At 38.2% G+C, this 144,179-nt stretch overlaps 1 protein-coding gene and 2 long non-coding RNA genes across 9 annotated transcripts; 2 read left to right on the forward strand and 1 right to left on the reverse strand.

Annotated features, from left to right (window-relative positions):
* Window positions 1-31,671: 31,671 nt before the first annotated feature.
* Window positions 31,672-102,256, reverse strand: septin9a (septin 9a). Of its 6 annotated transcripts, XM_027171773.2 has the most exons (12): window positions 102,012-102,256; window positions 96,571-96,645; window positions 73,442-74,095; window positions 41,427-41,624; window positions 40,755-40,883; window positions 40,404-40,485; window positions 40,168-40,305; window positions 37,565-37,682; window positions 36,525-36,620; window positions 36,276-36,372; window positions 33,729-33,780; window positions 31,672-33,399 (listed from the first exon to the last, which is right to left on the reverse strand). In XM_027171773.2, the coding sequence occupies exons 1-12, from the start codon at window positions 102,028-102,030 to the stop codon at window positions 33,267-33,269; spliced, it is 1,791 nt and encodes a 596-aa protein (XP_027027574.2). In that variant the 5' UTR covers window positions 102,031-102,256; the 3' UTR covers window positions 31,672-33,266. The 6 variants fall into 6 exon arrangements, with proteins under 6 accessions (XP_027027574.2, XP_027027573.2, XP_027027575.2 ...); XM_027171772.2 differs by lacking the exons at window positions 96,571-96,645; window positions 102,012-102,256 and adding an exon at window positions 94,647-94,839; XM_027171774.2 differs by lacking the exons at window positions 96,571-96,645; window positions 102,012-102,256 and adding an exon at window positions 82,749-83,018.
* A 21,015-nt stretch (window positions 102,257-123,271) lies between these two features.
* Window positions 123,272-127,555, forward strand: LOC113659097. 2 transcript variants are annotated; one of them, XR_003444568.2, is made up of 6 exons: window positions 123,272-123,585; window positions 124,774-124,867; window positions 124,956-126,701; window positions 126,790-127,004; window positions 127,153-127,312; window positions 127,395-127,555. It is a non-coding gene; the product is annotated as an uncharacterized LOC113659097 (long non-coding RNA). The 2 variants fall into 2 exon arrangements; XR_007137870.1 differs by having other exon boundaries at window positions 123,284-123,585; window positions 126,649-126,701.
* A 1,676-nt stretch (window positions 127,556-129,231) lies between these two features.
* On the forward strand, window positions 129,232-134,122 carry LOC125138831. The gene is made up of 3 exons (XR_007137962.1): window positions 129,232-129,697; window positions 131,515-131,720; window positions 133,281-134,122. It is a non-coding gene; the product is annotated as an uncharacterized LOC125138831 (long non-coding RNA).
* Window positions 134,123-144,179: the final 10,057 nt, after the last annotated feature.

Below are 144,179 nucleotides of genomic sequence, written 5' to 3' on the forward strand. Positions count from 1 at the left end.
TAGAGGAAGTCCAGATAAATATGGGACCATTGTCACCTAGGGAAAGGCTGAAGGAGTCTTTAGAGTTTTCTGCTGTGTACAGTTGGGACAAGCCACCACGAATTCTTGGATGTCTTTACCAATTGAGGTCGACTAGAAGCATTGCTGAAGGACCAACATAGTGTGGGGTGCAGCGGGTGACAGAATAAGTGGAAGCTGTGGCATCATTGGAGGACTTGAGATCAGAAGTTGCTTGCTGAACCTTCCTCTCAATATCCAGACAAAGAAGTGGATTCCTCTTTGCCTAGAGCGTTTTTCTGGAAGAGGGCATCCGGTTTTCCATTCTTGGACCAAGGGCAATAGGAAAAGTTCAAGTTGAAGTGCCTGAAGAAGAGTCCCCAGCAGGTTTGTCTGGGTGTGAGCTGCTTGGCCTTCTGGATGTACCCAAAGATTCTATGAGCTTAGTGGCCAGCAGTTCCCGTTCTCTGATAATGTACTTCTGCTCAGCTGGGCTGAGGTGTTGTAAAAAAAAATGCACAGGGGTGGAGTCAGTTGTCCTTTGGAACAGAAAAGCCCCTACACCAAGGTTGGAGGCATCCAACTCACTCCACCACAAAAAGGCATGAATGTTCTGGCAGAATCAACAAAACTGAAAAGAATCTGGAGTTTATGAAGGCCTGTTTGACTTCCTGGGTTCAGGAGTAGGCTCAGAGGGTAGAGGTAACTGATGTAGAAGATCAGCAATGAAGCTCTAGCCTAGGATAAAAGGAACTACTGGAGCAGCTTCCTGGTTCCAGGTTGAGGCCAATCCTTCTCCACCTTTATCTAGTCAGGGTCCATCTGTATGCTACTGGATGAGACTAGGAACCCCAAGAAGGTGGTGTGGTTGATGTGGAATTCACACTTCTCTGCTTTTACATAGAGGTGATTCTGGATTATGCACCAAAACACAAGCCATACTGTACGTGGTGTGTATGTTAAGATTACTGGCTCACGATGGCGAGGTCTTAAAGCCTGTGCTACATAGGGATGGAGTCCTCAAGTCAAGTCGAGAAGCTTATATTTTCATTTCATCCATATATAGCTGATGAAGTACAAAATGAAATGAGACAATGTATTTCCAAGACCATAGGGCCAGGGGGCATAAATGGCAGTTGTGCCAAAAGTGCTCCATCCAAGATGGCTGCCACCCTGAAGGTGTGCCACAATGCCATGAACCTGGAAGTGCACACTTCTAATAATATTGAATGTGGGTGGTCCATTTTTCAAATACATCCATCAATTCAGCCATTGCTTGTCTGTGTTTCAGATGTGTGTGTACTGTTTGTGTGTGTTTCTGGGCTGGGCTTTGGTTCCCTACCATGATTCTTATTAGGATATAGCACTTACTAGAAGTGAGTGTGTTAGAGTGAGTGACTAAAAGTGAGAAAGAGACAGGATAGGTGCTGTACCCACTGTGACCATATTCAGGACAAAGCGATGACTGAACAGGAATAAATGAATGAATGAATGAATGAATGAATGAATGAATGAATGAATGAATAAATTATTCGATAAAGACTCAATCAACAAACTAAAGACAACACATAAGATGCACAGTTCATCATCTGACTGCCATCATGTGTCATTACAGCTCTTGAATGGCTCCCTTTATTGTGAGGACACCTTGCTCCACAGTAGCATAACCATTCTCTGTGGAGCAAGGTGTCCTCCCTTTATTGTGAGGACACCTTGCTCCACAGTAGCATTACCTTTCTCTGTGTGACTCAGCTTACAACTGATGTCGAGGACTGGGTGCTCCTCCCCTTTAAACTGTTGTGAAAGGACAGCTCCCAGTCCTTTCTCTGAGGAATCTGTGTGCACCACAAAGGGGAGGCCAAAGTTGCGGTTCTGCAGTACTGGCAAGCTGGTGAGGGTATCTTTTAGCTGTTGGAATGCTAGCTCTATCATGCTGATCCACAGCACCTGGCCCCCTGGTAAGGTCTGAGAAAGGAGAGGTTATGAAGGAGAAGTTAGGGACAAAGCAATGTTAATACCTGCCCAGCCCTAAGAAATCACGTACCTGTTTCTTGGTGGTGGGACATAGGTACACAAAAGAGGCCTCCCCTTTCTCTCCACTTTCATCAATAGGCCTCATCCTTTGCGTTACCCCAGGTGCTATTGCCTTGGTTACCCTAGATGACACTTGCCAATACCCATTTTTTTAGATAGTGGAAATGAATTTGGCTTTTCCTAGTTTTTTTTCAAGATTGAGACCTAGTTGAGCTTCATCATTACACAGCCATTACACAGGTTTAGGCTACCATCTGGCTTTTTCACAATCACTATTGTGCTAGACCAGAGTCTGGCAAACTATTAAATGGTGCCTTTTTGAAGCATTAAGCTTATTTCCTTCTCTATTGCCTGACTGTGGGCTTTTTGGAACCCTACAAGGCCACTGTCTTATCTCCACTCTGGTAGCGGTCTTCAACTAATGGTGGACCAACTCATGGTGAAAAGAGTGACATAATTAATGATTACGAGGATTTATTTGTGACTTTATATAAGTTATATATGCCACTCCCGAGCTCCCTGTGTTCCGAGTTCCTAGTCTGATCGTCTCTTCTTACGGAGCTACTTCGTCAATCCTGACGTTCTACCCCTGGTTGGAGTCTCATTGCCTGGTGGTCAGCCAGTGACTCATGGGATTGTTGTGGAGGGAGCCACCCGGAGACTGGTGGGGGTGGTAGTGTGATGCTGTGTGCATGCGTTGCTGATTTAGAGCCTGTGCAACTTGTTATAGCTGACTGAATCATGAATCTCAAGACAATCTGAAGCTAAAAACTAATGTCACCTCTAAAAAAAAAAAAAAAAAAAATTAAAGCTTTCAGTGGAAATCAAACGTAGATTTGAAACCCATTGAGAAGCCCAAATGCAGACCATGCATGACCTTAAACATGTAGTTCATGCATGAAAGTTCTCCAAAGTGGCTATATTAAAGCAATTCTTCAAATGTGTTTGGTTTCAGTGGTGCAGCCAGATATTAGGTTTAGGAAGCAGTTACTTATTCACATGGGTCATATTGGGGTTGAATTAATAAATAAAATGTTATGTTTTGTGTTTTTTCATGTTCGCCTTGTCTTAAATCACTCCTGACATATATTATTATCTACTATTCTTGTGTATAAGGATCTGAAACCATTTAGTATGTGAAGTATGCAAAAACAGATGAAATCATTGGTGGTGGTGGTGGTGGGGGGGCAGCACTGTATATGCACAAAAGATGATAGATTTAACACTTATATGTGTTACTATTATAGCTTTATTCATTACATTATTTGTATTGAGAGGAAAATAGAGAGAGACTGTGAGAGCAAGATAAAAAATAATCCCAACATTTATTGTGGATAAATACAAATAAAGTATAAATAACGTCCATCCTTATGTTTTTAGTTAAATCTTCATCTTTAATTCACAGTGTTTTTGTGCCTAAATAACATTTCACTATGCTATTAACAAACCTGCAGTCCATAAATCATAATTATACAAGGATACACGCTTATGGTTTAGCACAAACATAAAAGAAAGATCATTAAACTCAGGCCAAATAAGCAAAGTTAACATTCAGCATCATTTAAACTCAAACTACAGGCTACATTTGCTGCACACACAGACTGCATTGCTGCTGGCCTGTGCATATTTATTCTAATTGAAGGAGCTGAGCTCATAAAGAAGCTTTGAAGAAAAAAAAACCTTTACATAGAAGAATGCAGAGGCCTTTTCAAGAGTACAGAGAGAGCAGGACCGAGGGCACTTCTTAAAATTGTCTCCGAAAAGTTAATTAGGCCAAATTAAAAAAAAAAATTAAAATAAAATTAACACCCCATATACAGAAAAGTTCAATACAGTTCAAATTAAATTGATTAAATATCCTTTTTTCTTTTAGTTGACATTTAAGTAAAACATAATAAATATATATTTTTAAAAAAGTACAATTGAACTGATCAAGTCCATTAGTGATGAATAGTTTCAAAGTCATGTCACAATCCAAATAAAATAAATCTGTGACAACATTCAGAGTTGTTTTATGCTTACAAAACTACAAAACACAGTAACCCACTAGCCACATACTGTAACAGGCAAAAGTTAATGCACCGATGAACGTGTGCGCAAGTGAGTCAGAAATAACAGAAGTCAGAAGAAAGGCAAGATGTGAACGTGGGAAGAAATAGACATGCTGTCATGTCAAGTCATGAAAAAGTGTGTGCATGTGAAACAAACTGGAATTTCACCTGGAGTAACTTGTTAACAAGCAAAGAAATTTTTATTGATACATTTAATTTTATATTTGTAGGGATTTAAACAAAACCTTAGCTGCTTTAAAGCTTTCCTGTTATATGTGTACATAATTTTACAATTCCAAGCATCCTTATGCTGCATGGATACATAAAATAGCTATTTTATAGCGTGTACTGTACTGTACTGTGCAGCACAGATGACTGATGTCCTTACGGACATCTTCAACACCTCACTGAGCCAGGCAGTTGTCCCCACATGTCTCAAGTCCACAACCATCATACCGGCACCAAAGAAAGCACCTATGTCCTGTTTGAATGACTACCGTCACATAGCACTGACTCCAATCATAATGAAGTGCTTTGAGAGGATAGTCATGCAAAATATAACAACCAGTTTCCCCAACACCCTCAATCCGCTCCAGTTTGCATATCGCCAGAATCGGTCCACAGACGATGCAATTGCCCTTAGCCCCCACCTAGCCCTCACACACCTTGAAAATAAAAAGTCCTATGTCAGAATGCTGTTCATAGACTTCAGCTCAGCATTCAACACAACAATCCCACAATAGCTCATTCAAAAACTGCAGTTGCTGGGCCTTAGCAACTCCCTCTGTAATTGGATCCTGGACTTTCTAACTGGAAGACCATAGTCAGTGCGTGTCGGCCAAAAAACATCAAGCACTACCACACTGGGCACAGGCGCACCACAAGGCTGTGTGCTCAGCCCACTGTTGTTCACGCTGCTGACACACAACTGCACTGCAAAGTTCAGCTCCAACCGCATCGTCAAGTTTACTGTGATCGTTCTCATCAGCAACAACGATGAAATGCACTACAGAGAGGAAGTGGCTCAGCTGGCTAAATGGTGTGCAACAAATAACCTGTCCCTCAATGTGGAGAAGACAAAGGAGGTTGTGATGGACTTCAGAAGAAACTCTGCTGGGCACCAACCACTGACCATCAACTCAACAGTAGAGAGGCTCTGTGGCACAAAATTCCTGGGGGTGCACATCATGGAGAATCTCACCTGGTCTACCAACACATAGTCACTCTCCAAGAAGGCACATCAGTGGCTGCACTTTCTCCCCCGACTGAAGAGCGCATGTCTCCCTCCACCCATCCTCACCACCGTCTACAGAGGAACCATAGAGAGCATGCTGACCAACTGCATCACTTACTGGCACGGGAACTGCAGTGCAGCAGACCGCAAGTCCCTTCAGCGGATAGTGAATGCAGCCGCAAAGATCATCAGCGCCCCTCTCCCCTCTATCAAGGACATGAAGCAATGCCTCAACAGGGCCAACAGCATGGTGGGGGACCCCATTCATCCCTCCAACAACATCTTTCAGCTCCTACCATCAGGAAGAAGGTACAGGAGCATCAAAGCACGCTCTGCTAGACTGCGGAACAGTTTCTTAAACTCAAACCACCACTGCCACCCCTGAAAACACACAGGCCTCCTGGGATGTGACCCACCTGACCGCCACCAGCCGCACTTACCACAGCATTAGCACACTGGCACATCAAAAACTAAACGGTGTACAAAAACCTGTATACAAATTCCATCATCCTTAGGGAATGACTTCTCAGCTTAATTATAGATGAAACTCTTGGATATTTTTCTACGATAATCTACTGGAATTAAAAATCTAAGGGGCTACAGCTGCTCTGATGGACAGACTGTCAGGACTCAGCCCGGACTTTGCCAATGTGCATTTGTTTGTTTTGTGTCACGTGACTGCCCTGCCCTTGTCTCTTCCTTCCCGCTTCTGCACACCTGTTCCTCATGTGTTAATTGTTGTCAGTATTTAGTTGAGCAGCGCAGAATCCTCTGTTGCCTGTTGTCTTCTGTTATTGTTGTTCGAGTTGTGTCTTGTTTTGTGTCTTTATTTAATAAATCCTCTTTTTTTATGCTATCCTGCATTTGTTTCTGTTTTATCTTTTGTCCCTAACCCTTTTGTCCCTAACACAGATATTTGTTGCATATACCGAATAAAGCCAACAATTAATGGGACAAAATATTATTTTCTTCAGTTCAGCATGACAGCAGAGAGTTACAAGCAGGTGACATATACAAGTTTTAATTTATTAGACATGTACATATACTGTGAGTGAGTCAAGGGCTGCTGCTTAGAATGTTATAAACTAGATGATACCAAAGCTCCATGGCTGAAAGTCCAAAAGAGAATACCTGGTTTATGTCTTAGTTGTTAACTATAACACAAAATAAGGACTTCATCTTGTTTTTCAGGAATATTGTAAAGAATCCTGCCTCAAGCATTAAACATACTTCTCAACATGTGATGTTCCACAATTCACAGGCTTCTAAATAGAGCAGGGAAATATCAAAAAGCAAGCTGTTCAAGCCACATTATCTTCTTGGCACTGTTAAATCTCCTCTGCGTTCTAATTGTTCATTGGACAACCACTGAGCTACCTGTATTTAAGACACATGCCAAGATAAATTACCTGAAAAAGCCAGTTTCCTTGGCAACCCTGCATTGCCGACACAGGCAGACCTGCATGTGGTGGGAAAGTGCTGTCTGAGAAGTAACATATGTTACTGCCATCCTGCCTCACTCCAGTCCCAAGGGGCATCAATATTTACAGATTCAGTAGAAATGGATGCATCAGAACATAGTCTGCTATCAAAAGTTTTCTTTCTATTTTTTTGGAGAAAATAATTAACACACTAATATTCATGAAAACAGTAACTACAAAAACAATTATAATGAAAAAAAGGAAAATAATAATAAAATGATAATGAAAACAAAAAGTCTATAGTGACAACATACACAGGGATATGTGTGGCAGATGTTCACCAAATAAGCATGAAACAAATGTGTTAATATTTGTGTTGTGACACTTTCTTTGAATAGCTGGCTACTTAGCACTTTTTAAAAGGTTTGTAAAATATTCGGACATGGGAATGTCTTCAGTACCAGGGTTTTGTGCTCTTATTCGTTTCTCAGTAACGTGACAATCTGCATTTTTTAATTATTATTATTATTATTATTATTATTATTATTATTATTATAACAGTTCCCAGAGAAATGTAAGTCGCTATGCATAAGTGTGTCTGACAAATGCTGGAAATGTCAATGTAAAACAATCTGATCAACAGGCCAAGCTGTATAGCAATGCATGCAAGGAACTGCGTCACATGTTCAGTTAGCAAATTGCACATGACATGATTTGCAGGTTAACTTCTCTAATAGATCTTTGGTGACAAAGAATTTTGTGGGTATGTGATACCCTTCTTTGAAATATGTGAAGTAAAACAACACTGTCCTGATAAAACCTTGATTTATACTGATGACTACATCTCTGTAATGACTACAGGTACAACACACTCTTGGTGCCGCTATCTAGCCATCTTTATAGATGACTGGAAAATATTCAGACTGACCAATAAAAGGACAGTTTACTCACATTTGACAAATTTGATTCTCAGGTCAAAGTTCCTCTTAATAAAACCCAGCCAGAGTAGCCAGGTTTAAGCATGTCATCTCCTAGATGCTTTAGTGAATTTGTTTTTAGAATAAAAAGCAGCAGGAAAAAAACTGATTTTATGTAGCTCCTGTCTCAAAACTACAACGGGATAACGATTTTAAATGCCATGGCTAAACAAGAAATATTGGCTCCTTTCGCAACTTGATGTATATATAAATGAATTTACTGTTCTGTTCTGTTTATTATATTCTCTAACACCTCTGAAGCCCATTTCTGAAAATGGATAGTGCCTTGCATGCTCCAAAGCAGAATTGATTTCTACAGATGGTCTGGTCAAAATCACGAGGGACAGACGGCCTCTCTGCAGGCTTCTGTAAAAAGCACCGACACTCTGAGCCAAGCCGCCTCTTTGAAAGGCCCCAATTTGACAATGAAGTCATCACAACCATTGCTGCTCACAGTGGGATACTACTGAGTTTTGGCTTTGCTAATGAAGTCTGCTGGCTCTACACAGTATGTTTATGTGCATGCATATGTGATGGTGTTGTTTGGATTATTTGAAGCAGGTACATATTTACGTAGCAGGAATTTTTTTGGCAAGAAGCTGGTTCATGTGGCGCAGCTCATAGTCCCAGGTTAATTCATGTGTTCATCACAAATGATATTAAGCTCATTATTTTCAAAACCTATTTCCTGAAAAATACTTACAAATAACACATTCTAGTTAAAGATTAAGCAGAATGTTCTCTCTCAAAACATGCATCCCATCTGCATACAGCTTAATTAGCTCCCTCTGTGCATCTAGAGCTCATAAGTGGGTGATTGGCAGTGCTGTACTGACAGGAGGAGCCCTACTCTCCATCTTGCTTATCTTTAGAACAAGTAGACCGTGACTTTAGGATTACTAGTAATTGTGAACCCTTTGCAACACAGTGGTAGCTTATTTTTCAACTAATTTTTTCATGGAACAAAAAAGAGAAATAAAAATGTTTGTTTTTGCTAATACTGATCCAGACATAGAAAGAGTTCCATTATTTAAATCACGAGCAACCTAAAGAAAATAAATCAATCAATCAAACAACAAACATTAGATTTTCAGCATTCAGACAAAACATCAGATATTTTAATTAGCAGATAAATTTGGAGTTTTGTAGGTAAAATACAGGCAGGATCATTCTCTGAATTCCTCATAGTCCAGGTTGTTATGGTGATCCTTGATATCCTGCTGCCGTTCCCATATTTATAATTGAATCAAGTTTATACGTTTAGAGTCCTAAACATATTACCTTATGATACTTAAACCTTTTTAGGAATGAGCTCTTTTAGATGTGTACCTTGGAGTGGAATTGGGGTGCAATTTCTGTCATTTCTTACAGCATCATAACTCATTGTCTTAGATGTATTGATTTCAGACTACCAGGACTTTACATGACATTCACAGCTTTAAAAGACTTGGGGGACTGTGGGGTATGGGTGATGTACAGTAGGGCAGCTATAGCTTTGGGAAAGAAGTTTATTCTTTAGTCTGTTTGTGAGGGACTTTGATGGTTCCAAACAGTATGGGGCCAATTTCTGGGTGAATGGATACTTTGATACATAGACAGTTGAAAGCTCAATGCTCCATACCAACTTAAATCATGACCAGCCTGAAGTGGTTATACACCAGGCTACATTTTGTAGACTTTGGAATACATACAGAATTCATCGAGCATGCTTTTTTCATTGACCTTTCAAATTAGCCAGTGTAGCAATGACTCACCAGTTTCGTAATACTAGACAAATGATATAGACTAGCTTCCTTTGCCATCATAACAAAATGCAAATACGACACAAATACGAAATTAATTTTGCATCCAAGAAAATATTTATAATACAAATTCAAATTCAATTAATTTATATAGTGCTTTTACCAATTCACATTGTCTCAAAGCAGCTTTACAGAAGTAAAGAAAGTGCAGAGAATAAAAAGAAAGAAATATAATAATAATAATAATAATAATAATAATAATAATAAGAAGAAGAAGAAGAAGAAGAAGATAATAAAAATAAATAAATAAATAAATACATTTAAAGTTTAATATTAATTTTACAATATTAATATAAAATTTTAAATACAATATATCTATCCCTAGATATATCTATCCAAGCTTGAATGAGCAATCCGGAAGCGATGGCGGCAAGGAAAAAACTCTCTGAGATGATATGAGAAAAACCTGGATTCAATCCCTTCCAATATACTCCAGGCTATCTTACAACCAAAATGGGTACAAAAACATCTGTTCATGTACCAAATACCTATCATACATCAATAAATACAGACTGGTTTCACTTTTCTTTTTGCTTTCAAAAATTCTTAAACACATTGTGTATAATCAATTGTCTGTCTATCTGGCTTCAAAGCAGCACATTTAAGAGAGACTGCCATTTTGGATGCTGCTAGATCAGACAAGTTGTCATCTGCCTCATCCTCTTCAACCTTTCGGTGGCATTTGATACCGTCAACAACAAGACTCTCTTGTCCAACCTCAGAAGTCTATATATTTCGTGGCTCAGCATCGGAATGGTTTGCTTCCTACCTGGAAGGTTGCTCATATCAAGTAACATGGAGGGGAGCGACAGCTGCTTCACACAGACTCTTCACTGGTGCCTTATTCTCACTCTCACTCACTCATTTTCTACCGCTTTTTATCCAAACTACCTCGGGTCACGGGGAGCCTGTGCCTATCTCAGGTGTCATCAGGCATCAAGGCAGGATACACCCTGGACGGAGTGCCAACCAATCGCAGGGCGCACACACACACACACTCTCATTCCTGGTGCCTTATTATATTAAGTTATTTCCTCACATGGGATCTCTTACCACTACTATGCTGATGACACTCAACTTATATTCTTGCTTCCCTCTCTCAGATAGCATGGCTTCTGCTTGGATCTTAGCATGTCTGGCGGACATATCATCATGGATGACGGCTCATCATTTGAAAATCAATCCCAGTAAAACTGAACTGCTGGTTATCCCACGTTATTCATTGCCAGATTACAATCTTGCAATATCCCTACACAATGATCTGATCACCCCTTTAGTAACAGCTCACAACCTTTAAATTTACATAAACAGCATTTTCCAGACACCCTTATCCAGAGCGACGTACAGAAGTGCTTAAGTCTCTGTCATTGGATACATTAACTCTGGTTCACTAAGTTACATACTTAAGATACCATGAGTTTAAAACATTGTTCAAAGTTTGTTTATTTATTTTTGTATACTTATTTTTATTATTTTAAAATGCAACAAACAGGGAAAGAAGTGCTACCTGTAGTATGTTTCATGAATAAGTAGGTCTTCAACCGTCGTTTGAAAATAACCAGTGACTCAGCTGTCCGGACCACTAGGGGAAGTTCATTCTACCACCTTGGTGCCAGAACAGAAAAGAGTCTTGTAGTATTCTTGCCTCTTACCCTGAGAGCCGGTGGAACCAGTCGAGCAGGTCTGGTAGATCAGAGGGTGCGAGATGTAGTGCGAGAAGTCATGAGGTCTTTGAGGTAAGAGGGAGCTGGTCCATTTTTGGCTTTGTAGGCCAGCATCAGTATTTTGAATCTGATGCGTGCATCTACCCGAAGCCAGTGAAGGGATCGCAGCAGCGGGGTGGTGTGCGAGAACTTAGGCAGGTTGAAGACAAGACATACTGTTCAGCTGCATTTTGGATCATTTGCTGAGGACTAATTGCGTTCATAGGTAGCCCAGCCAGCAGTGTTTACAAGTGAACAAGTACTGTACCTGAGCAGCCTGTGTGGACAAAAATGGCAGAATTCTTCTAATGTTGTAGAGAAGGAACCGACATGAGCGAGTTACATTAGCAACATGAGAGGAAAAGGACAGTTGATTGTCCATGGTTACCCCAAGGTTGCATCCCAGGTGATTAATAGCAGTTCAGTTTTGCTAGGATTGAGCTTTAACTGATGAGCAGTCATCCATGATGATATTTCTGCCAGACATGCTGAGATTCACTATGCTGTGATCTGTAGTTACTGATGTCTGATGGATCCAGAGCAGGTTTCTTTAGGATGGGAATAACCCTTGCAACCTTGGGGTAACCATGAACACTGTCCTTTTCCTCATATGTTGCTAATGTAATATGCTCATGTCAGTTTCTTCTTCATGTCTTCTTCTCTTGTCATTTCAAGACTGGACTACTGCTGACAAGTCTACCTATAAATACAAATTGTCCTCTGCAAATGTTCCAAAATGCAGCTACTGTAGGTATGCATGGAATAAACTTTCCCTAGATGTCCGAGTCACTGGCTATCTTCAAACAACCTGCCTCTTACTGAAACATTGAAACTAGTACCTAGTTTCCCTGTTTGTTTCATGTATAAAAAAAACACTGAACAGAGTTTTAGGTTGATTATATCTTAAGTCTGTACCCTAGTAATCCAGTGTTAATGCATTCATTATTAGAGACTTAAAAGCACTTTTGTATGTCACTCATGATAAGGGCTAATTGTGAATATGCTGAAAATTTATTGGAATGTTTTGTGACAAATTTTTGCCAAAATCCATGGGTCTGAATTTCCTGTATATACAGTAACACATGCATAGTCTTTTAGGTTTGGCAGAAGATGCTCATAAATATGGTGCTCTTGAATCTGTATTGTGCTTTTCATTTGAAAGTTACTTAGGACATTTTCCAAAGATTGTGAGAAATCTTTAATGGGCATCCGCTGGTGCTGGTTCAAAGTTGGTTCCACTGGTGAACCTTCTAAGAACCGGTTTGCCTTTCCACTGGCTAGAGAGCCATCAGCCGAGTCTGACGTCACTGTATACGTGTCACGTGTCCCAGCAACTTTAGCACAGCAGCGGCAAACACGAACACAACATCAACAATAGCGGATGTTGCTTTACTGTTAATGCTCATGGATTTGCGAACATACATTGGCATCCAGACGCGGCGAATAAAACATGTATGTGCAGCTCCATGTAATCTGTATAAACGGAGGTTGTAATCGATAAAGTACATAACATTATTTTATCATTAACACAGAAAAAAGTTAGCCTTAGCATGTAGCTACCTACTATCATGTGTGCTGACTAAGTATCATATTGCGGTAAAGTAAAAGTGTATTAAACATTAGTAATACCTAGGTACATTATCAAATGCGCTAACAGTAGCTCCACCCACAGTCCCGGATACAAGCGGTTCTTAAGTCTAGACCAGCAACGTTTTGGTGCTACATAAGAACCACTTTTCCTGGCTCAGACCCGGTGCTTTGGCACTCAAAACCAGCACTCAAACTGCCTTGGTGGAAAAGGGGCATCAGTCACTGTAGGGCCATCCTCAACAGTTAGTGGTTTCCAAGTAATGAGACTCCAGCCAGAACTAGAGCAACAGAATGGATCAGGCAGGTCCAGAGTGCAGAATGGGTCAGGATCACTGGTTTCACATGGGTCACATGTATAGAGAGAGAGAGAGAGAGAGAGAGAGAGAGAGAGAGAGAGAGAGAGAGAGAGAGAGAGAGAGAGAGACAAACACAATGGTAAAAATAATAGTTAAAGACGATGTATATTGTGTGCAGAGTGAAAGCAGGGACTCCAGCAAGACTAGAAAGGGAGCAGCAGAATATAATATACTCATGATGGTGTTCTTGGACATAAAGTGACCAGCCACTCAACTGTCAACACCGTCACCTGAGTGAGGGAGACCAACAGCATCCAAACATTCCAGCTCGCCAAAACCCTAGCTCTAGCTCTGTTCATTTAGCTAAGAAATAACTATTCACAAACGGTTTGATTAAACATATGTGTTTTCAATCATGAGGACAACTATGTGCATGTTTGTTGCTTAACTTGGAAGAGATAGGACCAGGATGCACTATGGCAGAAAGCAAGCCGAAGGAAGCTAAGGGTCTGGACAATGTTCTGCTAGGAGACCTTCTGCAAAGTGATCAAGGTGTTGGCTTGGAATCCAAATTCATCCAGATCTCAGCCAGATTCTCCAGATTCTGTTCCATATGGAGGACAGGACTTAAATGATCTGCTACTTAAATATGTGCCAGATACCACAGCAAACTTCAGAGGTTTTGTGAAGTACACACATATGATAAATATATGCTATATACCACTGGCTATTAGCAAGCGGCTTACTTATTCAGGAAACACTTCAACTGGCACTTATTTCCTTATCTTTTGCATTTAAAAAAAAATACAACCTTTGACACGTTTTCATTGTAAGTTTGAACAAATGTTTTAAACTCGTGGTATCTTAAGTATGTAACCTAGTGAGCCAGCATTAATGTAGTCAATGTTAGAGATTTTAAGCACTTATGTACATTGCTCTGGATAAGTAAATGCTGTAAATGTAAATGTATACTATATAATAGACAAACATGGCATATATGGACATATAGTCCATGAAGAATTGCTTCTCCTATTTTAATAACCAACTATCACAAGTTAACATGTAACTTGAACTTATTTTAATCAGTGGTCCCTCTGAAGCCCTCATATTAATCAACACCTGATGACCTCACTCTTAAACCCTCTTAGCCTGAATTCAGCACAGCTGCAGTGTCTTCTACCTGAAAAGCTCTAGACCTCCACCTAGGACAGCAAGAGTATACCGATGTAAACAAAGTAATTTTGCAATGAACTCACAAATGAAGCCTATTACAAATGCAATCAATTGCACACAGTTCTGTCACGTAATTGAATGACTCTTTTTAATTCAGTTTGCCGAGGGACAGTTAAACAGTTACACAGGCAAATCTCTAATCGAAACACCGGGAATATGAGAAGTGGTGTGTTTAAATCAGTAATTACACAGACAAGGTTTGGCTAATTAAGTCTGTGTTTGGCAGAGGTCTTTGGAAAGGGGATTACAAGCCCAGGTACTTACATTAATGCCCCTGAGTCTGGCTGGAAATTAGAAGCAAAGTAATGTTTCATACTCACTGATTGGCTTAATCAAGCACTGACACATGTATAAGTGGATTCATACTGAAAATAAACCCATCAATTATTCAGTGAAGCTTTGTTATGTAGAGGATATTTTTTATCCAAAACAATTACATAAAGATAGCAGATATAAAATAAGAGGATGGAATTATCATGATTTCACATTCTCTTAATTTGTAAAGGTGTTAATTCAGTCAGACAGGAACAACAAACACGAACATTAAATCCACTCTGGATTACTCATCTGGGTTTACTCAAAAAAACTGGGATGATGCTCAACAACAACCACAACAACAGAAAAATAAGAAACCTATTTTTCAGCACTATCTTAATAAAACTTTTCTTCCATGCTGATTGTTCTGTCTATACTGAGCCCTGTGCTCTGCCACACGAGTGATTTCGGGCTGCACCGTATTGTATTGACCTGTCACTCCACTGCCAGCCGAAGCAGGACTTTGGCTATTGGGAAAGGGGTGGGGGGATGCTGGGTAAAAGGAGGAGGGGTAGGTAATTGAAGTTTGAGGGACTGGAAAGCTGAGACCAGAACGATTTTTCTCCAGGGTCATGGCCTACCTAGGAAGAGCCCAGCATATTACAGCACCTCTGGCGACTACACATCAACCAGGTGACACTCCCAGGCGCACATTTCATTTCACATTACATTTTCGCATTTAATGAAACCAGTGACTTTCCCATAAAATGGTAGCATGGTCAGTACAAAGGTCTATATTTAGCTGTAACAGAGTAGCGCCTATAAACATAATCCTATAATAGGCATACAACAAATATATTTTATAGTCTTATTACAATAAGACAGGAATCAGACAACAAAATAAAGCATAGCATGAATGGATTGGGGCAACAATGGACACAGAGCCATCTCCTACTAAAACACATGAAAATGTAAATTAAACAAAAAGAAAACGAGGTATAATTATCACCAACAAAAAGCTTTTTAAACTGAGGAGAATTTTTAATTTTTAAACAGCGGAGAAGCTGTTTTAATTCCCACATATTTACATAATTTGAAGTAAATCAAGCAACAGAAAAAAGTACCAGTACTTTTGTGTATATGTGTGTTTTCATGTTTTAAGTGTAATTAAGTACAGATGAATTGATAGTTTGTTGTTACTATATGGACCAGTTTGCCAGTTCTCTTGAACAACTCTTGAAAATCTTTCTTTTTCAGCATTCTTATGCATCTTTTAAGCACATGGAAAGAGTCCAGGGTAAAATCTAAAGAATATTTCTCTCAATCTTGTCTTCTTTCAGTTATTATATCATATTAAATGCTTTTTTTGGTCTTTATAAGAAATAAGAGTATACTTATAACACAGTGATAGGATCTTTTCTACAACATTAAAGGTAGGGTCTCTGATTTTTGAGAAATGCTTCAGAAAACTGAGTCGGGCCGAATACTAAACAAAAATCAAAAACAAACGTGTAGCCAATGAGCAGAAAGGGGCGGGTCTTGTCGATATGCAGAGAAGAGAGTGTTCAGTGCGCATGTGTGACATTAGCAGAAAGCGGGTTTAACATTGACATGGTGGATAAAAACAAACAAAGAAAGTGAAGGAAGGCTTATGATAAGGCAAGAAGTAGGACCCGTGTTAATATAGGATTAGCTTTCCAGCGCTGGAGAGAACTGAAGGAGCAGGAAGTTGGCCGTATATTCACAGATTGGAGTTTCCCAAGTCAATAACTCCTGAGCTAAACGCTATTACTACACAAATAACACCTCTTTTCTATCGTAGTAAAGTAGAGAGGCAGCTACAACCACGTTTTGTGTAGTAACAGGGTTTAGCTCAGGAGTTATTGACTCAGGAAATCTGTGAATATGCAGCCAACTTTACTTAAGACGCCGAGGCGCTTTTTCCTTCTTGATAGGTGAGTAACGTTGGTTTTGTTACACAGAACTAATATATGCCGTCCTTTGCATGATTATGCTTGTGTGTCATTTTTTCTTGTTTGTTTATCTGCAATCGTATTGTTCTTCCCTTCAGCTATGATAAAGACACATTTCTTTCCATTATTTGCCTGGGTTGCGTATGTCTGTGTGGACGGAGCTATCAATACAGGGGTGGGACCCATTTGGGTTAGGGGCATGTTAGTTTTGGTGATTTTATGTTAACATTGGCTTTCAAAAATCGGAGACCCTGCCTTTAAATATAACTATAAATGTATAAGAAGTATGATGTGGAATTATTTATTCAATAAAAATGTCAAATTTTGTCAAACACCTTTGGGATGACAATCAGTTTCCGTAACTCTGTATCAAACAGCCATAATCACAACCCTGCTGTTTCTTATCTTCTTATATAATTTTCCATTGTTTATATTTATTAAATTAATGGCTCAGGTAAATTTAGTCCTTAATGTAATGTGCCCAAAGTATTGACAATAATAATTAAGTGTCTTGTAATTAACAATCTTACAAATTCATGGTAATATGACATTACACTGTACACATGCAGACATACACATGTACAGATACAGTACAAGTGGGAATTGTGTTATATGGGAAGTGTCTTATGCTCCTGGTAACTGTAGCTCTGAACCCATATTGGGAGCTATTTTAATTCAATTAACAATATTAACGATAAGAGAAATATTTGTGATACTGTTATGTGGTTTGATAAAAAAGAACCTTGTCAGGACAGAAGTAAAATTGTCATTCATCAGCTGCTAATGGCTGTGAGGATAGAATGCCTCTTAATGCACTTGTAGCAGCAGTAGATGAATTAGTGACAGACTAATATACTTAGTTTGAAGCTGCCAGTCCTCACACAACCTTATACATACGTTAATGTATTTCTATAAACATTATATAGAGTAAAATATATGATGAAAAATGAGAATATGCATGCTGAAGTGAGGGGAAATGATTTTTTACCAGATGCATAGTAGCAGAATATTATTTTCACTTGCTCACCTTTTTTAATAACACACACACACACACACACACACACACACACACACACACACACACACACACACACACACACACACACACACACACACACACACACACAGAGTATTTATAAGCTTAACATACAATATGAGTAATATAATACTTATGGTAAATACACTAATCACATTTTTTATCTATCAAACAAAAGAGCTAATTCCAGTAGTGATAGATTTTTTAATCCTCTTCAAGGTTATCCCAGCAGAACCATATCTACAACAGAAGGAAACTCAGCTTTATCTGTAAGACAGCATTAATAACAGGTGGGGAGGCAAGAGCTAGGCCACCACCTGTCTGAAATGAAAAATGGATCTGTGTGTCTTGTGGGTTGGTGAGATGGGCTCACAGGAGAGCCATAAAATCCTCACAAAAAAGGAGTAAAAGAATGAATTTGTGGAGAATCAGCACTACCATCCCCCTGGGTTGTGTGTGTGGAAAGGGGTTGTGTATGCTGTGTGCAAGAAATCGCCTTATCTAGCCAGCACCATGATTTTCATGCTGCATAATCTCTAAGGCTTTACCATGCAAATGCCTCATAACATGGAAACAGATAGACTTTGGAATGGCCGTCAAGAGTACATTTATATGCAGACAGCCAGCCACTGCTGATTCAAAAGCACTTTCAATTACATGACACTTTTCATATATAGGCTCTGATTAAGAAATATGGAACAGTCTCTTCAAAATGAGAATGAGGCACATGTTGCCAAGAATCAGATTCAATTCCCTTCAGATTCAATTCTTCTTCCTCAAGAAAAGACCCAAAACTAGATGTTATTTGTCCTGCACATTACTGGAAGTCAGTGTATACTATAAGTATAAATTCTCTTTGTTGTCCATCACAATAGATTATGTGGCCTGTTTTCTTAAATATAATGTGGTGGGGTGAGGTGGGGTGGGGGTGGGGCTTAGTATGTTGCTTAGTGTGGCCTCGCACCTCTGGGGTAGATTTTCAATTACCACCTCCACCCTGTGATCAAGGGTATGTATGTATGTATGTATGTATGTATGTATGTATGTATGTATGTATGTATGTAATTATTATTATTATTATTATTATTATTATTATTATTATTATTATTATTATTATTATTACTTTGATTATTAAGTTAAGGAATAATTAAGGAATAATACATGATGCAAAATGTTGGTGAAATATAAGTTTTTGATGGATAATTTTATTAAATTGAAGAACATTACAATTTAAATCAAAATCAATTTACAGTTATATTGTGTAACATCTGTAAAACATTAAAGATCAGGTAGGTTCTTCAGCTTGAAATTAATCAGACAATAAAATGCAGTTTGTCTTGTTACCAAGAAATAAAAAAGCCCCAAATACTGAAAATATTCTTGTGTTGGAAAGGTTACAGCTTTAGCTCTGATTTGTACAAAGCCTTTACACTGAAGAGTTATATTAAAAACACTAAATTATTGTAGATTCAGAGGTAATCGAAAGGAAATTACAACAGTTAAACAATCATTTTCTCAATACATTTATGTAAAACGTTTGTTGCTATAGAAAAAAAATAGAACAAGGGCGTTAATTAAAATTTGCCTTTTCTGCTGCTGTTAGAAAAGCAACACTACCTCTACCAATCAGAGTTCAGCAGTGCCATGCTATAAAATGAAGGGAACAGACAAAAATGAAGGAGTGTGTGGAAAACTGATAAAGAATGAGTGACAGATAGCGACACTAGTGCTGATCTGTAGATCAGGCTGTAGAAGATAATAACGCTACACTGTCCCAAGAGCTAATAAAACAGCATTGCATTGGTGAAATGAACCAAAAACTGCTCAAAATAACAGCACAGCTTCTGAAGATTTGGAAAAAGCAATGCATTGAGAAACAAAGCTGTTTCTCTGGTTTTATGAGGAACCTATTATGTGAAATGTATGTACTTAGGTATGTAGGGAGGAGGTTATTATCTGAAACTGTCCAGTGGCAAGATCCGTATCCGTCACCTCCGTAACCTGGGTTTGATTTTGAGGGGTTATCTCGCAGTGGCGGATCTGGGAGGGTTGTGTCAGAAACGGCATCTGGTGTGCTTTCTGAGGAAAAAAAAACTGTGCCAACAACATATAAACCACTAGAAGAGATGTCACAGAATGTTTTGCTGACATCATTTGTTTGTTATCAGAGATCCTGAGTCTTTATGCACTCCAGAACTGCCTGATCCACCCTGATGCCCCACATCTGCTTATTGCATTACCTGAACATTACAGGCTGCTGCTGCCTACATAGACAACCTAAAGCTAATGATGAGATAACTGTGGATGGTGCCACACAAACTAAAGATTTCTTTTATTTATTTAACAATTAAACACAATTTTAGTATATCTATAAACTATTTAATAAATCCAAAAACAAACCCATGCATTATAAAACCTTTTTTTTTCTTGCATTCTTACAGGAAGGTGTGTCTTTGTGTGTGTGTTAAGCTACAAATGTTCTCAGACCTGTTGGTAGTAATTTTCCTAAGATGTGATAAAGATCTACAGTGGAAGCTGTAATACCAATGAAACTGTTCATTTCCTCTAATTAAGTGGCTATGAAACAGAAACCCAGACAGCCAGTCCACTCATCCATTCATCATTCCCCTCTCCTCTTCAGCAGCACTTTTGCTCCACTGACACTGATGTGTTCTGTCAAATAAAGACAGAGATGGTATCATACCTCCGGATAGCAATCTAATCTGACACTGTGCTTTGCTGGGCACATTGTCTGCAGTAACACAATGTCAAAATCAAATTATATCAGTGTCAGTTCTTCCTGTCTCAACCTCCCAGTGCCAGCCTGAGGAGGATGGGATCCTTAGTGATTTTTTAAGTTTAATTTCTTATGGGTTCTTCCTCCTTTCTACTAAACACGAGCTATTTTTCATGCCTTTGGCTTCCTCTTATACACTGAGACTTAATGAATTGAGGCCTGAAAAGCCTCATGTGCTTAAATGTCTCAAAGGAAAAATAGAAATCTTGTTAGTTTTTTATATGATGTAAGGGTAAAAGCATCGGAGGAATGGAGGTATTAAATCTGCCATTATGTTTACATATTCAGTGTGTATATTTGCAATTCAATTTTATTTGTATCGTGCTTATAAGAACGTATATCATATTAAATAAAATAATGTTATATAAATAGCAAATTTGTAACAAATATTAATAGTTACAAGACCAAAGAATTCACACTAATGCAAAGCAATCCTCCTACATGCATATTGTCATGACGCGGGGCAGGAAGCGGACCCAGACGCAGGATAGCAAAACAAAACAGGGTTTAATAACAAAGGGAACACGAAACATGACACAGACTGAAGACAAGACAGGACAATAGTAGATTCCGTGCTGCACAAGGCAAAGTGGCACAATTAAGTACACAAGACAATCATGACACAATGAGGAGCAGGTGTGGTGACAGGAAGGAGCAGACGAAGGCGGGGCAGACACGTGACGAGAAACATAAACAAAACTGCACGTGGCCAAAGTCCGAGCTGAATCATGACACATATCTTCACACTCTCTGGTGTATCTGGGTGTCACCCAGATGAGGATGGTTTCTCTTTTGAATCTGGTTCCTCTCAGGGTTTCTTCCTCATAATGTCTAAGGTAAATTATTTATTGCCACTTTTGCCTCTGGTTTGCCAATTAGGGATAAATTAACATTTTTAATTTTAAACTTTTAAAATTATTTAAACATTTTTATTCAGATTTTTTATATCCCAGTAAAGCTGCTTTGAGACAATATCCACTATTATGTGTTATGCAAATAAAATCAAATTGAATATTGTTATGGAAGCTTTTTGGGAATCAGCATTTTAGAGGAAGTAAATTAATTTTTAATTTTTTTTTTTTTCTAAAACTGTTTTTATTTCTGCATTAGATAAAAATGAACAAAATTGAAGAATTGATTTGGCCTCTTTGTAATATTCTTTACTCAAGATACAGACAGACAGTAATAACAGTCACCCTCCATGATTTATTTAATATAAACAATGTAAGAATATAAGATCATACGTATTCACTACTGTATTTCAAGGAATTTCACAGGCTAGAAGTGTATGGTTTATAATAAGGCTGTCAAGTGAAATTAAATTGTATTGAAATACTAAAAACGCCCACGATAGCCCTAGCAAATGTCAAAATACTATGCAATAATAGAAAAAAAAACATTTGTATTGAGACAAAAAGGCATGATTATAAGAACTGGTGAAACCTCTGCCACAGTGAAAAACTCACAGGCATTTACAAAACAGGCCCTGAGCTCAAATGATGTTGAAAAGAAAAACATGAAGATAGAAAGTAGGAAATAAAGATAATAAACAAAAGCAGAGGGTCAGACATCTCTGTAGAGACAAGAGAATCCTATAACCCTTTAATAAACACAGCAACTGTACAGGAAAGGCTTTCTTTATTATTTCATGTGGGATGACTGTGTGATGCTGGAGTTTCAGAACACAGTTTTGTTAAAGATTTTATTACACTATCAGGGAAAGATGAAACTAAGTCACAAAGGTACTAGAATTTTATGAACTTTACGGATATTTGAACTAAGTCTCTTGGGTACATGTTTATACAATGTTACTGAAAATATACAATAAACAATGTGTGCTGCATTTTCAAGAGAACAAACCCAGGAACTAGGAGACAACTAGAAACAACTAACAATATGGCCGAATGTGGACTGAATTGTGAACCACAATGTTATCAGAAGTTTGAATAAATGTGCTTAATGTCCGTGACTGATTCAGTCATCTTACTCCTATCATCTATTTCATCCTGAGTAGTTCACAAGATCTTTTTAAAAAATATTTAATTCTTTCATTGTTTAATTCTTTTCATGGCGAAGGTGTTTGTGTACTTCTGTGAACCTCAGGAAGTAGTATCTGTTTTACTGTGTGTCATGGAAAGTCATGTACTGGATAGAGGTGGTCAACCTGTATTCCCGATAGAGATCTCGGGAAGAAAAACTCATTGTGTTTATGATCCAAATAGCAGGAAAGTTTGTATATACATGTATATTCTTGGAGGATGTGCTTGAGAGAATTCCTCCCTCTGGAGTCTTTATTTGTCACATATGTTACAGCACAATGAAATTCTTTCTTCGCACATAGGAGGCTGGGATCAGAGTGCAGTGCCAGTCATGATACAACACCCCTGGAGCAGTGAGGGTATAATGCCTTGCTCAAGGGCCCAACAGTGGCAGTGGCTAATCCTCCAATCACCTTAACAATGTACATGTCAAGAATGATGGAGATAATTGGAGAGACATGATTGAGAGAAACTGCTTCCTATCTGAATTTCTAGCTGTGAACTATTATTAATGCAGGCATTTGAGCAATAATTTGTATAAAACACAGTGATGCTCATAACTGTACTTGGTACCTGCACATTGCGATAAATGCTAATGATTGCCACTGTGCAACAGTGCACTGTGCAACAGTTGGCAGTTATTAGGCCACTCATCAAAAAACCTAACTTAGACCCTAATGAACTATCAAATTACAGACCTATCTCACACCTTCCGTTTATGTCTAAAATACTTGAAAAGGTTGTGTCTGTTCAACTGAGCTCCTTCTTACAGGAGAGCAACATCCTTGAAGAGTTTCAGTCAGGTTTCAGGCCCCATCATAGCACAGAAACTGCACTTGTTAAAGTTACAAACGACTTGTTCTTAGCTTCGGACCAAGACTGTATGTCACTATTAGTTCTACTTGACCTTAGTGCTGCATTCGACACTATAGATCACAACATTCTTCTAGATCGCTTACGATATTACACAGGTATTCATGGTCAGGCTTTAAGCTGGTTTAGATCCTACCTGTCTGACCGATACCATTTTGTAGAATTAAATGGTGAATCCTCCAGTTTACTACCAGTTAATTATGGGGTCCCTCAAGGATCAGTTCTAGGACCTCTGCTTTTCTCTATATACATGCTTCCATTAGGGAACATTATTAGAAGACATGGGATTAGTTTCCATTGTTATGCTGATGACACACAGTTATATATCTCATCAAAACCAGATGAAATAGCCACAGTGTCAAAATTAAAGACTGGATGAGCTGCAACTTTCTATTGTTAAACTCCGATAAGACAGAAATACTACTCATAGGTCCAAAAACCAGTGCACATAAACTCTCACAACTTAACTCCCATTTAGAGGGATGTACTGTTACAAGTAGCTCGACAGTGAAAGACCTCGGTGTTATATTAGACAGTAACTTGTCTTTTAAAAACCATATCGCCCATACTACCAAAACAGCCTTCTTCCACCTTAGAAACATTGCCAAGCTGAGAAACATCCTGTCTGTATCTGATGCTGAGAAGCTAGTTCATGCATTCATGACCTCTAGACTGGACTATTGTAATGCATTACTAGGTGGTTGTCCTGCATCTTTAATAAATAGGTTACCGTTAGTCCAAAATGCAGCTGCCAGAGTTCTCACTAGAACAAGAAAGTATGACCATATAACCCCAATTTTATCATCTCTACACTGGCTACCTGTTAAGTATAGAATTGACTACAAACTGCTGCTACTTACGTACAGGGCTCTTAATGGTTTAGCTCCCATGTATCTAACTAGTCTTCTAACACGTTACAATCCTTCACGCTCTCTGAGATCACAAAACTCAGGACTTTTGGTAGTTCCCAGAATATCTGTCTACTAAAGGTGGTAGAGCGTTTTCTTATTTAGCTCCCAGTTTAAATGTAGATTAAAAACTCATCTCTTTAGTCTCTTTAGTCAGGCATACACATAATACATCCCATAATATCATGCACCAGTACATCAGACCAGCACATTTTTATGAACAGCAGATATGTTAATCCCTTTCCACTGCTTCTCTCTTTGTACCTATCCCGAGGCATCCAGACACTATACCAGCTCCCAACGTCCTCTGTGGGACAAAGCCTTTGGACATCCACTGAGCCGAGGCCGACTCTAAGAATCCTGAGACATCTCCAGTTAGACTCTGTGGTACTCAGGAGATCAGAAGTCCTTGAACCTTACACCAATACAACATTTAACTGACTGTATATTACAATCACGCCCCAGTGTCACCCATATGAGGATGGGTTCCCCCTTGAGTCCGGTTCCTCTCAAGGTTTCTTCCTTTACCAATTTAAGGGAGTTTTTCCTTGCCACTGCTGCCTGAGTCACCTCAGACTTGCTCATGGGGAATAAATACATACACACTGTGAACTATATACATCTAATAATAATCTAGAATTTTTATTCTGTTAATTCTTATTTCTTTTATTATTCATTAATTCCTTTATCATTAATTATGTTTACCTTCTGCTCTATGTTTATGTTCTGTAAAGCTGCTTTGAGACAATGTCTATAAAAAGTGCTATACAAATAAACTTGAATTGAACTGAATCAGCAATTTGTCCTTTCACAGCTTGTAAGTTAAGCACAGATGTGTGGAAGGCTCCATTCAGGTTACATAAGAGACCTTGGAGGAGTTTAAGTACTTTGTTATTGTATTCATGTGTGATTAAGAAAAATAGAGTATGAGTTCGGGAAATTCATTCAGTGGTGAAGCATGAGCTCAATTTTTTCAATTATTTGGACATGCCTGAATCCCACCAGGAAAAGTTTAGCAAAAAATATTTACCAAAATTTCTTATTTGTGTTCAAAAGCACAATAAGCCAGATAAAAAGAAAAAACATAATGGCTGCAATGAGGTGGGGAAGCACTCGAGTAAAGACACAGTTGGTACAGTGTTGAGGTGGTCAAGCATGCAATGGAAGTCAGCAGATGCACAGCCTGAAGATTTCAGTGTTCACAGTGAACCAATTATTTGAGGTCTTTGACTACAAATACCTTTTCTGGGTTTATCTTAGGTGTATGTGGCAGCAGTGCTTAGATATACAGACTGCTCTCTATACTGGACAACACCCTGCACCCTCTGCACAACATATTCACCAGGCAGAGGAGGTTATTCAGTGGCAGACTGTTGTCTCTGTCATGCTCCACTTCAAGACTGAGAAACTCTTTTCCCCATGGCCATTAACGTCTCTCAGGTACGGCAGGTTGGAAACATACAAATGAATGGATGGATGGATAGATGCCTGTCTGTCTGTCTGTCTATTTCTCTCTCTCTCTCTCTTTCTCTCACTCTCTCTCTCTCTCTCTCTCTCTCTCTCTCTCTCTACATATTTGTTCTCTTTCCACACGAAAATGATCAGAGTCATTACTTCAACCACTAATAATAAAAAACAAGGTGATCTGCTTTTAATTCTTGCTTTGACTCGAGCCCTTCTTTCTTGGATCTTTCCTTCTCAGCAATATATTGTATATTATATCTTCTTTATGATGTCTCTTCTGTTCTGTTCTGTTAGCAACAAAGAACACAGCGAAGGCAAGGAATGGAATATTGATGAATTATGGATGACATCGAATGGATTATTGAATCATCCTGGCTATTAACTCACTCACTTCCAGCACCAAATTAACAGGTAGAGGAAGAATGAGCTGGTTGGTGTGTTGCCTTGCAGATTACATTAATATGACATGCTGTGCCAGCATTTCAGTTCATCTCTCTCTCTCTCTCTCTCTCTCTCTCTCTCTCTCTCTCTCTCTCTCTCTCTCTCTCTCTCTCTCTCTCTCTCTCTCTCTCTCTCACATACACACACAGTCCATCAAAGACATTAAGTATGCAAATAATATTGGCTTCATAGATGGCATATTTTTGAGTTAATTAATAATGAATGTATGTATACTAGTTAACAAAGACAAACAACTAATCATTTTTTTAAAAATAAAAATGTTTTATAACCTCTAACAGACATAGCTGAAGATTTATGGGGATTGTAGTTTCATACGAAGCTGGTGTAGCATGACATCTGCTGGACTGTGGCATCAGCCAGGAAAAACTACAGTGCCTCCATTGCTCCATTTTACACGTTCATAAATGAACTTTCTTTCTTTCTTTCTTTCTTTCTTTCTTTCTTTCTTTCTTTCTTTCTTTCTTTCTTTCTTTATTTATTTATTTATTTATTGTTTTTGATTATTCCATTAGGCATGACTCTGAAATACAGTCCAATTCTCCATATCAACATTATAGCAGGCAAGACAATGGAAATACTAAAACAGACCAGATAAAATCTTATTACCCTTTATCCCTTTGGGGTATCCAGAACTTCCTTTTCCGTTACCTTCTGTTGTTAACAAAAGACTGTTTGCCACCTGACCTAAACTGGTACATTTACAGGATTGTTTTTGTATAAAAAACCTTATATTCAATTAAATAATATATTTGGTTGATTGTATTTTATGGTGAAGCTAACTGCTTAGTTCAGTGTTTGGTAGTTATCATTTAATAGAATGTCATTGCTTTACTGAAGCATAATATATATAGTTCTATATATATTTATAATATAGGCCTATTTGCCTCGAGTCTATCTAGCTTAAGTCCTATTCAGCAAGATGCCATGGGGAGTGAGTATTAAACAATTAGTCAGTAACCTTGCTTGGTAACTATATATAGTGAGACATCTCCCTCTGTTTCATGTAGAAGGCCAATTGAGTATGTTTGTGTGGGTTTACATTTTATAGCGTGCTATTTGTTCTGGCATTATAGAACATAAATTAACCCATTAGGATACAACCTACTGCATGTTCTGTGTCTTCTGTACTTTGAATAAAAAATCGAATTGAGTGATAAGTTCACTTAACATGTTCAAAAAGGTGGGTGTGAGTATGTGGGAGAGAACGAGAGAGAGAGAGAGAGAGAGAGAGAGAGAGAGAGAGAGAGAGAGAGAGAGAGAGAGAGAGAGAGAGAGAGAGAAGCATAGTGATAAAAGTCAGCAATAAAAGGACATTTTTCCTCCCCAGGTATAAGTCAATCGAGAAAATTAGGTCTCATTATAGTTGGTTGTCATCATCCATCGATCCATGGACCCATCCATTCTCTCTACACAGCTTATCCTACTGTGTGGCAGGAAACCTGGAGCCTATCACAGGAGACTTGGGGCAGGGGACACACTGGACACCCTGAAAGGAAAAAGCTATGGAAAATTATTGATCAATTTGGTAAATAATATCCATTGCATGGAGTACAATTAAATATTTTTTTAAAGGAAAGAATATGGCACAATCACAAATCTAAACAAAAACTGAATAAACAGGACAAAAGCAACCAAAAGGTCAAGATTTCTTTAGGATCTGTAGAGATCCTCAGTTCAGATGAGGAGAAGCTTTTCACAAGACAAGCTGGGCATTGTGAAGGAGTGACGAGTAAAGAAAAAACTGGAGACACAGCAAACTAAAAAAAGTGACACCAAAAATACTTCGGCTTGGCACAGTGGAAACCCAACACTGATAATCACCCTGTGAAGAGCATCCTAACAAATGCCTTTTTAACTAACTAATTTAATTAAAAAAATTTGCTTATTTAAATGTTAAACATATTTAATAAATCAAATGAGTAATTCAAATTAATTCATTTAAATTCCAGGGTGTAACATGACAAGCACTAGATTGTTAAGCTCTCTGGATCTCTAGATCTGAATGCACCACAGCAGGGATGTGTTTCACCTTGCATACAGCTATGAGGGGAAGAAACTTCTGGTGGGAACTGGTTAACAAGGCTTTATCAACAGCATGATTCAATAACAGAAAAACATACATAAAGAAACATAAAAAATGACTCAAAATAAGACCTTAAATAGTGACTGACCATACATGAAAATTCACTAAAACCCTGTGAAATGCGATGTACTGTATGCATCATTGATCCATGCTCTACACAACTTATCCTACTTCTACTATCCACAATGCAGGGTAAACCCTAGACAGGCTGTTCCTACACCTATATCTACTGCAGGGTACAAATTGCACACACAATACAGACAATTTTTAGGTGCCAATCAGCCTACAACACATATGGTTGTAGTGGGGGAGGAAACCCCTGAGGCACAGGGAGAACATACAAACTCCATACCATGGAGGTACAAATTAACCCTGGAAGAGGCAAATGTACTAACCACCATGGTCCAAAATGTTTATCATTACTCTCTTTTAAACAAATGTATTAATTAAAAAACAATGCAACCTTTTCAACCTTTACTAAGACACCAGATCAAGAATAGAAAAAAAGACACCATTTCAGTAAGTAAAGAAGGCACTAAGAATGCAGATCCTTAATATACTGTAACGCTCAATGCACTATAACTTGGCACATTTTACCAGACTAAAAGTGTAATTAGATGTACACTTGAACACACACACAAAGCAAAGATTTGCATCTTCTCTGTACACATGTCAAATGCACACATATTAGCATACATTAGTGTGAGCGTACATGCACAGTAGCTCACCGTCATCTCACTTGAGCAAAAGTGGTAAGAACAGCTGACTGATTGGTATAATTACTCAGAGTCATTAGACTCAGGCAAAATCATCATATCAGGAGAAAATGAGGAAGAAGTCTGTCTGCTCCGTCCCCTGGCTCAGCCTATGACAAAATTGTATTTTTTTGTTTTTAAACAAGCATTAAAAGAGACTTCATTTTTCATTTCTTATGCCATGCATAAGAAGAACTTGCCATTTTCAGTGACATACCGTTCCAACAATGGTAAAAGAGCCAGAAAATAGTCAACATTGGGGATATGCAGGAAACACTGCATTGGACCCAGAGATCCCCCACTCCTGAACTGAACTGATTTTACAGCTGCTTTCTAATCAACACAGGGCTGATTTGCTTTTGATGGAACATGGAATCCTAAATGTGCATGTCTGAGCAGCTGGCACCAAGCCAGCAGACAGAGAGGAAGGAGGAAGGGCAGTATGGTGGCAGTAGAAAGAGGAGACCAAGAACTATGAGATGAACCATAGATATATAGATAGATCGATAGATAGATAGATAGATAGATAGATAGATAGATAGATAGATAGATAGATAGATAGATAGATAGATAGATAATTACAGAAAATAACTTCTCCAAAGCAGTTTTATGATTGTACCTATATTAGTAAGATTAATGTTAAAGTGGGCAGATTTGCAAAATACCTTTCAGTAGTTTAATCTGTGTAAGGTGTCCCATTTGCTTCAGGTCCCATGCTGCATTCAAGATAATGATACTGCACAACCCCCGTGTTTTTTTGTCACATAAATATTTAGAATATACACAAGTGGACAAAAAAGAAAAACTCATTTTTCTTTCATTGACCGAAGGGTACCAACAATTTTGTCCACGTGTGTACATCAGGAAAACAAATACAATACCATAAATGTTTATTAGTACAGTTCATCCAGCCAATCTCTAGTTTATTACTACAGTGCATCCAGCCAATCTCTAGACTCCAATCTCCAATCTCTCAGACTCTGGGTACAAGGCAGGGTACACCCTGGACAGGCAGCCAGTCTATTGCAGGGCACATTCACACACACATCAGACAATTTAGAGATTCCAGTCAGACTACAACTCATGTTTTTGGACTGGGGAAAGAAACCAGATTATCCAGAGGAAATCTGCAAGGCATGGGGAGAACATGCAAACTCCACATACACCGTGGAGGCAGGAATTGAACCCCCAACCCTGGAAGTGTGTGGCACACATGTTAGTCACCAAGCTACTGTGGTACATTATCTAACCCGTGTAAAGTAAAAGTATACTAATATCACATAAACAATTTTACACTATCTAGCATAATACACTAAATGGTAAACTAAAGTACATTAATCCAAACAAAACTGTCAGTTCAGACAGGGTTTCTGAACGTCCAGAACAGCTGACAGCATTCGTCACCAACATATCATGTCACTGGCACAGATCACTGTCCTCACCTGCCTCAAGACAGAAGCCATAATTCCAGAGCCAAACCTAACAGCTACAGGTCTAGATGATTATAATACAGTGGCATTATTATTAATAATTGAAAGATATGTCCTAACTCAAATAAAGTGCCTATGTACTAACTCAAAAAGTCAACTAAGCATTATACTTCCCTGTAAAAAAACAAGGGGATGTTTGCTGAGATCTTCTGTACAATTTACAAATCAATTAAATCCACGAGAAATTATTACAAGACGATATTGAATTTTACATTTAGGTGTTCACTTTATTGTATTAAGTGCAATTAACTCCAGTGTGCAGTACTGTATATTAGATTTATTTGTATTATCACTGTTCAGGTGATTATTTTAACTGTACAGTACTGTATATTAGATACATATGCTTTATTTTAATGCTTTATTTTTGTACACTTGTATTCTTAAATATTTTTCAATCCTTTTTCATAAAAAACACTATTTTCTATATACTATACATTCAAAGTACTTGAAAGTGAAAAGATATATAATACAGAAAATATTACACACAGGGCAATGAGTGATGTAGATTTTTCAGAATCAATCATTTATTTGAGGTATTTTAATGACTATATTTTTAAGTAAAATTATCAACTTAAAAATCTTGCAGCCCTGCTAGACAACGTATAAAGGGTTGCTGTAAATGACACTTTACCCATCTTTAAAATATCTTTAATCTTCACATACATAAAGTATTTGTAAAAATAATAACTTTCATACAAAATACTCGTTTGATCTGAAAGATGAACAACAGTAACTGAACAATGTATTTATACAAACCTGATAAGTCTGGAACATCCTTTTTTTAACCAAGTAAATAAAACGAGTTCTCAACAAAATATGAGGTATACTATTAATTTTTGTTTTGTAAAAAGAGCAAACCAAACCAGGTAAAAAAAAATTGTGGGCAGGGAAAAAAAAAAAAAAAAAAGTAGTCCTATGTATGTACATCTTTACTTGTGGTTGCGTAACTGTCAGAGCCAGAATTCCCAGAGATCTGAATGCAGACACGGATATTTAGAAAACTAAACAGGTACAGATATACCAACCTCCACAAATCTCAGTGAAAGTGCTTAGTTCTAAATGCAGGAGCGCTCTCTAATGTAAGTATGTAACAAGCTCTTCTGAATATTTCATTTCCAAGCGCAAAATAGAAAATTCTCTCAATGTAAACTGCTTTCGGAAAAATATTTTTTACTTAAGGAAAACTCTCAAATCAGCATTGAACAAAATTTTTTCTCATTTTCCATCTTTATTTCATTAAAATAGCAGATATCAAAGATATTTGGGTTACTCTTAATACCAGTAAAAACAAATGAATTGTGAATATACAGCACAGGACAAAATACAATGACATTTCTCCAATTAAATGCAGTTAAAAGGTTTGGAGATGTTTGTAAGGCCATACAATGTGGGAAATATCTTTTATTTGGTTCGTAACGATGCTTCAGTCATTTCTTCTTTAAATGGTAAATAGGAATAAGAGATATAATAAGGCACACCGGAACATAAAGTCACTGACAATACAGTGATTTTATATGGAAATTTAAAAAAAAAAATCTGTATAATTATACAACACAATAGGAAGATCTGTAATATTAACTGCAACACTGACATACATCATCCTGGTAAAATGAATAAATGGACTCCCAGATTGTAACACACGTTCACGTCATCAGCTATAAACCACCATGCAACATACATCCAGTCCAAACAACAGGGCCTGAAGATGTTCAGTGGATTTTTCAATTGGGTTTTATGACCACTCTATTAAACAATAATGTGATAATGAATAAAAGCCAATGTTTCCTCACAGTAATGAAAACAGCGTTCACAGAGTTCAAAAGGAATGTATCATGACCAGCTTATCATGAAGACGGTTAATCCCTTCATTGTTTAGTTTGGATTGGATGTAGAATAAAATTAGAAATAGTAGTTTCCAGAGCGACAACATTTCCAGAAAAACATTACCTCAGCAGTTTGAACACAATGCACAAACTACATTTTATTTTTAATCTGTATCTCCCTGTTAAAGACATGGTTTTATTCAGTATATTCTAATATTAAACATTACCGTTTAATAAAGGATTCAGACATAGGCACTCAAAAATCCACTCACTCATGCAAATGAACATGTGTCCAGATCTATCTGCATATGGACAAGATTTTTTTTTACTTAAGCACTTAACCACTAAGCAGGTGCAAATTAGTAGTTGGGCTCCTGAATGACTGAAGGTTCAGGTCTGTTGCTTTCAGCGTTGGCTTTAGAAAGCCACAGAGCCTGGACTTTCAAATTATTGATGAAGAAGCACAGCAAAAAAAAAAAAAATAAAATAAAAAATCAATATGACAATCAAAAATGTTTATATGAGGTGCTGATTGTAATATCAAAGCAAAAGGTGTATACATTTTACAAGCACCACATTTTGGTCTCTTTATCTGCAGGTTAGTCAGAGACCTGAAACATGAAGCTGGGTGAGTTGAGTGGACACACACAACATGAGTGGACATGTGGATGAGGTGGGTGAGGGAGCATTGAGCTGTACGTGTGTGTATGGGTGTGTGTGTGTGTGAGGGTGTGCAAGACCTCTTCATTCCTCAGTCTGTAGGTTAGAGAAGGCAGGCAGGAGGCATGGGACGGTAGTGTGCTGGATTGCATGGGGAATAAATTTATAACATGCCCGTCTCAGGAGAATTAGTTGACTCCATTTCATGCTGATTCTGTCTCTGGCCGAAAAAGCGAGAGTGGAGTGGGGTGGCAGGTGGAGTGCAGAGAACAGGAAAGAGGGATATAAGAGAAGGGAGTGGATGAAGGCACTAGATCTCATGTGAGGCTGGGTGATGCTCAGAGAGCCCATTGGCCTGCATGTTGTTCTCATTAAGGCGACGCACACGGTACATTTCGTAGTGGATGCTGCTGGTGATATCCTTAATGTTCTGCATATGGGTTCTGTAGAAAATATGAGGTGAACAAACACACACAAACACACAGAGAAACAACAGACATAATTTAGGGAAGCCATTATCAGACACTATCATTTTACATTACATTTACAGCATTTAGCAGACGCCCTTATCCAGAGCAACTTACATTTTATCTCATTTTTATACAACTAAGCAATTGAAGGTTAAGGGTCTTGCTCAGGGGCCCAGCAGTGGCAGCTTGGTGGAAGTAGGAATCAAACTCACAACCTTCCGATTGGTAGCCCAACACCTTAACCACTAGGCTTAATCACATCCCCTTATCAACAATCATCTTTCTTCTCAGGCATCACTCACCTGATAAGGAGGTCCCGCAGGTAGGCAAACTCACAATGAGCAATATTCTCAACTGCAGAGACAGAGAAAGAGAGCAACATTTTACACACCATAAAAGCTGTAATAGATTTCTTTTCTGAAAGCTTCATCATTAACCACTAGGGGGCAGAGAACACTCGGAACTTCCATAATTGTATTTCTCTGCGAGCATTCCAAAAAAAAAAAAAAAAAAAAAAAAAAAAATTCCATAAAGCAGCAGCTTCAAAAATTCTAAAGACAAGAAAAGAGAAATTTCAAATGAAGGCTTTAATAAGAGGACTTAGAAAGCAATAGCAGAGCAATTTCATAGCATAAATTCTAAATCTCTTTAATAGGCTGTGTTTCTGCTTGTTACAGCCATGCAGCCAGTTACACCAGTAGAACATAAGCTCCATTACAGCGTAGTGGAAAACTCCTTTTGCTGGAAGTATTTTGTGGTCTGTTATCAGCAAGCATGGCCACAGTGTTTGTAAAAACGATCATACGATAAACTACCATACTAGCAAGGTACACACAATATTTAAAACCTTTACTGCTAATGTAATGTGCTTCGTTCTGCCATCACCCACATTTAAATGTAAATAAAGCTTGCAGCTGCTTTGTTATATGTCATTACTAAGGTATCTCTAATGTTGCTGTTGTATTAGAACCCAAGCAGAAAAAGCAAATAAAAGTGAGACAAACTGAGCCACAACTTTGTTGTAAAGAATAACCTATCATGTTTAATTCAAGAGATGAGCTTTTAGCAAATGCTACACTGAAAAAGACAGATATCTGGCTACAACACATACTGTACAGATGAATTTATGTTCAAATGGTGCAACTGGCTGCTGGTTGTGAAATTATTTTAGGTCAGTATTGGGAAGCAATACTAATTTGATATATATCCATGTTCCCGGTTTTGATATTAATGGTGTCTGTTTAGCTGCTCTTTTTTTTTTTTTTACATTAATTCTCTTTATTTGGGACATTATCTTGATGATGACATTCCTCCCAATTTGACTGGATGAATTTCTCTATAAATTACAGACAGAATGTGTTTTGAATTCATTCTACCTCCATGCTTCATTAATGAGCTTGTAGGGTTCTGCATCATGAGCACATGTTTTCTTTCTCCATACTTTGGCCTTTCAGTCACTTTGGTAGATGTTCATCTTCGTTCCAAAATCTTTTATGACTTATCTGTATTAGTTTTGCCAGTTCTACTCTTGGCTACTGATTATTATTGCTGATGAGTGATCATCTTGATGTATGGGATTTTAATTCTGCTCTCAAAGCCTTTTTGAACAGTGGATTAGGTTTTTCTTCAAAGTTCTCGCAATTGTTTTGTCATTAACTGCTATCAGTTTTCTTGGCTGAACTGTTTAATGTCTGGTTGCTAGTACACCAATGGTTTCTTTCTTTTTTTAAGATATTCCAAATTATTGTATTGGCTATACCAATGCTTGTGCAATGGCTCTTCTTTCACAGACAGCTCTCAGCTCAACTTCCTGCTATTTTGTCGTTTTAAATAATAATTCATCTCGATCTTGTGGAACAAAATATTCAATTTGATAATCTTTACTTATTTACAATGTGTAATTTGTTGAGAACAAAATGATTTGACAATGTCAATGGAAACCACTGCACCAGCATAAGTTCTGACAATACCTCTAAGGATTTTATCCTGATACCTAATAGTAGTAACGGTAACATTGGCCAGCATGTGGAGGTCTGTGCAAAATGGATCCACTGCTAAAACAGACCATGCTGGATAATGTAGCAGGAAGCATAACATTCCTCATGACATCTCCAGACGCTTTCACATTTGTCACATGTGCTCAGTGTGAACCTGCTCTCATCCGTGAAGCAAATAAGGTGCCACTGGTCCTGCCAATTCTGGCGTCCTCTGCCAATCTAGCTGCATGGTGTTGAGCTGTGAGCAAAGGTCTCACTAGAGGATGTCAGCCCTCATGCCACCCTCATGGAGTCTGACAGGTTGGTCACAAACATGCATACCAGTAGCCTGCTTGAGATCATTCTGTAGGGCTTTGGCAGTGCTTCTGCTGTTCATCCTCACACAGAGGAGCAGATATTGATCCTGCTGCTGAGTTGTTTGCCATTTTACAGCCCTGTTCAGCTCTCCTTGTATACTAGCTAGTCTCTTGGTATCTCCTCTATGCTATTGAAACTGCTTGTGACAGCACATATGATTACACTATTTTGAAGGTGCTAGACTACCTGTGCAAGCTGATTTTTTACAGTTACTGGCTCATGCTACACGTAGTGACAAGGACCATAACAAAACTAGACACGAATCAGTCAGCAATAAAGAGGAAGCGAGAGCAATTTTCTGTGGCCACCACCCGCAAAACCATTCCTGTTTTGGTGGTTGTCTTGCATTCACATCTCCAGTGCACCAGATGTCCCTTTTATTTGCACCAAAGCATGGTTCCTAACCAGACAGAGTGATTTTAAATGACTTGGTGTTATACTGTGATGATTAAGTGTTCCTTTACTTTTTTGATACATATAGAAGTGATTCAGTACCTTCTATGGTTCCCCATTTGGTTTTCCTTCCTAAGAGCCTCCTCCCATTCACCTGGTACTCTTGGTCACTCCCCACCACTGCAAAAGGAATCATCTCCTGGAGCATCACAGGGAATTAATCAGTATCAGATAATCCGTATTAACTGTCCACTACATGAAACAGTATATTCTGTGCTTGTGTAGTACAATAAAAAGCTATCCTATTCAAGTGTAGCAGAAAGGTTAAAATTAACTATCATCTGCACTTACTCTTATTTTCTCATTGATCAGTCTGTCCTCTGTATCCTCGTCAAACTCCTTCTGAGGATAGACGTCAATGTTGTTGGCCCTCAGTTCTTCCCTGATCTACAAAACACAAGTCATATCAGAAACATCACAGCAGACACATATGTATTTCTGTATCCCTGTGGACACAAAAAAGTAAATCATGAGTTCCTTTTAGACAAGTCTCTCTCTGTCTCACACACACACACACACACACACACACATACTCTTTACAATACCAAAATGTAAAAAAGTCTTCTTGATGTCTGAAAAGAAAACTTTCAGCTGGTTAAAGCCACCACACAGCATTTTATGCAGCATGTTTTCTCTCAGTTCGTGCTCTGATCTTCCTCCCAGTGAAAGCTTGAGCTAATCAATTAACCAGCAGCTACGTGTAAGCAACATGAATTGCACTTGTGAAAGACTTCCTGATGGCAAAAAAATTATTTGTCTTTCATTTGTGTTTGTTTTTGTTTCCCAAATGTATGGACCTTGTATTTTCTTCTTAATTCTCAAATATATCCTCATTGCATAAAACAAATTTATCTCACAGATTTTAACTGCCTATTGACTTGAAATGAGAAAAAATAGATTCTGCCCATGAAACATAGAGATCCCAGTTGGCCTATAAAGCAAAAGCATTGAGTTGAGCTTGAGCCAGAAAAGCTGTACTGTATTTCCTGTTGCTGTGGAAGAAAGCTCAGAGGGATTCCAAAAAATAGAGAGAAATGTCTGCTGTCAAAGCTAAGGTCCTCCCCTCTCTGAGTGAAGCAGGCCAGAACAAACATAGCCAATGATTAACACTAAACAGTACAACAGTGATAGAGAAAACAGAAACAATGAACCACTTTTCTTCTAGTATGCCACGTCATCATAACACATCTGTACGACATCCACAAAGCGCCTTCAGAAGAGCTTTGAATCCTTAGCAAACAGGAAGTCACTATTGGCTTATATTAACATAGCTCTACTAAGGAACATGAACCAAGTAATGCAGTAACATCAGAAAAACTGAATCTGCTCACCTTCTTCTTGAAGAAGTCCCTCTCCTCTAGGGTTAAGGTGTCAGCCTTGGCGATAACTGGGACAATGTTTACAACTTTACTCAGTCGTCTCATAAACTCCACATCCAAAGGCCTTAGACTGATAAAACAAAAAATTCAGTTCAGTTTCGTGTATATGGCACTGGAAACTACAAAAAAGCAGCTTTATTTTCTTTTTTGAACATTTTTAGGAAACCTTTCTAAAAAAAGCCAACTATACAGCCATCAGGGCTATATTTAGTGGATTTCTGAGTGAAAACCACACCAGCATACTCCAGTGTTAACATGTTGAGCTCTTATGCAAATTGAGTATTCAGGTCTACAGAGGGTCATAGAATTAAAATGATCATGGAAATTTCTGGTGGTCTTACAACACAAGAAGCACCACCCTGTTAATGATGAGACATATTTATGACCGTGGATTAAAAACTTAACCCAAGTTAAAGTCCTGGAATCTCAGCAGAATCTGCTGTGTTGTTTTGGACCAAATAGAGTAAAATGGGACCCATGACCTGTGAGACCTGTGTAGCAGAAAATGCAGCGAAACACCCTTTGTAATAAAGTCTAAACTGATCAACAGATCTTTTGCCTGGGCCACACCTAGTAGGATGTATGTACTTTCTACTCTCTATGTGTTAAAAGCTGTGCTGTGACTCTCCCTACCTATTTGAGGTGTTCAAAAGCCAAACTGCAGCTGCACACACATCTGCAGCATTGCATAAACAACAATCAGCCTTTCATCACATCATATAAACACTCAAAAGCCTGCAACCGACACACATCAAGGCTTGCGGCTTAAAAAAATCTGCATCTGACAAAAACCATGACACGTGTCTGGATGGATTTGTGTGAATACAAATATACATAGAAAAGCTTGGATGTGCTTGAAGAAAAAAACTTAAACATGTGCAAACAAAGTATATTAGTATATTGCCATAGAAACAGCATCAAAGAATATTTTCATGCTGAAAAATATTTAGATGAGAAACGTGACAGAAAGTCTGCTGAGATACAAAAAAGCCTCTGGTTTGGACATCACTGTCACCGCTGGAAGACTATCAGAAGCCATTTCCACTCAGAGCTTCTTGACGAAAGGTGAGTGTCTGTTTCAAACTAAATGTCCTTTTAAGCACGCACACAAATACTTGAGCAACTATATCCTAACAACCCAATATACAAAGACACACAAAATCCCTGCACGTCATTAAAGAAGTAGTCTGGACCACAACATTAGCCCTCTAGTCATTACTGTTAATATAACACTGTCCGTGCACCCCACCAAATACAGTTACTGGAATGCATCTATGCTAAGTAAAAGATCAAGCATTTGTTGGTTGATCTACAGAACTGTTTGGAAGAAAACAGCCAATGGTATAAGATTATATACATAAGGTACACCTACTTAAATAGCTGATGATTAGGATTGTGTTTAGATTCAATATTTAAATAACTTTGTGAGTAATCAAAGTGACAGCTTACGTGTCACTAACGCATTAATTTACGCATTATTCCTAACACAACTGTTGTTTTTCCATGTGGATTCGATTATAAATATAGACATTAGGAGTGGACATTATCCATGTTTAAATGTTTATTTCTGGTTTTTAAATGGAAGTGGGCGTTTCCTATAACCATTTTTTTTAAACAGTGGAAATATAACGGCTTTAAATTATTATTATAACATTATTCAATTCCTAAAACGGATTACCTGTGGAAATTCATGGCAATCATTGTAAACAAGCTCACTATACTGGACATACTGTCACAATCTTCTAAAACACTGGATGTATTCTGAGTGCTTCTGGGTTCTTTTAAACAGCATTTTATTAGAATAAGATTTCCTGAAAGATTTCCTTTTAAATAATTTTGGGTAAGAATCATTTAAGAACAAGAAAAATATGCACAGCACACATACAAGTTAACATTTTTAAAATGAATTAAAAGTAATTATTTTTGGAGAGCCAGCAGAGATATGTTGATTTGTGTAGCTCATTAAGGCAATTTTTAAGTCTGTCTACTGGAGCAAACCACTGACAAAAACACAAACATCTCTGGTTCATATAATGTCACACACACACACACACACACACACACACACACACACACACACACACACACACACACACACACACACACACACACACACACACACACACACACACACACACGTTGCAGGTACTGCTAATGTTAAGGTGTTGGTGGGGTTTCTGCTTAAATCTGGCAACCTTCTTGACAAACACGCATTTAGATGCTGGTGGTATCTTACAGAGGAACTGAAATGAATTCATTAAATCTTTAAAATCTTTAAATGTTGTTTTCTTTCTTTTTGCTTTCATGGTACATAGAATTTAAAATGCTAGAACGATGCTGGAATATTTCTGGTTGCTTTATTTTTGGCTATTTAAACATCAGTTTTCAGAACTATACAGTAATCCAAAAATAAATAAATAAATAAAAAATTGACCATGTGAAGGGTTTTCCCAGGCTGCCACAAATATACGAGTGCTAGTGTGGAGGCGTATGTCAGAGATCTGAAACAGGAAAGGTGAAAGTAGTGTAAATATAAAAAAGGAATTTGTACTAACCAATGTCCTGTGGGTGGGATAAAGTATATGCAACAATGAACTCGTGAGTCAGGAATCCTCTTCTTACGGTTAATGTTGATCTCCTCCTGTAGGTACTGCTCATACTGCTCGTTAATGAACTTCATTATGGGCTGCCAACTGTGGAAGAGTAGAGAAAGTAGGAATGATAAGTCACTAAAGAAAAATCCTGAAAAAGCAACAGATCATGTGGGTCATTTAAAGGTGCGCTTCTTCACCAGTTCTCATTGTTGATCTGATCACCAAAACCTGGAGTGTCTATGACGGTCAGCTTCATCCTTACACCTTTCTCTTCAATGTCTGGGGAAAAACATGGCCAAACACAACACAGTCACTATAACACTACTGAAAGAGAGTTCATTCACTCCAGTATTGTGGAAATGTACTGTAAAGCAAAATACATTAATTATCTTATAGATTTAGTAAAATACTAGATTAAATGCAATGTGTTCCTTTGCTAGATTTCTATCTACTTTCTCTGAATGTAGAACTATTAGAATACTGTGGCATTAACGTGTAATTAATGTATGCGTTATGGCTGTTCTAAGCAAAAGAATGATGTTGTTTACCATGGCTGATGGACTTGATCTCAATAGTTTTAGGTATGCGCTCCTCAGCTGTTCCCATGACTGACTTTCGGCTAACTTTGGACTTGAATAGGGTGTTCATGAGTGTGGACTTGCCCAGACCACTTTGACCTGCATAGACACACAGAAACACAATTCAAATGAAAGTTATTATCAAATAACAGTAAGAGATAACAAGTCTGGACAAAATCCAAATACACACAAGTAGTCACATGCTAATATAAGTCAAAGAACTCAAGCCAAAACACATTATAGGAAAGCATCCACAAACCAAAATGATCTATCATAGAACAGAAATAAATCTTTATTCAGGCCCATTTAAGGGTTTTCTTTTCTTATGGCTGGGGGTCAAGCTAAAATTAATTATGGTGTGATATGACCTCTATTAGCAATCACAGCCCACAATCAACACACTGGACTGGACCAGTAATGAAGAATCTGTAAAGCAGAGCTGTGTTTTTGTTGTTGTTGTTTTTTCAACCCAACCTCTCCTCCTGCGAATAGTCTGACTATTCTTACACTGCATACACAATGGCAGTAAGCGTTCACACTCTATAAGAAGGCATATTAAAAAAAAATAATTTTGTTGTCAATGACGATAAAAAGGCAACAGAATCTTTTTTGTGTTTAGAAGTAGTAGGTACAAGAACTTACCTACTACCATGATGTTAAGTTCGAAGCCCTGTTTCATGGCCTTCCTCCTCATCTGTTCCAAGATGGCATCAATACCCACATAGCTGAAGTCCACACTTGGCTTCTCTGGGCACACGGCCGGGGGCATTTCAGGAATTACAGGCTCTGCCATACTGCTATTGCTGCTATTATAACTATGGCTGGAAATGACCTCCTGCCCTGAAGACATAAACAGGAAATTATGTAGTCAATGAAAAATTGTACAGTACTTTTGAATAAGAGGTGCTGCTACCTTTATAATGTGTTACATACTTAAAGAAAACCAAATAACCTGTAACAACAATGTCAAAGAGACAAGAAAACATCACTCCTGACAATACAAGACAGTACTAAGAAGGTATTTACAGTAGTATACTAAGACTTTAATTTGAGAACAGGGTTTCTCCACACAGGAAATGATTAAACATGGACTTTTTGACTAGGTCTTGATCTCACCACTCTCTTGCACTCACTGACTTATTTAAAACTACACACATTTGGTTCCAGTTCTCAGTCCAAAAATGCTCTCATTCTCTACCTGATGTAGTACACTGATAATAATCAATCACAGTTCTGATAATAAGTAATCCCTGTTTAACAGAACATTATACAAGACCTGTGATTCATATGACTATTCCTATTGCATCGTTTGTGTGGTATTTAAAAAAATGGACACAGAAAACAGGACAACATGCCAGCAACCATGAAATATTTCTGCTTTTCTGTGAGACACAGTTTAATAGCACTTTACTCTGGAGAACATATTTCACAGTGAGTTGACCTTTAAGGGAAAGCTCAGATACTCAGAAACTATTACTGAATACATAAAACAAACCTGACTGTGTGTTTCTGCTGTGTCGAAAGTCAACAGAAAGTCAAGCACGATAACTTTACAGCTTACAGGCGATAAGAAGTGGTAGCTCAGTGGTTAAAGTGTTGGGCTACTGATCAGAAGGTCATGATTTTCTCAGTGCTTTCCCTTTTGACAGCACCCCTCTGACAGTGCTTGGCAACTTCCCCTCTGATAAGCTTCAATCTTCTTCCCTCCTGACACCTCGGGACTCCTTCTCCCTATTGTTCAACAGCTGTGTCCACACACAAGGGAGGAAATGTCCTGGTCCCGGTATTCACCCGTCCACCCCCAGCTACAGACATGACTGTCACCACACATAACATATCTGATCATCACCTGGTATCCTTCAATATTACTCTCCTTACCCTACTATTACCCGTCATAACCTCCACTCTATCGCCCCTTCTTTTGTAGCTTCTGGCACTCTCATCTCTTCCTGATCCACACTCCTTCTCCTCAATACCCTTGGACTCAGCCACAGACACATCCCTCTCCTCTCTTTCCTAAACCATGGACAATCTCTGTCCTCTGTTCTCTAAGAAGACTTCTTGTTCTGCTCCTTAGCACTGTGTTGTGCAGCAATTCGAAGGGAACTAAGATCAGCAAAGAGAAAGTGGAAGAAATCACAATTCCATGCAAATCTTACCATACACTCCTGGCCAAGTTCTCTTCAGATCCGACTTCTACCAAGACTTTCTTCTACAAGGAAAAGCTTGAAGCTTCTGCATAAGACCCTCGTAAGCTCTTCTCTTAACTAACTGCTCAACCCCCTGGATCCACTTGCTTCATCCTCCCTGACTGGTGAAGACTCTGATTTTTTTTTACACCAAGAAGATTGAGAAAATCTGACAGACCTTCACTTCTGCCCTGACTGCACCTACATTTTACACAATTTCCCTCATCCTTCATTGTCACATTTCTCAACCGTAGCAGCAGAAGTGATCTTGCAACTCATCCAGTTTTCCAATCTTGCCACCTGCCCACTGTATCCACTCTTTTCCACTATGCTTCAGACCAAGGTCACAAGACCTTCTGCCCTACATCACCACAATCATCAATGGATCCCTAACATCTGGTCTTGTACCAACTACTTTAAGAGAGCAAGGGTTATTCCCATCCTGGAGAAACCTGTTCTGGATGCATCGGACATCAGAAAAATTCTTCTATGCACAGTCCGTCTCGCTCTCTCATAGAACAACCTCCAAGATCACAAGCGGCGTTTCATACGGTCAACCGCAAGACTCCCTTGTCCACCCTCAGGAGTATTGGAATTGGCTTATCAGCATTGGAATGGCTGCTTCCTACTTGAAAGGTCACTCATATCAGGTAACATTGAGGGGAGTGACATCTGCTCCATGCAGACTCTCCACTGGTGTCCCACATTGCTGAGTACTTGGTCCTCCTCCTTTTCTCTCTGTATATTCACCCTATTGGTGAAATTATTTCCTCACATGGGTTCTCTTACCATTGCTATGCTGATGACACTCAACTCTTATTCTCCTTCTTGCTCTCAGATAACACGGCTTCTGCTCGGATCTTAGCATGTCTGAGGCACATATCATTATGGATGACAGCTCATCAGCTGAAACTCAATCCCAGCAAAACTGAACTGCGTTAAGAACTTTCCATTGAAGTCCGAACAGCGGAGTCACTGGCTATTTTTAAACGACGGGTGAAGACCTAATGCTTCCTGAAACACTTGAACTAGCTCTTTTTCCCCTGTTTATATGTATGTTTAAACAAAAACTAACAAACTATAAGTCTATAACCTAGTGAACCAGTGTTAATGTATTCATTGATAGAAACTTAAAAGCACTTTTGTATGTCACGATGGATAAGGGCGTCTGGCAAATGCTGTAAATGTAAATGTAAGCGGCACAGCTGCTGCAGCTAGAAAACAATTTATGTTGATATAAAATGAATATGTGATGCTCACAACTTTTATGTGCTTTTCTAGATTTATGGCCCATTATAATAACCTCCCCTCTTCTGGGAATCTTTACTAACTAGATTTTGTGGAAATCTCTTTTGTTTACCCATTCAAATACGAGAGCATTAGTTAGGTCAGACAGATAATGTCACTAAAGTAATGCTGCATCATACAAAAACATCCTATACAAATGTGCTCCCAAACATCCTACTGGTGTGATGGTCAGGTATCCACAATCTTTTGCCTTTCTACATACATGCACAATCTCAATTTCCTGAAACTAAGAATAATAAAAACCTTTTCACTTTCACTTATTTCAACACAGAACTCAAAACAAATGTAAGAGAAAATGAAATGTTTTGAAAAACCCAACTGCATTATTCATCTGTCAGACTATGAGCACGCTCAGTATTCATTTGGTCCAGTAATAAAAAAAAAATGAGGAGAATGACGCCATTGAATGTACCATATCAACGTATAGTTAACCAAAGTGTGGAATAAGTGTGACGTGACACCAGAGGGGAAAAAGTTGTCAGGGAAGTATAATCTAGCTTCCAGCCGTTATTTACATGTTTGTTTTTTTTGCTTTACTGACAGCAAGCCTCGTTATAATGGCTTTTGTGTAATGTGGGTGAATACGCATCTTTTCATCTCTGGCTTCAGTATAATGTTTCTGTTAATAAATATTAATGTTGCAAGCCTACACATATTCTGCAGGTAGGTAGTACCACAGTTGTGACCCAGGAAAACCCCATTATTAACATAAAATATCACTTCTAAGCAATGGTGATTATTCAATTCTGAGGATAAGTCTAAGAAGCAACTTTCAAGCTTGACAGAGACCCTCTGAAGACAGGAATAGCAGAAAAAAAAAATCCCCAGTCCTGTAACCTGAGCCCCTGGCAGCCCTCCACACTTGGCACTAGCAACTCAGAATCTCTTTCAGCTCCACACCGAATAGTTAGATACAGCAGCCAAGAAAACTATAGCAGTGAGATTCCTCTACATGGGTAGAAAAATAGCCTCTCTATTTTACAGCCTCAGCAGTCTTATCCACACTACATGACAGAACAGGTGAACCAAGCCAGAATGTCAATCATCTATAAAATGTATAAACAGAGTTGACAGAACAGCAGCAGAAGACAAGAGGACAAGCATACATAGAGTGAAAATAAAGGGAAAATGACAGGATGTCTAAAAGATTGAGTGTATAAATATAATCTATTATCTAGACCTATGTCACGATGTGTCACACTACACTTACTTTGCATTATTAGAGTCTGTTTTACTTTGAATATACAACAGTATGCAAATAATCGCATTAGTTATTTTCCATAAACACAGTATATATACTATGGATATAATGGCTGTTTAAATGTGCACACCCTTTTCTAATTTTGGTTCTTTATTCAGAATGGATCACATTCAATCTCATGTTCAAAGTTAATTATCATTCAGTCCATCATCAATTTACTTCACAGCAGCTTGGTTTCATCCAACTGCTAAAGCCATGCACTGCAAGAAGCTCACAGAGAACGATATAAAAGAATTTTTAAAACAGTAGATGTTCCAAGGAACACTGTAAATGCCATCATCAGCACATAAAGAAAATGAAGTACAACAATGTCGCCAAGGACAAGGACATTCCTCCAAAATTTAAAAGACCCAAACAAAAACTTGTCTGGAGACTAATAGCAACATTATAGGAGCTGCAGGAGAGGTTCCGATTACTCTCAGCATGTAACAACAATCTCTCTTATTCTTCCTATGTCTGGGATACAGACTGGGAGCAGAATGTCTGGACTCCATAGCAGCTTTTATTGGACAAGAACCGGCAATGAGGACGTCTGACAGTCATGTAAAGCAACCCGATCACAGTGTGTTTTGCTCACGGTCATGTTTACGGGCATGTAAAGCATGGAAATATGGAAATGTAAAGTAAATATCCATATAAAAATATCCATATTCTGTCATGCATCCATAGACCCTTCATTTACAAAGCCATGCAAATGAAAAATTCTGTGAACTTCATCCACATGATTTGGAAAATCCAGCATTTAGCTGATCCTCATGAACACTTATTAGCATAATTAAGGCTTTTATATTGGAACCACATCACTGTATTTCCCAGCTTATGGGTAAAATTCAGGTTGTGATTTAGAGAGCTGAATGATACTAATCTGACCGACGGGGAAAAAGTGATTACTGTACTTGGAATTCCAGTTGATGGCTGATTTGTAATGTACAAAGTTCAGCTCCATGGTGATGTTTAGTCCTAAACCACACCAGCAAGTCTGCACGACATCAAGGGAAAACTTGATCCAGTGTAATATAAATGTTTACAACATGTGGTGGCATGTAATTACAAGAACTTTTTTTTTTGGATAACCTTGACAAGATGTCAAAAACTAAACTTTTCTAAAAAAAAAAATAATAATAATAAAAAAATTCCAGGTTCTTATTCCTACTTTTTTTTTTTTTCTTCCCCAGTAGTTTTCATTACTGGCAAAGTAATCCGTCATTCACCAGGTTTTTGCAGTGTGGGTTGGAACCAGTGATTTAAACAAACAAACAAACAAACAAACAAACAAACAAACAAACAAACAACTTTTCTCATAAACTCCTGATATACTGCTTCCCCATATCTAGCGACAGAATCAAATGTCTAGCTAAGAACAACGGAATATTTTTGGCTATAAATCCAAATGACTGGAGCCGTTGTATGGAGTGTGATTTCAGTAGAACTGTATTTAGTTTCTATACCATTGAAAAAAAAAATGCACTTAGTTTGCAAGATCAATACTTCAAAAATATTTTGAGCTATATTTCATATTGAATTAATATAATATTGCACATAAATATAATCAACTTATGTCATTATTTCCATGTAAACACTTTAATAACACTATCTTGAAATAATTAGCTCAAATTAAACAAGATATTAATCAAAATAATAACAATAGAATCTTAAAATAACAAGCGCTCACTTATAGTCTTGATATCAAGTCTTGAGGTGTTCAGTCCAACATAGTAATAGGGGGTGAATACTTATGCACTCACATTTCAGTTTAACAAGGTTTGTTTTCTATTCCAATCTGGACTATTTTATTTGGTCTATTACATAAAATGCAAATAAATTAAATTAATTCTAATTACAAGTTGTAATGCAACAAAACAAACAACATATGGAGGGTTGAATACTTTTGCAAAGCACTGTAGATGGAATGTAACATTGCTTTTGGGATAAATTGGCATAAAACAAAAGACCCAAAGGTTGAAATGATCAAATGCACTGATAGCACTTTAAACCAAAACCGATGCAGATGTTAATTTGATTGAATTTTTTTTCCTCTTCAAGCCCAGGTTAAAATGTTGTATGTACACACTGAGCTGCAGGAGAACAGACTGAGCGCTGACTAAACTGACCACTAAACTGAACACTACACCAGTTCAAAATGTAATAAATAATAAAACCTCACACTCCAGCTTGTGTGTGTGAGAGATTGATGTAAGACTGATTTCTTGTGCCTTGATGGTTTTATAACGGTCTTAATTTTCTGAAACTACCTGCACATGCACATTTTTCCAAACCAGTAAAATGTATGGCCCACATGACCAGCATCAAACCGGCAAAACTATCCATCACTGCAGTAATGATTCATTTAATAAACTAGCAACAAAAACCTTCACTGCAAAGAAGACTTGCACTACTTAGAAGTAGTATATGGGCTTGTTTTGTGTCTATTCCTGTGCAATGTGATGAGTGGGTGTGGCCAGTGGTGATTTCCACAATAAAGTGGAAAAGATATGGAGGAGGAAAAAGAATTCTCATTACAGTTTGATTATATGAATGATGATCAAACCAGAGATTTTTGTATTTATAAATTCCTCACATTGAAAATAAAGACCAAAGCATATACCCTGTAGTATTTAAGTGTCACGCACACGCGCGCACACACACACACACACTTTCTTTTTATTTAAAAAAAAATTTAAAAATCCATAATAAAAATTTATTGATAAATAACTGGTATTAAAACCCAACTGGTATTAAAACCCATAGAGTACTCAAGTATCCATGATGAATGTGGCTATTCTTATGTCACAGAAGGACATCTGGGTAAAGCTAGAAATAAGAACATTTGGCTGAAATGCAGACAACTGACTGGTTGAAACAAAAAACAAAAATAGACATATCCCACTCAGTGATGTGAAGAAGGATACGCCTAACAATAATCACCTAAAAATGTCAGGCTGTGTAGGGGGTTAATATTGACTGTGAGGATCCTAAGGCTGTAGAACATTTGCATATTATTAAGAATATTTGCATTACATCCTGAAACGTAAATTTGTTAATATCTGTCCGTGCGATACACTGACATACACATTAAAGTGAAACTGTATTTGTAATATAGTCAAATGCATCTAGTATTTCCTGAATTACAAGGCACTATATAACTACTGACCATATTTTCTGACATCCGTCCTAATTTTAAGCCTTAAGTATTCTTGTTCCATCAGATCATTTTAAGCATTTATTTATAGAAAGAAGCAAACTTATCTATAATATATTTTTTCCATAGGCCCATAAATAAAATGGGCCAGTCAGCTGTATGGTCTGGTCTTTATCAGCAATCAGGTCTGAGTTTATGATGACCCATTAGTTCCTCAGGAGCTCTCAGCTGCACTACTGTAAACTGTTGTAGAAAGGACATTATTTACATTTACATTATTTACTGTAGGGTGTCACACAAATGAGGACGGGTTCCCTTCTGAGCCTGGTTCCTCTCAAGATTCCTTCCTCATATCATCTCAGAGTTTTTCCTTGCTGTTGTCGCCTCCGGCTTGCTCATTAGGGATAGGGATAGATATATAGTATCATATATTTAAAGTTAATCTTTTTAAAATGAATTTTAAACTTTAATTGTATATATTCACTTATTATTTTTTTTACTCTTCTCTTTCCATACTTCCATAAAGCTGCTTTTAGACAATGGAAATTGTTAAAAGTGCTATACAAATAAATTGAAGTGAATTGAATTGAATTACGTTTTGTGTAGATAATTGTTTTTACCAGTGTATCCATTGTGATAACGAAGAATGGTCTATCCTAACACACCACGTCTTACTGGCCAAACAAAAATGTCTTTATCTTCTTCATACTGTCCTGAAGATATGTTAACCGTCACTATATAATTCACAAATGAACAAAATTACAGTCTTTGATAAAATGTAGTCGCTGACAGCGAGCAGCATGAACAGTGATTCATACTTTACCCGACTCTTCTGTTTTCTATAAGATAGCACACCTAGCTACGATTTCTCACGGCCAACAAACCACTTCCTTATTTCTCTGTGGCCTTCTACCGAAACCTAACTGCTCCATGTTCTACTGTATTTAGCATCTCTATTACCTGTATAGTTACACATCAACTATACAAGCAGCAATAATATGCTAAGGATGTTTGCACTGTTACAGATGGATCGCAACATAAACAGACAAACGAATACATGTACATACTGTATATATGATGTACAGGACAAGATGTACGTTTCTTTTTCTTCAGTTTAGGCTCATGTAAGTACACAATTGTATTTCAACAACTGTAAGAGAGCAATGAAGTGCAATGTGGGCAACAACCTTTTTTATTTTCTTTTAAAAATACATTAATTTAGAGGTGCAGTATTGGTTTGATCCCACCAAACTGCTACTGTTGTTCTTTCGGCTGCTTGCTGATCAGGGACATCACAGCGGATCAGCATTTTTGATTTGCCACACGTTTTTAAGCTGGATGCCCTTACCGATGCAATTTATATACGAGCTTGGGACCGGCACTGACAGTTAGCTCATCAATGACTACATTAGTTCCCTGGCCGGGAATCGAACCTGGGCCACAGCAATAAGAGCTGTAATAGCTGTAGTAGCAATAATGCTACTTAAATCAAATCAATCACTCAATCAATAAATACAACAATATTTCTTATATATTTTTGTTATTAATTGGCCAAAAGTTTAAGTTTGCTTCACAGTTCTCACTTCAGGATTCATTTAGATTCTAGTGAATATTTGGGACAAAAAAACAGAGGAGTATAAAAAATGATGACTAAATTCTAAATACTTATTTAAATATAATAATCAATACAAAATAAGTTTCCTTTTTTTGTCTGTATAAAACTAAATAAATCAAAAATTACTATGAAAAGAAATATTCTTTAAAAACATGAATTTTAAATATTTAAGCAAACCTTTAAATTTTCCCCCAAATTATAATTGGATACATAAAGTCTCTGTCGGGGGGTGGGGGGTGGGGGGGGGGGAATAAGAAAGCCTGAAACAAACTCTGGCACTGAGAAGTCCTTTTAGCAGGAAATAGAGCTCCAAAACGGGCTAAAATGCATAATTAATGCATATTTAGTATAAATAATATGATGTGGATAAACATGATGTGAATCTGACATTCCCATGATGCACATTGTTAATTTTTTAAGCATCACGATGCTGACCTTTAAAAAACAAACAGACAAAAAAACAACAACATACTTTTATTGGGTGTGTCTTTTCATTCTTAAATGAATTTTCATATCACAGTGGGACACAAAAAAAACAACAAAAGACCATACCCACCTCCTTCTCCATTTGATAGTAATCAAGACCTTATGCACATCATCATGGACATAAACAGATTTATTTATGTGCGACAACCTTAAACAGCCGATGTTAATCAGCTTAATTAAAATAAAGTTTAATTTTTCATAAATAAAAATATTAAAAGCCTAAAAAATTAAACTCCATCCAAAAGAAACTTTCTGCTTTGGTCACCTTATTTATAAGTACCAGGCTCATTATGGTTATTGGCTGGGTGGAGATTATGCAGCTTTACTGGATTTAGTTCTCAGTTATTAAACCAAACAAGCTGGATGATCATATGTACGTTACTATATACAGTATATGAATCATCTTGTGAAACATTTAATATTTAAATTCCAAACAGTCCTGCTTATCTCATTCAGTCCTTCTTTCTCATATCTCTTCGACTATCTTTAAGTTCAATAAGGAAAAATATCAGAAGGTCAGTGGAAATGCTGTGCAAGAAGAAAGCCTTTAGAACCTTTAAAAACACAATGCACACATAAAATCCTGATGAACACAATGTTCTGTTCCTAAAACTCTGATGCTAATGTTAAGAAGCACTTAAGAAACACTTTTTAAGTTTTAATAAAATATTAATGCTGAAGGACCATATAGGGGGAGTATAGAGTAACACTAGCCATGTTTAACTTGCTGGTTACAGTAAGGAAAGGAAAAAAGTTATTAATCAATCATCATGGCACTGATGAAAGCTCTTGAACTCTCTGACATGCAGAGGAACTAGAGAGGAACATGCAGATACAAGCACATCTACAAATGATTTCCCTTCCGTCCTGAGGCGAGAATGACGGTTTTCCTCAGCAACATGTCAAAAAGTAAACTTACTCCATTTCCTGCCCTGCAGACTGTGGAATATTTACCTGTATATAAAACTGCTTTGAAGGAGTTCTTTACCTCTTTGGGCTGCTTATTGCGGAAGAATACGAAGTTGCCAAATCCACAGAAAACATTAGGACCACATTAGGAGAGAAGACTGAAGGCCTGACGATTAATATGGAGGAAAACTGGGGTATAATGACAAAAAACGGACTATGATCTAGCATCACACTTTTAAAACAAACAAACAAAAAAAAAGGTAAAACTGAAAAATGGCTGTCAAAATGGACAACATGAATGCATCAAAAGCCATAAAGAAGAGATACAAATGAAAGACATTCTGATTCTGAAATGCTGTAACACAATTTTACACAATTCAGTAAATGTGACTTGAGTGTGAGAATCTCTTTTCTGAGTGAATGTAGCCCACAACCTGGTTTGTCACTTCTCACTTCTCAGTAATTATAGGAAGTGTGCAGAATGACAGGTCTGAGGGCAGCATTGTATGTTGTACGATAACAACCAGTCCAACACAAACACCTAGAGAATGAGCTAAAAGGAGAACAGGCTGATAGATAAGCTGTTGTTTTGGATTTGAGAAGCAAAGAACCAGAGACTTGCTGTCCCCCACTGTGCACATACAACTAGTGATTGCCTAGTAATCTCGAAAGCCATGGAGTGCATGGCTGAATTTAACTCAAACATCATCCGTTCTTTTGCAAGCAAAGGACATGAAATAACTTTTAAATAAAAATCTAGGGATTAATCTAGGGATTTTAAATTAATCAAGGGAAAGGCTGAGTGGTTTTTAGGACTTTAAATACAACAAATAAGAGCTCTCTGAGCTGAAATAAAACAAAGCTTCTTTCTCTGCTTTCAATTAAAGATACATAGCTTTTTACTTTCTTTCAGAAAGGTTAGCAGCTATGCACTGAAATCTATGCCAGGAACCCAAGAACCACAGAAATGAGGTGGAATGAGGAAGCAAAGTTAGAATCATTTGTTTGTTATATACAGTAGTTGGCTAAAAAAAGAATAAACAAATATCACGGCTTGAATAAAGAGCTGGTACAAACTTCTAATCACCGTGAGTTTAAATTTGACAAGTGACTAAAATGTATCATCTGCTGAAAGACAAACACAATGAAAAAAGAAAATCAGTGCTGTGGCCAAAAACAGACGCTTTCTTTCTGACAATCTTCATGGTGCCAGACAAAAGAACAGTGGAAACACTGAAAAATAAAAGCATATTAAAAGCAGAATTGCATGCTGAACAACTTCTTTTTTCCAAACAGCATCTTTAAAAATGGGATTTCCACAGGGATCATGTTCTGGGACACTCAGATTTGATGTCAACTCCTGGTCCTTTGCCAGGAGAAATTGAACAGCCATCATTTTAAGCCCCAGTCACGTATCATGTTCATATAGCTGTTTTTAACCATTGTTCAGCCCTGTCTACAGTTTCTTAGAGAAACTTGTGGCCCGCAGCTTCATGAAGAACTACAAACCAATCAGAATCCAAAACCCGTTTAACCGTTAACCTCATAAGAGAAAGAGTTCAATTTGTATAGCAACTATGTTTTAAAAAGAAAGTTGTGATAAAACAGATTTGAATGCCCAAAGAGCAAGCCAGACGCAACCATGGCATGGAAAAAAAAAACCTGAGAAGACAAGAGGAAGAAACCTTAAGAAAACCCATCGTATTTAAGGTGACACCAGACAATGAGATTAAATCACTGCTCTTCTACAATTCTTTACTATAACGTCAAACAGTATTAAGTGTGTTGAATGAGGAAGGATACTGTGAAGAAGAGTCCTGGGATCAGCTCATGGCAGCCTTTGTGATTGCAGCAGCACTTCTTGGCTCACTATATAGATAAGATTATCCACATATCCACCAATTTGTTGCAGTATATACTGTAAGTATTCTCCTAAGCCAGACTTGTAGCATTTTCTCAATGTGACCAAAAACCACAGAAGAGGTTTAAGGAAATATTAATCAAACCAAATAAAATGTTGCTTTCTGTGCTTGTGAAAGAAATATTCACTTATCATTCATCTCTGCTGAGTTTTGGTTTCTAGTGTGTGTTCATGCAAGGGTTTCCTTCTGAGTCTGGTTCCTCTCATGGTTTCTTCCTCATATCATCTCTGGGAGTTTTTCCTTGCCACTGCTACATCTGACTGCTCATTATAAAGGGATAAATATAAATTGACATTTTAAATTGTGTAATATTTATACAGAATTTTTGTATATCTGAAAAGCAGCTTTGATACAATGTCCATTGTTAAAAGTTATATGCAAATAAAATTGAATTGATAGTCAATAGGAAGAATGATGGGGTACAGAAATAGCACTAGTATAACCCCCCCCCCCCCCCAAATAATAGAATAACATGCTCTTTATGGCATAATACTTATTTACCACTCTGAAGATGATTATTTTTCTATATACAGCATGTGCCCAAATGCTTATTCCTTTTACGTGGCAGCAATTTATGAAGGATTACTTGTATTTTATTTAACCTTTGTTTTTTTTTTGTTTTTTTTTAAATAGTAAAACAAGGGAAAGCATGAATTCCAACATCTTGAAGTATCTCCCGTAGCGGAACTTATTGACTTTTACAAAGTGCTGAAACCAAAGATTCCTCCGCCATACTACTGCAGTCATGATCTGGCGAAGTTTCAGAGTTCACAACAACTGATCTTCATTAAGCCTAACCCCTGCATCTGGAATATGTCAACCGTTTTGCCTTCAACTTATGTTATCAGGCTAAATGCTGATTTCTGGAACAGACCCCAGATGGGCCAACTAGCCTTGCTCTTACAAAACTTCTTTTGATTGCTAGAAAATTATTAGCACAGCAAAGACATGACAAAGCAAAGGGGGAACCAGCTGCTTTTTAGCCCAGAATGTTTGAATACTTTCTCTGCAATTACCAAATGTCAGGATAGCTGACAAAAGAGGATTCAGTAAGCTGGATTCTTGGTTTAAGTCCCTTATTGATAATTTGCTCCAGTATAGACTGGTTTAAATAGAAAACCTTCATTCTATTTAAACATATGAATTTGCATTTAAAACTAGGCTAATGCTCATTTAATCATGGAATGCCAATTTACTGCAAATTGTGCCACATTATTTGATGTGAGAGTGCTGGACATTCAATCCACCATTTTCTACCAATCTACAAAGCAATAATCCCTAAAAAACAAAACATCCACAAGTCTTAAGTGCATGTGAATTAGATCAGTGGAGATGAAGATTAAACTTTTTTCAGTTTCAAGGGTCAGTCACTGAGGCATCTTGATTGACAAATTATTAAGAAAGAAAATAATCAAATTCTTAAAATAATTATTCTTTGTTAGAATATTTTAAATATTTAAAATAATCAAATTCTTTGTTAGAATATTTTATACCACAGTGATGTTGAATTCTAAAGTCTGTTTGTCAGAACGTTTTGATTCATTTTCTAATATCTGATAATAAATCAGATAAAAATCTGATGGTAACTCCGACAATCATTTAAATCAGGTTTATGCGACTATGTTCGAATTTTACAGTAACAGAATAACACGCATTGGGGCATGCTAAAAGTTTTTTTTCATACAACATAATGCCCCTTTTGTGTTGTATTCCATTTGTCCTATTTATCTTAGTCATATGTTATATGTAAATGTCCTACTTATCGATCTATCTGTTTCGCTATATAGATATAAGCAGTAGTAAGGTGGTGCAGTGGGTAACATCTCACACGTCTCACACCTTCAGAGTCCCTGGTTCACTTCTGAGCATGGTTTACTGTCTGTAAGAAGATCTGCATGTCTTTTCCTCTGGGTTCTCCAAATACATGCCAGTGTGTGGATTGTCTATGCTAAAAAGTCCCTAGGATGTGTGTTTGTGTGTGCATGCAGAGAGTATATGCGTACAAAGAGTTTGTTCCCAGGAATGACCAGCTCCACCATAACCCTTTCCAGGTTGAAGTGGTCAGTGAAGATCACTTAATGAATGAATTAAAACAATAGACACCCACAATTTAACTTTGTATTATTCAGCAGTAATTTCCTTTTTGATATTACATTGGTCACTACAAAAGACCTATTGATAACTACAAATGACCTATTGACAAAATGTGGATTGTGTGGTATTTTGGTTGACAGTTAATCACAAATAAATAATAATGACTGATTAACAATTAAAAACAAGGCCCGATCTTGCATTTCTAATTAGCACCATACTAGGCAAAATTCACTGGAAATATATGACCTTGATGTATAATGAAATAAACATGCCATTGAAGTGTAGTTGATGTAGCTGCTTTAAGCCTTTCCCAATTGTGCTAGGATTGCATTGTGGGGATTAATATTGTGTTGAATTGTGTTATAAACCAGGCATTGCGTTTCAGGAGTGCGTTCAGTCACAGACTTGTTTAACCAAGATGCTTGACAGAGCGACACAGGAAATATTTCCTACCTGTTCCCATAGGACTTTATAATTCCTTTCTACAACAACATATCTCACTGTGCAACAATATACCTTTACCTGTAGTTTTTTATTTTTTGGATATATTATCTTAGTGAATACAAGTTTCTATCTTTGTATTCATATTTTGGCGCCATATTTTGGAGCTGCAGTAACAAACCCAATTTCCCCCTGGGGATTAATAAAGTAGTCAGATTCTGATTCATTTTGCAGCATACTATAATATCTGATATTATAAAAACCATATGTTTAAAAATCAGCAAAATCAGGAAATCCTCAAATTCAACAAAATACTGTCTTTGGTGAAAGGTATTGAGGAAGTGAGTGGACTAGCAGTGAAGCCAAAGGCATTTTTACAGAACAGTTCATTGTGGTAGTCAGTAACAGTATATGAAAAGCACCTGATAACACAGAAAATACTTAAATAACATGATGCATCCATCCCAAGTTATTATCCTGTAACCTGAGATTTATTTTTTGGGGTTTCCGTTTTGAGCCGTGACAGTACTGGAAAGAGTCAAACATGTGGACTGTAACATCAGAGCAAAGGCTGTGACATTAGACAGCTGCTCCATAGTTTATCACCCCATGGAATTTTAGACACCCCACGGGATTGCAGAAAAAAATACAAAAAGATATGGACTACATAAGTTCAAAGTTAGTGCTGCATTACATGCTTATAGTGCTTGAACATGGGCGAAGACAGAGCAGGACACAGCTGGATGTGAAAGTCTACATGTTGGGCAGAAGATGGCTCCAGAACTGTTCATGTGACAAAGTTGCTTCCAGAAGTAAGCAACAAAAGTTACACTTGGGTTTGAAAATGCAATGCTGTGGATCAAAGTGAAAACCCTAGCAAAGAGGTTCTAACACTGACACACACACACACGCGTGCACACGCACACACACACACTAGTAAAATTTCAAAGAATGCCAGGATGAGAAACTGCTGCCAGCCCTGTAACCTGCACACAGTAATTACAAGGCCAGGAGTGAAGGTGCAGACAGAAATCTGTGGATGGGTGAAAAAGGAATGGAGTAATGGAATCCACACACCCCCCTCTACACACACACACACACACACACACACACACACACACACACACACACACACACACACACACACAAGCACACGCAGAGCTCACAACACCTCCCCTATTTTCGTAACAGCAAAAAGCCAAACATCTATAAAGTGCTCAAAGGGAAAAACTAATCTTACTTTGGAAATGAGAGAAATCTGACTCCATGCCAACAAACCAGAGTTTGCATGTTCTTTAAACATTCAGGATCTAGCTACCCACTTCTCCATTCCGCAGAAGCACAGCATCTACAAGGCAGTAGTGCAGACAACACAGCAGTAGAAAGAACATGGAAACCGGAGGAGGGAAAAATGTACAAGACAATGCAAACTCACCCGACTGCTCAGGCTCTATCCTTCAGTGTGAAACACAGTCAGAGCCACTCAGCCTCTCACAAGCTCCGCCCACTAGCCAGCTCATGTGAGCTGCTCTCTCTCTCTCACTCACACACACACACACACACACACACACACACACACACACACACACACACACACACACACACACACACACACACGATCACTCCCCTTTCCACTTCCACAGGATGGGGGAAGAAAAAACTAGGATAGGGAGGAAGATAGAACCACTTATGAAAACACAAACAAGTTATCTCTTCCAAAATGTATCCCATGAAGAAAAAAAATGTAAGAAAACTGAAAAGTCAAAGATTTTATAAAATTACAAAAGGTGCACACACACACATCAAAAAAGTACATGGATAATGCACCAAAAAAAAACCTTAACTAAAAAATTTATAAGGAATAAATAAATAAATAGTAAAATGTAGTATTGTCATAAAATATTAATGACAACAAATGTTTAAAAATGAAACAAAAAGTAATAATTCATGGCATTATTATTTTTGTCCTACAGTTTATCTTGTCTTTATTTACTTGCCGATATCCACCCCTCAGCCAGCTCTTCACTTCCAACTAACACCCAGGGAGGATGAAAGCTAACACATGCTTCCTTCAGGACAATTCAATCCACCAAAGTGCATTTTTTTCCAAACTGCTGCTCATCACAAGACACTGTAAGTTACATGGAGGAAGTCTTTTCCACCCACTTTTCGAATACATTTAATTTATGTGGCTGAAAAATTCTTAAATTATGTTTTAAATAAGCATGTTGTCTTTTTTTATGCTGAACAGTTCTATTACACGATATCATGTGCAGGATGCTGGACATTTACTCTGACCACAGGTAAGAAATTTAAAATCAAGCTAAATAGCCACCCCATCCACCCCAGATACAAAAAGTATGGAACCCCAGGCATAGGCCATCATAAAACTCAGGCCACAACACTCTTGGAATCTCAACCAACTTCCTGTGTACCAAAGGAACTGGGGTTTCGAGTTTCAGCATTGTGTTTTATAAGGCAGCACAAAAACGTATGCTTAAGATGTTTGGATAGGTTTACTGTGGCTTTCAAAGCTAGTTTTCTAGTCCGCTGAGGGCACTCTGCTGTCTGCATTCCCCTTTTCTTCTCAGTTCCTGCTCAGTTACACCATATAATTACTAAACTACTAGAATAACTTAAACATCTGAACAATTTTACCTTTTTTGTTCATTTTTTAGATAACAGCATGCCAGACAACAGGTCTGCGGATAAGAACAGATTTATTCGTAAATCTGGTGTTCATGAAAATCACAGAATTTTGGAATAGTATCCAGCTTGTGATTCTGTTAGTGATGCATAAACTTTGCAAATAAAACTAATTTAAAATTATAAATTATCAGCTTCAAATTGAAATTGAATATTTATGTACGGATTATGCTGTCAAGTTGAAGTAGCTTATGTGGCTCAACAGCATTAAGTGACTGATGTAGTGTAAGCTGCCATGTGTCCCTGTCCCTAGAGTTCTGTACATCATCCCCCGGCTTGCTATGAAACTTCATGCTTTTCTAACACTGCTTTGGGGAGGGTGCGGTGGGGCATTCAGGCAACCAGTTGCTGAAACAGTTTGATTTTTTTCACAGGTGAAAAAAAAAGAAGGAAAATTGGAGAAATAAATTATTTATAATTTTATATGTATTGTAGAAATATTTGTTTCCCCCAATTTTCCATTTTTTCCCACTATTTGACATCAAAGTAACTTTATTTCTTCCAAAGAGAAAACCTTTCTTTTTGTACATTTTTCTTTTCAACTGTGTGAGCTTTACCTTTTATGGAGTTTTGTGAACATCAACAAATGGAAAACACTTGCGCCGTGAACAGACCTGGTAATTTACAGGTGATTGACGTTCATCAACAAATGCACGCAAGTATGAAGAAGATCAGTGTTTCCAAACCTTTACTAAATACGGTCGTTTTTTTTTGTTCAGTTTGACTTATGGACAAAAAAGCTATAATCTTTCCTTACATGTTATTAACATCAGCCTTGTAGCAAAACTAAAGAAGCCTAATTCACACAAACACGTCCCAGTTGAGCAACTACATTTGGAGTAGGGGGAAATTATGTAAATCTCAATCTTTCTAAATGATCCCTTTTAAAAAGACTGAAGAGGAAAAGTGCTCAAGTTTGTGGTTAGGAATACCCTGGCATCTGCTTTACTGGATGAGTCCTCGAGCTCCCCACCCCCCGTCAGTTCATTTCCGTCCATTTACAGCTGCTCAAGTTTTTCCAGCTGTGTACTTCAGTTTAGAGGAAAAGCACAGGGGACACAAAACATCTTTCACTTGCAGTTACACACTCAGTGCAGTATAGTAGTGAGGAGTATGCATGTGTGAATATAGCACGTGCACAAATCGGGCACTAAAGGGCCATCGGTATGACATTTGTTGCTCTCAAAGTGTTAAAATTTTCTAACATTTACACTTTAAAACTTGACTTTTTGCAGTAACTGTTCATGATCACAGTGGAATTACACACTGAAATGAATAAACCTGTGATGGAATGTCTCATGCACACACACATGCACACTAACACAGTGACTTACTGACACCTGTACATATATACTAACACACACCAATACACATATAATGACACTAACTTAAACTCATGCACACACCCACACTTACAGTTACAGATTCTTCACTCACAGTCTCAGAGCTGCACACACGTTCAGCCAGTCAGTCACAGACACGCCCAAACTTACACTCTTTCAGACACCCACACAGAGACTCACACAGACTTACTGTACTGTCAGACACACAAACTACCCGTTTGCTCATTTACTCACCCTCACTCACAGACTCACTCACACATTTACTCTCAGACTCAAAAATTCACTCACTCAGACTCACTCACAGATTCACTTGCTCAAAGATTCACTTACTCACAGACTCACTAAACATAGATTCACTCACAAACTCCCTCATTCACAGACTCCCTCAGTTTTCCTCACTAAACATAGATTCACTCACAGACTCCCTCACTAAACACAGGCTCACTCACAGACTCCCTCACTAAACACAGGCTCACTCACAGACTCACTCACAGTCTCCCTCACTAAACACAGGCTCCCTCACTAAACACAGGCTCCGTCACTAAACACAGGCTCCCTCACTAAGCACAGGCTCCCTCACTAAGCACATTTAATCACAGACTCCCTCACTAAACACAGACTCCCTCACTAAGCACATTTAATCACAGACTCCCTCACTAAACACAGACTCCATCACTAAATACAGATTCACTCACTCAGACTCACTCACAGGCTCCCTCACTAAACACAGACTCGCTCACAGGCTCCCTCACTAAACACAGACTCGCTCGCAGGCTCCCTCACTAAACACAGGCTCCCTCACTAAACACAGACTCGCTCACAGGCCCCCTCATTAAACACAGACTCGCTCACAGGCCCCCTCATTAAACACAGACTCGCTCACAGGCCCCCTCATTAAACACAGACTCGCTCACAGGCCCCCTCATTAAACACAGACTCGCTCACAGGCTCCCTCACTAAACACAGACTCGCTCACAGGCCCCCTCATTAAACACAGACTCGCTCACAGGCTCCCTCACTAAACACAGACTCGCTCACAGGCTCCCTCATTAAACACAGACTCGCTCACAGGCTCCCTCACTAAACACAGGCTCCCTCACTAAACACAGGCTCCCTCACTAAACACAGGCTCCCTCACAGGCCCCCTCATTAAACACAGACTCGCTCACAGGCCCCCTCATTAAACACAGACTCGCTCACAGGCCCCCTCATTAAACACAGACTCGCTCACAGGCTCCCTCACTAAACACAGACTCGCTCACAGGCTCCCTCACTAAACACAGGCTCCCTCACTAAACACAGGCTCCCTCACTAAACACAGGCTCCCTCACTAAACACAGGCTCCCTCACTAAACACAGGCTCCCTCACTAAACACAGGCTCCCTCACTAAACACAGGCTCCCTCACTAAACACAGGCTCCCTCACTAAACACAGACTCGCTCACATGCCCCCTTATTAAACACAGACTCGCTCACTAAGCACATTTAACGTAAGGAATACACAAATATTTAAAGAATGAAAACTTCACTTTTGTGATTTTTGTTATTGATTTTTTTCCCTTTAACAGCACACTCCAGCACTTAATTTATTCCCAAATTGAAAATACATATTTTTGAGATTTGATCTTTTGTTTTATCTGTTTAAAGTCAAAGTTGTAGAATTTCACTTATAAACAGGGTCCTGTTATTGACATTACAGCATCTACAAACAGTATCTTGTTCCCTTGTTTCTTTTGATGCTAATACAACAGAATAAACCTGGAAACAGAAAGTGCAGTCACCTGTTCTGAGACACACATATATTTTGCTCAACATTTGTAAGGTAGTCTGAGATAATGGTGCATTGAACTAGTAGCAGTTAAGGTGTACTGCATGTTGTTTGTATAATGTATTCTGTATTTTAGCCATTAGTTCTTTGTTGTATAAGAAAATTCCCACAAACTTTAGTATAAAATATATTACATTACAATAATTTCTTTTATTTACATTTATCCCTGCTCTGGGTACGACGGTAATTTTGTTCAATGGCACTAATAATCAAACCAAGAATATGGTTAATTCCAGAGCCATATCCTATGGAGCAATTACAGTATTCATGCTTACTGACTTCCTCCAGAAAGACCAGCGACATCATGATCAGTTACACAGCAACTGTCTCTCTCTCTCTCTCTCTCTCTCTCTCTCTCTCTCTCTCTCTCTCTCTCTCTCTCTCTCTCTCTTTCTCTCACAAGTCACAAGCTGACGTGTCACAGCAACATTCCAGCTGTGTCAGCAATGAGTTATGATGACACAGTGAAAACCCTCACACACAACATGCTATACTGTATCTTATTGCAATGATTGTCATGATTGTAGCAGTCTTTAAAAAATTACGCTGACTAAGCAAACAAGTCCAAGTCACTGACTCTAGAATGAGCCATTTTGTGAGCCAACTCTAATTGGTCAGTTCATGCTAGCTGGGACAAGGCAGCAGGACATAACTACATAATCTACAGAGATCATTTCTTGTTGTGTGTTCCAGGTCCCTGCAGGCTTCCATGGTGAGCTGTGGCAGGCTAGCAGATTGACCGACTCAGAGAAGTGTGTTGGCACAATGCGTTCCTGGCTTTAAATTGAGCAAAGCTGGCAAAGGCTTGGTTCATCTACCCATGACAAAACCGTACAGAAGGACCATCAAAACTAATGTTCACAGACCAAGCGTGGGCCTGATAAATTCTAATCCAGCACAGCAATGAATTTAGAATCACTGATCTAAATGAAAACTATTTTGTGCACCATGATTTAACTGAAAGGTTTGAAAAACATCTGGTGGTTCATACCCCACTAGGGGACAAAATAAAACAATAAAACAGTGCCATACAAAAAAGAAAAAAAATTTAAATAATTAATTCTGGAATTCTTCAGAAGTAATGTTACTTTGCAACCATGTTTTCCTGTAAAAGAACTTAACTTAGGGTTTTCAAACATATTTCATATTATAATAATAAATTTAAAGCCATAAAAATGCTTTTTTCAAAGAAAGGAATGGAGTACTTTGTCCGGTTAGCCCATACACACCAGCCGACATGGATAAAGAGAAATCCTACACATGCTCTGTATTTTGTAACGTGGCCCCACAGAACCATGACCCACAGCTAGAGGGACACACACATGCCTTAAAATACAGTACATGCTTGTGGCTTAGTTATTCAAATAAAATTCTTAAAAAAAAATAAAATAATTATATATATATATATATATATATATATATATATATATATATATATATATATATATATATATATATATATATATACACACATACAAAATTAAAAACACCCACACTATCACACGTACCTGTAACAGAGAGTCACAAGTCTCTACCTGACTAACAGCTTCTCCTGCTGGAGATAAGTGGAGCTGCACATTTAATGGGTGGATAACGAACAGAGGATTGAACTTACATAATCAGTCAAACAGAAAGAATTAGCAAACACAAGGTTGATTCTGAGCTGAAATTCTGAGTTCACTGATAGTGATAATATATTTAATTCTTGTAAATGAACGATTTTGAACTAAAGGCTTTTGTTAAATATTTATTGGAAGATTTTTCACATCTTTTTTTGCTATGGCAAGTTGTTCGGCAATCTTTGTGTACGTCAGTATTAGATTTTTATATACATGTTTCTAAAAAGTTATTGTGTATATCCAAAATAATGTATCATACTTTTAACAAAACTTTTGGCTGAACTTATCTAAGGAACAAAAAAATAAATGCTATTATTCTAAACTCTATTAATTCTACTGCTATTATAAAAGGAAAATATATAATAAACTAAATATTGTTTGTTCTTTATCATGTACACCTACCGTGACATATAGGGCAGTTACTTTAAACTAATAGTATACTGAATTTCATCTTTTTATCAGTACCGAGTTCCATCTTTCATCACCACTGGCGGTCCAGCATAAGACCACCACTGGCCAGACGATACTTGGGTGGTGGATTGTTCTCAGTATCATGCTGTGCCTGTGTCTGCAGGAGCAATGGTGCTGGATTTTCAACCTCTCTGCCACTGCATACCAAAAATACATATTGATCCTGCTGCCAAAAAGAACAATTTATTAGGAACATTCAGACTTTCCCAGACCATCCATTAGCCAGTGAACTGCAGAAGAGTGCACTCATGGGCATCACACATATCTTTAAAAAGGCTCTATGATTAATCCTACTGATCTCTTGTTGGATTCTCGATTCAATAGAACGTTCAGCAAGCGAAATGAATGCTCAGTTGTTGCAGGGCCTCTTATTGGCTTGGACACTGGAAAACATACTATTTATTTGTCTTAAAAAATAAATAAAATAAAAAATAAATAAAAAAGTCGGGTTGCTTTTGTGTGAAGTATGCTTTGGGTCATTGTTCTACACTGTGAAGCACTGTTCGATAAGTTTACTTTTTGCTGAAACTAAGCATACTTCAAAATGTATCCTGCTGCTTTTGTGTACTGTAATATCAGTATATACAGTACAAGGGAACTGGTTCCACTGGGAATCATGCATGCCCATGTCTTCCCTTCTCCATACTCTTCTCTTGTCCAATTGTCCACAGGATGTTGCTCGAAATCTCTATGGCCTTTTTTAAAAATTGTTTTTGGGCAAACTCTAATCTGATTTTTTTAGGCTTACCAATGGTTTAGATTTTGTGGTCAATCCCCTGTATGTACGGTATGATCTTCTCATGCTTGTTGACTTTGACACAGATACACCTACCTCCCAGAGGGTGTTCTTGATCTGGCTAACTGTTATTGTAGGGTTGCTTTCCATGGTCCTCTTAAGCCTTTAGGTGTTCTTGAGTTCACTAGTGCATTCTATGTTTTTAACAGTTGATTTGGCCACACATGTTTTTTTTATTGTTATCTCTCTGATGGATTTATTGATGGGGTTACCGCTCTTTGGACCTCAGTTAACAGTAACAGATTCTATGATAAATGCACACTTGTGATCAACTCTAAAACCTTTGTTCCATGTTTGTTCCATTAAAAAGTGTGGGGGAGAGAGTTTGCACTGAAAAGGATGTAGTAAAAGATCAGCATAGTACATAAAACAGCATGCTTTAGTCAACTGTCCTTTATCACATTCATCAGACCTGTACAATCTTGCAAGCAATGGCTTGGAAATCCACGTAATAATGAGCCCAAAATATGAACCGTACTAATACTGAAACAGAGACCCTCTTTGTCTTTCTCAATACAAGGATTGTGTCTCTGGAGTCACTTAATTTCAAAACCTTTTCAGTTCTGTATTTTTCTAATATTCAGCTCTCTCTGCTTCTGACTGGATGTCGGCAGATATTACCTAAAGCACAAAGCAGAAAGTAGAACATTTTTCTCTTGCCCTCATGTGAGAAGCACAAGTCCTACTCCCTTAGTCTAGAGGGAGCGCTTTATCTGAGCTCAAGTGAATCATCACAACCAATGCATCATTCAGCACAGAGCATGAAGTCACGTTGTCTCCGTCTCTGGAAACATCACATTATTTACTTTTAAAAGGACGCCTAATGGTCTAGCTAGGGATCTATTGACAGAGGTTTTGATGAGTCAGAAGAATGTATGTCCCAGACAAAGTAAATGGACAAAGATCACTTCCTGCCTTTTCACTCTGTTCTGGAATGCACTCCTACGCCACTCACCCCTCCAACACAGGTCAGACAAGCACATCTGGAGCACTTGGAGAGCAGTGGAAATAAAAATACCTCCCTGCACCCACAACCAGTCAAGTGATAACTCTCCAACATTAGCGAAGTGGTAAACTAATTATAGCATCTAGGCAACTTACAGTCTGGCTAAAGTAGGTTTTGTTCTTTTTTCTTTTCCTTAGCAACAATATGCCTGGAGTTGTGGGAGAATTAAAATAAAGTGCATTTTGGAAACCAGAGAAATGGTATGGTGATGGTGCTTGTATACTTTGAGGGTGTTTTCCCACTTGGCCTGCATACTCAAATCCACACCCAGGACAGATTCTGGTCTTGTTTGGGGGAGGGTCTCATAATCACAGGTTTGCTTTCACTTCGAAGAATGCTTTCTGAAACCTGGATTGATTGTGCAATTCTATGCGTCACTTCTATGCATGCATCAGGGACAAGGCTGTTTCCCTCAAGACCTCAAGAGTTCAGTACATTCAGTAAAGTGTAAAAGCTGATTCGTTCACAATCCCTGATCCTCTTGTGAAAGATGGTCTGGGGCTCCTTTCAGTTAAACCATAGTGCAGTCCACATAAAGAGTCTTATTCATCACCTGTGGATATGCATAGTTTATGTACAATTTATGCATAATAGATGCTAGTATATTCCCATAAAATTCTGAACATGCAATGCAGGAACCCATAGTGTCATGCAAATGAAAGTGGCTGGGCATGAGCACATCAAATTAGAAAGCCGTAGATTTATCAACGGCCGTTGTGTATAACAATGTGAACAACATGTCTGATAAATGCCATTTTTACTGTGTCTACCGGTCGCTCTTACTCAAGGTTCAAAATTCCACTTCTTTTCCACAGAAATCAGACTCCAGATGTGAAATCTGTAAAGTGACATTGGTTAAACCTTAAATTTTGTGATGTCAGGAAATGGGTTGTTATAGTGAGGGGAGGAGACAGAATGCCTTAAAGATATATAAAATTAGACATACATTGGACTTGAGCACTTTAATTAGCTTACCCTTGTGGTATGTATGAATGTGCTAAAAACATCTAAAAACAACACTTCTACTCACCTGTAATAAACAATAAAGGATAAACACAGTGACTATTGTTGAAATCTGACTCCATTGTGATGCACAGTATGGATTTACACAAATGATCCACTGTTCAGTCCCAGGTGCAAGTGTTGACTCAAGTGTTGGAGATAAAGTCTGCAAACTATAAAACACATACTCCGTTCTTTAACCATCAGACTGACCAAAAATAAATACATTAGTTGTCCCATTCAGACAGCGGAAGATCCAATGACTCGAATAGCTTTTGTGACTCACTAAGAATAGCTATTATATGACAACACCACAGCTCATAGCAGGCTTTTACCCAGACTTATATACAGTGGCATTTACACTGGTTATATTATATTGCCAAGCCTACCAAGAGTGCTATAGTATAAATTAAATTACTGAATTTTCTCATTTATTTATTTTAATATTTACACACTGCCAGGCCAAAATAAAGTCACAGTAATATTTTGTTAGAGCACTTTTTACTTAGCTACGACTACTGTTTTTTTTACACCTCATACAAACTTTTTTTAATCAGCTTGTTTACTGAAACCCACATCCACTAACATGCATACACACTCCAGCAAAAGAATCAGGAAAGCGACGTGACCATGCTGAGTTTGAGAGTGAGTGAGCAGTAATTGAACTCAAATGTGGCCCAAGTTGCCTTACTGACATCATGAAAAGGTTTTCCACAGTGTCTGTTTTTTGCTTTTGCCTTATATTTTAAAATCACAGCATAAATAAATACTTATAACTGTCTTGAAACAGATCCTAGGTTTGATACAATGGAGACTCAACAGTTTTACTAATATTTTTTATGTTAAGTGGCTTAAAAAAAATTGCATTAGATGCCATTTTTACATAATCCCTCCTTTTCCATATGCTGAATAGTAATTTTATAGTCGACTGATAAGCAGATTCATGGTCAATGTGGCCTGTTTCCTCATTATTTCATGACAAATTAATGAGATCTCAGTTTATTCCAAGTGCTGAATTCGCATTTGGTATTCATGGGAACTCTCAGTATGTGGTCCAAGTACGTTTTTGCAGGTGAAAGAGGCCATCATTAGACTGAATAAACCATACCAATCAAGCAGATGTTAAGCCTGATTCCACCTGTTCAATCAGTTGATCTTGGCTTTACAATAGACTCAGGTGTAGCTTCTTCTTGTTTGGAATGAAAAGCTGCACTGGCCCGCAATGGTCCTTTCTAGATAAGATTAGACACCACTGGAATAAACAAATCAGACCCGTCAGAGAGATAGCAGAAACATCCGTACAATTTTGGACAAAATTAGTCCCTTCCTTTTCACAGGTTATATATATATATATATATATATATATATATATATATATATATATATATATATTTATATATATATATATATATATGAATTATTTTTAATAACTGGATTTCAGTTTAAAATCTGGATCTCCAAATGCTGAGATTCCTCACTGGAGTTGTTTGGCCAATCATTATTGCTTCTGTTGCTGCTTGTTTATGGCTCTTTCTGACTTCATTTATGCATTCAGTAAGTGAAAAGCATGCTTAGTTGGGTTGAGGTGACTGAAGAACATTACATTTCTAAAGAAGCTCTTGGGTTGTTTTTGCAGTATTTGCAGTGTTGGGTTTTGAATTTGAATTGAATTTGAAAGTGTCTCGAGCTGTCAATCAGTCAAATGCTGGAGAACAGATGGATATTGATGTGTGTGACAGATGATGTGATAGGAGTTGTGATTGATTATGGGTCATCCTTTCCTCCTCCATGTTCTTCTAACCCTTGTCTCTAATCCTTTTCCCAAAATTTTGGTTCCCTTACTCTTGGTTTCATCTGTCCAGGCTTTTACAATTCTATGCCTTCCTCCTTGAGAGTGTTCTTGACTTGGATAGATGTTGCAAAGGGGGTTTTCTTCACCAAGAAAAGAATTCTACAGTCATCCATATTTGCTGTCTTTGAGGTTTTCTATGCTTTTTGATGCTGCTAAGATCACCAGCGCTAAAGAGTATACTTTAAATAATGCACCCAATTGTTGATTTGGCCACTCCTGTTTTCTGCCATCTCTCATATATATATATATATATATATATATATATATATATATATATAAAAAAGTGACGTGATATACGGCTAAGTATGGTGACCTATACTGAGAATTTGTATTTATATATATATATAAATAAAAGTGACGTGATATACGGCTAAGTATGGTGACCTATACTGAGAATTTGTTCTCTGCATTTGACCCATCCAAAGTGCACACACACAGCAGTGAACACACACACACACACACACACACACACACACCGTGAACACACACCCGGAGCAGTAGGCAGCCATTTATGCTGCGGTGCCCGGGGAGCAGTCGGGGGGTTCGGTGACTTGCTCAAGGGCACCTCAGTCGTGGCTGGCTCGAGACTCGAACCCACAACCTTAGGATTAAGAGTCAGACTCTCTAACCATTAGGCCACGACTTGCCCCTTATATGTTTTGTTTTTCCAGCTTATTGATGGTCTTCTTCACTTGCATCGATAATACCTCAACCATTAACACTTGGAAACACTTCCAGACCTTCTATTTCTTAATTTGTCATGAAATAATGAAGAAACCCGGGCACACCTGACCATCAGTCAACTACTGTAGCAAGTTACTTTTGAGCATATGACAATGAAGGGACTATGTAAAAATGACATCAATTCCTAAATAGCTAATGCAATATTTTGAAAAGCCAATGAAAGTTTGAATTTAAAGTCTACACTTCAATCACATCTTGATTGTTCCATTTAAAATCCATTAGGGTGGTATAGGTTTTTTAAATTGTCTCAGTGTCCAAATACTTTATCCTTCGAAAGCATTTAATGTCATTTAGATGCTTCAACACAAAAGTTCTCATAAAGAAGAAGAATATAATCTAATACTACTAATTAGTATGTGACTAAATGTGAAAACCAACAATGAGAAAGCACTGATGAGCACAAACATGATGCCATTACAGGACTTAAAAAAGCAAAAGTAGTAAAGCTTCTTTACGTGAATCTAAATAGCCTTCATTTTACAGCACACAATATTGTATTTACTATTTATTTACTTTAAATAAAACAATTTACTTTCACTTCCAAAAAGCGGTCCTTACAATTCATGGTCCCCTCTAAATCAAGGTCTTTCCATCTAAATAATCACTCATTCAGATTCAGGAACCCCTTTATATTTTTATAGTGCATTTTATCTATGGAATCTCACACCTTCCTGCAGTCCTTCAAGCCTCTGTGATTTTATGCAAGAACGACCAACAAACTCTTGGAAACATCTTGGCTTTCTTAAATGTTTTTTGAGGATCTTTGCCAAAATACAAGGATTAAAAACCATGACACCACAACATTGTTTTCCATTATGTGCACTAAGAAACAGCTTCTCTCACATCCAGCTAGGACAATCCATATTTTGTCTTACTCAGTTTTTCATAAACATAACTGACCATATTGTATAAATACAATACAGCCACAGATACTAGATACCAATGCTATTGCAACATTCTAGACCTTTTACCTGCTAACCTAATTTAAGACCATATAATTTGCTTTAATTCCTACACCAGTAAGTTGATTTAGATGCCTCAGCTTAAAGCAACACGTTGCACTCATATTTTAAATCAACTCCAATACCCTGGTTCTAGAAAATAATAATAAATGTAAATATATGAAGATAGAACAGCTCAAATACTGTATAAATGATTGAAATTACAAACCCTCTGTTCATATGTGACACATTCATAACCTTATTTGCAGCCGTCTGTTTCCCAAACTCAAAAACTATACACAAATGGCATATGAATCAGCTACACAGACAGGGCCAAGATCAAGTTTTACCACTAGACCTCAAACCAAACCAACACAATGCATTGGTGTTGTTTTGCCTACAAGAATAGAGGAAATCAATATATGTATCCCTTGTTGAAAAATTATGTAGGTGGCCAATTTAACAGGTAACAAATAATGCACATTACTAAAGACACAAAAAATGATGAAATCTGAACCTTGCTCTAGAAAGTGATACTTCCAGTAACTTTGCTTAAGCTTGACTGGTATTCTGAAGTCATACCACTTTAATGGTCCTTAGTCATAGTCCATAGTCATTTCTAGTTGCTAAATGGTTTCATTCACCACATCACATCACATGTATCTGAATAATAAACAGAACACAATTGACATGAACAGCAGTTATTTAGCGCTATACAACACTTTTAGCAATGACCAGTAATCAGATTACCAGCATGTATAGCTTGGATACTATCCAGATATTCAAAACATACTTTCAATCTCTTTAAAAAAAAAGGCTTGGAAAAGAAAATAATAAATAAACATCAACTATAAAAATTTAGCCGTGGCTGTAAGCTTAGACCAAGTTTCTGCACCTCAGTGCTTCCACATCACATGCTAGCTGCCTGACGTCACCTTGATCCAGAGTTCCACAGGGCAAATTCATTTCTATAAGAGGTTCCTGTTATTCTCATCAGCACAGGATTTTCTTGTTTGTATCATGGGTAACCATTCAGCCTGAAGGATGCTTATTAAGAGCCTTTTTCCAAGGAAAATTATCACTCGAAGCACTTGACATTTTCTTGACTTAAATAACTTTCATTTAGCAGTAAAAATTAGCATTAATAAATTACTTCATAATTCTGCATGTTAAATGTTAAAGCATGCAAATAAGCTAATAAATCATTAGCTAAACCCTTGAAGGCTCTAGGAATCATTTGAAGTTTATTTTGTAGAAATCATATGTAAATCTCTGCTAATCATGTGGCAGCTGTGCAAAGCAAAAAAAAGGTCAAGAGCTTCAGTTAATGTTCACACCTGAATGAAAAAACAATGTGACCAGGCATGGATATTAGTACCAGAAGATATCAGTATCTGGTTTGCGTATTTAAGAAAACTGTGATAGTTCTGTTACAACTGTGATGAGCAGAAAACATCTCAGCACACACAAAACATCCAACCTGAGATGGATAAGCTGCAACAGCAAAAGACCACATTGGGTTCCACTCCTGACAGCCAAGAACAGTAATCTGAGGCTATCATGGGCACATGCTCATCAAAACTAGACTGCCAGTCTAGTCAGAGATGTTTTTCTGCACACCACAGTTGGCAGAGAGTTCTTATTTGAGTTAGTATAGAGTTCCTGTCAGCTCAGTCCAGTCTGGTCATTCTCCTCTGAGCCCTCTCATCAGCAAGGTGTTTCAGCCTGTACACCATGTGTTCACATGATGTATTTTTTTGCACCAAACTGTGTAAACTCTAGAGACTGTTGTGTGTATCTACAGTTCCTGTAACCATCTGCATGATTTTATGCATTGTGATGCTGCCACATTGGCTGATTGGATAAATGCATAAATGTGCATGTGTTTCTAATAAAGTGGACGGCGATGGTAGAGATTAGCCATAAGATTCAGATACAGCCTCAATTAAAATAAAATTTAAATCCATAAGTGCTGCAGTGGAGGAGGGAAGATTGCATTGTTAATGAGTTTACTGGCAGCAGGAAAAAAAAAGAATGAAAATTCAGACACATTGTTAACCCTGACTGATCTAGGAACTATACTCCTTTTAACATTCTTAGATATTCTTTTATAGTGGTTGGTTATTCATTATTGTGCTAACAAGCCTTGTCTGTCTGGCAACTGCCAACTATGTTCAGATTTTTTTTAGAGATTAGTTTTATTTATTTAGTTTTTGTTGTTTCTTGAAATGTGGCATCACTTTTTATTTTAAGCCAGTTGAGACACTGTAATATATGTAGTCCTCTGTGTTATGTAATTAGTTTAGAATGATTTCCTTAGAAACATGGAATATACTGAATGGTTAGACCTGACAGAAACTGCACTGCAAACCACCGCATACAAAGTACATCCATGACATCCATTAAACACATCCAACAGAAGAAAGCAGTCTGACGTTCAGGAAAGAGTTACACATGAGCCGGGAGAATGGTGATGTGAGTGCCACTTAGTACAAACAACAACAAAAAAAAGGCTAACATAGGAAAGTAGTTTATGACTGTTAGGAGACGCTACTCCACAAGTGTCTACCGCATACAATGCTGTTTCTGGCCTTTAGCTGCTCCCTGTTCAGAGTTGCTACAATGGATTATCTGAACGATAGATTTTGATTCTGGCACAGGTTTTAATTCCGGATGCCCTCCCTGATGCAACCCTCCCATTTTATCCAGAATTGGGACCGACACAGAGTTAACCCCTCAGTGGTTGGTTGGGTTTCTTGCCCGGGAATCGAACCCAGGTGGCGGTGATGAGATTGGATCTACTGCATACAGTATAGGTACTTATTTTTTATTGTTACCCATAAAGAAGAGATACCTTACAGGTTAAGGTAATTTTCCACACATAGCCCTTATACTAGCTTATTGTAAAAAGTCATCAGTGTTGTTCAGTTAGATAGTTTAGATAATCAAGGGATTTTATCAAAATAAACTGAATCATTGACTCACTGTCCGTAGCTCTGCTGGAATTCTCCTGTGCTGCTGTTGTGGTTTTATATTCAGTAAAGCTTGGGGTCATGCTGGCCTCTGAAGAGAAGCTGTTCTCAGACTCTCTGGATGGAGATGGAGTCTCTAGCTGTCTGTTAAGCAGTGGCTCAGTCCGTCTGCCTAGCAAGGACATACTCTCTGCTGTGCTAGGAGACTCAGCCTTCCTCTGAACAGATTCAGGATTTCTAGCAGCCGAGGAAGGCACATCAGCTCTTCGATAGGCAGCTAATGGTTCCTGTGCTCGTGAAAGGGTTATCTCTGCCCTCCTGGGTGAGCTCGGCTCTGGAACTCTGTTATGAAGTGAGATCTCTGGTCGCCTCAAGCCAAAGCGGTTAATTCCTGGGCTGGGCAAGCTGTCCACCTGTTTGGAGGAGATGTCGATGGAGATTTCAGTGCGGCGTGAAAGATCCATGCGCCGCCCACTGCTCTTGGGAGAACGCTGGCCACTGGATGAGGATTCTGAACCTTGTCTGGATGAGTTTTCAGAGTTCCGGGATCCCAGTTCATGAAAACGGCTTGTGGCAGAGGAGCGAAGGGGGTTGACATTTCGGCGTGAAAGCTGTGAAGGATTTGTGGGTGAATCAACCTCCTCTACTTCAAATGACCGTTTTAGTGCTGCAAAACAAAAATAACAAAGTCAGACTTTCACTGTATGGTCAAGGATCATTTTGATAATAATTCCAATGTGTCTTAGAGGCTGTAAGGTTAAGGTTAGGTATATTATTTGCAGTTATAGTCTGTCATTACTGTATCAATTGAACTTTAATGGGCTCAGCTATAGACAACTGTTTTACACTTTGCGCTCTCTCTCGCTCTCTCTCGCTCTCTCTCTCTCTCTCTATTTTCAATTCATGAGCAAATGACTTGAGTACTCATATGCCAGAGTACTCAAATCCCATGTTTCTATTTTTTTTATTAAAATTAAGAAGCAAAACTGTTTTCCAGCATATTAATCCAAACTGAAATCACATAGGTTTCCCATGACATTTACAGCATTATCCAGAGTAACTTACATTTATATAACAGATCAATTGAGGATTTAAGGGCCTTGCCCAGGGGCCCAGGGGTGGCATCTTGGTGGTCCATGACATACACAGTCACACTAATTCATATATACACCAATATTACAGCATCAAATCATACCTATAACGTAAGATGTAAAACTATAAACTGCTTATTTATCTCTAACGTATTGTCATCTGCTTAAACACAGTGAAGATCTGAAAAGTTTGTTGTAAAAGTGAAGATTACAAACAGATCCCCATTTTTAATTATAAGGCGCTTGTGTCGTCAATAAAACGTGACTAATCCACGAAATAAAAATAAAATGACGTCGAATTAAACTCTTAGATACATCAACGATGCAATTAATAAAATAAACTTACACCTACCTGATTTGACACGTTTCACGTGTTTTGACAACATCGCAGCCATAAAAAAAAAAAAAAAAAGCGTAGCCTTTTTACTTTGGGTTCAGTTTCGCGCTGTGATTTATGGGTAATGTAGTAAACCTCCAGACAAAAGTTCATTCAGACTTTTTGTAACTTTTTATCATGTATACAGGTTAAATACACCGATTTCAATTTATTTGTATATAGCGCAAAAGCAAATATTTACATTACAGGAATATAAAAAATAAAATTTTTTAAATTGAATTTAGATTTATGACATGATAAAACCGCTGTTCAACGGTGACAAGGAAATAAATGATTCAGTGAATCATGGGCGTGACCGGGGGCGGGGCCAATTTAGCACCATTATGGGCAGGGTTATTATTATTATTATTATTATTATTATTATTATTATTATTATTATTATTATTCATTCATTCATTCATTCATTTTCTGCCGCTTATCCGAACTACCTCGGGTCACGGGGAGCCTGTGCCTATCTCAGGCGTCATCGGGCATCAAGGCAGGATACACCCTGGACGGAGTGCCAACCCATCGCAGGACACACACACTCTCATTCACTCACACACTACGGACAATTTTCCAGAGATGCCAATCAACCTACCATGCATGTCTTTGGACCGGGGGAGGAAACCGGAGTACCCGGAGGAAACCCCCGAGGCACAGGGAGAACATGCAAACTCCACACACACAAGGCGGAGGCGGGAATCGAACCCCCAACCCTGCAGGTGTGAGGCGAACGTGCTAACTACTAAGCCACCGTGCCCCCTATTATTATTATTATTATTATTATTATTATTATTATTATTATTATTATTATTATTATTATTATTAGTGAATGAAACATTATTTTACTTATCAAGGAAATCTCACAGTTATAGGCTTATTTGAATACAGATTTTTTACTACAATAACTCTACTTAAAAGTTAATTTCTTCATTGTTCAAAGGTGAGAAGCAAGCAACTTTAGCTAGCTTATAAAGAAGACAAGCATGAAACTATTCCCTGGACCTACTGTCAAACAGCTGAGTAATCGATAGCCATGTGATGTCATTTAAGATTAGTATTTTGACCCACTGTAGACCGTTAAAATGTTTTTTACCCTAATGATATTTGTTAATATGCGATGGCAGGGCTCTCAAGTTTTGAAGACAGGCAAGCGTGACATCTCCAACCCTCCCCCCAATAAATATATAAATAGGGGGGAAAATGGGGGAGTTGTGTTTGGATCACCAAAGTATTTGTTTAATTTCCATTTATTAATTGTGTGTGTGTGTGTGTGTGTGTGTGTGTGTGTGTGTGTGTGTGTGAGTGTGTGTGTGTGTGTGTGAGAGAGAGAGAGAGAGAGAGAGAGAGAGAGAGAGAGAGAGAAGAGAGATTATGACTGGTGGTGTTTATTGTAAGTGCATTTGTTGTCTTTTTGGACCCCTTAATCATTTGTAATGTTGCTCCAATTTAAAACAGTTTGGCTCAAGCCCAGACATTTTTAGAGTCATGATTGAGGACAATGTCCCGTCCAGAGACAAGCTGTTTCATGTTGAGGTTTTGTTTTAACCGACCATCGAAAATACCCTCTCTAATGAATGGTTGTTGTTTTTTCTTCATTGGTTGTGCCGTTAAATCGTACCCAGATAGTGCTATTTTATGATTGGCTATTATGTAGCCTCTTTTTTTGATTGGCTGATAAGTGTCATTCCTGCCCGGTTCCATAGAGACAGCGGTGTGGACAGATACATTTTGGGCGCTGCGGCATATTAAATATATGATAAATAGTCATAAAGTTTTTCTGCGTGGGAAATACGATGTGTGGCGGGAGAGCGTAAGAAAAGACCGACATGCGCGACAGCCCTGCGATGGTAATGACATCCATTACCCTGTGGCCAATAGACATTTACCTTACTCATTGCTTGAGGAGAGCCAAAAAGGTGATCAAGGACAGCAGTCACCCAGGACACTTCCTATTTTGACAGCTTCCATTGGGTGTAACATACAAATTGAGCTAAAATTAAAGTTAATTATAATGCCATTTCCAGGAATTCAAAGTCATGCCATATTTCTCTAATCATATTCAGTCTATATTAGCAGGTTATGACTGCAAAGGCCTTGATATTATGCTATTGTTCAGATTATTGTTTGTGTTAAATTTTAAGTGTTGTTTGACATTTTTGGTCGTAGCAGAAAGCATGCATTTTCACCTCCACATGCATAACTCAATTTCAAATCTGGAACATATGTTAGCTGGGCAATGTTTTGCAAGAAAGAAATTTTATGGTTAACTCTAATAGCAGCTGTGCCATACCACACCACACTACTAGGATTAGATGAAGAAGACTGGTTCTGCTCTTCAATAAATAGCCTAATAAGTCACTGAAAACTTGTACTCTACAAAGCTTGTTTGCTTTTGCCATAGTCGATGTACGTGTTGTCCATGTGAGGCCTTGGTGGGGTCTTTCACAGGTATCTATTTGCTAATAAAGATCTTTCAATAGGGTAAGCCAAGTGGTGCTCATGATCCTTCAGAAAGGTGTCTACAGAATTCTAGCCCTTCACGTTAAGCAGTCAGCCAATGGCATGCTTAACATAGCAGAACATGTCAGCCAAACACATGGATTTAGTTTCTTTTCAACACACAGAAAGACTGATTTGGTCCTCACTCTGAGAGCTGAAAGTGTCATACAACACGTTTTGTACTCACGGATAAGACAAAAAAAAGCTCAACAGTGTGTTTGTTGTGGACGTGTGTGTGTGTGTGTGTGTGTGTGTGTGTGTGTGTGTGTGTGTGTGTGTGTGTGTGTTTGTGTGTGTGTCTGTGTGTGTGTGTGTGTGTGTGTGTGTGTGTGTGTGTGTGTGTGTGTGTGTGAGAGAATGTGCATGAAGGAAGTCATAGAAAGGTGCAGAGACAGCTAAGACATGACAGGATTTTAGGGTTTCTCTCAAAACCAAATCACAGACCACCCAGACATATGCATAAAATGATAATGATGTCTGGGTGGTCAATGACATCTTTACAAAGGCTTTCAAGAAGAAAACTTTTTAAATCAAGTTTTCTGGGACAAAATGGGAAAAAACTCAACCACTATTATTTTAGTAATTGATGGAACACATGAAATAAAAAAAGATAATTTTACAAAATCGAGTAAAGTGAGAAACAGTTTTTAAACAAGATATACAGTATGTATCTTATTTAGTTCATTCACTGGCCTACAACACCCATAGAACTGACTGTATTAATAAAATACAGTAGTGGCTCAAGTGGTTAAGGCTGTGGGTTCAAAGATGCCAGTGTTGGGCCTTTGAGCAAGGCAGTTAACCCTCCCTCCAGGGGTGGTGTATCATGGCTGACCCAGTGCTCTGACCCCAACCTCCATAGTTGGCAGTTGTGAAGAAAGAATTTCACTGTGCTATATGCAGTGTTGGACTGTAACGCAGTTACTTTTAACATTAACTAATACTCTAAAGCATTACTTTTAAATAAAGTAACTGCGTTACCGTTACTATATGGTGTGTTAATCCGTTATTTTTTTCATTAATTCATTTTGGCTGAAGTGAAGCTACAGCCTACCCTGTTTACAGCAGCGACGCATTGTAGGATTGGTGGATGCCAACCACTGTAAACACGAAGACTCTGCACTGTGGGCGTGTTTCTGTTTATTCAAGTACTGTATGTGCTTCAGTAGTGGCGAGTCAAGGCGAGAGCAAGACGAGCTTCTCAAAGTGGAAATATGCTCATTATTTCTTTAAAAAACTAACTAAACAGTTACTTTTAACAGTAATGTGTTTACTTTTTGAATGAAGTAACTAGTAAATGTAACTAGTTACTATTTCTTAGTACTTAGCACAACACTGGCTATATGTGGCAAAATAAATGCTTCTATTAAAATATGCATTGTCTTGAAGTGGTATTTGCAAAATTCTGTGAAGAAAAACAACCTGTGCAAAAACATATATTGTGCAACCATTCTCATATTCTCATCTCAAACATATAACAACCATTTTCAACACTGTTTAACCTACAGGGTTGCAGGGAACCTGGTGCTTATCCCAGGAGACTCTGGGCACAAGGCAGGATACACCCTGGGCAGGATTGGCAGTCTATCAAAGGGCACAATTGTGCACACATTCACACAGCCCATGCTGCATGTCTGGAGAACCCGGAGAAAACCCCTGAGGTATTGGGAGAACATGCAAACTGCAACATGCAAACATGCAAACTCCACATGGTGAAGATGGGAATCAAACCTCCAACCCAATCAAACCTGTGAGGCAAATATGCTCACTACATATTATTATTATTATTATTATTCATTCATTCATTCATTCATTTTCTACCGCTTTATCCGAACTTCTCGGGTCACGGGGAGCCTGTGCCTATCTCAGGCGTCATCGGGCATCAAGGCAGGATACACCCTGGACAGAGTGCCAACCCATCGCAGGGCACACACACGCTCTCATTCACTCACGCATTCACACACTACGGACAATTTTCCAGAGATGCCAATTAACCTACCATGCATGTCTTTGGACTGGGGAGGAAACCGGAGTACCCGGAGGAAACCCCCGAGGCACGGGGAGAACATGCAAACTCCGCACACACAAGGCGGAGGCGGGAATCGAACCCCGACCCTGGAGGTGTGAGGCGAACGTGCTACCCACTAAGCCACCGTGCCCCCTATTATTATTATTATTATTATTATTATTATTATTATTATTATTATTATTATTATTATTATTATTATTATTATTATTATTATTATTATCTGTAGAGAACTGTAGAATCTGTAGAGCCAAATGGGTCAGATAAAAATACAATATTAAATACACTATAATCATTACAATCTAAATTCAAATTCAATTTATTTGTATAGCGCTTTTAATAATTCCCATTGTCTCAAAGCAGAGGTATAGAAACAAACAAACAAACAAAAAAACTACACAGCTAGGAAGATATTCCAGAAATATATGCACATATTAAGACTTAGTGATGGTGCAAGATAATTTATGCAAGATAGATGGTGCAGACAGACAAACTGCTGCAGGGAATTTTGTGTCAGTTATAAGAGTCTAACAAATTAAATCAATATAAACTTTTAAATATCTGCTGAACTCTAGTCTTAGCCTCAAATTCACAAATAGATGCAAGAACTGTTGTTCACTTTATTCACAAGTTTCTGAATATTTAAGGTAGCAGTCAGATGGCTGTATACAGTTCTGTGTATAAACGCTTCCTTTGATAAAAAAAACAAACTTCTGATCCATGACACATTATGGCTTTAAGCCATAGGATCTTCAGTGTGAGACGTTAAGCTTCTCTAGATATGGCAGTTCAACATGGTACAATACAATAGGACAAGATAGGGATATAATAACTTTAAATAACCATTTACTTATTTATATTGGCAAACATCCAATTTGTGTTAAATAATACTGTGCTAGATCCCACTTTATTCTCACGTTGAACCTGCTTTCACAGTAATGAGCGACAGGCAAGCATTCATTTTCTGTGTCATAAAGCTGCGATTTTGACAGATAAATTGAGATTTCTGAATATTTTTGCCCTCTTTGCATACATAAGCTTACAGAGACCTAGAATGGCTAGTATTAATCGGTTAGTTGGTTAGAATTACAGGGAAGAGTATGTGTGTGTGTGTTTGTGTGTGTGTGTGTGTGTGTGTGTGTGTGTGTGTGTATACTTGCCACATAGCCTCCAGCTATCAAATTCAGTATGCAAGCTGTTATGTTCTAATAACGTGGTGTCAGAATGTAGCCTTAATATTTAATATTCAACTGACCTAAGAGCATACTTCTTGTTAGTTATTATACTGAGTTAGGTTACAAGCTGACCACTTGGTTAAAATTAATATTTGTTTTAATAAGTAATATTACTCATTAAAAACATACCACATGCATGATAAAGCTCATTAACATTCATTGTATTCATACATTTACGGCAGGGTGTCATGTATTATAATCCAGCAATCAACATGTAACAAAAATCAGCAGGTAACATTTTTATGACAGATTTGATCTCAATAAAATGAAAGTGTTTAACTGGAGAGATTAATGGATGAATGGAAGGTCTTTATCCCCTTAGGTACACAGTTATGAGACCACAAACGCAAATTCCCAAGCGCTTAACTCATACACCAAGGCATATGCGAATAAAGAGAAGTCATTCTTCGCACTGTTCCTGTCCTACGAGAGGCATCTGGCATGGACTTTTAGAGGCCTTGTCTGACCATGGGCAGGAATTTTTGTCTCTGTGTCCAAAAAGAAAAACAAAGATCAGTAGTAGTACACACACCCAACTATAACAAGTCACATGTTTCTGAAGGAGCCTGAGATCAACGCTAGTAGTGTGGAGACAGGAAAACTGGAAATAGCCATTAGATAAGATGCAAGCTGATATCTTTGTTAAGACTGGAAGATTATCTGCCTTCAGCTGAAGGGATTAATCTACATGTCTAGAAGTAGAGGAATACATTTGCTGCTTCCTTAATATAACTCAAAGTTCTAGTATAAATATGCGGATATGCATTGTACAGAAGTAGAACATATGACAGATAACGGTCTTCATCAGATGATTATAGATGACGTTTTATAGCCAGACTTACTGCAACAGTACATAGCTCAGTTCCTAAAGTTTATAAACAACATATTTGACTTTATAATGTGGTTAGTCCAGTGAATAGACTCCTCAAATAGTCACCTTTAATAGTGCACTTCCACATGCCATAAAGGTTCAAGCTCACCAACAACCTAAATTGCTGCATGTTAAGGGGTTGATCATGATTGTACCATTTAACAGTAAAGTAGGACTTGAACATCCTGAAATGTCCTTAAAAGCCAGTTAAGGGTGTTCGTGGCAAGCAGCTTACAATCCTGTGGTACAAATGTAGCTTCATAATAACTAACTAACTAACTAACTAACTAAATAAATAAATAATGTATGTCTTTGAATGTTTTTTTTTAGTTTGTACCCTATCAAAAGACAATTTTTTATGCTCTTTGTGTGGTGAAAGTGTGTTTATAGGACACTTTTTGAGGCACTATTTACTATCCAAACACTTTGACACTTCCTGTGTAATTTTGCCACTACCCTCTCCACTACTTCTTTGTGTCCTGTCTCATTTGGAAAGTGTGAAGCCTCAGCACATGAAGTAAAAAACTGACTAACTGACAAACTTGTACATTATACATAGTCTTGTGCTTTAACAACAAACCAAGTGATACATGTATGACATATCTGGCAAATGCATGTGTCCTACAGTAAGTGTGTGTGTGTGTGTGTGTGTGTGTGTGTGTGTGTGTGTGTGTGTGTGTGTGTGTGTGTGTGTGTGTGTGTGTGTGTTTTTATATATACATGTGTCAATAAAGAGGTGTGTGTGTCTGTCAGGTGAATGGGGTGCTGACAGAAAAGAATTGCATGGGGATAAAAGAGATGTCAGAGCAAGTTATAGCCAGAGAATAGAGGGAGTAAAGAATGCATAGTATTTAGGTATTATTCCCACAGGATTAGGGGTTTTACCAGAATAAGTTTTTTTCTGTCATTCTTTCTTGTCAGGGTGTGCAGCACAGAGACATTACATATGCTCACTTTTTGTTCTCCTCAGACACAAAAATACAAACCAAAGTCCAACATAATCATTTAGCAAAGCTGGAGTGAAGCAAAAATGTGTAAGTATAAGAGTCTAAGATTGTTATACAGCAATACTTAGATCAACTCTTACACTCATCTACTGAAAAGATAAACCTAAAGCACTTATCCAGACAATCACATAAGCACAAATTAAAGTAGTCAAACCTGTTCATATTTCATTAAGCATATGAACTTTATGCAATAGAAAAGTAACACTAACCTTCAAAGTCTGAAATAATCCCCTCCAAATGAGTATTCACTGTGGAATCAGACATTTTGTGGGTGAATGCTCGGTATTCTGTTTCCCAGGAAGGCAATCTCTCACAGATGCACTCCAGTCTCTGGCCTCCAAACAAATCCCAAATTAGGAGTCAATGGGGGAAGAGAAGCTAAGTGATTGCCGCTGTCCACAGATCCAAGCCCCCTACTTTCTTAAAGGACAAACTTCTTTTGCTTCCTCTGATTCCTCCGGTCCTCTGAATGCAGTAGACCTCCGAATGAGCAAGCTATGACAACCCCTCCCCCTCCTCATTCTACTTCTCTTGCTTTTACTCTCTCCCTCTTTCCCTTGCTCCTCCCTACTGCTGTGTATGTTACACTCTGAATTGAGTTATGGTGAACGCACTGCTTTTTTCTCGGTTAGAATTCAGTATGTCCACCTCATACAAATAAACACAAATATAAATGCGTTCCTACATACATATATACATGTACACACACTCGGGGGATTTGTGCAGCATACAGACCTCCAGCATAGAAACTATGAGGTCTGTGTCTTTCTTCACCGCCATCTAACTCACAAACGTATAATGCATAATGCTAATCACCATTTCTGGTGGAGGTCACTGCTAAACATGAGGAAAAAATTTAAGCTTTCAGCAACAGGGCCTGATTCAGATCACCAGTGGGATGGAGGAGAATTACAGGTACTGTAGAAATCAGTAAAAAGCCCACAATGAATAATTGACAGACTTCATCACACATCAAAAAAATCAAACATTTATCAATAAGCACTGAAAATGAATAGCAAAATGATCATTTTTTTGTTTTTAAAGTATGCCTTGTAATCAGTATGGGGCCTTGATGCCAGTATGATGCTCAGTTCTGATTGATAAAAAGGTGTTAATTGGCTGTTATTCCACAGGTTTATATAAATGTGCTCTAATAATTTCTATAGTATCAACAAATCATTGGATGATAATGAGTTTGACGGATCAGAATTCACAGGGATTAGTTTGGATTCATGGAATATTGCTTTTCCATATGATCCAGAGCAACTCTTGCCAAACATGGACATCTGTGGGATCTTATATATTGAAGATGGCAGATAGCACGTTTAGTGTATTATGCTGCCCTGTGATGTAACACATGCCACATGATGTAGTACAGGAAGAATGTGCTATCTTTCAATTCAGTTAGTGTGTTTGTCCATTGGACTCCTCATACCTGTCACTTCTAATAATCTCCCTGTAGTTTATTCTCTTCCAAAGCCCCAGGTCTAAAGACGCATGTGAAGAAAGAGTTCCTATTCAACTAATTTGTCTGCCTTATCTGACATTTTTTTGTATCTTTCTTTGATATTTTTTGTATACGTAAGTTTCATTCTTGTTGTTACATTAGTGCTGCCTTCCATGTCATCTTGGTGTCTTTACTAGACACTGACTTTGAAAAGGAAACTTTTTCTCTTCTGTTCTGTGCAGATAATTCAGACTGCAAACTGAATATTCCATATCTAGAGTAATATCTGCATAGTCCCAACACATTGCTGGTGATTTTAGACCTTTATCACCTTCAACCACCATACCAATATCACAGTTGGACAACTATTTTATCATTTATTTGTGTTTTCCCTTTTTTGGTACTCAAGCTGTCAGAACAAGGTTTATATTTAGCGTTCTTTTATGTGGATCCCTGAGGCCACTTTGACCCATCTGACAAAATTCCAACAATGTGCCTCTTCCTTTCTATCAACACTTCAAGGATATCTAGTGAACTCTCAAACAGGTGCAGTTCAAGATTGCAATTTCGCCAAGAGAACAATCTTTTTGACACTGACCTGTTAGGGCAGGAATAGAATTACAATGAATTAACACATGGTGTCAATGGTGTTAGTTGAAAAGTCATATTGTAAATAAATGCACATTAAATAAAAACTATAGACTATAGCTACAGTACTGTTCTATTTCAATATTTGGAGCATTTTTGTACTGATTTATATTGCTTTCTAAAGATTACAATGCATTTGCCAATAATGGTAATCAACCTGATGCATCAATTAATTGCCATCCAGACCCTGCAACCCTAAATGCCTCCATGGATTGTAGAGAACACCAATGACACTTCCAGGACAGCTTACACTGGTCCTTACATAATGCAGAAATCCTACATTTCTGCCAAAGATGCTTCACTGTAGCCAGGAAACCGTTGCAGTTCCATGCAATAAATTATCTAAGGGGTTTTCAGGCATGCCTGCCTAAAAACCCTTGTGCTGATTAAAGAACCAATAAAATTGTCCTTCTTTAGGCTAGTTGAGTATAAAAAATAACTGTCTTCATTCAGTGCCTTGCTGTTCAGAGAAATTGTATTCCACGAAGACAATTCCATGTAAACAAAAATCTGAAGAATTAATACAATATGTATTCATCTTTTTTCATGGACAGAAAGAGAAAAGGGAGGCTCCATTGTACAAATGAGCAAGATGACATGTACATCAGACTCTCACATATCCTCAACTGACAGTTGAATAGTACCCAGAAAACATCAGTCTAGAAGTAAACAATCAAGAGGTGAATCCATGATGCTGAAACACTAGCCATAATAGAGCCAAGACTGGCAAATAAAAGGAATTGATTAAGATGGTCCAAAAACTCATAGATTGTTATAGAGGAAGAGTTTGGGGAAAAAAGTGTTATGAACAAATTAATCTGAGTTGAGGTGTCTGGAACACAAAGAAGAACAAGAAAAAGGAGGCAAAATCTGTCAAGCATGAGAGAGAAAATGGGATTGTCTTGACATGCTTTGGTGGTGCTAATGTAGGAGACTTTTACACCATAAAAGGAAACTTGAACAAGGAAGGATATCAATCCATTTTCCAACACTATTCCAAACCTACACTAGCCTGTAAAGTCACTAGATGTCAGCTGAATATACTGTAGATGTTGTGGGAACAGACTAGCCCTATGCTTCATAACGTGCCTATCCAGTCTAGTGGGAGCTGCTTCAAAACTAGTGGAGGTGCTTCAAAAAACGGCATGAAACTTCCTAAGATAAGCTTAGCATATTGACAGCTAGAGGGTAAAAGGCTGCCAAAGGTCTTAAAGGCTTTAAATGCTGCAAAATAAGAATTCTTTGATAAAAGTTCACGAAACAGTATTAGACATTTTCCGTGTATTTACATTTTTTCCCACTGGTTGTGTAGTGTAATCTGAAAAACGGTGCTTAGTTCTGAGGCCAAGTGTAAACAAGACCTTCACTTGTGACGCCCATTTATGATAACCATACAACTAGGCCATCTGTAAGGAGAGGAGAACACTTAAATGTCTGAACATCTGCCAGGGCAGAAGATTAGATGTAGATAAAAGTAACAGAAAAGGAGGTAGGTTTCAGGAAATAAATCAACTTATTGGACAACCACAACTTGTGACCTATTATGGGGTTCTATTCATTCATTCTTAACTAAAATTAAAGCACATTAAACTATGGGTATCACATTTACACTGGAAGCTAAAACAAACAGGAATTTATTCAATTATTTGCAGTAATTACTCCAATCAGAAAAACATTATCACTTTTCAGGAAATTCTTTAGACCTGTGAGCTCATGTGATATTTGTCAGTGATATTCACTCAGCATAAAAACTCTGAAAAAGATAGAGTAAAGCATGCCATTCATTCATTCATTCATTCATTCATTCATTCATTCATTCATTCATTCATTCATTCATTCATTCATTCAGTTAGTTAATTAATTCATTCATTCATTCATTCAATTGTTCATTACTTAATGCCTTTGTTTGTTCATTTTTCCATCCATGCTTTCATCCATTCAGTTATTTGTTCTTTACTTAACGCTTTTGTTTATTTTCCCATTCATTCATTCATTCATTCATTCATTCATTCATTCATTTTTTCCAAACACACATAATTATTTGTACCTAGGGGTAATTTACTGTAGCCAATCCAATTTGTCATGTTTTTGAGAAGAAACTGAGCCTATTGGACATGGTGCTCACAGGACACACACAAGTGACCTACTAGTGGTCACTTATGCTAGTAATAATGTTATGATATTAATTAATATTTTGGGAAATAGAAACAAATAATTTAGTTTCAAAGATTGTAGAGGTAAAAAACAAACTGCATGAGCAGGATTAAAAACAGTCCAGGTCAAGTTCAGACTGTTAGTGGTGTGAAAATGTGTTTGTCCCCTTCCTGATTTTTTTTTTTTTTTTTTGCACATTTGTCACACTTTAATGTTACAGATCATCAAACAAATTTAGTCAAAGATAAGGCAAGTAAACACAACATGCAGTTTTTAAATGAAGGTTTTTATTACTAAGGGAAAACAAACCCGCCTGGCCTTGTGTGAAAAAGTGAAAACCCCCCAACCACCCCGCCCATAGCGCCACCCTGTAAAAACATAACTTAACTGTGGTTTATCACACCTAATTTTAATTTCTCTAGCCACACCCAGGCCTGATTACTGCCACACCTGTTTGCAATCAAGAAATCACTTAAATAACACAACAGCTACACATCATTCAGAGATCCAAAGAAATTCAGGAACAAATGAGAAAGAAATTAATTGAGATCTATTAGTCTGGAAAAGGTTATAAAGCCATCTCTAAAGCTTTGGGACTTCAGCAAACCACAATGAGAGCCATTATCCTCAAATGGCAAAAAACATGTAACAGCGGTGAACCTTCCCAGGAGTGGCAGGCCTCACTTGCATCAGTTAAGGTCAGTGTTCATGAGTCTTAAGAAAAAGACTGAAGAAAAAGACTGGGCAAAAATGACCTGCATGGCAGAGTTCCGAGACGAAAACTGAGCAAGACGCTGCTGAGCAAAATGAACATAAAGGCTTGTCTCAGTTTTGCCAGAAAACGTCTTGATGATCCCCAAGACTTTTGGGAAAATACTCTGTGGACTGACGAGACAAAAGTTGAAGTTTTTGGAAGGTGTGTTTCCCATTACATCTGGTGTAAAAGTAGCGCTGTATTTCAGAAAAAGAACATCATACCAACAGTAAAATATGGTGGTGGTAGTGTGATGGTCTGGGGCTGTTTTGCTGCTTCAGGACCTGGAAGACTTGCTTTGATAAATGAAACCATGAATTCTGCTGTCTACCAAAAAATCCTGAAGGACAATGTGAGGCCATCTGTGACCACAAGTTGAAGCGAACTTGGGTTCTGCAGCAGGACATTGATCCAAAACACACCAGCAAATCCAAGACTTTGGCATGGCCTAGTCAAAGTCCTGACCTGAATCCTATTGAGATGCTATGACATGACCGTACAAAGGCGGTTCATGCTCAAAAACCCTCATACCCTAAATCACTGTTGTTGTTTTTTTTACACACATACAACAAACAGTATACAGTAGACAATGCGTTCAAGAATTTTTGAAAGAAAAGAGAGAAGTGATACAGAAGTACATAACCAGATGTTATGGATCCATTGAGGTTAGTGGTGACAAAGGGCAGACGTTCTTGTGAGATGGTCTGGAGCATAGTGGAAGGAGTGGATCCAATGGGCAGGTAGGATTGCAAGACCGGATGAGTTGTAAAATCTCTTCTGCTGCTACAGTTGTGTGACAAATGTGACAACGAAGGAGTAGGGGAATCCTGACTGTGGGATGTAGGTGCAGTCGGGCAGAAGTGAAGGTCCTGCAGATTTCCTCAATCTTCTTGTGGTAGAAAGAAACAAAGTCTTCTGCAGTCTGGGAAGATGAAGCAGGTGGGGTCGGGGTTTGAGTAGAGAAGAGATGATGCTGTGGAGCTCGTAAGAGTCTAGTACCGAAGCTTCAAGCTTTTTCTTGTGGAATAAAGTCTTGGCAGTAGTCACATCTGAAGAGAACTTGGCCAGGAGTGTAAAAAGTGTAAAAAAGAGTAAGGAGTATTTTCCCTTAATAATAAAAACCTTCATTTAAAAACTACATGTTGTGTTTACTTGTTATCTTTGACTATTAAAGTTTTTGAATGATCTGAGACATTAAAGTGTGACAAACAGAGAAGCAAACACTTTTTCACCCCACTGTGTATATAATGTAGTGTACTGTACTAGTATGTGTGTGTGTAAAAAAAAGAGACAGAAGAACAGCTCCATAATAATAGGAAGTGATTGTGTGAAAAAAGCATACAAGGTTGCCAGCCAAGGAATTATTTAAGTGAGAACAGATTCTCAGTGCTGACACATACAGTACTGCTAAGGATGCACACATATTGTATTCCCATCTAGTCAAAATCATGAAATAGGAGAGGTGTTCTTAGTAGTAGATTTTTTTTTACTGTATTTAGTTTTACCTTGGAAACAAGACCAGTTTAACACAGCAATGCAAAATTGCAGACAGACACAGAGTGTGAGTTTCTTCCTCTGTTCCGTTCCTTTTCTTTCACTTGCCTGTACAAGTTAGAGCCTTACTGAGAACTAACAGTGAATCAGCTGAATAGCAACTTTATGACCTTGTTTTTCAAAGGAGGTTGTCTTTGTCACCGCACAACTAATTCCAAGTCGAGTCAAATGGTAAGAATAAAAGATTTTTTTTCTGTCAAAATGTGACCCCCTTAAAATTCTATTCAAGACCAATTCCAGTCAGTTTTGTGCTTTAGTCTTTGGGGAAGCCACATGCACACATAATTATAAAACCACTATATGGGTGTGTGTGTGTGTGTGTGTGTGTGTGTGTGTGTGTGTGTGTGTGTGTGTGTGTGTGTGTGTGTGTGTGTGTGCGCGCGCATGTATGTATAAAGAAAATGAAAGCATTGGAAATAGGCCAATACCTGAAACTGAGCCAATTGTTAATGTAGCTAGGTTATGTGAACATTAAGTGCAATCGCAACAGGTGAATGAATAAATAGCTCTAAATGCCCACTCCTGGTCTAAAGCCTGGGTTTCAAAAAAAAGATAAACTAGCTGTCTATTGGAGAAACCCATTTTGAAAAATAGGAAAATCTATCTCTCAGAGCTATTGCACAAGAATTGGGCAAAGTCAATACAACATTTTGGAATCTTCTGAAAAAGATAAAATCAATGGATTTTATTAGCCAGGCTGGCCAGGGAAAACAACAATAGTTGATTTAAGTCATTGTGAAAGTTTTGAAGAAAAACTCCAAAACAGCAGGGGTGCAAGTATCACAATCCACTGTTTAAATAGGACTTTCAGAGTTGAAGGAAAAGACCATTCTAAAAGTTGCAAACCACTCATTTGCAGTAAGATTCAGAAGATTAAAATTTGTAAAGAAATACAAGATGTGCCAAAGAAGTATCTACCAAATCTACCAAAGTGATAGAAATGCCAAAGTGTACAGAAAGAAAATGCTAATCATCCAAAAAATACAAGCTCCTCAGTCAAGCACATTGCAGGTTGTGTCATGGGCTTGTAAGGCTGCTTCAAGAACAAAATCACCAATCTTCACTGATTATTTCCCTCATGATGGTAGCATAATGAATTTAGATGTTTAGCAACATTCTGTCTGCCAATGTACAGATTGGAAGATTGCAAGCAAGGGATATGCAAACAGTGTTGTTTAATTTATTTTATTTATTTATTTTATTTTACTTACGACTATCTGTTAAAATCTGTTTGGTGATCTGCCACTAAAGGTGACATGTAATAAGCAGTTTTATACATCTAGATATAAATATCCAAAAATGAAATAGAAATTCTGATCTCTCATCTTTTGCTCTTAAAGCTAGAGTGATCAGTAAAGAAATTGCCTTGTCCTTGCAATACTTTCAGAGGACAATATAGTAAATTCATGTTAACATACTTTGTCAGCTTCCAAGCTCCATAATCCAAAAGCAGAACATAAAACAATTTCTGAATAGTAACACATAGAATGATCATTATTACCCCATTCATGTGTCTTCTTATGATGTGTCCTAAATTTATTCTGAATAAGTTGCTTTTTTATGCATTTCAAGGTAATAAATGACTGAATGCATTTAGGTGTAGATAAGGAGTTCCATAATCACAGAGCAACACAATTATCCTTCCATACCCTCCTGGATTTTAATGATACAGTATAAGGACATAGATTTAAAACACACACAGGCTCCATCTGAAGTAACCTTAATCACTCTGTATTCTTTTGATTAATTGGTGGCTTTTAACTCAGCAAAAACTCTCTTGAACCTTTAAGTCTAGGAATTTTTAAAGCTGCCAAGTTACATAGACATCCACACGTGCAGTTTGGCTTCCAGTTGTCTAAATTTTTAAGCAATAGAACAGTGTATTATGGAAATCTATTATTTGTACTTTCCAGCTATATTATTTCTTAATTTATGCCTTAATTTTAATATTTAATGAGAGTTATGATCTTAAGAATCCATTTTAAACCTTCACTCCACTGTCACTCTATTCCCCCAATTTTTTTTTTTATGCTAACGAATTACAAAGTGACACAAGGGGCAATATTTACCATTTCTCCGATAAACTGCTGGGAAAGAGAGAGAGAGAGAGAGAGAGAGAGAGAGAGAGAGAGAGAGAGAGAGAGAGAGAGAGAGAGAGAGAGATACAAAAGTGGGTGAGCCAAAAGGAGAAAAAGGGAGTGAGAAAGAAGAGACCAGACTACATTTATTTCCTCAGTAAGAAATAAAAGTGCACTCTCTCTGAAATGAAATGAATGAAAATCAGAGGTGGCAAAAGTACACACACCCTTGACTCCACCAAGACTCCAGTAAAAGTAGAAGTAGTGATTACACTCTTTTACTCAAGTTAAAGTAAAGAAGTATGGGCCTGAGCCCATACTTCTTTACTTTAACTTGAGTAAAAGAGTGGACGTAACTGGACGTCATGTTTTATATATGTATATATATATGTATATATATATATTATATATATATATAATTTTCAAGTGTGCTGATGGATATTTGCGTTCATCAGCCACAAGAGTGTTCCGAAAGGCAGGCACTGATGTAGGTGAGGTAGGGTGGAGTCAGCATCCACATCCATCCCAAAGGTGTTCAGTAGGGATGAGATCAGAAAACAACCACATATAGCAGGAAAATTCAGGAGACCCAATACTTTTGGAAATATAATGTATACCAAGTGTATCACCAAGGCCATATCCCAAACTGTAGGGAGATTCCAGCTCTGTCCTTGAAAACAACTCAAAATTATTGTGATGTTTTACAAATGACAAAATTAATGTTAATTAAATTAAGCACTTCGTGTTTTTTGGGTTGACACAAATCACACTGCATTCGCCAGGAATCCTTTTTAATGCCGATTATTTCAAACATCTCCCTCATATATGGCCATGTGTGTTCAGGAATGTCCTCGTTGTTAGTTATTTTAACATCGGTGACTCCCTCTGAATTAACATTAGCCATTCCTTGTAGGCGTACTGCTCATTGTTAGCTCCGCTCTCCTTAGTCTATGTCTGATAGCCAGTAAATAATACAGTACACCAGTCACATGGTGAAAAAGCCGCACAATGATAGGATGATAGGCAGGAAACAGCGCTCAATGAGAAGAAATAATACTAAAAGTAACGAGTCCGTTTTGAAAATGTAAGAAATAAAAAGTACAGATATTTGTGTAAAAATGTAATGAGTAAAAGTAAAAAGTTGTCTGAAAAATAAATAGTGGAGTAAAGTACTGATACCAGAAAAATTTACTTAAGTACAGTAGCAAAGTATTTTTACTCCGTTACTTCCCACCTCTGATGAAAACAATGCCAGCAGTTTTTCAGTTGTAGTAACTAGGACAAATTGTTTAAATAGCTTAAAATCTGGAGGGCAACATTGCCACCTTGTGAATATATAAAGCAAGCAACAGGCAGAAAGAAGCCAAAAAGCGTGGTACTGATTTAGTGAAGGACCACAACCCAATGAGTTATGTTGTCCTTTGACACAACGGTTCCAAAAAGATGCAGTGGCTGGAATCATATGTCTCAGAGGAAGCACATGCTAACCCATACAATTCCTGACTGGTGGCTGTTGTATGATAATGGAGAGGTGGCTATGGTTAGGTTAACCCTAACCCTATTGGGTGAAACAAGATAATGGCCAAAACTGGACAAAAGTAAAAAAAAAGTAATTAAAGCGCTGCACTGACATGGGTGGAGCATCGTAACAGGAAGTGAGTCATACAAACTCTGCAGTGTAGTTATCAAACTTGCTGCAGTTTAAAACTACATTAATGCCCATCATAGTGCAGATGTAGGGCCAAACTTTATTTCTGTTACTGAAGCCCTGTCTCATAAATTAAAACCAGTTTTTGTACTGAACAAATGATTTTCTCCATAGCAAATCAGAACAAACAACTCAGTTATGGCCAATAAATGTGAATGAGAACGTCTATTAAAACTAAATAAATAAGGATTTACCATGATTCTGTCTGACAGTGAGATGAGGAATTAGCTGCTAATTAAAGCTGCGCTAGAGGCTTTCATGAGTGAACAAAAGTGTTAGGATCTAAGAATGGCTACAAAGGAGGGTGAAGGACCCAGTTGAGAATAATAACAACTGTTAAATGACAACAAAAAAGGGCACAATTAGGGCCTCTAGTGGCCAGAACAGGGCCATAATCCTGACAAAAAGCCCTCAAAATCACTCAAAACACATTTAATATAAAATGTCTGAGGTAGCCTGTTTCTATTTCTACTGCTAAACCACTTACATAAAATCTTTAATAGAAACCAAATCATAGGTTATTAGAAAATTGCAATTTGTTATTAGTTATTACAAAACAAACAAACAATTGTACTCTGTTAACCTACTGCCACATCTAATTTGATTAAAAATTCACTAATAATAACTAAACGTCTATTCAGTCTAACCTCATTGTTTATAATGGTCATGAAAATACTAAATAAATGTCTGTCATAGCCCTACATGCCAATGCTGCATTATAATAGATCATTTTCAGTTTGCATGGCAACCTTGGGAAGCAGGCCTAAAATGAACTAGGTTTAATTATCCTTAAGCAGAAAACAAACAGTGAATAAGTGTGAAGTGTTAATTATTATCCAGCATTATTGGTCAGATTGCAAAGTGGATCCATATGAGTCTGGAAAATGCACTTGTCATTAGTACCAAGTGTAGATTTTGTTGTCTACTATACCTAATTTTATCAACTCATATGATCTTATTAAAACTCTTTGCAGACATCATTACATTATTTCCCATAGCCTGTCTCTACTTATTTTTCCTTTTGGAGCTAAATCTGGAGCCCATACGGACATTTTGCTTTGAAGGACAAAGAGAGAGAGAGTGAGAGAGACAGAGAGAGAGAGAGAGAGAGGGAGAGGGAGGGAGACTATGAGAGAGTTTAGCATATAACCAGGCACTGGATACACAGGCACTATGATCAGGCAGAGAGAAGCCACTGTACTTTGCTCTATTGTTTTAACAAAAATAATGTGTTGTCTCTGGATGGTTGTCCTTCTTAATGCCTCACTCACAGAGAATCATTGACAGCATTGTTTCAGTGACACATACAGTCTGAAAAGCATTACAGTGCATACACACACACACACACACACACACACACACACACACACACACACACACACACACACACACACACACACACACACACACACACACACACTTTATGGGTTGCTATTACAGCATGGCTGCTTTCCTGTGGAAAAATTCTATGGAAAAAAACAGCAGTTCAAGTGAACATAGCACAAGCCCACAAGAGCAAAACCACCAGGGACAAAAGTAGTATAACACACAAGTGGCTTTTCTTAACTTTGCACCAAAGGTTTAACTACACAAAAGTCTGGCATCAGAATTTGTAGATCTTACCAGTTACCATTAAGGCTTATGGTACATAAAAATGCACAGCAGGGATCTATCTAAAGATACCAAAACTAATAATACTAAAGAAATTATCTCCACCACGCCAAGGCCAGGCTGTTCAAGTGTTGACAATTGCTCACGTCTTACCTGCGATTTTGTCTCCCTCCATATCCAGACACACACCCTGCACGGCAACATAAATCCTCTGCTTTTCTCCTCCAGTCTTTCCTGGGCTTCCCTTCTCTTTCCCACAATAGAACTGCTGCCTCACTCACTCATGGTCTGTCTCACTCACTCATAGTCTCCCTCCCTCTCTCTCTCTCTCTCTCTCTCTCTCTCTCTCTCTCTCTCTCTCTCTCTCTCTCTCTCTCTCTCTGTCTGTCTTGTTCACCCTCTTGCTGTCTCTCTCCTTTCCCTCAGTTTAATTTATTCCTTGTGCTGTGACAATGAATGTATCCAAGATTACAGCATACCCATGTGCTCATCATATGGAGTGTTCATTACTTTTTTCCCTTCTAGTTCACTTACTTATATTCCTCCTCTCCCCTCCCTCTCCCTCTTTCTCTTTACTGTGACAATAAGGCAGCATTGTATCTCAGATGGAAATTCTGGGTCATGTGATTTGAGCTCCTCTTCTTAAAATATCTCTCTCTTCTCAGTGGCATGAGGAATCCTAAACTATTTGATTTTGGCCACACCGCGTTCCCCATAATGTGTCATGTTCTGTGTGCATACGTGGATGATAGTGAAAAAAATGTTCACAAAAATAAATCACAAGTTAATAGCCTTGCACTACGGGAACATATATTTGAGTACTGCCCTGGGCTAGATGGAATATTATTATCAAAACTCTGAGTTTAATCAAAATGACATTTTAGTGTGTTGCTCAACCAGGGTAAAGAAAGTGTTTGGCAGCTGATTGGAGTGTGGAGGTTTCTTTTTTAGACACTAAGAAACTTTGACTTGCTCACAAATGGGGGTCAAGGGCTATTTGACAAGCACACAAATGGCAGAGAAGTCCAAACACACCCATGTATAAAGACACATGTGTGAGTTCAAACCACACCCTCCATGTCGCCAAACAACTTCTCTTCTCAACATAGCCCTGAAAGATCCTGACCCAGATTCGACCATTTTATATACTGTTGTGTAATTATGCACCAGTTAAACCATATATTTGATTATCATCATGACATCTGCTCAAAATAAAACTGCAAACTTAACCTTTACTTTTGGAATTTTGACAAGAACCACCTTAAAAACCTCATTAGGTCTATCATGTTTTAACTGTTTGAAAAAACAGACCATTCATCTAATTGAATCCTTACTACATAAGTAGTGAGTAAATACTATACTCTATTAGTAGTAAGTAAATAATGATTGAATTGCCATTGTCCCCCAGGAACTGCTGCCCACTGTGCCACTGTCCCATCCACTATTCCTATTCATTTATTTATTTTAAATTCAATCTAACATGCTCAAAATTGCCTTTTTGAATGAATAGAATGAATAGAAAGAATAGAAAGAATGAATAGAATGAATAGAAAGAACAGTGAATCACAAGTATTTGTATAGTAACTTTAATTTAAAAAAAACAATTAACTGTGGTAGAAATAGTAAATTGTTAATTGTTACATTTACAACAAGCTTAAAGTTTTCTTTCCTGCTAATAACTAAAATATTCTATTACAATCTGAGATTGCGTTCAATACCTAAGAATGCATATGGATATAGAATGCAGTGGATTAGTGAATGATATTCTTTTTATACATTTAAGCACACTATTTCTCATTGCAATGAATGATTTAACATTACAAAATGGTTACATAAAACTTTTTTTTAGCAATTGTTCCTTTGCAGTAGAACATGATAATCTACAAAATATTAGAGATAGTAAATTATATATTAAGATAAATAGATAATAATATTAACTGTTACTCACAATGTACTCACAATGCCTCATGCCAGCCTTTTGTATGAAAAATGCTTTTTTGCATGTCATGCCCAAGCTTCTGATATGGTTAAACTGTTTATCTGGTGGCTATGATTTAGTGGCTCAGTATATACTCACCAGTCCCCACAGCACCAGTAGAATCTCCTCTCTCTAGCCTCCTAAACCTGCCACTGCTGGACCTGGCTGGTGGACCTGTGAATAGATAAAACGTGTTTGCTTCCTGCTTCTGAACTGAAGAAAAGTGATCTTTTGTTATCAATGTTCGCATCCAGCTCACTAAATTAAAAAATACAAAATAGTTAATTTTATGCTGTTCTTTTTCGATATTAGTCCTTTCTTGATGATGCCACCTGATGGATTAGTGTATGAAAGAATCAGCGGCTGGGAATGCAAAAAGTTCTCAAATTCCCAGGTACTGACATCAATACATCTAAACTAAATTTCATGATCAAAGTACACATAATCAATAATAGAAACAAGTATACACATAAAATGCTGTCTATTCCTAGGTGTTTGTGGTAAAGCGCTGTGTATTTGACACACCACCTGGATAACACTGCACTGGAGGTCATTTTAAATACTCCTGTTTATAGTGTAAATAAAGAGATATGAGATTGGGCAAGCAGCAGCTTGTAAGATGGGATGGGACTGTACAAGCCAATGCTGGTACTGGCCCAGGCCCAAATACGGGCCTCAACACAGCCATGATGGTTTACATGGAACCTTGCTGAGAGATTTTGCATAGATTTGACATGCTAAGAAAATTCTATTTTGTGAAATATTTTTTTTTGCTAGTAGTTGTATAAAACGTTCATACCCAATGCCTTCCACGTAAATTACTGGGGTGATATTTAATTATCTGTCCCTTCTGAGTGTGGGTATACCACATGAGGGCAGTGTTCATAGCACATGAGATTTGAGATTAACTAATTTTCATTATATTTAAGGCAAGAAGTGTTTTGTCGACATGTTATTATTATTATTATTATTATTATTATTATTATTATTATTATTATTATTATTATTATTATTATTATTATTATTATCATCATCATGTTGCTTCATTTTTGTACATCTGCATATTTATAAACCTAGTAATATGATGACATAAAGGTTATTCACAGTCTATGTATGTCTCCTTCTTTGTATTTGTTTATTGCATCATTCATCAATTGCATCTTATTATTATATGTAATATGTAATACATGAATATGTAATTGTAAAAAAAAAATGCTAACACAACAGTACATTGCTGTAAAGCATAAGCCAAACTAGTGGGACTAAAAAAATAATCAATGTTAATTTCAAGTGTTAGAGGTACTGCGTTAGAGTAAATAATCAATTATTTTTATTATTATAAAAATTTTGCTTGCTAAAATATTTTATTTTTATGGGGTGTGTTCTTTCTGTTTCTGTTGCAAAGTAATTAGCAATGTATAGTAAGTGTCAGCCTACTTCACACAGATTTATACAAAGTATTTCTAACACAGCCTAACATAGCCTTACTCCTTATCAGTCGCCTAAGAAGTAGGTATAGTTAGCCGTGGTCTCATCAGGGTCATATATTCCTTCATGAGATTTGTATCAACTTAGCAGCACAAATATTTCCCATATTAATTTTTTGAAACTTAAGAAAGTAATGAATTCAATAATATGAAGTTCCAGAAGCCTGTTTGGAAATTTTAATGATTAATTTATGGTCTGTTCAAAGACTTGTGACACTAATAGTCTGGGTGATGTTTGAGTCATAGATATTGGGAACAGTGTAAACAATGGGGCCTCCACTTTCTGGCACTTGATAAAGGAACTATTTGAGTAAGAGGTGGTCCACCGTTTGTACAACACACCCACAGAGATGTACTGTGTTGTTGCCACATGTCACTTTATTTTACTAGCAACCATTACACTGTTTCACAATACCTCTATGTATGATAAGGGAGTAGAAGCATAACATTGTTCAGCACAAGCATCCCTTAAAGTTCCATCAGCCTCAAACATTCCTTGATCTATCAAGGCTTGATAATGATCAAAATCTTATGTTAAAGTAAGTAAAAAACAACAGTGTACAAGGGAAGGGTAACCAAGCAGGTAATTATGAGCCACTTACTTATTTGATACAAACAAAACTGAACTTGACAAGAAGAGATATGTTTCAGTGGGTAGAATGAAATCTTGTACTGACAGGAATTTTCTTCCGTGACTCAAAGGGTAGCATGCTCCATCATTATCTACAAGTTTATGCATTGTGTACAGTACTGTATATATCAAATCACTACTTTAGACCCCTCATGATTCACTCTTCAACTGAAAACAACAATGATATCTGGTACTATGATAATGACATAGCAATGATTTTGGCAAGTATCCACACATCCTACAAATACCAACAGATACCTACATTTTAGAAGTGTAAATCCACAACAAGCGCAGACTCAAGATCAAAGCTAGATTAAATCTGCTTTGGATAAAATGATGAATCTCCCTTACACCTTTTGTATAAGTAAGTAAGGCTGAGGTGATTTAAAGTATCTGATGGACAAGAAGACAGTGGTGGGATTCATTCATGACACAGATTGAGAAGCATGTTAACTGAATGGAGATCATATTTAACATAACGTTTTCTCAAATATTGCACTCCTGGCAGGGCTGAGAAGTGAGGGGCCATAACAGGAGCCCGCTACATTCCTGCGTCTGCACATAATAATTACAAAGCACACAATCTGGTTTCAAAGACATGGAGATGGGTGGGGAAAGAGTGAAATAAATAAAAAGGGACTGAGCAAGCGAACTAGAGGGGAAAAGAGAGACAGAGGGGGAACCATCTGTTCTCCTAAATTCCATCCCCAAATTCATGCAAGAAAACGAAAAGAGGGCCTAAGCACTAAACTCTCAGGGAAAAATGAACAGGATCTTACTGATAAAATTAAATAAAATGTTTTAAAAAGATGTTCAATACTCACAAATTAAAAAAGAAATCATCCATTATGCAGTATTTAAATATAAAAAATATTTAATAATGTAAATTTAAAAAAAAAAAAAAAACAAAGTTAAATGATCATGCAGCTCTGTGTACAGTGTTGAGTCTGCATAGGATTTATCTACCAGCAGATCTATAAATCAAAACATTTCTTTTGTTTGTACAGAAATATGATAGAAATATAGTTTTATTTTGGAACTTATTAAGACAGTGTTTAGATCACTTCCATTAAACAAAAGTACATCTCTTATTTATATCATGCTAATGATCTTTGTCCAAATAAAATTATGCTGAGGCCTGGCAAGGGTTAATTCTTGCTCCCTTGTATGGAAGCTCTGTATGGAAGAACAAACTTTATATCCTGTGGGATCCCAGTCCAGATGCACAAATTAAGTCTTGGTGTGGAGCTTTCTGGTTTACCTCCTATTCACATCTGTATTTGTATCCATTTAAAATACATTGTGTTCAATCCAAATCATGTACAACCATATATCTCTAATTTCTATATAACACTGGAACAGCAGTGAGAGACATTTGCTTTGGTTGAATGTGCACTGTAATGATGAGACATGCCGTGTCTTGGCCCATATCTGCTGTAATTTTGAAACTCCTCCAAAGACTGTGGAGTTTGCTTAATTTTGTGTTCATTTCTATAATCACAAAATCATGATATCCTGGCAGACTGATTATAGCACAGTGACTTCTGCATATATTTACTGCTCAATGTCAGAAACACTAAAATAAGTGATTGTGTACTGAATACTGTGGAGATTACTGTTCATCAAAACCACATCATTTTGGCAGTTAACTATTTTGTCATTAGTTAAAAGCTTAGAATTCTAATTCCTAACCAAAACTAAAAATACTATGCTAAACAATGCTGTCACATGGCAAATCAACAAAAGAATGCACAGTTACTTTCCAGCAATACACGAATAGATATAAGAAAATATAAAAGTAGTGTGCAGGCACTAGAACTGAACCAGGCCATGTCTTATAGTCTGTTTGTCCTGGCAATAAATAAAGTGTTAGCCTAACAGTGACACATCAGGTGAGGCAAAGGAGGAGGACAAAGTGTGATAAAGAAGCTATCACTGCTCACATGTGCTAGGAGCAAAGATTACTTTCTGGTCGGCAATCCTCCAGGAAAGGGATTAACAAAGACATTCATTCATCCTTCTATAATGATTCCCTTCCTGTTGAGTAAGTGGAATCCCTGACTGATTCAAAGCCTTGCGGCAAATAAGTTTAGGTATATTACACTCATTTTTGGGGAAATCCAACTATCGAGCTGATTTTAGTTCCGTCATTCATTACCTGCAATATTAAATACAATATATGCATACTGTTACAAATCTAAGAATAATATGCAATATCTGGGGAGTAATAGGCACATATATTGCACTGAGATTGTATGTTACTCATTTACCAGAATTGCTGAGTCTGTGTCATGAGTACATTTAGATAAATGGGTTTGGGTGTTGAAAAGAAAACTCTGCTGAGAATTCTTTTCCCTGAGACTTCAAAAATTTAAGCATTGTAGATACATACTGTGTGTGTGTGTGTGTGTGTGTGTGTGTGTGTGTGTGTGTGTGTGTGTGTGTGTGTGTGTGTGTGTGTGTGTGTGTGTTTGTGTGTGTGTGTGAGAGAGAGTGAGAGAGAGAGAGAGAGAGAGAGAGAGAGAGAGAGAGAGAGAGAGAGAGAGAGAGAGAGAGAGAGAGAGAGAGAGACTACATGATCCAACATGTGTGTGAGACTAGTTGGGAGTGCTGTATCAATGACTTTGGCTAACCGTAAGAAGTTCTACATTCCAGTCAAATAAGTGTGTACACAAAGTGTACTGATGGGTTATATAGCTGTGTAGATTACAGAGGACAAAGCATGCAGCCTTTTGCAATGTAAGCCCTCATGTAACCACCCCAGTGTCAATAGTAAACATCAACAATTAGGCAGTGAGAAAGGAAGCGGAATGTTTTCACACAAATGTATACCAAACAATACACTGAGACATTGTTGAAGCATATCCAGATGTTTGACCTTTTGATTTATGTTAGTGTGATTTAAAATCTTGTGTATTCTATCAATTTGGACAGGATTCATGTAGCAAGCCCTCATGTGTATTGGAAAGTGTCAGTTTGTTTATCTAAAAACAGTGTCATGTCGAAATATCCCGCCCAGATGTTTCTCAATACTGTACTGTAGCACAGGAACATGCCACCTAGGGGTTTGTAGGGTTTCCTGACACACCCTGTAGGTAAAAGTAAAATAGATCACAATTACAAGCTTTTGTATATGTATTTATCAGATCATGTCTGTCATGTAAAGTTTCCCTTTAATTTCCGTCACAAAATATAAAAAAATCTTTGTAGTTTATTCTCATGTAACATTAACCTCTGCACCCCAATTCATGTATACCACCAAGTGTCTGTATAAAAGATTTTGCTGAAAGTAGCTGTAAAGTGAGTTCTAATCTAATGTGAATTAAGTCGAAAGATAAACTAGCAGAAAAGATGACGTAATCTTAGATAAAAGAACACTTATGCTTTTTAAGGTTACAGATTTATAATGAATGCGAACTCACCTGAAGATGATTTCTTCATTTTCTATTCCTCGTAAAAACAGCCGGGATAAATAATATTACACACTTCTAGAGTGTGAAAGTAAACCTGAGCACAATGTAGTTTAGAGGATATTTTTCTTCTCACCTTAACGCAGGTGGCCCCGCCCCCTCCCAAAATAGTCCCCTTGAATAATCAATATCTAGCTGACAAGTCGATTTCACGCAGATTGTTATAATGTACTACCTGTTAAAACCGCCACAAAACGAACAGATTCCTGTCGTACTGTCAATACGCGTACAGTACACCTGAAGGCTGACTCCGCCTCAGTTATAGAACAGCACACCCTGAGTCTTTTTTTCTCAAGTCAAACGCTGAGGCGGAAACAATGTTACTGGTACACAAACTGCCTGTGGTGGCATCATCTCTGTAAGCCATGCTTCTTCAGAATATTACTAGCCCCTTTTTTAGGGGCTAGCACCCCTAAAACTTGGAGTGAGAAAACTTGGTGTAAGAAACACACTCCGTAGTTTGTGGTTTAAAACGTATGTGTTAAGGATGAAAATGAAAACATCTCCCTTAGCAAATGGTGTCATCCTCTTCTCTTTCTTCTACTTCTCCTCGGTACCTGCACCGCTCAGCACGACCGTCATCCAGCGCGAAACACACGCAGAGTGAGAACCCGTTATAAAGTGTTGTGAATAAACTAAGTTGCCCCAAAGCTATGTCTGTATCCTGAATCACCATGGTACACCTATTTATTTTCGGACTGTTTTATTCCAGCGGGTCCCCGACGCTGTGGAGGAGCACAGGACCTGGGTGACTCGTCTATAGTGAGTGAGTGAGAGTGTGTGTGTGTGTGTGTGTGTGTGTGTGTGTGTGTGTGTGTGTGTGTGTGTGTGTGTGTGTGTGTGTGTGTGTGTGTGTGCGCGTGCGTGCGTACGACAGTTATTTAAAAGAAAAAAGACAGATTCAGGTGAGAGACTAGGGACAGCCCATTCTTCTGAAAAGTCTGGAAAAAAATCTGGATTTTCGACTTAGTTGAATCAATGTTAAAATGATAAAGTTATTTTTCAATAGACGTATTTTTTTTATTTCAATAGACATATTTGTGTGAAAAGAGAGTGGGTGGTGGCAGTGGGGCTCATTTGTTGAATTATTACAAAGATGTCTATCAGAAAGTCTGTATGCAGAAAGTATTCCTACCACTCCTCTTTTTGGATTCCAGAATTGATTCAGTTGACTTTATTGCCATAAATCTACACACAATAATCCATAATGACAAAACAAAAATGTTCTAAAATGTCTGCAAATTAGAGAATGCAAAATTCTAAACTTAACTGGATAAATAATAATAAAAAAGGAGTAAAAATAGTCTTGTTGAATACTTACCTCTTACCCACCATCTCTCAGGGTAAGAGGTAAGTATTGTGATGCGGTCCGAGGAGTGACAGGAGCTTTGACGTTATAGGGGGCTACACCCTTTTTGGCTTTGTAGGCAAGCAGTGATGCATCTGATGCATGCACCTACCGGAAGCCAGTGGAGGGAGCACAGCAGTGAAGTGGTATTTGAGTTCTTTAGAAGGTTGAAAACAATTCATGCAGCTGCATTTTTGAATCATTTGCAAAAATACGATCTGCGTCCATAGGTGAGATGCCAGCAGTGAGATGCAGTAGTTCAGTCTCAAAATGACCAGGGACTCAACAAGCACCTGAGCAGCCTGTGTGGATAAATGGTTGATACTTTTGATGTGGCAGTTAAGAAAACAACATTAGCATGTGACTTTAGCAACATGCGAGGAAAAGAAATGGTGAGAGAACCCATGTGAGGATATGACTTCAACTAGAGAGTGAGTTCATACAGAGAAAAGGAAAGGACCAAGTACTGAGCCATGTGAGACACCAGTGGAGAATCTGTGTGGAGCAGATGTCACTGTTACCAGATACTGTATGAGCAACCTTCCAGGAAGTAAGTAAACCATTCCCATGCTCAGCAACAAATTCCAAGATTCCTGAGGGTGGACAACAGAGTCTTGTGGTTGACCATATCAAATGCCACCGAAAGATCAAGAAGGATGAAGAGAGATAACAGCTTGGCTAATGTAGCAACATGTAGTTTTTCAGAGACAGTAAAAAGGGAAGACTTGTTGGGCTCTTGGAGGTTCTGTGATGTGTCTTGTTTTGGGAGATGTCTGGAGCATAATGGAAGGGACTGGAACCAGTGGACAGGTGGTAGGATTGCAAGATTATATAGAACCTCTTCTGCTGCTATGGTTGAAAATAGTGACATTGAAGGAGTATTCAGGCAGAAGTGAAGTTCTATCAGATTTTCTCAATCTTCTTGTAAAGGGAAGCAAAGTCTTCAGCAGTCAGGGAGGATGAAGGGCAGCGATGCTCTATACACTCATTGTTCACATTATTAACTTCACCTACTCATTTATGCAGTGATCCAACCATTTAGTCATTTTCACAATAATGCATAAAATCATGCAAAGACAGGTCAAGAGTTTCAGTTACTGTTAACGTCAAACATCAGAATGTATGTAAAAAGCTTGTGATTATTTGGAAATTTTACACACAACAGTCTCTAAAGTTCACATATACTGTAAAACACATAAAAGTACATAAAACAACAAGCATTAAGTGAGAATAGTTCTGTGGGTGGAAATGTCTTGTTGATAGGGAAGATCTGATGAAATTGCCAGATTTGTTTGAGATTCCAGGAGGGATATACAGTAGCAACTGAAATAACACACTTTACAATTGTGGTGAGAAGAAAAGCATCTCACTGTGCACAACCATTAGATCTTATTGTGTATGGCTATAACAACAGAAGACCATATTAGGTTCCACTTCTGTACACCAAATACAGGAATCTTTGGCTATCGTGGGCACAGACTCACCAAAACTGGACAGTTAAAAAAAATTAACCTGGTCATTTTCCAGGCTTCAGCTGTCTAGTTTCAGTGAGTCTGTGCTCACGACAGCCTCAGATTCTTTTTCTTGACAGACACAAGAGGAACATGATATGGTCTTTTTCTGTTTGATGTGTTGTGCATTCTGAGATGCTTTTCTGCTACTTTTCTGTTAGTATTGCTTTTCTGTAATTGGCTACAGAAAGCTTCATATGAACTAAACTAATTAATTTTTCATCAGTTTCTTTTATTTTTACTCCACTAAACACTACATGTAAATGCCACTGTCCTTTCCTTTTCTCTGATTGGCTATGATATTAGTGTGGCAGAGTAATTTAATTGGCTAAATACTGAGTCCGAAATTCAAATTCTTACCCCTAGCAACTTCAAAACACAGAAATAAAATATTAAAAAATACATTTATTCACTACACAATAGGAAAAAATGTGATGTATCTACAATTTAAGTTTCATATTTATTAAGACTCATATTCATTAGCATCAGCTTTCAAGCTTTATACAATAATTAAATAAAATTGATTTTATGAAATAACCCTGCTGAAAAATCCAGCATAAACCAGCATGAATTCCATGCTGGTCCAGGCTGGTTTTTACTGGTTCATGCTGGTATAGTGCTGGTATAGTGCAGTATGATTTTTCTGGAATGAGCTTTGTGGGAACAACCTTTATTTTTGCTCGTGTATGTTTCAATGTAACACATTAATATAAGATTAAAACACAATATATTGGAATATATTTAATTATAAGAGTGTTATTTCTTGTACTCCCTCTTTTGAATAAAGAACTGAAATAACAAAGCTCAAAAAGCTTTGAATAACAAAGAATAAAAACAGTTAAAAATCGTTCGTTAGGGATTAAAGTGTCTCCACAAATTAAATATTGTAATACAAATAAAATAAAAAACAAATGTTGAATTTCCGGTCTCAATGTTGACTTCATACAGAATGATGATTTTTGAAATGTAGTTCCTGCACTTTCCAAAAATAATGTGTTTGACTACATTATATACCTTACAGTGTTTATCGAAATTAGTATAAGTGCACGTGTTCCAGATCATCATGTTTTTGCCACCGTAATTAGGATTTTGTTTTGTGGTAAATAAAAAGCTTCCGCTTCTACACGACGAATCTGCTGATCTCTGGGAATCAGAATGTTTGCATACTTGAGGTACCTGGATGACGGCTGCACGGCAGTTGTTTCAACTAGCGAAATTAAAGACTTTAACTATGACATGTTTGACCAAACTCAGGTTTATTGGGTACGATGGAAGCAAGACTTCTTCAAGGCACAAATACTAATGCTTGAAGGTACGTAACCTAAGCAGGAGCAGTTTTATCGTAACTCGTTCATTGCACAATATAAACAAATGAGTGATATATAGTTTTGTTTATTTTGTTTCTATAATTTTTCAGAGAATAAAGAAGACATAGAGCAGGAGTTGTCTAAGGCAAACGACTCCGGGTAGCACCTCTTAAAAAAACATGGTCATCGCCACCACATGCTACTTGTTATTGAACACCATTATTGATGATATTTGGAGCAATATTACATGTAATTGTTAAACTTGATTCCCTTACATATACATTTGCTTTTAAGCCTAATTATTAATTGTGATTATGATGTGATTGTGACAGGGGCATGGGAGGAGGTTTCAGGTTGGGGGTAAAGAGTTTTTTCTGTCACCACTTTTGAATAAGAAACAATATCAAGGCTATAAAAACTTGTCAAAACTCCGCGAATCACAAAAGTATCAGTGAGAAGTTGAGAACACTCGTTTAAACAGTCGAACTTGACGCACATCACATGTTTTACTTTATTGATACTGCTTTTAATTGTAATGCAAAGACCGGTCATCGGGACATAAACTGTCATGTACAATAAAAGAGCCTGCGCAGCGACAGGAAACATCATTTAACACAAAAAGCCGCCTAGACAGGATTTGCGCTCAGGATTTTTTTTTTTTTTTTTTTTTTTTTTGAGAGCGGCGTGTGGACGAATTCTTTCTACGCATACACTATTTTATTTCTTGATAACAGACCGCTGCTAACTATCACACCGTTGCCATGGACACACAAGATTCTAACCGTAGAGACGGAGCGCACTATTTTCTTTAGCGGAAGCAATACAATTGTTCGTGTTGCAGCCACAGGCGTATGACAGCTTAAGCAACAGCGTGAAGCCTCGAACTTGTTCTGAATATTTTAAAGGCGTAACAGCTGATGGAAAAAGCAGAGACAATTGTAGACGAAAATGAAGAGATTTTATCTTAGTTTTTATTTTATACAAAACATTTTCTTCTCGTCTTTTTTTGTCAACAATAATGCATGCTAATTTAGTCTTAGTCAGCGTTTTTGGACAGTGGTGCAGTCTTGTCATCGTCTCGTCTTAGTCATGGAAAAAAAGGTTGTTGACGAACATATTTCGTTTCGTCTGACGAAATTAACACTACATCGCACTCACACCCATTGTAATAAAGTGCTTTGAGAAGCTCATCATGAGGCACATCAAGACCCATTTACCAGCCTCAATGGACCTCCTATAGTTCTTGTATCATCCAAACCGCTCCACGGACAATGCCATTACCACTGCCCTTCATTTAGCCCTCACCCACCTGGACAATAAAGACACTTACGTACGAATGCTGCTCATAGACTTTAGATTAGCATTGAACACAATCCTCCCTCAGCACCTGATTGAGAAGCTGAGCTTGCTGGGACTGAACACCTCCCTCTGCAACTGGATCCTGGACCTCCTGACTTGGAGACCTCAGTATCTCCAGTAGGATCTCCAGCACCACCATACTTCCCAGCTCACTGTTGTTCACCTTGCTGACTCACGACTGTGTAGCAATGCACAGATCAACATTTGGTCAATCAACACCAGCTAAATTACCAAGAATGCCCATCAGCATCTTTACTTCTTACAAAGGCTGAGGAAAGCCCATTTCTTTTCCCCCTCCTTACTATGTTTTACAAAGGGACCATTGAGAGCATCCTGAGCAGCTGCATCACTGGTTGTATTGGGAACTGCAGCATCTCAGATTGCAAGACCCTGCAGCGGATAGTGAGGACATCTGTGAAGATCATTGGAGTCTCCCTTTCCTCTATCATTGACATTTAATCCACACACTGCATTCACAAAGCCATGAGCATTTTTCTTCACCCTCCTGCCGTCTGGAAAAAGGTACTGGAGTATTTGAGCCCTCATGACGATACTGTGTAATAGTTTCTTTCCACAAGCCATCAGACTCCTCAATAACTGAGCTGAACTGTACACTTTGTTTTATGTAGCACCATGGTCCTGGAGAAACATTGTCTCATTTCACTGTGTACTGCGAAAGTTATATATAGTTGAAAAGACAATAAAAGCTTCTTGACAAGACTTGACTTGACACCTGAGGATATTTTGAAACGATCTTCCTGGCAATTTCACTAAGATGTTTTTTCCTGTTGTAGGGCAGATGGTTAAACTCTCCCTTACCATCAGCCGAATCATTTCACATCTTTCACGTCCTATTGGCCGCTCTTGGTTTTTGAGCTCTTTAGTGATTTCTGATAGCATTTTACTCCAGGTTATTTCAAACTTGAAGTTGTGCTTTGGGGTATGATTATGAGGAGTTGAGACTTTAAGCTTGAGGTAGACAATGGAGAGTTGGATATATTGTCACAGAAAAGCAATAAAAATAGTAAAAATAGTTACATAAAATTTTAGCATTCACTACAAACTATAAAAAAAATAACATTTTCAAGAACATACCAGATGTTGTTATTGTCACGGTCAGCGCACCACACACACCGCCTGAACGTCAGCACAGAGAATCAGAGAAGCGTCTCCGGAATATTAACTCGCTTCCGGACTACACTTTCCAACATCCATCACCCACACTGATTACACCGCCACCTGATCCTTATCACCGCTCGCCAGAGGTGGCAAAAGTACACACATCCTTTACTGAAGTAGAAGTACAGATACTCATTTTTTAAAAGACTCCAGTAAAAGTAGAAGTAGTGACTACACTCTTTTACTTAAGTTAAAGTAATATATATATATATATATATGTGTGTGTGTGTGTGTGTGTGTGTGTGTGTGTATAATTTTGGATGGATTGTGCTGATGGATATTTGTGTTCATCAGCCACAAGAGTGTTACAAAAGGCAGGCACTGATGTAGGTGAGGTAGGGTGGAGTCAGCGTTCACATTCATCCCAAAGGTGTTCAGTAGGGATGAGATCAGAAAACAACCACATATAGCAGGAAAGGTCAGGTGACCCAATACTTTTGGAAATATAATGTATACCAAGTGTATCACCAAGGCCATATCCCAAACTGTAGGGAGATTCCAGCTCTGTCCTTGAAAACAACTCAAAATCATTGTGACGTTTTACAAATGACAAAATTAATGTTAATTAAATTAAGCACTTCGTGTTTTTTGGGTTGATACCAGGGTGGTTTTAGGATTTCATCTTTAGGGGGGTTTTGTCCTCAGTGATAATTTAAAACAAGAAGAGTTCTATATTATATGACAACTCTGGTAATAAGAATAGTGAAATTGCACTGCTTTTGGTTGCCGTCTTTGCGTCTTTCTGCCGATTAACATTATAGATTAAATGCCTCCAGCTCTGACTGCGCGTGCACGCTGCGCGTACCTGTGCTTTTCCGTTCAAATAAAGCAGACAGCTGAAGACGCACTTTTGAAAGACTACAACACGCGTGTAAAAGCAAAGTAAAAAAAAAAAAATCGCTCTTGGATCAACCTGATAAATAATTTACTTTCCCATTGATGACATGTCCTGCATTTTAACGTAATTTTTATTGTTTATTTATGAAAGTAAAAATTATACTTATAGTTTTAGGGTGGCTGAGATTACAGACAGGGGGCTGAAGCCACCCTAAAAAAGGGCTAGAACCGCCCCTGGTTGACACAATTCGCAACGCATTCACCAGGAATCCTTTTTGACGCCGATTATTTCAAACATCTCCCTCATATTTCCCTCATTGTTAGTTATTTTAACAATGGTGACTCCCTCTGAATTAAAAGTTGTAAAATAGTGGAGTAAAGCACTGATACCAGAAAAAATGTACTTAAGTACAGTAACGAAGTATATTTACTCCGTTACTTACCACCTCTGCCGTTCGCTACTTAAGCTGTACTTGAACTCCATACCGGTGCGAAGTCTCGACTTGTTACGACAGTCATTCTGAGCGTTTGTGTGTTTCTGATTTTCCGATTTCTACTCCGTTTCTGATTATTGACCTTTCTGATTATTTGCAGCCTGTCCCAACCTTTTGCCTGTTTCCGTCTGCCCTCTGATATCCGTGTTTGCCTGCTCTGACCCTGCTTGTCTGACTTTGCTTGTGATTTCTTTAAACGCTGCAAATGGATCCTCAGCCTTATGACGCCTCATTACAGGAGACTTTGCCATCAGAAGATCCAGCACCTGTTATCCAGCTCGCAACCCAACTCACCGCTCAAGCGCAGGAGCTCGCCGGCCAACAGCTGACGCGTCTCACCGCACTCACCCAAGAGCTCGCCGCAGCGTTGTAGAGCCTGCAAGGAGCCACCGCCCAGGAGGCCGCCCAACTCCCGCAACCACCAGCCCCCGAATAGCCTTCCCGGAGAAGTTTAACGCGGATTCCGGGAGGTGCAGGGGCTTTCTCATGCAATGCTCGCTATTCGTGGTGCAGCAACCAGCTGTGTACCCGACCGAGGACAGCCGCGTCACCTTCGTCTGCTCGCTACTCACCGGCAAGGCGATGGACTGGGCCACCACAGTGTGGAGAGAAAATGCCTTCCCCACCTTAGAGAGTTTCCTCACACAGTTCCGCACGGTCTTTGACCACTCCGCTATGGGAGAGAACACGGAGGAGCGCTTATTGGCCTGCCGAATACGTGCTGGCCTTTCGCACTCTCGCCGTGGAGACAGGCTGGGAAGAACGCCCCCTGAGACTACTATTCCGCAAAGGCTTAAATTTGGACCTACAAGTCGAACTCGCCTGCCGAGATGAGGGGAGGAGCCTAGCTGAGTTTGTGGATCTCCCTATCCAACTTGACAACTTGATGCGCTCCCGTCGAGCCCCCGCACGTGCTGCCGCCCGCTTTGCACGCTCCAAGATCCCCGAGCCTATGCAAGTCATCCCTCAATCACAGAACTGCACTCAGATCAGCATGCAACTCGAGGTGCGAAGAGAGAGAATTAAACTATTCGCTCTTATCGACTCGGGCGCAGCAGGAAATTTCATGTCTTAGAAATTCGCTCAAATCCATAACGTCCTGGAAATTCCCTGTGATTCCCCTTTAGCAGTGGATGCAATAGAAGGGCAGCCGCTTGGAGAGGGATACATCAAATGCCTCACCAGGAACCTCAACCTACAAGTGAGGGACCACCATCACGAGCACATCATCTCCTTTCACATCATCCATTCTCCCCGACACTTGGATTACCATGGCTCAGGCTCCATAACCCAGTCATCTCCTGGCCCGAACTGTTACTCTCGAGCTGGGGCAGTCATTCCGAGCGTTTCTGTGTTTCTGATTTTCCGATTTCGACTCCGTTTCTGATTATTGACCTTTCTGATTGTTTGCTGCCTGCCCAAACCTTTTGCTTGTTTACAGTTACCGTTTTCTGTCTGCCCTCTGATATCCGTGTTTGCCTGATCTGACCCTGCTTGTCTGACTTTGCATGTGATTTCATTAAACGCTGCAAATGGACCTTCAGCCTTATGATGCCTCATTACAGTTATCATGCCATTAATTGTCTTTTTTAAATTCATTACAATATTCAGTTCTGTTAGTGCTGTAGCTATGGATTATTTTAGTAATAGAGTATTTTATCAATTATTCCATTGATTAATCAAATTACTTTTTCTTTATTTAAGAGGAATACTAAAAATCCAAGACAATTATCCTAAAATAAACAAATAATTTGTTTGCTTTTTAGAAAAATTTACATTTTTATTGCTGAAATTGCATATATAAATTACTGTGAAAACTAAACCATTTACATTCTCTGGTGGACTGTCAAATCTGTCAGTAACATCTTCAAGCCAATCTGCAATATTTGCAGCTGTGTGTCTCTCTTCAAGGGAAGTGGATGCTGACATTATCCAAGCCGGAACAAAGGATCGGTGGGGGTGTAGGATGATGTCCATGAGGCGCTGGAAGGTAGTTGGTACCATATGCAGGCCAAAAGGAAGGACCGAGTACTGCCAGTGGCCATTGATAGTGCTGAAGTTCGTCTTGGGCTTGGAGACTAAAATTGCAGCAGCAAGATCTGCTTATTTTGCACAGATTGTTAATAACAATCAGAATAACCCGAGACAATTGTTTCATGGTAAATGAATTATTTCTTCTCTTCCTTTCTGTTTCGCCTTCATCTGCTTCAGAATTTTCTGGTATTCATCTCTCAAAATTCTGTACAATGGACTTCTTTTTGCAATGAGGTTTTGTCAGGACTCAACCCGGACTTTTGGCCACGTGCTGTTTTTGTTTACCTTCTTCGTCACGTGTCTGCCCCGCCTTTGTCTGCCCCTCCCTGTCTTCACACCTGATCCTTATTGTGTCATCGTGTCTTTTTATATTTAAGTGAGCCGCGTTGCCGAGTGCAGGGCGGAATCATTAGTTACGTTTACCCCTCGTCATGTCTAGTCTATGTTACGTCTCTTCATTTGTATTGCTTTTATTATCGTCTTTATGTCGTTGTCTTTATTATTTATTAAACCCCCTTCCTTTGAAGCTATCCTGCTTACGGGTCTGTCTCCTTCCTCTTCCGGTTGTGACAGGTTTCAAAAATGAATGCTGCCACTTCCATTGTTGGTCCTGTACTAACCAGGATATTTCAATCGTGTTTTATTACCTTACTGTATGTCCGGCTGTATTAAGCATCATCAACAATTTTTCTGTACTAGTGTAGTGCCAGATGCATTTAAAATTGCTGCTGTGACCCCATACCAAAAAAAATAATATAAAAATAATAATAATTTCCGCCACATATCCAATCTTCCGTTTTTCGCCAAAGTTTTAGAGAGAATTGCTGCTAATCAGTTGAATTCTCATTTTACAACAAATTTTTTTGAGCCCCTTCAATCAGGAAGTCCACAGCACTAAAACAGCTTTGGTTAAGGTCACTAATGAATTACTAATAGCTTCTGATTCTGGCTGTCTTTCTATCTTGATTCTTCTTGATCTCAGTGCTGCATTTTACACTGTTGATCATTCAATTTTACTTACTCGGTTAGAGTCTGTTTTTGGTGTTTCTGGGACTGCACTAAGCTGGTTTGAGTCTTATCTCTTAGATCGAAAGCAGTTCATTACTATGGGTGGTTGCAGGTCTGATATTGATGTTGTGAAATCTGGTGTTCCTCAAGGATCAATTTTGGGACCTTTACTTTTTAGCATTTACATTTATCCGTTTGGTCAACTTTTAAGATCACTTGGTCTCAACTTTCACTTTTATGCGGATGACACATGTACATTTTATGTACATTCAAAACCTGATGTTAAAGTGGCTGTGTCTTTTCTCTCTCAATGTATCTCTGAGATAAAAAAAAAATGGATGACCGTAAATTTCTTGTCTGAACAGTGACAAGACTGAGGTAATGCTCACTGTTTCACCCTACCAGTTACATAAGGCTGGGTCTTTAACTTTAAGTATAGATGGCTCTACACTAGTATTCATTCATTCATTTTCCTGAGAATTGGTCGAGGGGCTCTGTGATGTACCTGTTGTTGGGCCGGTGCGAGATCTTCTCCCTTCCTCACCAGAGCATGCTCTTGGGGATCTGTTTCAAAGGTAGCATAAGCAGACAAGACAGCCACAGGAGGAATCCATTTCTTCAATAGATTAATATAATACAGATGCCTGTCTGCATGCAGCTTGTACCAGAACTCTTTGCTTGAGGACTGTGTACAGGCCCTGCCGCTTTGCAAGGAATTTTATCTCCAGGCTGAAACTCCCGGGGCTAGGCTGTGCAATCATAGGCCCGCTCTTGGGCATGCTAAGCCTCCTTCACAATTGGCCCCATGCAGTCAAACCGTGCCTCCATTTCCTCGACGAAGTCTATGATGGACTGTAAGGGGGAGGGCTGTTCATCCCATGCCTCCCGGGCCACATCCAGCAGTCTTCGTTTTAACTGCCCGAAGAGGATCTTGAAGGGGTGAACCCAGTGGAGATCTGGGGAGCTTCTCAGAAGGGAGTGAAGGAGGAGGTCCCACTTCCATCTCTCCTCATCTACCACCCTATGAAGCATCCTCTTTAGGGTCTTTGCGAACCTTGACTTGTAACCAGCTATACAATAGGCACATTCACTTTTCTCTTAAATTTTTTATCCAATTGTTGATGATTTACATACCCTTTTATTGATTATATAGCAATACCAAATATAGGACATGTGGATGTTTTTTAGAAACTCAATTCATCGTAATGTTTACCCTTGGATACACCCCCAATTGCTCCAGGTCGCTAACGTTCCAATTCAAGCATCAAACAACTGAGAAGAAAAAAACAAGGAGTTTGCAAACTACTGGGTATAATTTAATATAATTTAAGAAACATAATAACATTGATTTTCTATATTCACTTGGATCACAATTTAAAATCAGAAAATTTGTAATTTTCTAAATAAAAAAATCAAATCCCTATGATCCCTAGTTTAAACTTCTATGGTTATATAGTGTAGTTAAGCTTTAACAATAGGAAATAGTTAGTTTTTTATACCTTTACAATGCCACCATTTAGCAAAATAGAAGTGACTTTCCCCCCATAACATTTCAGCTATGTATATAAATTACACATAATTGAATGACATTTTTTAGAACAAAAATAATGCTTCCTCAACCACAAATGTGGATGCTTTCTGCTAGAAAATCCACAGCGGGCTGTCACCAAAAATATAGCCTTTTATGTAGCATCTAAAATCAATGTTGACTTAACCCAAACAATGACAATTTCCCAACATGAAAAAGCAATGTTGAAAAAGCAATGTTAACATGGAATATTTCATAGCTGCTGCCAGCAATTTATATAACTTTAGTTAAGCATGTGTCACAGACACTAAAATAAAAAATACAAGCTAACATGGAGAAAATGTTCTTAAAATGCAATAATAAACACTGTTTAAGTAATGTTAAATCTCAGTTGCAACCTAGCTAACGTAACATCTTACCTACTTGTTCATTACTTGAGTTCTTTTCGGTCGTCAATCAAAACAGACACTCCAACTATGTTTTAGCATTAAATATATTTGTATGCTTCGATTAAATGATGAAGTTACCTTTCAAACACGTTGCCTCCTGGAACACAGCAGAGTATTCACCTGCAAGCGGCATCTCCGTTCATTTGGCACATTTCTTACAGCTGCCTAGTGCAAACACTGCCACCTGTGCCACCTGCAGGGCTCTACGTACTGAACATAATTCTGATGGCTTAAAAATGAATGCCCTGAAAATCCTTTGCTGAACACAGAAGGGTGTGATATACAGTATCACAAAACCTACAGTTGGGCTACTGTTGGCCGAGGAAGTAGAGGAGGGAGAAGGGTTTGTAGGCAGAGAGAGAAGAGGAAAGGCAGAAGCATAGGTCTGAGAATAGGGACTTAACATTAGTACAGTGACAGAGAAAGGTAGAGAGCTGGCAGACATGATATTGAATGGGTGAATATTGTAGAGCAAAAAATAGGAAAAATAAGAAAGGATGAGCTGAGGAAGGCTCTAAGGAGAATCCAGAGTGGAAAGGCTGTTGGTCCAGATGAAATTCCTTTGGAGGTGTGGAAGTGTCTAGGAGAGACAGCAGTGGAGTTTCTATCTAGATCAGGGGTGTCAAACTCAAATTCACAGTGGGCCATAATATAAAACTGAGATAAAGTCACGGCCAAACTGAATATTTATTGAAGTATTAACTGCAACTGATATGTAATGTTCAACCTTTTTCATATGGAAACAAACTTTAGTTTTGCTTAAACACAGGATTTGGAATAACCAGAGATTGATATTACAAACACATAAGAAATTAAATTTGAAATAAAAGACACATCAGTGGTGTTCATTTCACAAACTTTGACCATACACTTTTTGACAAACTCTCCCTCATTAAAGTACCGGGCAGATTTTGCGATTTCTGCTGACACAATAAAGCTTACAGCCTTTACAGCAGCTTCACTTTTTGATTTTGCTTTCATGAACATAGTCTGCAGGGAAACCAGACTTATTTTCATCTCCTCCGATTTCTGGAGCTTATTATTATTTACGTCCAGGTCCTTATACTTCTCATAATGTTTCATGTCATAGTGTCTTCTTATGTTATATTCTGTCGTTACAGACACGTTAGCTCCGTTAGCACACAAGACAAACAGGTCTTTCCTTAATATTCGTGAACAGATAATCTGCCTCCCTCCTGTCTTGAAAGCTCCATCTTGTCCATCTTTCGTTTGGCCATTTTTGTGGAGGGTGGAATTAACTTGCCCCATGTGACTGTAGCATGGTTGTTACTGACTGTCAACGGAGAATGAGGGGCGCTTGCTGTTCGTGACTACGCGTCAATACAGTGGCAAGGCATTCTGGGATTTGTAGTATTAGCGGAGCATGCGGCTAGCCAGCTGTAATGCACATTTGATATGATCTCGCAGGCCAAATATTACACCAGAGTTTGACACCCCTGATCTAGATTGTTCAACAGGATTTTAGAGAGTGAGAAGATGCATGAGGAATGGAGGAGATCTTTAAGAACAAGAGTGATGTGCAGAGTATCAACTACAGAGGTATAAAGTTGATGAGCCAAACAATGAAGCTATAAAAAAAGACTAGCGAAAGCTAGGCTTAGTAAGGAAGTGGATATTTGTGAGAAGCAGTATGGCTTCATGCCTAGAAAAAGCCCAACTGATTGTTGCTCTGAGAATATTAATAGAGATGTGCAGTGATGGTCAGAAGGAGCTGTCTTTGTCATGTCTTTGTGGATTTAGAAAAAGCATATAACAGGGTGCCAAGAGAGGAGCTATGATACTGTATGTCACGAGTGGCAGAGAAGTACATCAGAGTAGTTCAGGATATGTATGAGTGTAGTATGACAGCAGTGAGATGTGCCATAGGTCAGACAGAGGAGTTCAAGGTGGAGGAGTGGCTACATCAAGGATCAGCTTTGAGTCCCTTTTTGTTTGCTATAGTGATGGACAGATTGACAGAATGAAGTCAGACAGGAATCACAGTGGACAATGTTTGTGGATGACATTGTAATCTGTACTGAGAGTAAGAAGCAGGCAGAGGAACACCTGGAAAAGTGCAGGTCTACTTTGAAAGAAGAGGAATGGAAGTCAGCCATACACAGAATACATGTACTGTATATGAACAAGAGGGAGGGAAGTAGAACAGTGAGGTTACAGGGGGCTGAGGTTAAGGTGCAGGAGTTTAAATGTTTGAAGGCAACCATCCAGTGTGACTGGGAGTGTAAAAAAGAGGTGAACAATGTCAAAGAGGCAAGGTTGAGAAGGTTTGGACATGTATAGAAGAGGGATATTGGTTATATTGGTATATTGGAGATGGAGCTGCCAGGTAAGAGGTCAAGAGGAAGGCCAAAGAGGAGATTAAATGAGGATCAAGTTAGGTGTAAAAAGATGATTTGCCACCTAAAAAAAAAAGCCAAAAGTAGAAGAAGACTATTTAATAGAAATTGGACTTTTTTCACTTGTTTTACTTTTTACTTTACAAAATTATAAAGCATACTAAAGGTTTAAAGACACTAGCAAAAATTCTATAATAATTCTTTATTATGTAGATTTTTATTAAACTCACATCCAGATTTTGATGGGAAACACAACTAAAATTATTTGAAAGAGACCAACATGTTGAAAAAGACCAATAGATAAAAACCTTATTTTTATGGTTACATTTTTAAAATAAATAATATAAAATCTGTTAAAAAACAGATATTTAATATATTGCATTAAACAGAACTTCTTTGTTAAATCGTGTTACATAATTAAATAGACAGTTTATTGCTGTAATATTAATACAATTTTTCTGTCATTTAAAAAAGCAGGGCAAACACTGTAAAATGTATCGGCAAAAACTGATTAAAAGTGTTTGTTTTTTTTACAGTGTAAAATAATTAAACTAGCATTTATTTTTCACTTACTCAGTTACTTTTTCCTGTTTGGGAAATGACTATGATTTCTGTTTTTGATGTTTGGATTTTTTTTTGTTTGCCTAAAACACCTCCCATATGTAGTTTGTTACAATAAGGTGAAATCAGAACATTTCAGAGTTTTTGAATTTCCATTTTATCTAATTGATTGTTTGATTTCCTTCTTACAAAAGGAATACCCGGGAAGGGCTGATTCTAGCATTAATAGATAGCCATAGGAGCTGACTCATCAGAGGGTGTCATCATTCTCTAGAAAATATGATTAAATGCAGGACAATTCCTGCTTACAAAAGGAATACCCGGGAAGGGCTGATACTAGCATTAATAGATAGCCATAAGAGCTGACTCATCAAAGGGTGCCATCATTCTCTAGAAAATATGATTAAATGCATATATGCCCAATTCTAATTGAGGAAAGAAATGCATATTATTGTGACTGTTTTTGACACAGGGACAGTGGAAACCTGCATGCTATACCGGCTTTAGAACATGCAATCTCCATGCACATAGGGCATATACAATACTCAAACCTCCAGACCCAGAGATGTAAGTCAAACATTCTAATCACTAAGCTACCGTGCCCTGTTTTTGACCTTATTATATTGAAATCTGAACAGTACCAGGGTGAATGCTATGAGGCAATGACTCCTAAGACTCATTGATCCTCATTACTTGATTCACATTTTCCAGTAGCAAATCTGACAAATAAATGTTAATAGTAAAGCTGCAATGAAAAAGTAAAAAGCAGCAAGTACGTTTGGACACCTAACCAATCATACCAATACTTATCGAACATCCCATTATAGATTTAGTCTCCCGTTACAGTTATAATAACCTCTTCTCATCTGTACATTAGATTTTGTATCTAGAGGACTTGTACCTATTCAGCTGCAATAGGGTAAGGCCTGGCATGTAGTCTGTGTTTTAGTTTATCCCAATGGTGTTCATTGGGGTTGCACTCATGGCTTGGTGCAGGCCCAAATATGGGTGATGTTCAGTTTTCTTCTTCTTTTGCCTATACTGCTTTGTCACAATGTGCCCATCTGACACACACATTAAGTCACACAATGGAGTTTTATTTTTGTTATGCAGGCTAGCAAGGCAATTGCACATCTGGAAATGATTCATGCTTTGTGTTAAAAATCTCATGAACTAGGAACATGGCATGGTGTAATGTAATTTTTTACAAAGGCTATATACAGTATAAAGCTATATATTTATTGGTAAAAAAAAAGTCAGTCAAAAAGAACGCAGTACAAATCCTGTTCAACCATTTTATTTGGTTTTCCTGTTTGTAATTTAAATGGAGTTGTGCTTTTGATGTTCTAATCCAGAGCAATTTACATTAATTTTTATTATACAACTGCAATTGAGGTTAAGGGCCTTTCTCAGGGGCCCAGCGGTGACAGCGTGGTGGTCCTAGTCTAACTGGTGTGCTTTGCATTGCGTTTTTTTCCTGGTAGAATGAAGAGGCAGACATCGGCTGCTGGGTTGACTCTTCATTTACTGATAATAGATAAAGCAGTCCTTTACCTTTCTACCCATTCATTCATTCATTCATTCATTTTCTACCACTTATCTGAACTTCTCGGGTCACGGGGAGCCTGTGCCTATCTCAGACATCATCGGGCATCAAGGCAGGATACACCCTGGACGGAGTGCCAACACACACACTCTCATTCATTCACACACTCACTCACTACGGACAATTTTCCAGAGATGGCAATCAACCTACCACGCATGTCTTTGGACTGGGGGGAGGAAACCGGAGTACCCGGAGGAAACCCCCGAGGCACGAGGAGAACATGCAAACTCCACACACACACACACAAGGTGGAGGCGGGAATTGAACCCCGACCCTGGAGGTGTGAGGCGAACGTGCTAACCACTAAGCCAAAGTCCCCTCCCCCTACCCAATCCCAACAAAATCCAGAAATTAGAAATGAAAAATGGAAACATTAAAGAAACATTCAATGAAAGAAATTAACAACCAACACACCCACTTGTATTCATGCTTTACATTTCAGAAATGTTATGTGCAGTAATATTAGCACATGTTCCGAGCTCACTGACAGAAAACTAAACATACCCTTAAATGACATTAAAACATAAAAAATAATAAAACATATAAAGAAAATACATTTGTTCAATATCAAACAAATGTATAAAAAAAAGAATAAATATAAAAGTTTTTTTTAAACAAAGATGAAATTTCATTAATTAGAGCTTAATATAAATCTACTCTCATCCCAAAATAATGCGGAAAGTGAAAAGGAGGGGATTACAGTCAGAAAATGTAAAGAGGATGATTATATTAGATTAGATTAGATTTCCTTAAATATTTTAATTGCAATTATTAACCACCTCTAATTGACCACAATATGCTGCATATTTCAATTATATGACTTTAAAGTGCCAATCACTTACCTGAAAGTAGCCTACACAATTGTGAGGAAAGCAGAAATGCCGCCCGCTGCCCGTGCCTCAGTCAAATTCGTCCTGTAGTCTCACTCCACCAATAGGAGGGAAGATGCATAGCAACGTGAGGTGTGGAACGGCTCACACACCTATAAGCCAAATGTTTACGACAAGTCTGTTTCTCACTGTGTGCCATAGCTCAACCACATATGGTTCTCATGTGTTCGTTGTTATTTGGGCCATATACCTCAATATGAGTTGTGAACCAAGAGAGCATTTCTTGCAGATTTTAAAGTAATGGCAAAACAAATATGGCCACAATTTGGCCCATATCTGTTCAGCCACACCACATCTAGGCCATATGTGACAGATAATACCCACATGTGGCCCAAATGTAATTGCTATCTGGGATGAGCCTGTTCAAATTTTTAAAAACATTAATAAATTAATTATTAAGTTTTAAATACACACATACAACAAAGAGGGGAGAAAGTGCTAGTTCAAGTATTTCAGGAAGAGGTAGGTTTTCAACCGTTGTTTAAAGATTCCTAGGCGAGGTGCAGTGCGAGGAGTGATAAGGGCTTTGAGGTAAGAGGGAGACTGTCCCTTTTTGGCTTTGTGGGCAAGCATCAGTGTTTTAAATCTGATGTGTGCAGCTGCAGCAGATCGTTATACAGGGATATTTTAAGATTCTGACCTGGGGATGAATCACCTTGGAGGATCAGCAGTTCAGTTTTGCTGGAATTGAGTTTCAACTGAATCCATGTCTGCCAGAGATGCTTTTATCCGAACAGAAGCTGTGGTATCTGTGGGGAAGGAGAAGATAAGTTGAGTATCATCAGCATAGCAGTGGTAACAGAACCTGTTTGAGGAAATAACTTTACCGAGAGAGTGAGTATACATGAAAAAAAGGAGAGGACCAAGTACTGAGCCCTGTGGGACACCAGTGGAGTGTCTGCATGGAGCAAATGTCACTCCCCTCCATGTTACCTGATATGAGCGACCTTCCAGGTAGGAAGCAAACTGTTCCCATGCTGATTCGCAAATTCCAATACTCTTGAGGGTGAACAAGAGAGTCTTTTGGTTGAGCGTATCAAACGCTTCTAAAAGGTCAAGGACGATTAGAACAGATGACAGCTTGGCTGATCTAGCAGCCTGTAGTTTCACACAGATATCTAAAAGGGCTGTCTCTGTTTAATGTGCTGCTTTAAAGCCAGACTGGACAGAAAGAAAAGAGAGAAGTCTGTAGTTACTGATGTCTGATGGATTCAGAGCCTGTTTCTTCAGGATATGAATAACCCTTGCTCTCTTGAAGGTTGCTTTCGATACTTTTGTATCCTAACTGCTGTCAGAAGGGCTGCCATTACCACATCCTAGTTCATTGCCACACTTGCAAACATAATGAATTTATATAACGAAACAATTCTGACCCCATAAATTTATGCCCTCCCTCCATTTTATACCCCACACAGAAAACATTACAAACACATACAATACATACATGGCTCTTTATGATTGCATAGTTTTAAAGGATCTATGTAATCTTAACAGGTTGTAAGTTTTTAGTTTTGTGGCAGAGCTTAAAAACTGAATCGCTGAATTTGTCAAGCACCGGGTATGGTTTTACCAAGTTAGCAGACCAGTGGCCTTCATGTTGATAGTTCTTTACCATGACAATTTTAATGTTGTGATGGTGCGCATCCTGACCAAACAACATGTTGTTCTGACTGTATCAAATTTGCTGACTTGGTGATTAAATAACAGGCTAGTTTTTACTCAGAGCTCCTTAACTTATTGAGCGTCTTACTGTACCCTGTAACTAATTTAAATAAATCTTTGTGCCTGTGCTCTTAAAGGAAAATGTATCAAAAATAGGGTTGGGTATCAAAAGAAATTTTCCGATTCCGGTTCTGATTCCGATTCCATAATTAAAGAAATGTGAAAAATAATGCACAGTACTTAAATAATTCCAGTTCTGGAAAAACTGTGCTAGCATCAAAATAAGGTTTGCAATGATGCACCCGAATGCACAGGTTGAAGACCCAGTCAGTGATGTCACGATATGCTAATTTGTTTAAAGTCATACATACCTACGTAATCACCATCACCAAAATTGTAACATTGAAACTATAAAAAAAAAAATAGACCATATATATACTACTGTATATATATGGTCTATTTCTTTTTTTCTAGGCCTACCTACCGACCCTTTTTTTTTTTTTTACTGATACTGCAAACCAAAATATTTTTAAGGATGGCCTAAATCCAACATCAAATTTAACAACTAGAATTACAACTTAGCAAAACAGCAATTTTTCTGAAGAAAAGTTAACATGTCTGTTTTCTGGGAGAAGACAAGACCATTCCTGGCTTATTGTATCCCCAGCTGTGGAGAAAACCCTCTCAGAGGGGGTAGATTTGCTTCATTGTTGTAGCTTTGGAAATGAATCCACACTTTAGACTTTTTTAGACATGTTTAACACAAAGCGTACCTCAGCACAGCAGCATGAGTGACTGATTTCTGTGGTATGCTGTGTTAATTTGGTTGCGTGACTGTAAACTGTGTAAACAATTATTATTCATGAGGTAAGACGTGGCTATTTAAAGTGACTGCTCCCAGCGCTTTGCCCGTCATCGACATAGGATTCGGTTCTGGTTCCTGTTAGAAAACAGGAATAACAGGTTCTGAATAAGAACCGGTTCTCGGTTCCCAACCCTAACCAGAAAGATATCAGGGTTATATAATACTGATATCATATCTAGGACTTCAAGCAGTGCCTGATCTGGCATTTCTGGAACTTGTTTACATAACATGCTACTGTGGCGGTGGCACACCTAGTCAACACGTGAGATCATGCGATGATCAAAGTGACATCACACAATCCTCATACTGTGATCCTCAGCATGTGTGTAAAGTGTGAGCTCAACGTGAGTTCATCTGATCCTCATACTGTGATCCTCAGCATGTGTGTAAAGCGTGAGATCATTGTGAATGCTTCACATTCCGGTCCAGTTGGTGGTGGTAAATGCATCATCTAAGCTGGTCTTCCAACCACCATAAAACATGTAAAGAAGAAGAAAAAGTTGTGCATGGGATTGTTACACCGCAGAAATGGTGAGTGGCCTATTTACATACTTTTAGATGTGCAATGTGGTCTGGTCTTTTTTTTTTTAGCAGAGTACTGGTCACACATCCTACATGTGCACCAGCCATTTTACCTTCAGTAATCACACCAAAATTGCTAGCTGCAGCTAGTTTGCCTATCAGTATGTGTGAATTGTTAGGCCTGTTATGTCAGATCATTACAACATTACTAACTTTATATTTCAATATATTGTTTTTTTTTTTTATTTCTACTTATATTTCAATAATTAACAAGCGCTGTAAAACAACAGTAAGCAAGAATGCTGCACTGGTGGAATAGCGTAAAACTATCATTGCTCTTTGGATAAAAAGATGAAGTACGCCTACTCTTAGACACTCATATTAAAGATAAAAAGCCTTATTTCACCACGCTATATGACTAGTTTTTTTTAACAACAACTTCTATCTGCGGAACTGTAGCTGTTTTATGTTAAAAGCTTCAACGTCATTTCCCATTTACCAAAACACAAAGTGACTGACATTCATCCTCTTATTAACATAACAAGCAACTTTACCCAGACATCAGATGCAACACTACATCATTAAGAATGTAAAGTGTAGATCTCCAAAAGTGTAGTTTAAAGTACTTTATGATACACACTTTGTTTAGGATACACAACAATTGTCCAAAGAAGACTTCCTAAACAATTATCAAATACAGTAATCAGTGAGAGTGGCTAAGGTTGTCCTGTCAAACAAAAAAAAATTGTAAAAGATGTATGTGTTTCATATAATGTTTTACTAATACAGAAGTTCTTTGGCCTGTTAGGATTTGAAAACAAAAAGCTCGTAGAAAATCAAAAAAAAAAAAAAATCATTTTGGCTCTTCAGAAAAAAAATGAAAACACTTCTGATAGTGAACACTCCTCCAGAGAACTTGAATCAGACTACTCATCAGACGACTCAGGAAATATGCTGAATGTTGTGGAGCAGCATCTAAATGAAGACTTGCAAGAACAGTATGATTCAGAATCACAACAGAATACCATAATTAATATGCAAGATCAAGTGCTATGGTATGAAATTGATAGACTAAATGATTCCATGGATGTTACCAGTGAAAGTAACTCAGAGCTAGCTTTGTCTCTGGAGAAAAAGCTGTCTGAGTGGGCAATGAAATTCAACATCTCTATGACCTCTCTCACTCATTTGCTTAAGATTTTGAAGGAACATGACATTGATGTTCCAGCAGACGGACGAACACTATTGAAAACACCTCGTTCTGGCAGTTTGAGAGTAACAGAAAAATCAGGTACATTTCAACTTTGAAAATGTCCATGCACTCATTTGGCAATATTATTCAGAAATTTCACTGAACTGTAAAATCTTGTTTTTGATAGGTGGCAAATACACATATTTTGGATTAAAGGAAGGTCTTACGCATACTCTGTCTGAGCAAGACACTTCAAAATACGACCACTTTGAGATTTCTTTGAATATTGATGGCCTACCCATTTTCAAGTCCAAAAACCTCACAATGTGGCCACTTCAGTGTGCTGTCATCAACATTGATGAAGTGAAAAACAGTCCTTTTGTTGTTGCTCTGTTTTCTGGAGCAAAGAAACCAAATGATTTGGAGTTTTTGAGGGATTTTATGGAGGATCTACAAGAACTGATGAAACAGGCTTTAAAGGGAAGAGAATTGTTCTCAAAAACATCATATGTGATGTACCAGCACGAGCCCTCATCAAAGGAATAGTTCAGTTTAATGGCCGCTATGGCTGTGACTTTTGTGATGTAAAGGGAGTTCATGAGAGTAAAATGCTTTTTTTGTATAAAGGAAATCTCAGAACCAATGAGTCATTTAGACAGAAGACAAATCCTGAACATCACAAAACAGATAGGAGATAGACATTGATATGATCAGGCAGTTCCCAATAGATCCCATGCATTGTGTAGACCTAGGAGTGACTAAGCGAATGTTAATGCTGTGGAAAGAAGGACCTTTGGCCCATAGATTATCAGCTGGACATCTTAGCACCATTACTTATTTTCATCAAGCTGTCCGACATCACATACCTCCTGAATTCAGTAGGAAACCCAGGGGGTTAGATGAACTGAAGTACTGGAAAGCAACTGAATTCCAAACATTTTTGCTTTATACTGGACCAGTAATTTTGAAATATGTTCTCGATAAGGAGAAGTATATTCACTTCCTTTCACTTAGTATTGGAATGCGCATCTTGTACAGTGAAAACCTAATGGAGCATCGTGATTATGCAGATGAGCTGTTAACATATTTTGTTGAAAAAGGTAGCAACCTGTATAGCATGAGTTTCATCTCATATAATGTGCATTGCTTGCTACATCTCACTGATTTTGCAAATTACAACAGATCATTACACTATTGTTCAGCGTACAAGTTTGAGAACAATATGGGTCAAATCAAGAGGTTTATCCACGGTTCAAGTGATCCACTGATTCAAGTAGCTAACAGATTGGCAGAGAGGCAAGCAATATCAAGTTCTAAGAAATCAAATGTTAACTCTGGTACGCCAAAGACAAAAGAATGTTAATGGAACCTTTGTACACTAAGCCATGTGACTCCAGAATAATTGGCATATTCAATGGATTTCGGAATCACACTAAAATGTTACATACTGACACCACTCAACTGAGACATAAAGCAATCATGATACCTTTGTCCTTGATTGATAAAGATGAATACAATGCGGTAGCGCTTATACCGCTCATGCATTCAGTTTGATTAGTTAGTCAAGTAGGTCAGTAAGGCAGGGTTTTTGCCTGTTTTATTGCATGTTATCCTGATTTTGATCCAAAGACTATGAATAGTGTGTGTGTGTGTGTGTGTGTGTGTGTGTGTGTGTGTGTGTGTGCGTGTGTGTGTTTTTTTTTTTTTTACATTGTACCAAATGTCCCCACAATTAAAGTGAACCACCTACATGTGTATTGTGGATAAAACGATCAGGGAAAAAACGGTTTAATTGATGTAGAAAAATAAATATAGAAACAATATAACTGATTTAGATAAATGCAATTTCACTGACCTTATGTATGTAATTTTGATAACAGGGAAGGAACCAAAGGAAACAAAATGCAAAGAGTCACCATGGAGAAATTGTTTGGTATGTGATATATCAATTAGACATTATTTATTTATACAGACATAAAACATCCTTTGCTATATAACAATCTAACTTTACAATTTTTCAGATCTGAATACTAAGATACTCCAACAAATTCAAATGCTGGAACAGAGACAAGCTGTCATCATGAATGACTTGGCAAAAGTTAAGTCTGTTCTCATGAAGCGGGCAGAAGAAGATGCCCATGAGGAACTTTTTAAACAACAATAGTGCTCCAGCTTTGAAACGTTTGAAGCCTTCTGTCAGAGGCTTGAAGAAGACAAAAATTATCGAGAGCTTTATGTTAGTACTACTATATAAATTTAGCGTTTATTTTTACAACAAAGCCACAGTTTTTTTTTTTTTTTTTTGCAGCAGCAGATACCATATAAAAGAAATGTTGAAGCCTGGTATATTTTAATCATGACAATATTATGTATGTTTTTGTCAGGTACACTATCTCATCCATACTCACAGCAGCTCCAATATAGGTGAGATGGTGAGATAGGCTTTAAAAAGCATAGCGTCAGACAATGTTCTCTGTCTGTATAACAGAATGGGGAAAGATGGGAAGAAGGTGTTGCCACCTGTGCTCCTGACATGTTTGAAAAGTAAGTGTTTAAGTTTTGGTTTGCGCATCTGGATGCTGCTATAGAAATTGTAATGTTAACACCTTGCTCTTTGTGTTTTTAGAATGTGTCAGGTCTTTTCACAAACAAAATGAAATAGAGGTGAAGAAGCTAAAAGTAACCACCAGAACAACACCAGACGCGGAATGTATTCGCCAAGTAGAATTTTTTTTGTCCAACGCCTACACCAGGCTGAAAAGGAAACCAAATAAAGGAAAAAGCTGACTTTTTGTTTGATTTGTTTTTATTGATGGAAATAAAGAATGGGGGTGTAAAAGTTTGAGTTAACTGAATCATTTTAGATAACAGTGAACTAACACAATTATTGCATAGTGGTGTTATATGGTGATCTCACAGTATGAGCACACAGTGACCACAGTATGAGCACACAGTGACCACAGTATGAGCACACAGTGACCACAGTATGAGCACACAGTGACCACAGTATGAGCACACAGTGACCACAGTATGAGCACACAGTGAGTGTGCAGTGACATCACAGTGACCAGAGTATGAGCACACAGTGACCAGAGTATGAGCAGACAGTGACCAGAGTATGAGCAGACAGTGACCACAGTATGAGCACACAGTGACCACAGTATGAGCACACAGTGAGTGTGATGTGATCTCATATTTCCACCACAGTATGAGTGCACTGTGATTTTGCAGTGACCTCATGTTGTGAACAAAGTATGAGCACACAGTGAGAGCTCTGTGTGGTTACACTTTTAGTTCACTGTGACACTCACATTATGACCGCACCATGAGAATATTGTGAGCTCATAGTGACATCATTGTGAGATCAAATTGTTGACTGGGCACGCATCGCTGCACAAACGCATCAAAAGACTGCCCCACTGCCAGGAGGAAACAGAAGGACAGGATCATTCGGCACCAAGAGTCACCTCTGCTGGATCACAGTGCAAGGCAGAGGTTCCAAACTCCTGCCTCACACGGATGCCTCGAAGACCGGATTGGGGGCCATCCTTGCTTAGAAGAGCACCCGATACTCTTTATCTCCAGAAAACTTGTAGTGGCAGGCTGTGGCCACCTAATGGGGCTAGAGGTCCAAGTTTTTAAGCAACAAGAGAGTAGAATTAATAAAGTGTTGTCTGATTTCATCCAGTGAGTTGTGTCCTTGAATACAGAGCATATAGAGCAGGGGTCAGCAACCTTAAACACTCAAAGAGCCATTTGGACTCGTTTCCCAAAGAAAAAAAAACACAGGGAGCCACAAAACTCTTTTGACATCTAAAATGAAGATAACACTGCATATATCGTTTTTTACCTTTATGGAAAGTATAGACAAATCTGTAGTGTGTTCATTTATGAAGTCAATTACACCCCCGCAACCCTTAATTTTTTTCATTGGTTGTTGCGTTAAATCTTTCCCAGATAGTGCTATTTTCTGATTGGCTATTGTGTAGCCTCTTTTTTTTTTGATTGGCTGATAAGTGTCAGGCACAACTAAGAGCTCCAGGGGAGATGCGCTTGATTCCTGTCCGGTTCCATAGAGACAGCGGTGCAGACTGGTACATTTTGGGCACTGCGCATACTGCTGCAGCAAACCAAAACTACGTCTGCTTTGTGTCGGATTTCGCAAGTCGGCAGTTATGACGCATATAATGAGCGACAAAAAAAAATTAAACACGGTTTATTTTAATGTTACAAGAGCATCATAATCTTAGAATTTAGAATTACATTTTTAAGAAACTAACTAAAATAAAAGAAATTTAAATTAAATATTTATTTTCCAAATCTACAGTGAGCCGCAGCAGAGGGATGAAAGAGCCACTTACGGCTCCGGAGCCGCGGGTTGACGACCCCTGGTATCGAGGAACAATACAAAACTGACCCCACCAAGAAAAACTACTCCACCGTGGAGCGAGAACCTCTTGCTATTAAGTGGGCCATGAAGGATCTGCTGGATCAGATAGCAATTACGTTTGAGCCACATGTGGGTATTATCTGGCACATATGGCCTAGATGTGGCGTGGCTATTCAGATATGGGCCAAATTGTGGCCATATTTGTTTTGCCATAACTTTAAAATCGGCGGGAAATGCTCTCTTGGTTCACAACTCATTTTGAGGTATATGGCCAAGATAACAACGAACACATGAGAACCATATGTGGTTGAGCTATGGCACACAGTGAGAAACACGGACTTGTGGTAAACTTTTGGCTTATACGTGGAAAAACACAGGAATCCTGAAATCAAGTGCGGCAGACATCCTCCATCCCACACCTCAGGTTGCTATGCGTCTTCCCTCCTATTGGTGGAGTGAGACTATGGCGCGACTGTGACTGAGACTCGGGCAGTGGGCGGCATTTCCGCTTTCCTCACGACTGTGTAAGCTACGTTCGGGTAAGTGATTGGCACTTTACAGTCATATAATTGAAATATGCAGCATTATGTGTCAATGTTGCATGTTATTAAGCGTTTAGTTATTAGTTTAATTGAGGAAGGGGTCAAATTAGCTAATATTTTCCTCAGTTTAACAATACAGTTTAATGTACGCTAGGGCTCCGCTGGTTTGGCGTTTTAAATTCCGATGTTTTGGCTATAAATCAACAGTACTTAAGTAAAGTTGGCCACATATTCACAGATTGGAGTTTCCCAAGTCAATAACCCCTGAGCTAAATGCTGTTACTACACAAATAACATCTCTTTTCTATCGTAGTAATGTAGAGATGCAGCTACAACCAAATTTTCCTCAAAATCAGCTTTCCTCCGCGGTGGAAAAAATACGTCTCTATGTGCGAACCAAGGGACCGTCTGCAAAGTGCAGAACCCGAAAAGCGAATACTAAAAACAGTCAACTTGGGAGAAATGTCTTTTTGTATAAATTTTTATGTTTTTTTTAATATGAAAATATTTCCCCCAAAAGTAAAACACATTTCCCCCAAGTAAGTGTCATAGTATAACTATCAGGACATCAGTGATGTGTGAGCTGAATTTGGTGACAGTACAGTATTCGCTTTTCGGGATTTGCACTTTGCAGACGGTCCCTTGGAATCTGTCTCATGCACTGAAAGTCATGCATGTCTTTTTTAAAGCAGAATGCATCCAGTGTAAATTTTAACCAGTTGGGGAAAAAGAATTCTAAAATATATTCTAAAAACAAAATCTAAATAATTTGTCATAATAAATTATGGTATTATTATGGCCCACATAATGAAAAATACAATTTGCAATTCCTTTCGAAAATATACTGGAAAATATATATTTTTGGTCAATCAGAGGTAGTTAATTATTGCAATTAAAATATTAAAGGAGGGAATTTATATTAAATGATTTTCCCCCCATTATCCTCCAGCTCTACCCTCCAGGTTGTATTGCTGCTAGCATTATTTAAATTCATCTTTATTGCAGAGACTGAGAACGGGGTAGGAGGGAGCGAATGAAGAAACACGAGGCCCAACAAGACACTCCCGACCCTCAATAGGCACATCAAAACTCAATTTCTCAATTTAAGTTCTCTGTACAAGTTAATCTGATTTTTTTTGTATTTTTTTTCTGTGATTTTTATTACTCTGAGTTGAATACATTCTTAAATGTATTCTTATGTTTATGCTTAAAGCTGTAATTATTTAAACACTTGTTTTGAAGTAAATTGTTTTAAGTACATCTGTTGTTGAGTGTTTCATTTATCTTTAAGTTAATAAGACTTTTACATGTGTGGCACATATGGGATTTTAGATTTTAACAGAACTCAACCATACTAAAATTGCATATAAGGCTCATATTTGGGCCACATTAAATTGTATTATTTGTCTCATGTTTGGTGGACTTATGGCACTGCTTTGGTGCAGTTTTGTCAAAGAAGATGTGGGCCATATTCGGGCCACATAAATTACATTTGGCTCATGCTTGGTAAACCTATGGCGCTGCTTTGGTTCAGTTTTGGCAAAGGAGATGTGGGCCAAACACAAACTAATCTGGGCCACAGCTCAGCTGTTTATCTGGCCCAAATCTGGGCCAAAGGAAATTTGCTGACTGGCAAGGTGGGGTGGCCAAAGTCCCACCAAAAAACAGAAGGCCAATCTGGAGCACAGCTGTGGCATTCACCCTCTGGCAGAAGAGTACAGTGGAGAAACAGGCTCAGCAGCTAGATGGAGGTAAACGGCAGAACTTTCTTGATGGAAATGCTGTTTTTTTTTTTTTGTTTTTTTTTTTTTAAGATTTGTCCAGGTGAACAACTCTTCTGCCTCCTACTGAGTCTGCACCATTCTCCTGGAGAAAGCTGCTCTCTCCTCACCACTTCTGGCTGGACTCCCAGAACCAAACTGACCTGGAATCTATTCTAACCAAGGCATGGCCTTCACTTCTAGAGCTTCCAAAAACTACTGCACCAACTTTCTTCAGCTTTTTTTCACTAACAACTTCAGTGAGTATGTTTTCTAGTTACTTTAATATACCTATTAGTCTACAGTATTTATTCACAGCTCCAGTTCTTTGAAGGCAAATAAAACAGCCACATTCCTTCAGGCTTTTGAACTCGAAAGTCTCACTGGACACAACCACACACCTTTGGGCTTCGGGTGCAACAGTAACACTCACAACAGTTTCAAATGTAACACTGTCACAGTATGTCAGACAAAAACACTATTTCTGTTTTTATTTGTTATATTTTAAAACAGCTTACTAAGCCACAGTACTTCAGGGATAAAATTACTTACAATTTAACACAGATACTACCCGTTAAAAAATTTTATGGTTAAATCTAAAAAAGTATACCAAAAAAAGGAAAAGTCTTTTTGTGATACATCTGTTGGAACATTTGTTTTATTTATTTTTAGAATCTTTGAAAAGAATTCACTATGTTTATAATTGATGATATTTACATTTTATTTGTGAGTACAAAATGTTTTATCTAGTTTTATGGGTTAGTGATTGGTGTTAGTAAACAGAAAGTGTGATGTTTGCAAAGATAACAGATAAAAAATAGAAAAAACTTCTAGGCAGTGAGCACAAGTTACATTTTTAAAATAATGCTGATTTCAGATTCAATGACTATTCAGATACTACTATATATTTTTGATATATTTATTTTTTTAATTACAAATTTCCACCTTTTTTAATTGCAAATTTCCACCTGTTTTTTTTATATACCCTAGATGTTCTTTATAACACTTATGTTTATACTTTTACCTTAGAACTAATTGGCTATTTTAATACGAAGGACAGTTGTAAAAAGCATTTCACTACATGATGTACTGCTTATGGTAGTGACTGTAATGACACTTCTGAGGCAGTTGGTGTTGATTCCCTGTGCAGGCCAAAGGCCAAACTGTCTGATGCTACTGTGTTTTCTACTGGTTGATTTTGCACCATTGAGAGAGGTGTGTATTTCTTTCATTGTTACCTGAGATAAGAGAAAAGTAGGCCTTCAACCAGGCTAGTGTCCTTTTTCTATGTTTTATATATGTCTTTTTTTATTGCTTGTGGGGGTGATGTATACTCATTAAGCCTTACTGTCTGTGAAAGTTCTTTTATAAAAGTGTGCCCCCAGCTGTGAATGCATGGCATTAACAACGTAATAAGGAGCCACCTGGGAAACAACACCATGGTTCATTGAAATCAAAACTGTGTTCATTTTATGACTTCACCCAATGCATCCTCAATCTGTCATCAAGTTATAGAAAATGTAAACAATGCTTGGCACTTGATTGAAGGTGTGCTTCGTTGTAATTACATTTCTCCTTTAGTTGTTAAAGTAAGAATTGATTTAGGAGAGAGGAAACACCTGCTCACATATTGTATAGTGTATTTTTGGGCTTATCTAAGCCCACATATGGCCTCAGTTGCAATTGCATATGTTTAACAAATGAGAAGACAATATAGGTGAGATTCAGACACAAAAGGGTGGTGTTTATTGGTTAAAAAGTGATTGGATTAAATTCATAACCAAATTGTTCATCATTTAATCAAATCATATTATGCTCAGCTGTGGATGTCGCTCGGCCCCCACCTGCCTCTCCGTGTGCCTCGCTCACCCCACCTGCCTCACCGTGTGCCTCGCTCCCCACTCCTGCCTCACCATGTGCCTCACTCACTCCTCGTGCCTCTCCGTGTGCCTTGCTCCCCACTCTTTTTCCTAGTGTTTGTAGCCTTTGTCATTTTCCCTAATTAAATTCCTTTTTATGTTATCCCTGCTTTTGGGTTTGTATTTTATCTAATACTGCCTGTTCTCTGACACTCTCAGCAGTCCCCGCATTGACCTGACTCATCAGTCAGGTCAATGCTGGGATTTGAGTCAGATAGATTATTTTAGAGAATCAGTTCATTTAGTTTTTTTATATCACAATTGCTTACTGATCAAAAACCACCCAGTCCTAAGTCAGCTGCTAAATGAATAACAGCAGAGACCTGGAGCACCCGACCCACCTCAAATTTGAGGAGAGACCGGTAATGTCCCATCCCTCTGCAACTTCCCTGACTCAATTCGGTGTGGGAGGAAAAAAATAAAAAGATGATTTAATAAAAATGTAGGCCAAGTGTTACTGGGGAGGGCTCGGTACAGAGTGGGAGTTTCGAGGTGGCTGTTCAAAAGTTTAAGTCCCCTTTCAGTTTATCAGAACTGGGAAGGTTGGGTAAACTATGATGACTCAATAGGTAAAAACCCACTGCCTCAGAACTTGCATCAAGCAATGTCTTATGCTGTTGCTCAGAGATTCCATTCCCAAGCATGTGACTGGAAGCTGATAAAAGACAGAATTAATTAACTTCTCAGAGATAAAAAAAAGTTTTCTCTTTTTTAAAATTTACAGTAATGCTGCAAGAACTGTTTGAACATTTCCACTGATTGCACTGTATTTTGTACTTTCTCGTATGTTTAATAAAAGTAACTATGTTGAGCAACATTTGATTTTTTGTTATTTAGATGGGTGGAGCTAAACTTTGACAAATAAATTGCTGTATATACTGCATATGCTGTGATATACGGTAATACATTATAATATTATATTTAGTAGAATGCTTTTTGAGTGTTATGACACTATAATATTTGCTTCTCAGTTTCAAGTTGCTTTGTCCCAGAATAAATGTAAAAAACAATGAAACGTACTTTACATGTATTTAACAATGAAATCTGTGCTAGACCTCCTTATTAAGGAGCTAGACTTGATAAGGTAACCGTGAGGCTTAACTTTAAGGTGATATTTACTGTAAGACATCTTTTTGTTTCAGGAATTTGGATTATTTTTTCCTAAGATCAGTATTGAGAAAACTGTCTACATTTTTTTTTTTCAGGAATACAATTTATTGCTATTTTTTCTTAAATTTGAATTTAGGAAGAATGTGGCAGTTGAGTAGAATTTTCTTCTTAAGAATGTATTGTGAATTCTGATAACTTTTAATACATTTACGATAGCAAATGTATAAAATAAGACCATACTGTACATTACGCGTTAATGGATCATCGCATAACTTTAGATTATCTACAACGCATTCTCACGGATTTCCACATCCTTGACTGGATAAATACAGTTCAGTCCATCCACATGTTGAGCCATTTTAAAATGATTAAGATCAACAAGCTTCATTGCTGGAAATGCTTTGCTGGAAAGTCAACAAGTCAACTTTGAGCACCATAAGAAGACATTACAAAGAACGAACATTGCGGGAACCCAAACCTCGCACAATGAATGAGTACAGTAAGTTATTCCCTTCAAGATGCATAAGGTAACAGTGTTGTTCAGAGATTTGAAGACCCCCCCTCCTCCAACTATTTTAATCAGTTGTGTTGTGAGTACACCGCTACACTTTTTTTCTTTCTTTCTTTCTTTTTTTTTTTTGCAATCTAGCATTGTTTTCAGCTTTTGTGTCTTATATACTATTTACAGTTGAAACCAGATATTTATATACACTTCAGAAAAAAACACAAAAACTTTTATTTCTTTACTGTCATACATTAAATCAGAGTAAACTTTTTCTGTTTTAAATCAATAAATATTAACATTTTTTGCATTTGTTAAATGTCAGAATCGAGCGAGGGAGAATTTGTATGTATTTTTATTATCACTTTCATCAAAGTCAGAAGTATACATATTATATCAGCCTTTTCTGGTCGTTCCTTTGCTCCCTGAATTGCTAATAGTAGTGGCTGAGCTGGATATTTCTTGACGCGTGCAGTTGTGTAGATGAGGAATAGAGGTTGATCCAGTTTTTCCAATGACCATTTATTGATGTTGTTATAATGTTACAGAAAACTTGAAGTAAAATAAAAATATACAATTAAATTAAAGCAGTCTCTTATATGGCACACCACCACATGGTCCAAAGACTGTTTGCCCTCTCAGCCACCCCCAGATGCTGTGACTTCCTGTCTTTCCCCTTGGGCTTCACCTTCAGTCTCCCAACTGTCCTCTAGGTGGTGTAGACATCCCTCTGGCCATATAATCATTCACTCACTACTATTCACAAGAAAGAAACATGGAATTAACACAAAGCTCGATTTGGCTCCTACATACCTGCCCCTAATTGTATTTGTAGAGGCAAAACAATTACTTTTTAAAATAACTTTTTATTTGACTTTTCCAAAACATATATTCCAATTATTTTAAATCCTATAGTAAAATTCAAAATGAAACAACTTAACTTTAATGTTCTTGAATGCTCAGGATTTCTTTACAGAACCTTCGTCACCCTCTAACAGCAAGCAGATTTTGGACACTGGCCTCTCCAGTACACTCGTCTTTGTTTTCGGCTTCACAACCTGGACATGACCTCTGACATCAGATTTGGCCTCAACAATTTTTCCCAGTAGCCATGAACTGTGAGGAGCGATATTGTCAAGACAATGTCCCCTGGGATGAAGTTTCTTCTTGCTCTTGACCATTTTTGTCATTCTTGTAAAAGGGGGAGATATTCCAGAAGCCAGCTCTTCCAGAACAGCTCGGCTATATACTGGACCTGACTCCAGCGTCTTCTGTGGTATACGTGTAGATCCGACTTTGAAAAGACTCTAGGGTGCAGAATTGGGTTAGTTCTGAGCAACAGAATATGGTAGTCCATCCAGTGTGTAGTCCATCGTCTAAGGTTAGTTGTTTCAAGTCTGAGCATAAGACATGCCTAACCATTCTGATGAGGCGTTCCCAGAACCCACCATGGTGAGAGGCTGTAGGGGGGGTTAAAGCTCCACTGAATTCCTTCCTTCATCAGAGTTTGGTGGATCTTTCTCTGATCTAAAGTTCTGAGTGCTTCTCGTAGTTCTCTTTCTGCACCTACAAGGTTAGTGCCATTATCTGATCTTAGGTGTTGCGCCTGCCCTCTTCGACACAGAAACCTTCTGATGGCATTGATGCATGAGTCTGTACTTAAAGAACAGGCTACCTCTAGATGCACTGCTTGGCTGGTCATGCAGGTAAAAATGACACCATATCTCCTCATTGTGCTCCTTCCCCTTCTAACCTCAAAAGGACCGAAGTAGTCAAGACCAACGTTGAAGATTGGTGGTAAGTCTGTGACAAGTCTTTCACTTGGCAGGTCGGCCATATTTTGTTCGCCGGCTTTACCTCTGTGTTTTCTGCAAGTCACACAGTGAGAGAGAACCTTTCTTGCAGCAGAGTTACCACTTGATATCCAGTATTTTTTTTGTACCTGAGATAGCATGTGGTTCCTTCCCCCGTGTCCATTTTGAACATGGAAGTGGCGTAGGATCAGAGTGGACACGTGGTGGTTTTTGGCCAAAATGGCAGGGTGTTTTCTTTCCTCAGGCATTGCCGTTCTTCTGAGGCGACCACCCACTCTAAGGATTCCATTGTCCAGCACTGGATCCAATCTGTATACAGTATACTACTGTTCTTTTTCTCATTGACTTCTGGGTTGAAGGGGAACTCTGGCGTGTTTTGACTGCCGCTCCTTTCTCCCGGTTTGTTTGTTTGTTTGTTTGTTTTAATGATCAGACAACAGTTTTGGAGCATCTGAAGAGTGAACAATATTTTGTTTTATTGCGATGTGGGATAACGTTTTACTCGTCAGCTTTTTGTTCCTAATTCTGAACGTCTGCTGCTGGAACCAACTCTCCCGTTGCCCTGCTCAGGATTTACATTTCTGCGGGTCTGCTGTTGGTGTGGATTCCTCCTGCATGGCACTGAGGTACACTGCTCACCAACTGTTGAACTTGAAATGGAATTATTATCTGGTACATGATACCTATGCTAACTGTGGTGATGCCGGTATACTCCGGCATAAACGCTACTTACATCGCTCCTCAAGGCGCAGTTTTACACATTCATCATCTGATGCTGTTTCTTATCCTACATTTCTTTGAAAACCCCACGGGTTGGTGTATAACCCTGCTGGGATTAACTATAACAATTTGTCTGTGCTCACATATAAAGAGCATACATGTGTGTTTTCTAAATCCCTGAACCTGTTGAACTCGGCGTTTTTTAATCCTCGCTCTGTCAACAGCAAAGCTGTGACTATACCTGACATCATGTTGGAAGAAAAACTCGACTTTTTAAGTCTAGTCGAAACATGGCACAAACAATCGGACGGTCTTCTTTTTAATGAACTAACTCCTGCCGACTACGGGTTATTCGATCTTCCGCGATCCACTGGTAGAGGTGGTGGCATTATTGTATTGTACAACCGGCAATACAAATTAAGACCTGTAACTGTTCCTCTGTTTTCTTCATTTGATTGTCTCGTTTTGACAGGTTCCGAGTGTCTCTCCGCTATAGCTACAGTTTACCGGCCTCCTAAAGGAAACAAAGACCTTTTATCGGATCTGCTGTCGTATCTGTGCCTCAAATTTGAGAGAACTCTTTTTTGGGGGGATTTTAATATCTAGATGGACAAAAAGGACTTTGGTTTAACAAAGGATTTCTTGGCTTTGCTAGAGTGCTTTGGATTGTATCAGTCTGTTGACTGTACGACACATAAAAAAGGACATATATTAGACCTTGTGATATCTAATGTTTTTTTTTGTGTCTCAGTTGTCTACTATTGATTTAGGGTTGTCTGATCATCTGGCAGTCGTTTTTGATATGCACATACCTGTTGCCAACACTGCCTCCTCTCGTATTTTGACATATCGGAAATGGAGGTCAATTGACCCTTCAGACTTTTCTGTTTTCATAGACTCTTCACTAAGTAGTTTCTCTCCATCTGATTCTCTAGATTCAAGGGTTTCCATGTTAAATTCTGCTCTCTTATCTGACCTGGACTTATTTGCTCCTCTAAAGTCACGCTCTGTTTCATTTGTACGTCCTGCTCCTTGGTATAACGAACATTTGCGTATGATGAAGACATCTTGCTGTAAAATGGAGCGTAGGTGGCGTCTCTCAAGTCTGACTGTACATCATCAAATTTGGAAAGACTGCCTACAAGAATATAAGGCTGGTATTGTTTCTGCCAGATCTGATTATTTTTCTAATATGATTAACGACAATCAAGGAAATTCAAGACAACTTTTCAATTCTCTTAACAAATTGGTAAATCATAAAACTGTCTCTCATTTTACTGCTTCTGATCATCTCTGTAATAAATTCCTGCCTTTCTTTGGCACAAAGGTCAATAATGTTCGTAGAGGTTTTTGTGCTTCTTCTTCATTGTCTTCTGTTGTTTTTCCATCCATCCATCCATTTTCTACCGCTTATCCGGGGCCGGGTCGCGGGGGCAGCAGTCTAAGCAGGGATGCCCAGACTTCCCTCTCCCCAGACACTTCCTCCAGCTCTTCCGGGGGAATACCGAGGCGTTCCCAGGCCAGCCGAGAGACATCTGGTTCTACGTTTTCAACATTTTCTACACTTGAAACGCATTGTCTTTTTGTAGAGGTTTCTAATGCCACTTTTCCACCAAAAAGAACCGAGTGCTGGTTCAGAGCTAGTGCTGGTGCTGGTTCAAAGTTGGTTCCACTGGCGAACCTTCTAAGAACCGGTTTGCCTTTCCACCGGCTAGAGAGCCGTCACAGAGCCGAGTCCGACGTCACTGTATACGGGTCATGTTACCCAGCGCAGCAACGTTAGCGCAGCAGCGGCAAACACAAACGCAACAACAATGGCGGATGTTGCTTTACTGTTAATGCTCATGGCTTTGTGAACCTACATTAGCATCCAACGTGTACGTGCATCTCCATGTAATTTGTATACACGGAGGTTGTAATAGAGAAAGTACATAGCATTATTTTTCATTAACGCAGAAAAAATTTAGCCCTAGCATGTAGCTACCTACTGTACTATCATGTGTGCTGATAATGTATCATATTGCTGTAAAGTGAAAGTGTATTAAACATTAGTAAACTGTAGGTACATTATCAAAGGCACTAACAGTAGCCCCGCCCACAGCCCCTGACACAAGCAGTTCTTAAGTCTAGACCAGCAATGTTTTGGTGCTATTTAAGAACCACTTTTCCTGGTTCAGAGCCGGTGCTTTGGCGGTGGAGAAGAACTGGTTCTAAATTAGGCTCTGGCTCCGAACCAGCACTCAAACTGCCTCGGTGGACAAGGCTCATAAAATGAAAGCAGCCACTTCTTTACTAGATCCCATACCCACTGGTTTGTTGCAGTCATGTTTTACAGTACTTCTCTGGGTTCCATTGTTTTGAGCATTATAAATGACTCTCTGTGTTTTGGGGTTGTCCCAACAGCTATGTATTTCTAAGATGAAAGAATGGATGACAGAAAATTTTCTTTGTCTTAACATTGAAAAGACTGAGATTAGGCTTGTTGGCTCACCCCACCAACTACGCAAAGCCGGGTCAGTCAAGCTAACTCTTGGTTTAAATGTGGAGTTTCAAACAAAATTGAGGAATCTAGAGGTAATTTTTGATGCGTTTTTAACGTTTGAGCCACATATCCAAAATACGTTTAAAACTTCGTTCTTCCATCTCAGAAATATTGCCAGATTGCGTCCAATGCTGTAATTTTCTGTTGCTGAAAGACTGATCAACTCCTTTGTATTTTCCCGTATTGATTAGTGCAAAATTCTGTGCAAGAATACTTACAAAGTTAAAAGATCACATTACTCCCGTTTTTGGAGTCCTTGCACTGGTTCCCCGTTAGGTTTAGGGTTGATTTTAAGATTCTGATGCTTACCCACAAGGCCTTACACGGGTTAGCTCCTCAATATTTGGCTGATCTTTTAATTCCTTATATTCCATCTCGCGCCTTCTCTTCAATAGCTCCAAAACTGTGGAATTCATTACCAACTGAGATAAGGCAGGCAACATCTTTTGGCACTTTTAAATCTCAGCTCAAAACTTATTTTTTTAGGGTAGCTTTTAATTTGACTAATTGTAATTTTACATAATGCTTATTTTATATTCTATTTTTTGTTGCTTTAATTTTAATGTTTATATTATGTGTGTATTTTTGTTGTTTTTATTTTGCTTATGTAACATGCTTTGAGATGTTCTTTTAAAGGTGCTGTAGGGTATTATTATTGGAAGCACCCTCTTGCAGCATGTTGATCTCTTCAGGGAAACTTTGTCTCTGTACATAGGAGAGAATAGCCTTTTCTGCCATTATCAGATCATCAACTGTTATTGCTTTTTTTATGTCATCTTTGACATACCTTTTTGTCATTCTGGTTACCCTTTGAGTCTTCTTACAATCTTTTTTTGAGTCATTTCTTTTCTGCACAAGGCATTTTAATGCTTCTTTAACTTTGAGGATCCATGCAACAGCTACTCTCAACTTCAGCCAATCTGAAAAATGATGGAGCAACTTGTCTGTGGGCCTTTCCCCACATGTCTGCATGATTGCATTCACTGTTGCAGATTTCTTCACCTCTGGATCATCCTCACAAAGTTAAACATTGTTCACAGATTAATTTGGCCAGTCCTCTTCTGATGACCAAAGGAACGCTGGTCCAGAGATCCATCTTGAGTTCCTAATGAACCTCTCTACAGTACACTCACACCTCTAGAGCAGTCATTGGCAGGGTTTCTCTTTGTGTCAATATATCTCCACTGAAAGACTTGTGTAGCCTCCCTAATTCTAGATGTCCTATTTGCCACATAGGTATGAAAACGTGTGTGGTCATTTGAGATGTACTTTAAGACAGATGTGCTGTCAGTCCAAAACACTGACCTATCTGTAAGTGCCAGCAATTCTTCTTTTAACATTTTATTCACTTTAACTGACAAAGCTGCACTGCTAACTCCAGCCTTGGGATGGTCTGCCATTTTAATGGAGCTACTCTTGCCTTGCCAATCAAGAATGCTACACAGACCTTTCCTTCTGCATTTGTCATTCTAAGATAGCTGACTGTTCCACAGCCTAGCTCGCTAGCATCAGAGAAGTGGTGAATCTGGTTATGCACCGACTCACCAAAATCACTTGGCTTAAAGCAACTTGGAACTTCAAAGTCTGTAAGTTGTGAGAGACTGCTGGTCCACTGGTCAGAAAGTGTGCTGGGAATGGTCATGTCCCATCCAAGGTCTTGTTGGCACAATTTGTGTAATAACAGTTTAGCTGGCAAGGTAAGTGGAGACAGAAACCCTAATGGATCATATATAGAGCTTACTATTGATAGGATGCCCCTTCTGGTAAGTGCACGCTCACTGTTGGTGATGTTGAACTTGAAGGAGTCACTTTGGACACACCATTGAAGTCCCAATGCTCGTTCCATGGGCAATTGATCGTTGCTCAAGTCCAAGTCCTTTACCTCTTTAGCTCTGTCTTCTTGTGGAACAGCACCAAGGACAGCTCTACTGTTACTTATCCACTTTGACAAATAGAAGCCTCCTCTATGACAGACTTCAGTTATGTTTGAAATTAGTTTTAGTTCTGTGGGCATCGAATTCAAACAATCGTCTACAAAAAAGTGCTCCATAATCGTGTTTATTACCTCAGGAGGGAAGTTGCTTGTATTGTCCTGTGCAGTCTTTCTGAGGGCAAAGTTGGCTATGCTTGGTGAAGAGACTGCACCAAACAAATGAACAGTCATGCGATATTCTACTGGAGCATCATCCACATTTCCTTGAGGCCACCATAAGAAGCGCAGGAAGTCTGTGTCACTTTCAGTCACCTTGACTTGGTGGAACATGGCCTTTATGTCGACCATCAGCGCTACTGGTTCTTCTCGGAAACGTGTCAGTACTCCGTTCAAGGTGTTTGTCAAATTTAGGCCTTGGAGTAATTCAGAGTTAAGGGATGTCCCCTGAAAGGTTGCACCACAATCAAACACTACTCTAATGGTCTTCTATTTTGGGTGATATACCCCATGATGAGGGATATACCAAACTTTTCCATCAGTCTTATTCAGTTGTGCAGAGGGAACCTTTTCAGCATAGCCCTTGTGAATGACATCTCTGAGGAACTCTGTATACTCCCTTTGATAGTTCGGGTCTCTTTTGAACTTCCTTTTCAGATTCAACAGGCATTGTTCTGCAACAATGCGGTTGTTGGGCATTGTGATATTATCTGCTTTAAAAGGTAAGTTAATGCAGTAGTGCCCCTCTTTCATTTTTACAGATTCGATGACAATGTTCAGGAATTTCTTGTCATTCACTGACATTTCATTTTTTCTTCATAGGCTCTCTCACTGAAGTCTGTGTTGTATTGACTCACCAGCAGTTTGTGCAGGTTGACCAAGGAGATCCTGTTTGCAGTCACTGTTGCCATTTCCACACCTTTGCTGCTACCTCCCAATGGACCATTGATTAACCAACGTAGCAACGTTGTTACAGCATAAGGTCTATTCTCTTGTGAGTTTATTATCTGCCAAGGTTCCATAACATTTGCTGCATTCATTCCTATGAGCAAGTCAATGTCACAGTCTATGTGATGTAACTGAACTTCACTAAGGTAAGGCCATTGCTTTATATCTTCTTGTGTTGGGATGGTCTCTTTTGTTACAGGCATACATTTCTGTGTGTAGACATCAGGTAAAGGAATGAATGTCTTGCCATTAAGTTTACTGACTTCTAAACCTGATACTAACACACTGTCATTTGTTTTCCCTCTAGACACAACTTCTGTGCCAGCCCCTTCGTGTACAATGTTGCTGAACTGCCAGGATCAAGTAGAGCACAAGTTTGACTGATTTTGTTGCCTTTAACAGACTTAACTTGCACAGGAAGGATTGACAGTGCACATTTACTGTAGCTCATGGTGGTACAGTATTTTTTTACTGTGGATAATGACACTGTCTTACCAGTTTCAGCCAGCATCTTCACAAGATCTTTTGCTGTTGTCCTGGGGGTGATTCACACATTTCGCACGAAAAAACGTTCCTCTCTGGGACTCAGAATCCGTCTCCTTCCTGAGTGGTATGATGGTTGTACATTCCCATGTTTTTTATACTTGCGTATTATTGTCTGAACGGATGAACGTGGGACCTTCAGGCATCTGGAAATTGCACTTAAGGATGAGCCACATTTGTGGAGGTCAACAATTCTTTTTCTGATGTCTTGGTGGATTTCTCTTGATTTTCCCATGATGTCAAAGAAAGAGGCTCTGTGTTTGAGGTGTGCCTTTGTATGCATCCACAGGTGTGCCACCAATTAACTCAAATGGAATCAATTAACCTATCAGAAACTTCTTAAGCTCAGAATGGAATCATCTGGAGTTTTCTCTTTTTGTTTAAAGACACGATAAACTTAGTGTATGTATACTTCTGACTTTTATGAAAGTGATAAAAATACATAAAAATTCTCCCTCGCTCGATTCTGACATTTAACAAATGCAAAAAATATGTTAATATTTATTGATTTAAAACAGAAAAAGTTTATTCTGATTTAATGTATGACAGTAAAGAAATAAAAGTTTTTTTTTCCTGAAGTGTACAGTATAAATAGGTTTCAACTGTATATACTACTATTCAACAAAGCCACTAATTGGTACTGTTATTTGATAAATGCAGTGAGTAATAAAGGTTATTCCAATACAAATGA

Source organism: Tachysurus fulvidraco, chromosome 15 (genome assembly GCF_022655615.1).
Source record: "Tachysurus fulvidraco isolate hzauxx_2018 chromosome 15, HZAU_PFXX_2.0, whole genome shotgun sequence".
Classification (NCBI taxonomy): domain Eukaryota; kingdom Metazoa; phylum Chordata; class Actinopteri; order Siluriformes; family Bagridae; genus Tachysurus; species Tachysurus fulvidraco.

Bases quoted from the DNA above. Each gene is read 5' to 3' on its own strand.
- septin9a (XM_027171773.2), bottom strand. The intron at 37,683-40,167 runs GTTAGTACAAAT...TTGTTTTATCAG, and splicing joins ATCCCACCCACAGGACATTG to TCTAAGGCCTTTGGATGTGG. The intron at 36,373-36,524 runs GTAAGTGCAGAT...GTGATGCTCCAG, and splicing joins TGATCAATGAGAAAATAAGA to GAGATGATTCCTTTTGCAGT.